Consider the following 140,346-nt stretch of genomic DNA (forward strand, 5'->3'; position numbering starts at 1 on the left):
TGCCGACTGAACCTGTCAGACTTGGATCTGTACTTACATGCTGCTGTACAACATACACTATTTCTCAAAACGATCTTTTCTCCGCGAAAATATCCCAACACCACCACCTGACAATGTGTCTGATCCTCAAATAACTTATAATTACTCCAAAAATATTCCGATCCGAATTGGAGTTTCCCAGACCGAGTCGACATGCTAACGTTATATTAGCAGCTAGCTAGCTAGCTATTATGTATTTGAATGGGTTTTTGGTCTAGGCGCTAAGATGCTAAGCAAGTATACAAGACCATTCCAGTTCTCTCTGCACAAAGCGGTTTCAATGAACGACAGAAATAAACAAATGCTGAGTGTTGATCAAGAGTTTTGCGAGAGCAAAACGAACAGTCGAACAGGGTTCCCTGTTACCAGGGAACCCGTAGCAGGGAACTAAATGGCAGCTGCACGGCCGAATTAGCCCAATAAAAGTGTAGTAACCCAGAGAACCAGCTACAACATAGTTTTCATCCAAACGAGCCGTCTTTAGCGAACGGTGAATTGCATTGGCTTCTACGAGCAGTCGGCTTTCAGCCGCGAGCTTAGGGACCGTCTGCAAAGTGCAAAACTGAATTGCATTGGCTTCTACGAGCAGTCGGCTTTCAGCCGCGAGCTTAGGGACCGTCTGCAAAGTGCAAAACTGAAAACGACAACAATAGTAACATTTCTATAGCGTCGCCATTATTGACTCTAGAGCCCCAAAACTTGTTCCATAGAGGCATGGCACAGGAGGTCTACCATGACTGACGCTACCCTGAACCACCTCCTCAGGATCAGTATTGAGGGGCCTGCAATTGATCAATTGGATTTTGACAAGGCAGTGAGCCGTTGGGGCAGTCTCAGGAACAGGCGGCTGCTGTTGTGATTTGTCCTACTTAATAAAAGTTTAGCCAATATTTTTGAAATTTGTCGTGTTTATTTACAGGGTAAAGTTATACAAGTCTACCAAAAGTTGATAGTATTTTAGTTTTTCAGGATGACCACAAGAGCTAGAATTTCTCTCTAAGATAGTCTCAAAATGTACCATTTAATCATTATTTTTTCAAAGGCTTCGCGCCATGGAAGGGGGAGACCCCCCTTCCACACCATCCCCCGCCTCGGTCGCGTTGCTCCCTCGGCTTTGCGCAGGGGTCTGCTCCCTGCTACTTTTTTTTTCTAGAAAAACCCCTGCTAAATAGCAAAGTAGAAGTGTATTTTAGTATACTTGCAGAAAGTTAATCTCAAGTTGTATTAGAGTGCCTTAGAAAAATTGCAAATTGTTGGTAATTTAGTGTACTTATGTAAGTACACTTATTTTGAAGTCCTGTGTACTACACTATTAAAATGTTTTATTAAAGTGTACTTCATTTCCCCTCATTAGAAGTGGCTGACCCTGACCACCATCGTGGGTCTAGGCTCCCCTGGTTGGCTGCCCCAGCCGCTGGCGCCAACGAGAGGACCGTCCTCCGCCCCCCTACTGAGGCCAAGCCCCCGGGCCTTAACCCCCGCTACCCTCCCGGGTCTAGGCTGCCCCGGTTGGCTGCCCCAGCCGCTGGCGCCAACGAGAGGGTTGTCCTCCGCCCTACTGAGGCCCAGCCCCCGGGCCTTAACCCCCGCTACCCTCGTGGGTCTAGGCTGCCCCGGTTGGCTGCCCCAGCTGGTGGCAGCAACGAGAGGATCGTCCTCCGCCCCCCTACTGAGGCCAAGCCCCCGGGCCTTAACCCCCGCTACCCTCGTGGGTCTAGGCTGCCCCGGTTGGCTGGTGCTGAGGAGGCTGACGGCCAGGAAGCCTGGATCCAGGCGGCCCACTCCGACACCGTGTCCCTCTGTGCACGGGCTCTGGGTGCCGCCTCGAGCCAGGAGACTTCCCCGGGCCAAACCCCCCCAGGTGAAGAAGTTGTATACTTTAGTGTATTGCAAATATAATTAAAGTATACAAAAGTTATTACAAGTATACTTTTACTTTTTGTGCTTAAATTAAAGTATGTTTAACGTATGTACTTTTCAAAAGTGTACTTCGCAATAAATGTCATTAAGTTCCACTTTAATGTACTGAAAAAAAAGTACACTAATTCTGAAATACTTAAAGTGGTATTGCATTGTACTTATAAAAAGTGTACTTTATTGTAAGTGTATTGTAAATTGTACGTATGTGGACTTAGAAAAAGTATACTGAATAGCAAAGTACTTCAGTATACTTGCAGAAGGTTAATCTCAAATTGTATTACAGTGCCTTAGAAAAATTGCAAATACGTGGTCATTGTGTACTTGAGTAAAGTACACTTATTTTCAAGTCCTGTGTGCTACACTATTAAAATGTTTTATTAAAGTGTACTTAATTTCCCCTCATTAGAAGTGGCTGACCCTGACCACCATCGTGGGGCTAGGCTGCCCCGGTTGGCTGCCCCAGCCGCTGGCGCCAACGACAGGATCGTCCTCCGCCCTACTGAGGCCAAGCCCCCACATAGACCCCCAGGTGAACCAATAGTACACTCTATTGTAGTACAAATATAATTGAAGTATACAAAAGTTATTCCAAGTATATTTGTTGCTTTAAAGTATGCTTAACTTGTACTTTTAAACAGTGTCCTTCACAGTGGATCTGCGGGACGCCCCGTTGAGCTCCGCCTCCTCGTCCCGGAACGCCGCTGCCTCCGCCCGCCGCCGGGCGCACGGTGGCGCCGAGGCGGACCTCTCTGGGACGGAGCGCTCCCAGTCCGCCAACGGCCAGAGGTCCCAGGCCCCAGGCAGGATCGTCCTCCGCCCCCCTACTGAGGCCAAGCCCCCGGGCCTTAACCCCCGCTACCCTCGTGGGTCTAGGCTGCCCCGGTTGGCTGTGGCTGAGGAGGCTGACGGCCAGGAAGCCTGGATCCAGGCGGCCCACTACGACACCGTGTCCCTCCGTGCACGGGCTCTGGGTGCCGCCTCGAGCCAGGAGACTTCCCCGGGCCAAACCCCCCCAGGTGAAGAAGTCGTATACTTTAGTCTATTGCAAATATAATTGAAGCATACAAAAGTTATGACAAGTATACTTTTACTTTTTGTGCTTAAATTAAAGTATTTTTAACGTATGTACTTTTCAAAAGTGTAAATCGCAATAAATGTCATTAAGTTCCACTTTAATGTACTGAAAAAAAAGTACACTAATTCTGAAATACTTAAAGTGGTATTGCATTGTACTTATAAAAAGTGTATTTATTGTAAGTATATTGTAAATTGTACGTATGTGTACTTAGAAAAAGTATACTAAATAGCAAAGTACTTTAGTATAGGTTAATCTCAAATTGTATTACAGTGCCTTACCGTACGTCCACACCAGGAGCGACCACACTTTGGTCGCTCACAAAGTTTCGCTGCGAATATTTCTGTTCGCTTTGGTCGCTCAAGTCGCTCATGACGTACAATTCAATTATGCAGACGCATTTAAAGGAGCCGTATGCTTTTAGTACAGACAGCCATATCAAAGAGTGAACTCTCCCATACACTTTGGCCATATTGCCGAGACGGTTTTGCTTGTTGGATAAAGTGCTTCGACAACAAGTAGGACAGTGATTCCCCCCAATATAAAAAAAATCCTAAAATGTAGGCTAATTACAACCGAGAACAAAAAACCCTGCGTGCTGTAGTAGGCTAGTTAAAATATGTTTCACTGATCTGCATCTGCAAATCATGATCTGCACTCATTCGTCACACTCAAAACAAATAGACATTGGCGCACATGGCTAATTTGCATACGTGCACAGGACTGGTTGGCTCCGCAAGGCAAATAATGGAACATATCTATCTATCTAGGCCTATCTGTCTATCTATCTATCAACGCGTGTCTAGTTTTAATGTGATGTATTGTGTGTATGTCCAGTCAGACTTGTTCTGTGTGGTCTTGTAGGCTACTGTCCTGTGTGGGCCGAACCACCTAAATGGATTCCCGACGATTTGTGTAGTTTGGTATTAATAAAGACTTGACTAGGCTATCTATCTTTCTAGACTATTTAATTAACAATTATTCACCTCAGGCTCCGTGAATAGTGGGGAATAGAGGGATAAAAGAAAATAGATATATCCCTTGTCATTTATTTAGTTTGTTTATGTGACGATTTCAAAAGCTTTTTTATGTTTTGTTTAAAGCATGCTACACGCGATTGGTTGGTTAGATTGGTGGCATGGAGAGCAAATGAAAATGATTCCCGCTTAAATACGAACGTTCTAGATGTATAAATACTCCCGCTTATCATCACTTGGTATCCAAACCACTATGGCGTTTCGATCTCTGAACTGAAAAAGGGTTGGGTAGTACAACACCGGGTGCCCAGTTACAGCCGCGATTAATACTTCAGCCGACATTTTGTTCAGTGAGTGAATAAAGGTAGGTAGGAACCAAAGTGCCTGCCGGTGTTCCCTGGGATCCACGCAAGCGAAGAGCGTCTACATTCCGATTGGCTGTCAGTGTTTTGCCGCTGAAGCGCATCATAGTAATTTGCATAAAGTTAAAAAGATTTCAACTTTTTTTGGACGCTCTGGTCGCTGCACTTTGGCCGCTGGTAGCGTTGATCGCTTTGGTCGCTCTTGCCCATAGAAAGTGAATGACTTCCGGCGATTTGGTAGCTCAATTCGCTTCTGGTGTGGACGTACAGTTAGAAAAATTGCAAATACGTGGTCATTGTGTACTTGTACTATGTTTTATTAAAGTGTACTTAATTTCCCCTCATTAGAAGTGGCTGACCCTGACCCCCCTCGTGGGGCTAGGCTGCCCCGGTTGGCTGCCCCAGCCGCTGGCGCCAACGACAGGATCGTCCTCCGCCCTACTGAGGCCAAGCCCCCACATAGACCCCCAGGTGAACAAGTAGTACACTTTATTGTAGTACAAATATAATTGAAGCATACAAAAGTTATTCCAAGTATATTTGTTGCTTTAAAGTATGCTTAACATGTACTTTTAAACAGTGTCCTTCACAGTGGATCTGCGGGACGCCCCGCTGAGCTCCGCCCCCTCGTCCCGGAGCGCCGCTGCCTCCGCCCGCCGCCGGGTGCTCGGAGGCGCCGAGGCGGACCTCTCTGGGACGGAGCGCTCCCAGTTCGCCAACGGCCAGAGGTCCCAGGCCCCAGGCAGCCCGCCGGCCTCTGACGTTCCTGAAGGCGTGGCGGGCAGAGGTAAGTACGCGTTGAGCCCGTTTCCCCCTGTGCAGGAGCGTCTGAGGAACGGCAGGATCCCCCGGGAGAAGCTCCGGGGCCCGTCCCCCCACCAGGCAGGGAAAGAGGCCGGGCCCTCTGGGAAGAGGCAGAAGAACGGGGGCCGCTGTTTCCCCGACCAGAGGCTGACCGCTGAGTCCGAGCTGGAGGAGAAACTGTTGGATAGCAGTGGTAAGAATGGCATCTCTTACACAAATAAATCAATCCAAAGTAACTCTTCTTTTTTTATAGGATTGAGCCTGCATACCATAAAACTTTAATTATTAGCCCAGGCTTTTATTTGTTTCAATCCCTGAACTCAAGCGGCTTGTGTTTGGGACAGGCGTCCATATGGAACAGGCCTTTAATTCCTTTGGATTTTCCTTTTGGTGAACTGATGCCATCTATTGGCGAAAGTTGGTAATGCTCTAAAATACGTCTGTGATGTTGTCACGCGACCCTGGCAAGGCGCCGGCGTCTAATTGAGACCGGCGTTTATTTTTCAAACGTGTGTGTGTGCAGATGAGCCGGCCCAGGGCTTCCTCAGCGGCCCCCAGCGAGACCCACCCGGGCCCCACCCCTTCCCCAAACCTGAGCTGGCCATGACACAGAGCCTCACTCTCATCAGCTCAGAGAACTGGTGAGACACACACACACACACACACACACACACCACACACACTCAGACTTTTCCCCCACACACACACACACACACACACACACACACACACACACACACACACACACACACACACACACACACACACACACACACACACACACACACACACACACACACACACAGACACACACAGAATTTGCCCACACACACACACACAGAATTAGCAATCCGAACTTGTGTTTCATCTGACTGAACTGCTGTGGTTCTGAACGCAGGCAGGAGAAGATGGAAGGGCTCACGGTGCTGCGCAGTCTGGCCCAGAACCACGTGGACACGCTGCTCCCCAGGCTCCGCGACGTCTGCCTCGCCCTCGTGCAAGAGGTAGCTCCCCCTCTCTGGGCCTGCTCCCTGGTGCTCTCTCTCTCTCTACCACGTAACATGGAGACCAGCGTCTGTCACTGTGGATGGGCGTGTGAGTGGGCGGGCGGCTGGGTGTGGACAGTCCGTCACTGTCTGCAAGTGTAAAACTAACTCAATCCTGTCTACAGCTTAGTCTATATACCTTGCTATGTGTAAAACCATCCCCATCAATTCTACACCATAGAACGAGTGGTTGATTCGAAGTGAACAATGTTAGCAAAACACAGCCTTGAATGAAGCGAGGAGTGTGAAACGTACTATAATGTAACGCCTTCATTCATATAGCGATTTCCAAGACACTCAATGAACCTTTCCAGAGTGAGAGTGGTGTCTACCACGTGTGCGTCTGGTTCTCAGGTGAAGAACCTGCGTTCGGGCGTGTCCCACGTAGCCGTGTGCACGCTGGGCGTCCTGTACTGCCACCTGCAGCGGGCCATGGACAAGGAGGTGGACACCACGGCCAGGGCGCTGCTGCACAAGGCGGCCGAGAGCAACGCCTTCATCCGGGAGGAAGTGGACGCAGCGCTGGGCCACATGGTGCGGCACTGCACGCCGGCACGGTGCATCAACGCCTTCCTGGACGGGGGTTTGAGGTCAGGGGGCTGCAGGCACACGCACAACGCAGACACAAACACACTGTATTGCGCCTTGTTATGTTTTCTAGTATATCTACCACAGTAACGGTATTGCAAGATCCAATCTGTGATTTATATAAAGTACAAAGAATCAGCGGCAGATGCAAACGAACAGAAAAAATGGACATTTAAACAGGACTTGAGTGTCAAAGGAAACGTTTCTAACATCCTTAATCTGCTTTGGACTGGTAGGTAGGATACTCCAGAGGTCGATGTTTCCTTATCTCCATCCGTTGTGTACTTCTGTGGTTTGTGTCTCTTTGTGTGCGTCCTTCATGTTGAGCCTGTGTGCGTCTGCAGCCACCTGAGCGCGGCGGTGAGGAAGTGCGCCGCCCAGCACCTGGCCGACCTGCTGGAAAGGGTGGGCGTGGCCCGCCTGCTGTCCGGAGGGAAGGACGTGACGGACAGAATCCTCCCGGCCGTGGTCAAGCTGGCCCTGGACTCCTCCCCGGAACCCAGGCACGTAGAGCCCCCGGTGGCTTCCTGTGTTGGCTGAAGGCTTTGGCGTGTGTCCAACGGCTCGGTGACGTGCCGGTCTCACTCCTCCCCCTTCAGGTCCTTTGGCCGCCGGATGTTGCTGTTCCTGTCCTCCCACCGGGACTTTGATAGCCTGCTGGAGAAGAACATCCCCACCAAGGACGTTTCCGCCGCCCGCAAGGCGGTCAGTGGACTCAAGGCAAAGGTACGGAAGGCCCCGCCCTCTCGCCCCACCCTACCGCTTGGTGACGGGTCTTGTGAACATTGTTGTTGTTGTGTTTGTTGTGTCAGGGTCAGGGTCTGGGTGAGACGCCCCAGACCCCAGCCTCGCTTCCCGGCAGTGGCACCGATAGGGCCTCGACGCTCCAAAGGAAGCTCCCCAAACAGACCATAGCCCCCAGCCCCACCACCACCACCGCCACCCCGACCAACACCGCCACCACCACCCCCAGGTGAGACTCCTCCCAGACACATGACAGCTACCTTGGAAATATGTTGGTGAAAGTAAAAGCCTTATATATGCTATGAGGTCAGCTCCTCTCTCGGGGTCGTGTTCCAGAACACACATGATGGCTTCTGTTTGCAATGTCTCTCCTATATTAATTATGCATTTGTTTGTTTTCTCAACTTGAAGCAAACTTTAAGAATATCTTTTATCTTATTTCCAAGATCATATATATATATATGTAGTAAGTATGTATGCAGTTTCATGACATTATATTTTGTGGTACCCTCCAGGGAGCCCAACAGCAAGTACAGCTGCAAACCTCAGGGGCCCATCATGGAAGACAAGTTTGAGTACATCAGGCAGCTCACCGCTCTGCTGGAGTCCAAGGACTTCAGGGAGCGCATCAAAGGCCTCGACCAGCTGGTGGCCGACTGCCAGCACAACCCCAGCATGGTCATCCGCAGCCTGTTCCCGGTCCGTAAAACCCCCCCACCGCTCGTAACACCCACTACCTCACACTCGCCCTTATCCCCTCACCTGGTGGGACTCCCTCCTGTCCCCTTTTTGTTCACCTGTTCCCCGTTTCTCCCCGCTCCCCCAGGTGTTTGACCTCTTCAGAGACCGCCTGCTGGAGTCCAACCGTAAGGTGAACCTGTACGCCCTGGAGGCCCTGCAGGGGATGGTGCGCCTGCTGAAGGACAACCTGTCCGGGGTGCTCAACCACCTGGTGCCCGCCATCGTGGACAACCACCTCAACTCCAAGAACCGCGCTGTGTACTCGGCCGCCACAGGGGCCCTCTGCGAGCTGGTCCTGAACCTCGGTGAGGGCCCGGTGGGGAGCTGTCCAGAACACGGTCCGGTCTGACCACGGCGTTGTCCTTGTTACTCATGTGTTCTTCCCTTGCCCCTCTCCAGACAACAGCCTCCTCCTGGAGCCGTTCTGCTTCAAGGCACGGGTTCTTAGCGGCCAAGCAAAGGTGGACCTGATCGAGAAGGTTGCAGGTTTGTTAATGGCTAAAATGTTCCTTTGTTTTGTTTTTTGCAATGATCAGCACCAAACATACGTATACCATTGTGTGGCCAATCAAGAGGCATCTGATCCGCTCTGCTCTGCCGCCTCCTCTCCTCTGTCTCCTCCCGTCTCCCATTATTTTGTCTCTTCCTTGGTTTCCTCCTCCTTCTCTTCCTCTGTCTCCTCCCTCCGTCTCCTCCTCCCCCCCCCCCAGAGCTGGTGACGGAGCTGTACCCCCGCCGGCCCCAGCTGGTGGAGCAGAAGGCGCTGCCCCTGCTGTGGGGCCTGCTGGGCCCGTCCAGCGGCAGCGTGCACCGGGCGACCACCAGCCTGTGCCGAGCACTCCACCATCAGATGGGGCCCGGCCTGCAGCAGAGCGCCGCCTCCCAGCCCCCGAGCGTCGGCAGGGACCTCAACCAGCTGCTGAGAACCATGTCCTGAATAAAAAATGACCTAAGGACGGGAACGAGTAGTACTCACTGCTCTCTTTGCACTTTTACAGGTAGCTTGTGTTGCACTTTAACAGGTACAATTTTCCATTACAATTAGGGCATTTTATCCAAAGCGACTTACATCGGATAATACACACATTGACACACCGACGGCAGTCAACCATGCAAGGTGACCGCCAGCTCGTCGGGAGCAGTTAGGGTTGAGTGTCTTGCTCCGGGACCTGTCAACACTCAGCTAGGAGGAGCTGGGGATCGAACTAGCAACCTATTACAATACAACTGCTCTACCTCCTGAGCTAAGCCGATCCGAACAGGTAGCCTCTCAAAGCCTGTTATCAAAGCCTGGGGCCTCATTGATCAACCGTACATACGCACAGATTTGTGCGTAAGGATGGCGTAGGATCATTGCCACGCAAAGTATGGAATTTACCAAAATGTACGAACAGAATCTAGTGGTAGAATAGCGATGTTACAAGTGCAAAGCAAAGCATTTATGAGTGTCAACGTCTGCATTAAGCAATCGACATCCACATATGTGCCATGTTTACTTTAATTAGAAAACATTCAATTACTCCTTTGTCTAATTGTAAACAGAAAAATTACCTAATTGGTGTCAAACCCTATAAAAGACAGCTGTGAGAAATCTAGTGCAATGGCTTATCTTGCGTTATTGGAAGACTTGGCAAACCATGCGCTCCGCAGGGAGCGCGTCTTCAAAGATTGTACTGATCTGCTTGGAGAGAGCACAGAGTGGCTTCTTAGTAGATACCACTCCCCAAAGAATGTACTGCTGGATTTGTGTCGTGATTTAGGGCCAATGTTGGCTCGAGACACGAGACTCACAAACGCAATCCCTGTGCATATCCAACTCCTTTCCACCCTGGGATTTTTAGCTACCGTAGTACCGGCACATTTCAGCGTGAGGTTGGAGACATATCCGGCACTTCTCAGCCATCGATGAGTAGGACCATGCCGGCGGTGTTGGACGCAATTATTTCCCTGGCCCCAAACTACATCCAGTTCCCTTCCAGAGATCCCCAACAAGCCGAAATCAAACGGGGCTTTCACGCCATCGCCGTATTCCCAAACATAATTGGAGCCATAGATTGCACCCACATAGCCACAAAAGCACCGGAGTCAACTAACGAATTTAACTATGTTAACAGAAAGGGGTCTCCCAGATAGCAAATCATTTTGGGTTTGTTTAGGCATACATTTGGCCTCTTTGGGCTTATTTTGGCACATGAGAAGCTCCTCTAAGATGTGTGGGAGACCTGTGGCTTAATTATGATCTGCCATAATAAATAAAGGGCGCCACGTTATTCTGGCTGAGTTATGGCTCATGTCTGGTTAACCAGCCGACAAAGGGATGAGCGGGACTGCAGATCATGACTTTGGGTGCGCTTATGGCTTATGTCTGGTTAACCAGCCGACAAGGTGATGAGCGGGAATGCATTTCATGACTTACGGGTGCGCTTTGGCATCTATCTGGCTTGCCTTAAGGCTGCGCCAAGCCCGGGAATTTTGAAGATTTATGCCCAGAGAAGAGCCCTCCAACATCAGTTTGCCGGCGTGATACCTTAAGGTAAGTTGCATAGCCTACATTTATTCTCTTTCTAAAAAAAGGTATTGTTATTAATCACATGAAGTTACTCATAGTCGTTTTATCTGTTTGAAACGCCCTGGTCATGCACTCCACAGCGTTACATTTAATAGCTTATAGCCTATACGTTAAAGCTTCTGCTAAATTACTAAATGTATGTAGGTCTATGGTTGGATATAGAGCAGGCAAATGCAGCGAGCCGATCATTATAAATATTTCCTCTCTAGCTAGAATATATTCTAGCCTATTTCTTGTGGATAATACGCCTTGCATTTAAAGTGTATAAAGGTGTATTAGAATAGGCTATGGTAAATCCCGAGTCTATCCGCGCTACCTTCGAAACCTATGTCGATTAAAGTCGAGCAGGCTAGGCTAATGAGTAGGCCTACGCGCTATACCGGTGGGACCGTGGGAAATATGCAGAGACAGTTAAAATAAATAGTAGGCTCAACAGTAGCCGCGTTTAACTTTACATGGACACATCTGATCTGTATAGATTTATATGCGGAATAGAAAGAAAGATCACGACAGATCACGACAGGCTGTGGTATGTGCTCATTATACCACTGTTAAGGGGCGTTGTTCGGCCCGACGCGCAGTGGAGGGCCGGCGACTATGGCGACACATTAGCGCCATAATTCACTAATGTGATAAAAGATGCATTCGGGCGCATTATATTATTTCACACGCGTAGATATTAACTGCGAGCGCGCAAATGATCTCTGCGCGCGCGCAAATTACCTCTGCGAGACTGCGCACGCAATAACAGCCTCTCGCGAATGATGTTCTGCTCTCGCGCGCAAATTTAGTTTTGGCACTATGGGGAGGGAACCAAGGCAGGGCGGGCTTTCCTATGATTGGCCGTTTCTGAAGCGCGATATTTGATTGACAGCCCTCCTCTCATTCAATTCTGAATTGTACAGTAAATGGCTGAAACGATAGTTAGGTACTGTAACTCTAGATTCTATGAGAATAGGCGCAGCCTTTTAAGGCTATCGCTATTGGGTTATCCCTAGGCGTGAGCCGTAGCACTGAAAGATTTGCCCACCAACAGCGTGGGCCTCAATTACGTCCGCGTGCGGCGTGCCTCAACGACGTCCGCATTTCGCAGATATAGTCGGGCGCCGGCGGACGTTCTGTTCCCAATAAACAGCTTTTCTTCAGCTATTTAAAGGACAATGAGGCCGACACTTAAAATTCTGCGCCTATAATCATAGAATCTAGAGTTACAATACGTAACTATCGTTTCAGCCATTTACTGTACAATTCAGAATTGAATGAGAGGAGGGCTGACAATCAAATATCGCGCTTCAGAAACGGCCAATCATAGGAAAGCCCGCCCTCCCTTGGTTCCCTCCCCCATAGTGCCAAAACTAAATTTGCGCGCGAGAGCAGAACATCATTCGCGAGAGGCTGTTACGCGCACGCACACACACACACACACACACACACACACACACACACACACACACACACACACACACACACACACACACACACACACACACACACACACACACGCACACGCACACACACTCAGTAAAACATGCATTTATTGATTTGTCAATATGTTCAGTTATTTTGGAATCGTTCTTGTTGTTAAATTTGTGTAGGTTAGGCAGGCAAGGCAGTAGGGTTAAACTGGTTAACAGAGTGTGATTTTTGTTCTCATGCAGAAGACCAGCTATGTTTTCCGTTGTCTGCTTTGACAATTCCGAGGAGGTGGAGGTTGTGCCAACGCAATGGTACAATAATGGGGCGTGCAGGTGGCCCCCCCACAAGGCTGAGGGAGTCAATCGGGCCATAAGGCAGCTGGAAGAGCCCCAGGATACCTGGCCTCTATTTGACAATGCCAGGGTTTTTTTTTCTTCAGGTATGTATACTTAAATAATTAACTGATCAGTCATGATATCAATAAATACAATCCTAAATTTGAGTTCTGTTCAACAGATAACTATCTGGAGTGTCGCCAGAAGCTGCCACTGGCTCAAAACCAAACTGATTTGGCATCAGAGGTCGAAGACCCAACAACAGACCGGAGACCCAAGAGAAAAATCAAGTATGACTTTTATGCTTTAAGTGACTTTTGTTCCAACATATTTGTGCAAAGCCAGTCTCTTTATGAACTCATGTATTTGTCTTTTGTTTTGTCTGTCTCTAATAAAGGCCAAGTAGACACGTCCGATCGGACTTTGAAAGTCAAGACCCCTGCAGTCCTCCAAAGAAACAGGCCTTCCAAATCCTCCCTAAGGCCCCTGCCATCTCTGGACCGTCCAACATCAGGCGCTTCATACTAGCGCAGCCCACGCAAAGTGGGCGTTATGAGGTCCCTGTGAACAACGAGCAGCCTCAGGGTTTTCAGGTAGTCGAATTGAAGAAGTAATTTAATTTGGCTTTTTTAGTGGAGATAATAGATGATAAAATAAGTAAATTGTTGTTCACTAATAAACTAGGCAATCAGAATTGAAAATTAAGTTGAAAGTTGAAATAATAGCAATTCATAATAACAATATATTTTTACGCCCACCTCCAGCACTTAATGACCCTGGGTTCAACCCTTCGCCAAGCAATTAGCACGAGTTATGGTGGAGGTGACATGGCAGAGACAGGGTCAGAGGAGGTGATGGTAGGGACACCTTATCAGGGCCAGTCTGTCAGTCCAGGGACAGGGACTCAGAAGGGAGGCTGTGATCAAATGTGTGGAAGTAAGAATTAATGTGTTACACTCCTCCAGCCTTCGATTGATATATGAGTGATATATATATATATGAGTATATCCTTGGAATAGAATAGATAAATAGACACATACATAAATAAATATGAATGTACATACACAAATACATGCGTTGAGGATTTAAAACTGCCTTTTTATAGTCCTACTAAATGTTTATTTTTTTCTTTTTCAGCTCTTCTGCGTGACCTGTTGGTTAACCAACAAATACTGATGGACCAGCAAAAGACCATGATTCGCATGATCCAAGACCTCCACAGAAACACCCAGGGGGGTCAGAGGATGTCCACCACCTCCAGGCATACTGCCTATTTTCCACTAGGGGATAAACAGGCTCTGGAGGCCCTGGAGGGCGACCTGGCAAGCCAGCGGGACCTTCGTCAGGAATTGGTGAGCTGCTTTTGATTTCCTTTGTTTCCCATACATATAACAATGTGTGGCACTGCGCCACAGAATCAACACTGAGCACCTAATTGATTCCGCTTCTTCTTTTTGCGATATTTAAATATAAATATCGTTCCGTTCATTCATCTCCTCATAGCACTCTTTCTCCCTGACATTCTCGTTCACACACACACCCACACCCACACCCACCCACACACACACACACACACACACACAAGCGCACAAGCGCGGGTAGGCTACACCAAACAGCAGATTCGCCCGCTCCTCCGCTCAACGCGCCTATCAAAGAAAAACCCAAAAGTTTTGTATGATATAGGCTACCGTGCTGAAAAACACCTGGCCAAAATTATTGTTAACTCAGAAAAAACGATGCGATTAATATGAAACACGGCCGTCAGAAGAACCAGGCCTTCAGGACTACTCGTCTCCCCCCCCCCCCCCCCCCCCCCCCCAGTCAGGACTCGGCGTCGTTGTCTCAAGACTTCTGCGCAGGGGGGCGGTATGGGCCTGAAACCCCCGGGCTGAAAAGGGGTCCCACTCCGCCACACTCACCACACATTGCTTTCTGTCTGTGGGAAACATGCAAGGGATAATGCCCGAGGAGGTGTCCATTATCGGGAATTAATGGACGCCTCTGCGTCGGTACGGTTGCGCAAATTAAGACCATTCATTTATATTTTCAAGCGTTTTACAATCCAAATATGACGTTTTTCACAAGCCATAACTTATTTTCCCTGGTAACGCCTGAGGGGTACCTGGAACAACATTATCCTCCCGTAAGGTTCTTAAGCAACGGAAACGTTGTTCACTCCTCCAGTAAGTAGGACCGACCTTAGCTACGACTTGGCAACGGGAGGTATTCTAGTCCGCTCAGCTATAAGCCAGAGAGCTAACGTAATACTCTAGGGTCTAAAGGCTGGTTTATGCTCGGTTACGTAAGCGTAAGCGCAAGCGCAAGAGGCCCTTGCGCGCCCTTGCGCCCCCCTTGCGCGACTTCTCACGTCTTGCGTGCGTCGGGCGATTTTTCTAGACTTGCGTCATTTTTTACGTAAGCTTTTACGCGAGCCGCCCAGCCTGCAAGGCTGTGATTGGTCTGCTGGTCTGGTTACTACTTCCTGTCTGGAGTATCACCCGGCAGGCTCATATACAAAAGCATTAACCTGAAGTGAAGTTAACTTTGCTGCCAACACATTATTTCGTTTTAAAATGTAGAGAGATATGCACATTTATACAACCCCAATGATCAACAACTTCATCACCCCTGTTCCTCTGTCTGTTGCCATCATTCACTGTGTATGGGGAGAACACGATCTGGCACATAAACAAACCAACGACTCCCACAGACAAAGACGTCATTCTCGAGGTCGTCTTCAACGAAAAACTTTCCTCCACATATTACTCCACCTACTGTTCTGGCGGTAAATTGCTTGGCAACACGCGCAACACGCGCAACCTAAAAGGGAGCATGAATTGCTTTGAGTAAATTTTGCGCAACAACGTAACACCAACGCTGAAGCATGCAGCCGCCTTAAGGTGCGGCCACACCAAACGCGTTACTCGCGTTGGATAACGCGAGTAAAGGCCGATTTATGCTCAGTTACGTAAGCGTAAGCGCAAGCGCAAGAGGCCCTTGCGCACCCCTTGCGCGACTTCTCACGTCTTGCGTGCGTCGGGCGATTTTTCTAGACTTGCGTCATTTTTTACGTAAGCTTTTACGCGAGCCGCGCAGCCTGCAAGGCTGTGATTGGTCTGCTCGTCTGCAGCTGGTTGCACCAGCAGAACGTAAGGTCCAACTTAAGGCTGGTTTATGCTCGGTTACGTAAGCGTAAGCGCAAGCACAAGAGGCCCTTGCGCGCCCTTGCGCCCCCCTTGCGCGACTTCTCACGTCTTGCGTGCGTCGGGCGATTTTTCTAGACTTGCGTCATTTTTTACGTAAGCTTTTACGCGAGCCGCCCAGCCTGCAAGGCTGTGATTGGTTTGCTGGTCTGGTTACTACTTCCTGTCTGGAGTATCACCCGGCAGGCTCATATACAAAAGCATTAACCTGAAGTGAAGTTAACTTTGCTGCCAACACATTATGTCGTTTTAAAATGTAGAGAGATATGCACATTTATACAACCCCAATGATCAACAACTTCATCACCCCTGTTCCTCTGTCTGTTGCCATCATTCACTGTGTATGGGGAGAACACGATCTGGCACATAAACAAACCAACGACTCCCACAGACAAAGACGTCATTCTCGAGGTCGTCTTCAACGAAAAACTTTCCTCCACATATTACTCCACCTACTGTTCTGGCGGTAAATTGCTTGGCAACACGCGCAACACGCGCAACCTAAAAGGGAGCATGAATTGCTTTGAGTAAATTTTGCGCAACAACGTAACACCAACGCTGAAGCATGCAGCCGCCTTTACTGCGTTTACGTGCGTAATTACGTGCGTCTGACGCGCGTAAAGGCTGGTTTATGCTCGGTTACGTAAGCGTAAGCGCAAGCGCAAGAGGCCCTTGCGCGCCCTTGCGCCCCCCTTGCGCGACTTCTCACGTCTTGCGTGCGTCGGGTGATTTTTCTAGACTTGCGTCATTTTTTACGTAAGCTTTTACGCGAGCTGCCCAGCCTGCAAGGCTGTGATTGGTTTGCTGGTCTGGTTACTACTTCCTGTCTGGAGTATCACCCGGCAGGCTCATATACAAAAGCATTAACCTGAAGTGAAGTTAACTTTGCTGCCAACACATTATGTCGTTTTAAAATGTAGAGAGATATGCACATTTATACAACCCCAATGATCAACAACTTCATCACCCCTGTTCCTCTGTCTGTTGCCATCATTCACTGTGTATGGGGAGAACACGATCTGGCACATAAACAAACCAACGACTCCCATAGACAAAGACGTCATTCTCGAGGTCGTCTTCAACGAAAAACTTTCCTCCACATATTACTCCACCTACTGTTCTGGCGGTAAATTGCTTGGCAACACGCGCAACACGCGCAACCTAAAAGGGAGCATGAATTGCTTTGAGTAAATTTTGCGCAACAACGTAACACCAACACTGAAGCATGCAGCCGCCTTAACGCCCCTAACGCGACGCTTCATCGCATGTAACGCGTCAACGCGCCTATACCAATGGTTCCCTATGCAAAAATGCCGAATTTTGACGCCCCTAACGCGAGTAACGCGTTTGGTGAGGCCGTACCGTAAAGCATACCGTGTTGTCTGATTACAGTTTACTTCATTTTTCACAATTCGTTTTAACTCTCGTTATAAAGCTGATACGATCGCCAGCTAGCGCATTAATTGAGAACTGTGAACAGACAATATGACGGAACTACTTATCAGGTGTCCATATATCAGGAGTTAATGCACACCCTACAGCAAATCAGAATCGAGTATTCCCCCAGACCGTGGTATAATTAAGGGTAATGCTGAATGATTTATACAAATAATGGTAGGCTACTTTTCTTTTGGATAAATAATGCTACTGGTTCTTGTTTTGTATAGGTTATCACTCTTGGATTGGCAGGGGGAGCTGATGCCAAAGATACTGTGTGGCGCATTTTGAACGAGGCCATCAAAAATGACCTCGCCAAGAACATCTCATGGCGGGGGATGAATGGAAAGATTTCATTTGAAAATCTACACCTGAAGGCAGTAGTGATGGGTAAGCATTTTAACTGTTCATCACTGTTTATCAAAAGCATCCTGTTCTAGTCTCTGATAACTCTTCTCCAAAGACTCCTGCACCAATGCGGATTCTATCAGGCTGAAACCATCAGTCTGAACTGGGCTCAAAGCACTTTTGAAATGTTTCTAGGAGACAACACACAGGGTTAGCCACAGCCTCAGAGCATGCACCTATCTCCCACCTGATGAGATCTATTGGCAATGCTTACAGTTGGAACTTTGCATAGGGAAGATGATTGTAGCATGCATTACAGTATTGCTGTTTAAATCCAGTTATATCTGTTAAAATCACAAACACAAACATTCTTTGTGTATGTCTTCAATTTCAGATGCAGTGAGGCGCAATCCATCCTGCTCAACCGCAACGGATGTGCAGATTGCGGATGCCATTAAGAGATGGTTTTACTGGGCTGGGGATCGGGAGGGAGGGAGGAAAAAACGCCAGCCGGCTCCAAACCAGGAGCAAACTGTTTTGGATTAAATCTAATAAAAATGTACTACTTTAAAATATTTTGTTTCATTATTTGTGCATTATACACATAGAACATAAATTAACAATGTAACTTATGAGTTTTGGGTCAGTTATGGGATCAGTTTGGGTCAGTTATGGGATCACTTTGGGTCAGTTATGGGATCACTTTGGGTCAGTTATGGGATCACTTTGGGTCAGTTAGGGATCACTTTGGGTCAGTTGTGGCTTCTTTTTGGCAAGGTTCTGGGGATTTTGGCCACTCTTTGGGATACTTCTGGCTACATTTTGGTATTCCAAAATTGGTTTTGGCTGGGTTTTGGCCAGTGTTGTTTTTGGCAGGCATTTTAGATTTAGTTTTAGTCTTAGTCTTTTTGACGAAATGCTTCTTAGTTTTAGTCCCATTTTAGTCATTTCTATCTTTGAAAGTTTTAGTCTAGTTTTAGTCTGACGAAAACTCAAAAGGTTTTAGTCTAGTTTTAGTCCGACGAAAACTCGTCCACCAGCCTCTCTCTAGTGTATGAGTGTGTGTGTGTGCCGTGTGCGTGCAGGCGCAGCTGCGCGCGAGCACACGAGCCAGTGTTGCGGGGGGGGGGGGGTGGAAGGGTCTCACGTGACGCGTTTTATCCAATCAGGTTGCTTGGATGCTCCCATTGAAACCCATTCTATTCTACGTGAACAACCTACATGTAAGCCGCTAGAAGCAGTTAAAATCGGAGCGGACTGGAGCGGAGTGAAATCCCCGCTCCGGCCTTTGAATTTAAAACCGCTCTGCGCTCCAACCCGCTCCAACCTATTTCTTCCGCTCCGCTCCACCACCCGCTCCACGCTCCGCTCCGCTCACATGCTCTCACTAACAATTTAGTCTCGTCTAGTTCTCGTCTGACGAAAATGTCTACATTTTTCGTCACATTTTAGTCTTTATATGGCTTTGGTGACGTTCGTCTTAGTCTCATTTTCGTCATGGAAAAAAGGGGTCTGACGACGTCATTTTCGTTTTCGTCTTGCCTGACGAAAACAACACTGGTTTTGGCCTCCTTTTGTTTTTCTTTTGGCACGCCTAATTTGGCCCACATTTGGGCCGTACATCATTCCAAAGCTTTACCAAAATGGCATGCCAGTTTTGGCCCAAAATACTTTTGCTATCTCATTCTGTCAACGTGCAAATCGTTTGATGCAAATCTATCCTTGTTAAACGTTGCGCGGTGGCCTGGAGGAACACACGACTCTTTCATCATGCAGAACAGCTCTGTTGGTGTGAGTCTCCAAGAAGGCGCTGTGGAAGATGGCTGGCTCATTGGTGAGTATTAGGCTACAACATGTTTAAAATACTATTGCTGGGTTGTGTACAGTTGTTTAAAAAAGTATCATCATTAGGTGATCAAGGTTACCCGCTGAAGCCATGGCTAATGACCCCCTTAACCAACCCGAGGACCAAGCAGGAAGTATAACCGGCGTATAACCGGGCCCATGCGCGCACGAGGAGCACCGTTGAGCGCGAAATGTGTTCGGAAATTGTTCCTTAAATTTAGCTGGCATATTCTCTGAAATAACGTCCCTGTGTGGCCAAACAGACAATTTCCCTAGAATTTCAAACATATAGTCCACCCGGGAGTTTATCAAAGTGCTGGCACTTTGTACTTGAAGCGGAATGCCAAATCTTTGTGGTCCCAATTTTGTCTAAATTTCATCAGTGTCAGTAACAATTGACTGCGCAGCGTAAGTTTTGAGATCTCATTATCAATCTTTTTATATGTCAGTGGAATGTGTGTTTGTGGTGCATCTGGGTCAGTTGGAATGGAAAACAAATAACACAAGACATTAAACTGGTCATAGGTAAAATCTGTGCAGTATTTGAAATAATCAGGCACATGGCTTATGTTCAATATCTCAGGGTTTAAGTCTGTGCACTTCTGAAGGTGGAGTTCCCTGTCCTTTTCCTCAAGCTTAACCCTCAGACTAATTATCTCCTGCTTTTGTGCAGTTAATGCATCCTGAAGAGTTCTAAATTCCTCTTGGTTGGCTTCACGGCTTGGTTACAGACTCAGTTCCTCTTGGTTGTCGAGATCTTCTGTTAATGACAAAAATAAAGAGAAATTATTAATGTTTATTATTTTCTTATGTTTTACAGCTTCCTCTCATTGACCCTTCAGGACCATCATCTACTTCATCTACTTCATATAACCTCCCAGATTTCCCTCTGCCAGCACAGCCCTCAAATTATTGTTTTGTGCTGTCTGAGAAAGACATGTGTATGTAGTCTAGATGTCTTAGCAATCACACTATCCCAGTCTGAAGCCCTAGAAAGAGAGACCAGACAACAAGATGCAAATAAAACCTGGCATCTTGCAAGGGCTCCACGACTCACATCAAGTGTATTTAAGTGTATTTGTTCTAGGAGGGCCGACTTCGGTGCTTTGGCTGTTAGGCTCAAGGCCACCTCAGGTAAGCAGACCAAGGCAATGAGGCGAGGGGTAGAACTTGAGCCCGAGGCAGCGCAGAAGTATACAGTAATAACAGGCAATCTAGTTTCCCCTGTCGGCTTTGTGGTTAATCCCAATGCTCCACACCTCGGCACATCCCCAGATAGGAGGGTCAAAGATGGTACAAGCTTTGGCCTTCTTGAAATAAAATGTCCATCAAAGAGCAGCTGCCAAGACTGTCCCTATCTCCAAAAACAGTGGTAGATGGTAGTCAAAGGTTAAAGGAGACCCACGCCACTATCAGATAATAGGGCAGCTGGGACTTACAGGCATGCCTTGGTGTGACTTTTTTGTGATGTGTGAGGAGGACTACCATTTACAGAGGATACATTTTGATGTGGAAAAGTGGTGTAACATTAAAAACAATCTAGATTTGTTTTTCTTTAGTTTCTTCCTCCCCATTTAAATTTACCGCTGTTGTTGGTCAAGTCACACTGTAGTGATGTGTCCTCGTGGAGAATGAGGTGTTTGTTTCCGGCTGGTCACACCTGATTCTGTAAACAATCAGTTGAACACAGGTTTAGTTTAGTTACTTGATTACACAGTTGTTTTCTTGAGGTTATGATCATTTTATTTCAATAATTAATAAATACATTTCATATGTATGAAGTATGCATGCTGTATTGTGTAATAATTTCACTACCTAATAAAGAACATGGTTTTAAACCGATGTGAGAGCGTCTCATAAGTGACTAGTGAACCTGTAAGTTTGCGTACCTTTTCCGTGGAGACCTCCGGCAACCCCCCTGATGCTCCCGCGTACGAACTGTCCCCGGGAGAGCAGCAATGGGATTGGGGAAGTCGTGTGTCGGCTGTCCATTAACAAAATGATAAAAAATATTGAACAGTATGTCAAAGCGAGCCTGCATCTTGTCTCTTATCATTTCATTTTACGTTAAAATGTACGCATTCTAAACAAAGAACCGTAATCATTTGCAAGCAATACTGAGATTAGTTAACTATCCGCTAGCTTAATTACATTATGAGGTGACCATATTTCTGAGATAAAATCCGGGGACATTATCAGTTCAGACATGTAAACACCTGCAAAACAGTGTAATGTTTTAATCTTTGTAAGCGAAAAACGGGGACTATCTGGTCACCTTATTACATTAGCTTGTCCTCATGTTGGACACTTAACAAAGTGCCAAAATACATTCAACAGTATCTTATAGTCTCTTTTTACGTTACAATATATGCATTGTGAACAAAGGACCGTAATTATATTCAAGCAATACTGAGATGATTTAGCTCACTTGATAACTTGATAACTTTAGCTTGTTCTTACCTTGGAGCAAATGTAAGTGTTCTTGGTTATTGTCGAGACATTCATCTGCGATTGGGGCCCACACTTTTTGATCCACTCACGGCATTTCTCGTATTGAGTTTTGGGTTTCGAGAATGGAAAACAAACAACACCACCCTCCAAACTCTTTGGGTATCGGCTGTCCGTTTTGCACAACCCATAGGCACAGTGCTTCGGCATTTTCACTTAGCCCAAAAGTTTGTCAGGTCCTCGGCGCTTAGTTACCGTTGCTAAACTACGATTGGCCTAGGGCGGTTTTTGGGCGTGGCTTAGCGAAGGGTCAATTCACCCGAAGGCGGTGTCATGCCAAATTTGTACCGGCTGCCAAATTTGTACCGGGCGCGTCATCCATACGTAATCCACTCCAAATCTGCCTGGCAACAGATGATCGCTTCGTCCGTTGCCTGGCAACGGACGATCGCGTCGAATGACGTGAACATTCGCAAACCTTCTATCTAGCGATCCGTTATCTGTATTGTGCTATTTCGTCCTTGACCTGCTTTTACATGCGATGAAGCGTCGCGTTAGGGGCGTTACGCGCGTCAGACGCACGTAATTACGCACGTAAACGCAGTAACGCGCCCAACGCGCCAACGCCCGGAGTTCAGAAATCTGAACTTTCAACGCTCCAACGCGTGACGCTTGGCCGCGAAAGCCAATCAGCGTTGAGCTTGACCCGACGTCACTGGCAGAGAGTAGTGAGCTTGGACAGAAGCATACGGCCGACATCTTTCTTTATTCTGGGTGGAAATAGTAACATAGTTACGCTATTAAATGCGTTTATGGAAACATTTTTAGCGAGAAATGTGCATTTTACTTTCATAATGTTCGCTCGGTGAATGTGAAGGATGTTTGGTTTGATAGTTATGACGAAGAGGGAACGCTCCGTTCACTTGCATGGACAGAGTCTCTGGATGCTAAGCAACCTCAATGTCTTGGCGGACTATTTCTCTGCTGATCAACACTACGAATGCTGGAAACACACCAGACACACCATGTGAAGTTATTTAAACCGATTATTGTTATTTATATCAGAGATTATTTAATCTAACCCGATCTTCACCCTGCTACCCTTTGGCAGGCGCTACCGGGCCACCACAGTCCGCACCTCCAGACTGCAGAACAGTTTCATCCCCAGGGCCATCACAGAACTTAATAATCACACTACACTCCTACCCTCCACCCAGCACAACTGCACTTTTGTTAGTGGTTGCACAAACAAATTTCGTTGTGTATCCAATGCACAATGACAAATTAGTCAATTCTATTCTATTCTAAACTCTTCACCCAAACACGGCGGCGTTTGGGTTTCCTACCTCGGACTCCAGCGCAGCCACGGGCCCGACAACTATCTTTATTCTGGGTGGAAATAGTAACATAGTTACGCCATTAAATGCGTTTATGGAAACATTTTTAGCGAGAAATGTGCATTTTACTTTCATAATGTTCGCTCGGTGAATGTGAAGGCTGTTTGGTTTGATAGTTATGACGAAGAGGGAACGCTCAGTTCACTTGCATGAACATGGACTCATCTAGCTGCGTTGGCGCGTTGACGCGTTGGAAGCGTTGAACCGAGTAACCACCCCACAATGATCAAGCGTCAGGTTAAGGCCGATTTATGCTCAGTTACGTAAGCGTACGCGCAAGAGGCCCTTGCGCGCCCCTTGCGCGACTTCTCACGTCTTGCGTGCGTCGGGCGATTTTTCTAGACATGCGTCATTTTTTACATAAGCTTTTACGCGAGCCGCGCAGCCTGCAAGGCTGTGATTGGTCTGCTGGTCTGGTTACTACTTCCTGTCTGGAGTATCACATTTCCTGTTTTCATACCGCCATTTTTAAAAGCCAGAAGGCAAGGAAGACCCGGCAGGCTCATATACAAAAGCATTAACGTGAAGTGAAGTTAACTTTGCTGCCAACACATTATGTCGTTTTAAAATGTAGAGAGATATGCACATTTATACAACCCCAATGATCAACAACTTCATCACCCCTGTTCCTGTCTGTTGCCATCATTCACTGTGTATGGGGAGAACACGATCTGGCACATAAACAAACCAACGACTCCCACAGACAAAGACGTCATTCTCGAGGTCGTCTTCAACGAAAAACTTTACTCCACATATTACTCCACCTACTGTTCTGGCGGTAAATTGCTTGGCAACACGCGCAACCTAAAAGGGAGCATGAATTGCTTTGAGTAAATTTTGCGCAACAACGTAACACCAACGCTGAAGCATGCAGCCGCCTTCACTCTTCGACGCGCATGAAAACCAGCCGCGTAGTTATGAGGGAGGACGTCCTCACACCGATCTTCCTCGTCGTCATCGTCCTCAGCGTCCTCCGGTTCAAGCAATGCCACCCCAGCCTTAGCTGCAATGTTGTGCAACATAGCCGTCACACATATCACGGCGCATGACTTGGCCGGCGAAAACTGGAGCCCTCCGCCTGACCTGTGAAGGCATCTAAAGCGCAACTTCCACCTCCCGATCGTGCGCTCAACGATGCACCGGGCCAGACGGTGGGCTTCGTTGTATTCCTCATCAATACATACCTTACCCTATTTCCGGAGGGGCTTTTATAGCCAATCAAATTATCAATCAAGGAAACCCTTATGCGGAATCAGATTAAGTCGGCTCTCTTTGCTGCGCAAAGCATGTTTCAGAAATCAGCCCATAAAGATAAATGTAGTTGTCACACAAGCTATTTTTAATTTTTTGTCATATGGAATTATTTCAGGGGGGAAAATGCCGTGAAACGCACAGTGCATTCAGGATTAGGACTGATATATGTCGGTTTCAGCCTAATCAATTGTGTTTTAATGTCTTTAGCATTCATATAATTGCAGTCTATTTTTTTCGTAGGCTACTCTGCTGTTGTCCTTGATGGGGATATATTTTAACCCTTTTTAACACAATTTTCCTGCGACATTCCTGCTTCTCCCCCTCCTACGGAGCCCATTTCAGCACCGTGTCAGTAGACAGTTACAATCCTACGACGTCGTGAGTGCAGCGAATGCGCGTTCACGTTAAGAGGAGTTTCGGGAAACGCTCCAAAGAAATTATCGATGGATCGCAAGATCCATCGGGAGAATGATCGTACGAGCGAAGATCCATCGTTATCGGGAAACGGGGCCCAGAACGCATGGAGTCAGCCTATGTCCACCGACATACTCCATATTTACATGTATGTAAACAGTATACTATGTATATATTTTATATTCTTATTTTGTGTGTGTGTGTGTGTGTGTGTGTGTGTGTGTGTGTGTGTGTGTGTGTGTGTGTGTGTGTGTGTGTGTGTGTGTGTGTGTGTGTGTGTGTGTGTGTGTGTGTGTGGGGGGGGGGGGGGGGGGGGGGGGGGGGGGTTGTGTTTAATCTGGGTATACCAGGTATACCAGGCCTCTCTTGAGGCTCTTCTGCCCGTTCGGTTGCTTCACTTATCTCCACTTCAACTGTTGTTGTCCACCAGGTAACTAATGACGTCACCGCCTTTATTAATTCCCATTGGTCGAGCGGGTCCGCCTCCGCCCTCCCCTCGAGTCCCGCCGGTTCAAACCTTCAGGAGACCAGACGACCATCCTCCACGCTCAGCATGGGGGCGTTGGGACTGCTGCTGCTGCTGGGGCTCCTCTCCGGGGGGTCTGCAGGTAGGACCCTTCAGAGCGTCTCGGTCCGAACTATATATAGACCCGGAACTAGAACTATAGTTGTCCCGAAGCAGTGCTTAGTTTCGCTGTCCTTCCTGTGGATATGAAACTGCGTTTGTGTACAATCTCAAACTCGAACAACTAATCCACAGGATGATTAATCATTCACTTGTTCCGATATTTAAACCAAATTTTCAGAAACCAGTTTGCGTTTTGTTTCAAGTGCGTTTCATTTTGGGTTCAAACTGAGAAAACGAGACTAAACCGGATGATGATGTTAGTTTATCAGAACCACTTTCATACTGTTCGACCCTACTCATTTTAATTCTATATCAATTCATATCATAATATTTATATATGAGTAAATATTGCCTCCCAGGTCAGTGAAGTGTTAATAATAATGTTTATTTCAGTTATTCATATCTTATACTACTTAAGGAAACTGGCTCATTAATATGTTTGCTTGATCAACAGAAGACACATTTGATCTCACTATAAATCATTCCTGGATCAGAAATCCTTGAACGTAAAAATGTATTTATTAAAATGGTGGATTATGGAATATATAGTTCTAAGAATGAAACAGTTAGTAACATTTACATTTACATTGAGGGCGTTTAGCAGACGCAGTCATCCAAAGAACATTAGTCATCAGAAAGAGGAACAACAATATATCACTGTGGGTACAGTGAGGATGTTCATAGAACCAAGTGCCAAGCACTAACAATCACCAGGTTAACCCATTCCCCCTATACAACACAGATAGCTAGGTTAACCCATTCCCCTATACTACACAGATAGCTAGGTTAACCCATTCCCCCTATACAACACAGATAGCTAGGTTAACCCATTCCCCACATACAACACAGATAGCTAGGTTAACCCATTCAGTGTTTCCCCCAGTAAATGTCTCAGTCAAGGTGGTAAGCAGTCGGTGGTGTTGTTGGCGCGGCGCAACTTCGCGCCAACAACACAAAAAATTTTGGGGGTATTTTGCTCAAAGATGCCAGTACGCATGAATGAAATAAACGACTGTTTATTTCCATATAAATAAACAACAGTAGGTACAAATGTTGTGCAAACATGCAGACACTACAAAATAAAATTAAAGAAAAGTGCAAATTAAATACAAATAATGGACAATACACTTAACTTTTGTATGCAAATTCAACTATTTACAGTTCCTTTTTTGGATCTTATTTGCGGCACAGCTGACAAGAGGCATCAGTGCATGCAATTCTGCGTGGCTGTGCAAAGAACAGTTCCAGCGCCCTGCTGTAATTGAACTTTTTTTTTTTTTTCAATACATTGGTAGTCAAGGCGGGGCCCTAGTCTTGTTAAGGCGGCCGCCTTAACAAGATAGTGCTGGGGGAAACCCTGCCATTCCCCCTATACAACACAGATAGCTAGGTTAACCCATTCCCCCTATACCACACAGATAGCTAGGTTAACCCATTCCCCCTATACGACACAGATAACTAGGTTAACCCATTCCCCGTATACAACACAGACAGCTAGGTTAACCCATTCCCTGTATACAACACAGATAGCTAGGTTAACCCATTCCCCGTATACAACACAGATAGCTAGGTTAACCCATTCCCTGTATACAACACAGACAGCTAGGTTAACCCATTCCTGGTGGAGGATTCAAACAAAGCTGTTTTTATTGTTTTAGACAAAGTGTTTCACTGTAACCTGAAGAGATGTCAATACAGTTAAACCCATAGACAGGGGGTGGAGCCACATGCTGGGGGGGGGTCTGTCTGTCTGTCTCTCAAGTGATGTGCAGCATCAACCTGTCTGTCTGTCTGTCCACAGTGATTCACTCTCTGAGGTTTTTCTACACGGCGTCGTCTGGCCTCTCATCCTTCCCAGAGTATGTATCTGTTGGGATGGTGGATGAGGTTCAATTTGTTCACTATGACAGTGTCAGTAAGAGAGCTGTACCCAAACAGACCTGGATGGACCAGCTCACCAGAGACCGCCCAGACTACTGGGAGTGGGAGACTGATAGAGAGCTGCGTAACCAGCAGGTCTTCAAGGTCGACGTAGAGAATGCTAAGAAGCACTTCAACCACACGGGAGGCATGTTCATTCATCACACACAAAAATGTACTGTAACTAAGCACGCACGCATGCGTGTCCATGACAACCAACACACTAGGGGTTCAACGGATCACATGATCACTCACGGTTCGGATCGTGTCACGGTTTTTGAGTCACGGGTCGGATCATTTTCGGATCAACAACAACAATAAGATAACAAGACAAATGTGACTTTAAATAAAACCGTCAAACGTGTAAAAACAAAATAGAGTGAACAATTAGGTAATAATCCTGCTTCCTTTAAGAATAGTCAATATTTTAAAAAAAATGCAATCTGAGGCATTATTCCTTCTTCTTTTTAACATGGATAGTAAATAATCCGTAACCCTGGATTTACAACTTTAAATTCAGGATGTCTGCATTGCCTGGGAAGAGTTTAGAGTTCATATTCGACGGTACAAGTATGGTAGCGAAATACAGTTTCTGTCATTTGGCATTTTGTAAATCCATTGATTTCTGTTGGAAGACTCAGGGTGCACTCACACTAGGCCATCTGGCCGTGGCCGTGGCCGTTTTCACACCTAACCGTGCTCAAATCTGCCCGTGTGAGTGTGGCCAGTCTGGCCAGGCCAGGCCAAATTGGCCACTTGGGAGAGGTGTGCTGCTACGGCACGGGCCGCTACGGTACAGATGCTAATGAGCCGACACGCGCACACGCACGGCTACGCAACCTGAGCTGGATGACGTATAGTCCATGCGATGACCACGGACATAATAAAGGCGACAAGCCTTCTTTCCCATTAAACGGTAAACATATTTACAAATAAGCAACAGACTCAGCAAAGTGCGAACTGTGTTCTCTGTGTTGTTGTCCATTGTTGTTAGAACTCTGACTGCCGGCAGACTTTATTATGGTCCATGCAGCGGACGCTTGGTGATGACGTGTTACTTACGACGTGATGACGTATGTACAAGAGCCTACCGTGGCCAGGCCACAGTTGTGACGGCCACCGGCCACGTCCAGATTGCCTAGTGTGAGTGCACCCTCATTGCTCATTGTAAGGGGGGTTGGTTGTAGTCTTTTCGCTCGGTTCTAGCCCTACTGTTGATACGGAGAACCGAGCGAAAAGACTACAACCATACATAAACATTCGTGCTTCCGGTTCCTGTTTCCGTTTCAATGGGATTTACAGAACGCCAAATAAAACAAGACAGAAACTGTATTTCGATACGATACTTGATGATGTTTTAAATTCCGGAATTGATCACGTGAACGCACCACTTTTTTTTTATAGACAGACAGTTAACCTTCAGACAGACAGACAGTTAACCTCTCTCTCTCTCTCTCTCTCTCTCTCTCTCTCTCTCTCTCTCTCTCTCTCTCTCTCTCTCTCTCTCTCTCTCTCTCAGGTGCCCACATTGTTCAGGTGATGTATGGCTGTGAGTGGGATGATGAGGATGATACTACTGATGGTTTTGAGCAGCATGCCTACGATGGAGAGGACTTCCTAGCATTGAACCTGAAGACCCTGACTTGGGTCGCTCCAGTACGTCAGGCTGTCCCCATCAAACTGAGATGGGATCAGGATAGAGCTGGTAATCAATACAGGAAGAACTTCCTCACCAAGGAGTGTGTTGATTGGCTGAAGAAGCTACTGGCCTATGGGAAGAGCACTCTGCAGAGAACAGGTAGAGTCACATGACCTGTTGGGCGTGGCCGACGCAGTAGTTATTGAACTGTTAACCCGCAAACTTGGGTTATGTTTATAGGCATACTATAGAGATCATGAAAATAGCTGATTTAACGGTAGTCCGGGCGTGTGCAGAAACTGAACCGCGCTGTACTGTCACTGTTACACTGCGCATAGAGAGCAAAAAGTAGCTGAGACGGTAGAGGGGTTAGAAACCATCAATAAAAAATAGGCTATTTATTTCAGGTACCCTATTTTTGCACCAAAAAGATTTGAAAACCATGAAAGTTTAAAATCAAAAAGATTTATTTTTATCTCTCTCTCTCTCTCTCTCTCTCTCTCTCTCTCTCTCTCTCTCTCTCTCTCTCTCTCTCTCTCTCTCTCTCCCCCCCTCCCCCCCCCCCCCCCCCCTCTCTCTCCAGAGCGTCCGCGGGTGTCTCTGCTCCAGAGGAGCCCCTCCTCCCCAGTGGTGTGCCATGCTACAGGCTTCTTCCCTGACAGGGTGGTGGTGTTCTGGAGGAGAGACGGCCAGGAGCTCGATGAGCAGGTGGACCCCGGGGAGGTCCTCCCCAACCACGACGGGACCTTCCAGGTCAGCGTGGACCTGGACCTCACGGCCGTCCCACAGAAGGACTGGGGGAGGTACGAGTGTGTGGTCCAGCTGAAAGGCATCAAGAACATCTCAACCCCCCTGGACCCCGCCCTCATCAGGACCAACGGGGGTAAGACTGGTGTTGGAGGGGATTGAGGTGGTGGATTGTGGGTAAATGAGTTCCATGAATAGGGCTAGGCTCAGATCAGTCCCTGAGTGACCCTGAGCTCCAGAACACATTTTAGAGGAATAGTTACACTGACGTTGTGTAGCATCACGTGACTGTAGACATGGGGTTCAATGATGGAGGGATGTACAGGGGAGGGGCTCTGTCCAACATCATTTAATTGGGTTTTTGGTGAGAAACATGAGTAATACTGTCTTACTCATACAGTTGTACATTGCTCTAATAATTTTAGTATATATAATTAAAACTACTGATGTCAATATTTATTAGGAATTACACATTTAATTTAAAATACAATTATTTATTTCCTAAATATTTTCCTCATCACTAAAAATGTGTCGTATTTCCACCAATTAATAGAAAAGTATCGATAGTGGCACCGATAAAGACTTGGATCGTTAAGGAGTATCGAAAATGGTATCGATATCAATAAATATTTATGATCCCCATCCCTAACTGTCACTCTGCATCCACAGACCGTGACTGACCTCTAGTGGAGGAGATGAGAGCAGAGGAAGACGGGGCGGAGGGCCGTAGCACCAACTTCTGGGCCCTGTATACAAGAGGCACTGATGCCCCCCCCCCCCCGAATTCCCCCTACTAGCCAGGGGTAGGATGGGCCTACAACTGGGGTACAGTATTATGTATAAATGTTGCTGTTTGAGATATTGCTTTATAATATACAGTTGGTTTATAAAGTAACTAATGTACTGTAACTGATATTTACTGATGTGATTATACAACTTTTGCTGTTGCGGGTGGATAATTCTCGTAATCTACTGTTGGTTTATAAAGTAACCAATTTACAGTTACGAATACATTACAGATGTTATTAAGCAGCTGTTGCTGTTTCATGAGTATAATGAGATTGCACTAAACAGTTAAATAAAGGAAGAATTTTGAAACTTTTTGTTGAATGAATAGTTGTTTTATTTGCAGTTAATGTTAAAACATACGGACGCAAGCGTATCACCCCCAAATGTATGCTGGGTAATAAATGTGTTAATCCCTTATCTGCCCAGAGAGTCGATGCGTCCTCATCAATCACTTGTCAACAGAGCAGAATTCGGCCAACAACCCTGAGCAGATTATTAAAGAGACACAGGGACTGTCAGTCTGAAACAAGATTAAAATAGTTCACATTCTATGGATAAAATGGCACAAAACATCAACAAGTCAGCAGTGTGGTACAGGGTGATCATTTCTGATATACAGTACAAAAGCTGAAACTATTAGCCAGGAGTGGGAAAGATGCAGACGCAGACGCAGACGTGGGAAGCAATAAGACGCACCAACACACAGTTGCCTGTTGCAAAATGGTTCATAGTTTAATATAAATAGTTAGGGTTAGCTGGTATGGCGTTAACTGGTATGGCTATAGTCTAATGTTAGCTTAGTTCGTGTTGTTTCGTCATGTTAATCGCTAGTAAAAGTAAGTCATTTGTAGAAATATAGCCTATCATCACAGACTGTAGGAATGTCACCCTCCATCGCGTACGACACTGACGCTCGTAATCTGTAGTGCAAGGGAGTTCGTGCACAGATCCCTGAGACAAACGGCTACGCGCACTCATGCAAACCCATAGCGAGTGACGTAGGACGTAAAGTCCCGCCCAGGTCGAAGTGGCGTCGATTTAGAGAGTCCCGTCTGCGTCCTGCAAGACGGAGGCGTAACTTGTACTAGGAGGCGTAACTTGTTCTTTTCTAAATCGCGGTCCACGCAAGATCTTTCTATTTTCGCGGTAAACAAAAGGCGTTGTAAATCACGGTTCACACGAGATCTTCATTGAAGTTGGGTCTTCCGATATTCATGACGGTAAGTAAATTTAAGGCCTAATATTTGAGGTCCGAGTTGCGGTCATTTATGTACCTGCGCACCACTGCTACATACAGATCACTTCCGCGATTTAGAAAAGTACTAGACACGCCTCCGACTACAAGTTACGCCTCCGACTACATGTTACGCCTCCCAGAGCTAGAGTGGCGAAGTCACGCCCCTTCCGGTAGGGCTCATGGGACCTATGAGATCGAAAAAAATGAATGGGAGTCAATGGAGAGAAAACAATTATCTTCTGGTCCCAGTCTTTATATGCCCTGGATTACACATATGTTGTTTGTGGATTTAAATGATATTTTTTCATGCAAAGAAAACTAAAACATTTCGTGAAGAAGTTTGATAATTTTAGGTTTTATGTGAGGCCGCTTTGTGAACTACAGCTCTTCGCTGCTCTCAACGCATATGATATACGTCACCACACCCGCACTTGGAACTCGGCGATCTCTCTGCTCCACTTCACCACTTTTTTTCAAGGCGAGGATAAAAGCATAGAAAGAGGTGAAAACCACTATAAGTCGGGGCATGTGGAGAGTTTTAGTTATGCCGATGGGGAGATTGTCGGTCTTGTCCACGCCAGTCGCAGGGAGCGGCATTACAAGGCATTGGTGAGTAATAATACATTTTATTTGTAAAGCAATTTTCATAAAAATAGTCTCAAAGTGCTAGGACTCCATTAGCTAAGTAGCCTGCTAGCTAGCCAATTGCAAGTGCTGTAGTGTAGTGTAAATTAAGCTAGATAAGATTGTATGCACCAAGAGTAAATATAGCCAATCGTGTTTTAACAGATCTCCCTGCGTGACGATGGCAGCATTTTGAGGTCCTCTTGTGAATGCCCATTGTTTTTTTTTTAAATGCAGCCATGCAGCAACAATTGCTATTTTTGCAATGCGGGAGTTCAGCGTGACCGACGTTGTGTGTCAGTGGAAGAAGACTTCCACCCCCAAAGTCACACTGCCGGTGTCGGAGCTGTACCCCCAGGTGGAGGACACCTACAATCCTCTGGCCAGAGATATCAGCATGGAGGATGTGGCCTGGTTCAGGTCAGCGCTCCAGGGTACGCAGTGCGGGATGGCATGGCTGTTGTCAACAGAGCCCCAGCCCCAGCATCAGGCTCTTCCCACTGTGCCTGAGCTGGTGAGGGAGTTCAAAGGTCAGGGGCTAGAGAGTCTCCTTGCTGCATTGGAGCTCACTGAGGAGCAACGTCTGGCCATCCAGACAGCCACCGTGGGGCAACGGACAAATCCTCAATGGCAGCGGCACAGACAGGGACGATTAACAGCGAGCAATTTTGGAGCTGTTCTTTCACGGCGGTCTGCTTCTACCTGTGCATCCCTCATGAAGAGGCTGCTTGGGGGACAGAATTTGGATGGTGTGCTCTCTGTGAACTGGGGGGTTATGAATGAGCAAGAGAGGGTGAAAGCCTTTCAACAGGCTTGTCAGGTGGAGGTGCTTGACTGTGGACTCTCTGTGAGCAAATCAGGCATCGTGGGAGCGTCACCTGACGGTTTTGTTGGACCTCCACCATGTTTGTGGAGGGGCAGGGTTATGCCCTCAAGAAAACCCATGCGTACTGGCACCAGGTCCAAGGTCAGCTCCACCTAACTGATCGGGACCTGTCCTACTTTGTGGTGTGGACCACGAAGGAGGCATTAGTCATCCCAATCCCCAAAGACCCTGCGTGGGGACAAAACCTTGTCGTTCTGGAGGAGTTCTACCGGCAGCACATCCTCCCAGTGTTGATCAGTAGAGAGGACTGAATCTGTAAACAATATGTAAATAGTTGTTTTTATATTCAATCAGTTATTTTGTTCAGTTCATTTTGGGAGACAGTGGATCAGCGTTCACGTCGCGTTTCCTGTCAGTACCTGTAATCAGGGAAGCCAATGATCCAGGTAAAATCTAGGTGTCGTAAACTAAAATATTTTGGAATATGTGAAAGAGTTATTAACATTTACATTACGTTATACCAACTAAATGTAACATAAAGTTACCAAGGTGTGAGTTAGTAATTCAGTCAGACTACATTTGTTTGTCATAAAAAAACATTCATTTGCAGGGGAAGGGGAGGGGAATGTTACCAATTGAATAGTTGCACCAAAGGCTCTTGATGGGCTTGTTTGTTTCCTGTGGAGCCAGGCATGTTTGAACCTGCTGCTATTCTGAATGTAATTAGTGTAAACACGTCCTTCTTTATCGTAACATTCTGATTCACTAGGTGCAACACCCCACCTGGTCCATGTACACTAATTACATTCAGAATCGCGGCAGGTGACACACCTGGCTCCAAAGGAAATACACTAGCTCACTGAGAGCCTTTCATGCTACTAATCAATTAGTTAACAGAAAGGGTGCAGCTGATTTCCTTAATTAAGGGATTTTGAAGGTTGACCAACGCGCAGCACAGCTGTACAAGCACGTTGGCGGAACTCCTTAGGTGGGAGGGGATCATTTGGAGGATTCTAAAATCCTTTATGCGAGCATTGGCCCTTTCAACGTGGATGCGATTACGTGCCACTTCCCTGGTTGCCCTCACCTCACTCTCTGTGAATTTTCCATCATTCAGAAAGGGAGGGATATTTACAGAGACACCATCTGGCACAATGTCGGATATCAAGAACCCCTTGTCTGCCAGGACCATATCACCAGCCTCCAGGTGCTCAAGTAGGCCTGACTGCAATGTAATGGCCTTGTCAGAAACAGAGCCTCGGAACAAGGAGCTGCAGTATGTTATCACCCCATTAGGGGCGACACCAATTAGCACTTTAAAGGAGTGCATCCCCCTGTAGGCCGAATAGACAATTTTGGCCTTGTCCATCTCCTTTGGAGCAGCAACCGCAATGTCTGTGCAGTCTATAACAATCCTGCAGTTGCTGGCAGAGGGCAGAAAGGATGCAGGCATGCTCTCCCTGTTCTTTTGGCGACTGGGCACAGCTGCCATCATAGTTTTGAACAGTAGCCTATGTAGCAAATGAATGAAAGTCTTCACCACATTTGCTACTGTTGCAGTGCTGCAGGAGAACAGCTGGGTCAGGTGCAGGCGAGTGTAGTTCTGGCGAACCTTCATGAGCGCCATGAACACCTGGGACTCCATCGTCATTCCTTCAACCCTCCAGCCAGCTGCATAGACGATGGAGCCCTCCAAGCGCTGCACCAGCCCCACCACCTTACTGAACATGGCCTTATCGGGTAGGCCAGTCTCCATCCGGATGACTTCATCACTGAGTCTTGCAGGAGAGTAGATGACTCCTTCATCCTTTCTGTTGACCGGACAGGACTCTTGGGGCACGACGTCCTCTTGCTCCTCCATCGCTCCTCCGTTGGGATCCACTGCAGTATCTTGTCCTCCCACCGTGCAGTATGTGTGGTCAAGGGAATGTTTAGTTGGATGGCTGGGGGTTGTCTTGGACCACTCGAAATGACATGGCCCGTTTTCTTTGCCATTAAGAAAATGCCAGCCACACACCCTCAAATTTTTGTCTGGCTCCCGGTCTGCTCGTCTGCAAAACAAAATGGAAAAAAAACACTAATTATTACCATTGAGTGTTAGCAGTGCTATGGTGTACTTGTGAGTGGTTTACTGTTTTTTTCTCTTTTGATTTGGGCACTCACTGACCTTCAACACAAAGAAGATAACCGAGGAAAAACAGACCCTTCATGGTCAGTGTGTTATCATTTGTAGTAAGTGGTGTCAGTCCTATTGTAGATTCTTGCGTATGCGTTTTGTTTTAATTTCCCCTTTACACTCGTGCCAGGACAGTGAAGACATGACCCTCACCGTGAGCTTCAACATGGTCCATTTAAGTGGTGTGTCTGAAGATGGCTCTGTAATGTATCCTATTCAGTGATTTTAGTTGCCATGTACAGCAGTTAAATCAGAGACCTTTATTAAGGTTTCTTAAAGAATTCTCACTCTTCTTTGGACATCAGCAAACATCTCATAAGAGACATACCATGTGTGACATGGACAAGACATTTTGTTTTGCGAGTCGTTTGTCCTACACAGTAATTCAATCTAAAGCAATTACGCTTTATATCAAACTTAAGCCATTGAAACATCAGTAGGATTTTTACAATTGAGTGTGTGGTGATAAAATATAAAATCATAGCCAATACAATTGATCTGAAATGAATATTGAACTTGAAGAATTGAATAAAATCAAAGTTATAAACACTAATGCAGGTAAATGATTCATCTTTCACATAGGGAATAAAGTAAACTTGCATTCTGTTAAAGTCTTGTCTAATTGTTTTTTAAATACAAACGTTTAACTCAAAGAAACGCAGCTGAAGCTCATAATTACGGTCAACTTAATTTATTTGAAATGGTATACAAATCCAACACACTGGTGCTGAGGATAGAAGAAAATAGAAAACATAAACCTGACTGCGAGACTCATGGATTGTGCCCAGTTGGTCACCGTTAAGTTTTAAAAACTGCTGTGTAAGCTGACACTAACTGACTGCTAACTGATGCAGTAGAATTAATAAAACATGTCCTGAAAATTCCTGTGCCCGTCAGTCCTGGTAGGGGGCTTTAGCTGTTCCTGCGAAAAGAGAGAAAGGGAACATGATTTATTTAAAGGAAAGAGTAAATCCCTTTTATTGATTAACTATTTGAAGACTGATTCACAAACGGTTACAGTAATCATACAGACACGTGTGTTATTGGACTAACTTACCCCTCAAAGCAACAAACAATGCAGAATAATTTCATGCAAGGCTGGCTGCTGATCCCTTTTGACTCTTGACTCTCCCTGATCTGTCTGATTTTGATTTATTTTATTTTATTTAAAAGATGATATAAGATTACAAGAGTGTATTAAAAAGGAAGAAATGCATGTTATCATTACATGTTGCTCACAACCTTCATCACTACTCTGAGGTCAAGTTACTCTTACACAGTTGGATGAAACGTATGGCTGTAAAACAATGTGCACCCTTTGGAATTGTGTGGTTTTCTGCACTGATTGGTCATAACATTGTGAGCTGTGTATATTTGATTGTCACAATTTTTCTCACAATTCCAGAAATCGTTAAAAACATATCTCTTTACCTGATCTGTTTGAGCCAGCGATTCCGAGTCTTCACATCGGACGGGAATCGAAAGAAAGAACAGCCGTGCCTGCTGGAATGGGTACATTCGGGAACAAAACACACCGGTATCTTGATCTAATTGATTAGCACTGAATCGCTGTGAGGATGATGAGTCTGATGACGTGACGTCACATACGCGACATCAGGCGATATGTAGGCTGCATCCGAATACTCGTACTTGCATACTATATAGTATGCATTTTGTAGTATGCGAAAAATCTAGCGCGTCCGAATACTGTAGTATGCATTCTGTAGTACGGAAGTCATTTCCGAATGCATACTACCGCCAAAGTGAACCACGGACCACACTACGCTATCCCACAATGCAACCGGAGTCTGGTAACAAACGAAGAAGAGCTCAGCTGACCCGACACCACCAACAGCGGCTTTTTATTCGTGTGTGTGTGTGTTCAATAAAAAAGGAAAAATTAACTTCAATCGTCTTTTTCACGGAGTAAAAAATAACTGTAAATGTATTATTATTATTCCAAAAAAATGACTTACCAAATTTCCACATATATACAACATAACCTGCCGGTAAGTCGCTCTACGAGATGACCGACGACGACGCCTTCTAGCAGAGATATCCATTTCAAGAGACATTCGCGTAGAAAGAGACATTTTTTTATTTAATAGCAACGATAACAAGACGGAAAACAGGTACATTTTGCCGCCATCTGGGGGAGATACGTCATCTCCAAACATCCGGTGGAGTTTCGGCGGCGTTCGGAGGCGTTCTACGCATGTCTATAGACCGTACTACACAGTCAAGTGTAGTATGGTCAAGTAGTAGACACTAGACAGAAATAGTATGTACTAGGTATTCGGATGCAGCCGTAGTCTTTCTCGTTGTGTTTTCTCTACAGCCTTTATCTGAAAAATTGTACAATAAACGGTCGAACTCTTTGCATGAAAAATTATCATTTAAATCCACAAACAACATATGTGTAATCCAGGGCATATAAAGATTGGGACTAGAAGATAATTGTTTTCTCTCCATTGACTCCCATTCATATTTTTCGATCTCATAGGTCCCATGAACCCTACCGGAAGGGGCGTGACTTCACCACTCTATAGAGAGAGAGAGTTGCGACACGCTATGATCTCGCCGACAGGGTGTTCACGTGGTTCTCACGTGGTTCATGTAAGCCTCAATAGTTCCAAACACGCCGCGCTTTCAATGTTATTCTATGGGACGACAGCAGAGATTTCAATATTAAATGGTAAATATGAATGAAAAAATCACATACAAGTATTTGTCTGACTGTTATTGCATTATTGCATATTTGTAAATGTCAGTTTTACATTTAGAGCGGTAGGGGGGCAACTGAAAGCTATCTATAAGTACTATTACTTAGATGCGTTTTTAAGTTTTGGAGGGAAAGCTTCACGTTCGTGTTAGCATACTGGCCTAACCTTAACTTTTACCTTACATCTGTGTTGAAATCAAAGTATTCAAGATGTTCTACCATGATCATTTAAAGATATAAGCCACACAAAGTATCAAATATATTAAAAGAATAACAACTCATTACGCTTGGATGAATGAAATTGTATTTTTTTTTATTAAACATTGTGTCAGGGTCAGGGTCTGGGTGAGACGCCCCAGACCCCAGCCTCGCTTCCCGGCAGTGGCACCGATAGGGCCTCGACGCTCCAAAGGAAGCTCCCCAAACAGACCATAGCCCCCAGCCCCACCACCACCACCGCCACCCCGACCAACACCGCCACCACCACCCCCAGGTGAGACTCCTCCCAGACACATGACAGCTACCTTGGAAATATGTTGGTGAAAGTAAAAGCCTTATATATGCTATGAGGTCAGCTCCTCTCTCGGGGTCGTGTTCCAGAACACACATGATGGCTTCTGTTTGCAATGTCTCTCCTATATTAATTATGCATTTGTTTGTTTTCTCAACTTGAAGCAAACTTTAAGAATATCTTTTATCTTATTTCCAAGATCATATATATATATATGTAGTAAGTATGTATGCAGTTTCATGACATTATATTTTGTGGTACCCTCCAGGGAGCCCAACAGCAAGTACAGCTGCAAACCTCAGGGGCCCATCATGGAAGACAAGTTTGAGTACATCAGGCAGCTCACCGCTCTGCTGGAGTCAAGGACTTCAGGGAGCGCATCAAAGGCCTCGACCAGCTGGTGGCCGACTGCCAGCACAACCCCAGCATGGTCATCCGCAGCCTGTTCCCGGTCCGTAAAACCCCCCCACCGCTCGTAACACCCACTACCTCACACTCGCCCTTATCCCCTCACCTGGTGGGACTCCCTCCTGTCCCCTTTTTGTTCACCTGTTCCCCGTTTCTCCCCGCTCCCCCAGGTGTTTGACCTCTTCAGAGACCGCCTGCTGGAGTCCAACCGTAAGGTGAACCTGTACGCCCTGGAGGCCCTGCAGGGGATGGTGCGCCTGCTGAAGGACAACCTGTCCGGGGTGCTCAACCACCTGGTGCCCGCCATCGTGGACAACCACCTCAACTCCAAGAACCGCGCTGTGTACTCGGCCGCCACAGGGGCCCTCTGCGAGCTGGTCCTGAACCTCGGTGAGGGCCCGGTGGGGAGCTGTCCAGAACACGGTCCGGTCTGACCACGGCGTTGTCCTTGTTACTCATGTGTTCTTCCCTTGCCCCTCTCCAGACAACAGCCTCCTCCTGGAGCCGTTCTGCTTCAAGGCACGGGTTCTTAGCGGCCAAGCAAAGGTGGACCTGATCGAGAAGGTTGCAGGTTTGTTAATGGCTAAAATGTTTCTTTGTTTGTTTTTTGCAATGATCAGCACCAAACATACGTATACCATTGTGTGGCCAATCAAGAGGCATCTGATCCGCTCTGCTCTGCCGCCTCCTCTCCTCTGTCTCCTCCTGTCTCCCATTATTTTGTCTCTTCCTTGGTTTCCTCCTCCTTCTCTTCCTCTGTCTCCTCCCCTCCGTCTCCTCCTCCCCCCCCCCCCAGAGCTGGTGACGGAGCTGTACCCCCGCCGGCCCCAGCTGGTGGAGCAGAAGGCGCTGCCCCTGCTGTGGGGCCTGCTGGGCCCGTCCAGCGGCAGCGTGCACCGGGCGACCACCAGCCTGTGCCGAGCACTCCACCATCAGATGGGGCCCGGCCTGCAGCAGAGCGCCGCCTCCCAGCCCCCGAGCGTCGGCAGGGACCTCAACCAGCTGCTGAGAACCATGTCCTGAATAAAAAATGACCTAAGGACGGGAACGAGAAGACTCACTGCTCTCTTTGCACTTTTACAGGTAGATTGTGTTTCACTTTAACAGGTACAATTTTCCATTACAATTAGGGCATTTTATCCAAAGCGACTTACATCGGATAATACACACATTGACACACCGCCAGCTTGTGACCGCCAGCTTGTCGGGAGCAGTTAGGGTTGAGTGTCTTGCTCCGGGACACGTCAACACTCAGCTAGGAGGAGCTGGGGATCGAACTAGCAACCTATTACGATACAACTGTTCTACCTCCTGAGCTAAGCCGATCCGAACAGGTAGCCTCTCAAATAGGGATGTCCCGATCCAGCTTCTTGCACTTCCGATCCGATACCGATATTGTAGCTTTTAGCAACGGCCGATACCGATACCGGCCGATCCAAGCATGTATTAAAGATTAAAGATATTTACTTATTTTGTTGTACTACTCATGTTGAAAAGGGTTTTACTCTTAAGAACAACTAGCCAAATTAATTAGGTTAGTTTGAATAATCCACAATAGTTGGTAATGAGAAGCTGACCTGTTTATTCAGGGTTAAATAAACACAAAATAGACTAAATAATAAATAGTCAAATTACGACACACACACTGAATTGGCATCAGTGCTCTGTTCTTGAACAACAAGAGTGTAAACAATATAACATTATATATAAAAGCAACACACACAAAACCTGAGTAGAAAATAGTCAAATTACCACACACACAGTGTGCGCTAGGTGTGCTGAACAACGCGGACCGGATTTGGGGGGAAAAACTGAAAAGATCTGGAATGGATTGCCTACATTGGTGCGCTCGAAAACACGGACCGGAGTTTTGAAAAGAAACTGGATCGGGAGTCCGGATCGGGATTTTCCCGTGCAGGCCGATCCGATATTGATATGCATTTTTTTGCTAATATCGGCGGCCGATCCGATCCAAATATCGGATCGGGACATCCCTACTCTCAAAGCCTGTAATCAAAGCCTGGGGCCTCATTTATCAACCGTACTTACACACAGATTTGTGCGTAAGGAGGGCGTAAGATCATTGCCACGCAAAGTATGGAATTTACCAAAATGTACGAACAGAATCTAGTGGTAGAATAGTGATGTTACAAGTGCAAAGCAAAGCATTTAAGAGTGTCAACGTCTGCATTAAGCAATCGACATCCACAGATGTCCCATGTTTACTTTAATTAGAAAACATTAAATTACTCCTTTGTCTAATTTTAAACGGACAAATTACCTAATTGGTGTCAAACCTTATAAAAGACAGCTGTGAGAAATGTTTGAAATCTAGTGCAATGGCTTATCTTGCGTTATTGGAAGACTTGGCAACCATGCGCTCCGCAGGGAGCGCGTCTTCAAAGATTATACTGATCTGCTTGGAGAGAGCACAGAGTGGCTTCTTAGTAGGTACCACTTCCCAAAGAATGTACTGCTGGATTTGTGTCGTGATTTAGGGCCAATGTTGGCTCGAGACACGGGACTCACAAACGCAATCCCTGTGCATATCCAACTCCTTTCCACCCTGGGATTTTTAGCTACCGGCACATTACAGCGTGAGGTTGGAGACATATCCGGCACTTCTCAGCCATCGATGAGTAGGACCATGCCGGCGGTGTTGGATGCAATTATTTCCCTGGCCCCAAACTACATCCAGTTCCCTTACAGAGATCCCCAACCGAAATCAAACGGGGCTTTCACGCCATCGCCGGATTCCCAAACATAATTGGAGCCATAGATTGCACCCACATAGCCACAAAAGCACCGTCAACTTCCGAATTTAACTATGTTAACAGAAAGGGGTTTCATTCTGTCAACGTGCAAATCGTTTGTGATGCAAATCTATCCTTGTTAAACGTTGTTGCGTGGTGGCCTGGAGGAACACACGACTCATTCATCATGCAGAACAGCTCTGTTGGTGTGAGTCTCCAAGATGGCGCTGTGGAAGATGGCTGGCTCATTGGTGAGTATTAGGCTACAACATGTTTAAAATACTATTGCTGGGTTGTGTACAGTTGTTTAAAAATGTATCATCATTAGGTGATCAAGGTTACCCGCTGAAGCCATGGCTAATGACCCCCTTAACCAACCCGAGGACCCAGCAGGAAGTATAACCGGCGTATAACCGGGCCCATGCGCGCACGAGGGACACCGTTGAGCGCGAAATAGGCCTGCTGAAAGGGCGATGGCTGTGCCTTTCCAGCAAGGGGGGGGACACTGCAGTATCGGCCTGAAAAGGTGTGAAGGATCATCATAGCTTGCTGTGTGCTACACAATTTAGCCATCAGACAGGGGGTCCCTCTGCAGGAACTCCCCAGACCAGACGGTCCTATGCCTGACGCAGTGCCCCTACCACCTCCTAATGCCACTGGCCTTCAGACGAGACAGGATCATAAAGAGATTTTAGGTAAATCTAGCACAGAAACATAACATTTTTCATTTTGTGTTTTGCAGCATTGGAGGTGGTAAAAAAGCGTAATTGGTCAACGGTTTATGGTGTATTTGACATTTTATTTGCGCAAGGGGCAATCTGTTCAAGAGACTAATTGATTTGAATCAATACATTGGTCATGTTGGTCAGTTGCTCCTTCAGGTCATTAATGGATTATGTCATTTCCTCTTGGTTTTGCAGCACCGCCTCCACCAGCACTCTTGGCGCACGGTGCACGGGAGGGACAATGGACGGCCCCGGTTCCTCCGACTCCTCCAGCAACAGCACCATGGGACCCACTGTGAAAGAAACTAATTCACAATAATTTCACCGAGTTTAGTATCGAAGGTTTTTTTCTTCTAAATGTCAAAATTTCAATCAAATGTTTGCAAACACAGTTTGTTTCTTGTACCTTCAATTTGAATGTTAGGCAGCCCAGCGTCGGTGTCACCGTCCTGCCGGACAGAGCTGCGTCGCCAATGATGCTGGCAATTGGGTTGTCCACAGGGCTCCAGAGTGCGACCTACCTAATTTCTTAAGGTACGAGTTAAAATTGAATGAGGTCGCTCCGGTGCTACTTGCAGGAGGTGCTACCACAAATCTCTCCCGCGGTTGTGGTTGATAATAAAATCGTACTTTCTGGCTCATTCCTGCGAGTCCACTACTCTCTCTCGCTCCCAGCTGTCTCTGCCTGCCTGTCTGTCTGCACCTTTTACAGTCTATGGTCCGCACACTACACGTGCACGGGACTCTCTAAATCGACGCCACTTTGACCTGGGCGGGACTTTACGTCCTACGTCACTCGCTATGGGTGTGCATGTGTGCGCGTAGCCGTCACTCGCGATGGGTGTGCATGTGAGAAAGGTTTTGGCTTTTAGTGTCTGGGTTGGTAATAACGGTTCTGATGATTTTTCTGATGGAAAAGTGGTCTTTTATTTCCATAATCTTTGTTCAGTGAACGCATAAACCCGTTTGTTAGTTAGCAGTTAAACAAAATGCGATCTCTTCGTTTACAGTTACCAACGACCAACTGATGATTGGGGGTTCGATTCCCTAGTGATGCAAGGTTTTTTCTTTCATTTTGGACTGCACACACATCGCGAGTGACGGATAGTCGCACAATGTACACACATCACTGTCTTTACAATATCTAGGCAACCGAAGTTTAAAGATTGTCAAGTGGTTAACTCTTGAATCGCATGTACTAAGACCTGATGGGTTAGTGGTCAGAGAACAACTCATTAACGCAGGGATAAGGGGTTTGATTCCTTAATGAAGCCAGCTTTTTTCTTTCATATTGGACTGGATGTTTGTATGCCATTTTGCGTAACTTGTAGTTTATGATGAAGAAATGTTACTGGGGTTAAGGTTAGGGTAACGGTAATAAGACACAAAGTGTTTTTGCAACACAATATTTCTTACAATAACAAAGTCCAAAGTTTTGATGACTCCAGTAGGAAACTTAAGATACCTAGAGAAATGCGTGATTGCTCACAAAACATCAACAAGTCAGCAGTGTGGTAGAGGGTGATCATTTCTGATATACAGTACAAAAGCTGAAACTATTAGCCAGGAGTGGGAAAGATGCAGACGCAGACGTGGGAAGCAATAAGACGCACCAACACATAGTTGTCTGTTGCAAAATGGTTCAGAGTTTAATATAAATAGTTAGGGTGAGCTGGTATGGCGTTATCTGGTATGGCTATAGTCTAATGTTAGCTTAGTTTGTGTTGTTTCGTCATGTTAATCGCTAGAAATAGTAAGTCATTTGTAGAAATATAGCCTATCATCACAGACTGTAGGAATGTCACCCACCCTCCATCGCGTACGACACTGACGCTCGTAATCCTGTAGTGCAAGGGACTTCGTGCACAGATCCCTGAGACAAACGGCTACGCCCACACATGCAAACCCATAGCGAGTGACGTAGGACGTAAAGTCCCGCCCAGGTCGAAGTGGAGTCGATTTAGAGAGTCCCACACGTGCACAGTCTTGCTGCGCACGCAGTACGCTCAAAAAAGTAAACAAAGCAGATACACTATGAAGCGGTCGATAGTCGATTATTTTAAGAAGAAAAATGTGCCAGAGGAAACAAATGAGGCTGTTGTTGGTGGTGACGGAGAAGGGTTAGCAGAGATAGCGACAAGAATCTCAGATTCTTCTGAAGACGACAGTGACAAGTTGGCGAAAAAGGCGGGGGGCAGTGGGGAGAAAAAAAAAAGTAGTTTTCAAGAACAATGGCTGGTGCAGTTCCCGTGGTTACGATATGAGGGACAAGCCATGGTGTGTGTGTGTGTGTGTGTGTGTGTACTGCAGGACATGTAGCCCGTCCGTTGCAGGCAGGACACATTTTGTAAATTGATCTACACAGTTCAGAGTGCAGTCATTAAAATTACACAATGAAAGCCAAAAGCACAAGACGTGCAGGAACCGCTGCATCACACGAAGCTCCCAGCCCCTCCCCACCTCATTTAATATGATTGATGGGAGCAATCGCTCGGCGGAGAATGACGAAATGATCATCAAATTTAACACCGCCTACAACATCGCTAAAGAGGAACTCCCGTTCACAAAATTCAAATCACAGATCATACTAATGAAGAAGAACGGACTGAAAGTCAACCCCACATATTCCAACGACACTGCGTGTGCACAATTTGTGGGAGTTATAGCAGACACACTCAAGGGAAAGACCGCTGACAAAGTCGCACACGCCCCCTACCTCTCATTCATGCTTGACGGTTCCACTGACAAATCCACCAAGGAGTGCGAGATTATATATGCCCGTATCGTTGAAAATGGAAAACCGTGCAATATTCTTATTGGCCATATTGAGGTTGAACACGCCCATGCAGAAGTTAAGGAGTGTGTCTCATTTCTGTTTCATATAGCTAAATGATAATAACTATATGGAAAAATGCTCTACAGGTTAATTATAAATTCCTTTAGAATAAAATTATTTGATGCCATCATGCCCAGGTATCTTAAAAAACACACACAATAACGTGCGTGTGTGTGTAGAGGGAGAGAGAGAGAGAGAATATAAATATTCCATGTTATGTGCTTAATTTAAGGCGTTTATGCTGCAGCCAAGAAAGCCTTGTGAGAACTGGGCGGAAAAAATTGTAGCCATGGGTGCAGACGGTGCAGCTGTCAAATCTGGGACACAGAGGTGGAGTGATAGCCCTCCTTCAAGCAGAGATTGGGTCCTTCATTGTCCCATTCCACTGCATGCCACACAGGTAGGTTCCCTTTTACCATATCTGCCATACATATTCATTCTCCAAAGTGTAATTAAAATGTAAAAAATATATATCTATTTTCTGTAAAGATTGGAGCTAGGGATGTTGAGGGTGCAAAGAGAGGTCTCCATGATTGGGCAGGTGTATGACCTGTTGCACCTCATCTGGAAAACATACCACCTAACCCCTAAATCAATGAGGGAACTCAAAGCACTTGGAGCTGAACAGTCACAGTGAATGCACCGAGTGGAGTGAAAGGGACCAGGTGGCTGCCCCATGTGTCCCGGAGTTTGAGGACCTTCCTAAAACCAGGGAAGGATGGTAATTCCTCTGGCCAGTTTACAGCCGTGTATGTGCACATGGAGCATCTGGCAGGTGCCTCGGCCAGTGCAGATAGCTGGCAGAGCAAAGAAGGTAAGTATTATCTTATCTCAGTGTTTTGTGTTGACAGTATAAATCAATTATTGAAAACATTTTAACTTTGGTGTTTTATGAGTTGAGAATCAGAACTACATATTTGCAGGTCAAAGTCAGCATGGAGGATGGGACATGTGGCATTTTGCCACTTCCTGTCAGACCTTTTCTCTTCCATCAGCAACTTCAGCCTGCAGCTTCAGAAAAACAATGTAATCCTACCTCAGGTAAAGAAGAGAGAAAAAGGAGGCCAGGGGATTACTTTTATATTCCCCTTAACATGTTGCTTATATTAAGAATAAAACTGACTTCCCAGGCTGTTAGTGGCATCGAATCTCTCTTGGCTACCATAGAAGCCATGGCAGCTAGCCCCAAACCTGATGGTAAGCTGTCTGAGTTCCTTGCAGCCATGAAGAAGCAGCGCCAACAGAGAGGAGGAGAACCTGGGGCTGGGACGTTCAAGTATCAGGTACACAATATACTCTATATAAAATCTAATGTATATTTCATGTTAATAAGATATACATAGCATTTTAATTTTGCATGCTTCACAGGATGTCACGCTTTCTAAAGGTGAAGCTGCAGAGCTGGCAGAAGGTCAACCAATCAGCCAGCGTGCTCCCAGACTGCAAAGAGCCATTGTGCTGACCTGTGAGTCCACGGTGAAACACCTGAAGAATAGATTTAGCAGCCTACTTGGTGAGTTGTTGTATTTTAGCATTATATCATAGGCACAATGACATGTTTAGAGCACTATTGAGAGGCCTAACCTTTTTCTGTCTGTCTTTTTCTGATAGAAGAGAACACAAAGGATGCACCAACAGCCAAGGCAGTGAAGTGTTTCAATGTCTTCAGCCATGACTCTTGGGCAGATAATAGGCTGGAGCTCCTGAACCATGGTGTGGAAGAGGTGAACTTTCTCCTACGACACTTCTCCACTGTCCTGGACAGGTGAGTTTTTCGTGTGCTATCATATTTATGTTGACATAATAAATTAAATCATGTTGATACAGACCTCCTTGTTCCTGCCATTCTTCCATCTCATGCCAGGAATGGCTGCAGCAAAGAAAAGGCCAAAGAGGAGTTCCAACTAATGAAAATGACGATAAACACATCATTCAAGGACAAAAGCTATCTTGGACTGTGGCAAGTCATGACGACAAAAGAGCCCTACTGCTCAGACTTTGCGGTAGGCTCTGTTATCTGTAGTATCAAAAATTACATGATCATTGTCACTGTTGACTTGGTGATTTGGAAAGTTGGTTTGATCACCACACTTTGTCTTTTGCAGAATATCCTACACCTGGTCAAAATCATGCTGGTGCTCCCAATCTCTTCAGCAGTCTGTGAAAGAGGCTTCTCGTCAGTAAACAGAATCAAGTCAGATGTTAGATCAAGCCTGCATACTGAAACTGTTGAGGACCTAATCCGTATTAGTGTTGAGGGGCCACAACTGGAGGACTATGATGCCAGGCAGGATGTTAAGCAGTGGTTCTCCCAGGATAAGAGGAGCAGGAGGCCTAACTATATGAGCTGGTCCCTAGAATGAGATGAATTGCAGGGAAGAAATTAATGCTGCTTAGTTCAAGTTCAGTTTGAATTAATTAGCTTTAAGTTTATAAGTTATTTATTACGTAGTTTTTAAGTTACCAGTAAGTTCGATGTTCAGAATGTTATGTTCAATATACGTTTAATAACGTGGAACAGTATTTTTGTACTGCGGCTCATGCAGAGAAACTTGAATTCAGATTAAAATATTTTGCAAATATCAAGTTTGGGTCATTGTCAATCTTTAACTTTCATCAACATAACATATTAATAACACGCTATCCAAAGAAAAATATGGCGCTACCTAATTTGTTTTGGTGCTACTAAATGAAAAGCTAGGTGGCACCAGTGTTACCTGTGAAAAAGTTAGTCTGGAGCCCTGCACCAGCACCAACAGCAGTTCCAGCACCAGCAACAGAAGACCCATCACCAGCTCCAGGTCCATCATCAGCATCAGCAACAGAGGCCCTGGGCCACTCTGTAAGAATCTGTTTGACTTTATTTGTATAGGTTAAGTTACATTTGTAGTAGTTTCAGTCGCACTGTTTTTCTAAATGCATCAGCCGTACACTCGGTTAATCTAAATGCATATCATTGAGGTAAGACGCTAGTCTGCTGTATGTTGAAGTAGATTTGTGGTAATGTTATCTACTTGCATTAAAGGTCATTCCAAAAGGACTTGTGGAGCGCTGCTCCTTCCAAAGCCCCCAGAAGTTCATAAATGATCTCCTACATGGGATGTATACCAGGGAATATATGGCAGGCCAGTCATCCAGCAGCTGCACAGAAGGAAAACCTGGCCTAGCCAAACAGGACCTTGTAGAAATAACAAGTAGGTATATAGAAATGAGAAAAGATGTTGGTTGAGTGATACCCTCATTCTCATGCTCATCTTTCGTGTATGTGTTTGTGTGTGTGTGTGTGTGTGTATTCCCACAGATGCTGCAAAGTTGAAGTTCACCTACGTAACTGATACGAACATAAAAGCATTTATACGACAAAAGCTGAACAATGCTGCCAAATTTCAGGAACAATAAATTATCAACTGTTTAAAGAAAGTTAAACTTTTGCTGTTGGAGGGATTGTGAAGAGATACCGACTCCCAACATTTGCAGAAAAGCTACTAGGATTTTCAAAAAAGCGCCGCTTTCTCCAAGGTGAAACCATCAGCAGCACCACAAGAAAACCCACTAGTAGACTTCGTCCTGGCTTGAAAGCAGAGGTGCATTCCTTTTACAGAAGAGACGATGTCAGCGGGATAACTACTGGACGCAAGCAAAGCATCACCCGAGGCAAGGTGAAAAAACAAAAGAGGTTTCTAATGGATACAATGAAGAACCTGCACAGAAAATTTGTTGCAGAACAGGAGCACTTCATTTCCTACTCCCTTTTCTGTAGACTGCGTCCATTTTGGGTTGTACATCCCACTGTCAGATCGTGAAACCTGTTTGTGCAAGATTCATGAGAATCTTGAATTTGTGGTCATGAAGATGTATCACTTGAAACTAATTGAGACAACCAATCTTGAGAGTTTAACCAAGATGATTACATGTGATTTCTCTAACAAGTGCTGCATGTACGATGAGTGTGTGGAATGCAAAAACAAAATTATCCAGCTCCCTCAGTTTGATGCTGTGAAGACAGTTACCTTCCCTCAGTGGGCCACAGCTCAGAAAGAAAGAGAGGACATGAAGGATGGAACCACTGTTAGGTACACATTGAAGAAGCTGGTGGAAGATTCCCAAGGAAATCTGGTGGATTTGTTCCATGCCTTTCTACACAAATTCAAGAGGCACACTTTTAACATAATTCAGCAGTACTGCAGAAAGTTAAAAGAAAACCTGACAAAAGAAGAAGCAATAATTCATATTGACTTTTCTGAGAATTACTCTTGGAAATACAGCTCAGAGATCCAGTCTGTTCGCTTTGGCGCCTCGCAAAATCAGGCCACGCTACACACTGGTGTGCTCTATCTAGGTGGAGACAAAGAGGTCGTGCCATTTTGCTCTGTGTCACCCTCGAAACAAAAGGGTCCTCCGGCTATATGGGAGCACATGGCTCCAGTGCTGGATCATGTGCAAACGAATTACCCTCTGGTGTCTGTCCTTCACTTTCTTAGTGATGGGCCATGCACTCAATATAAACAGAAAAGGAATCTGTACCTTTTCAGTACTGAGCTTGCAAGAAGAGGGCTGAAAGGTGGTACGTGGAACTTTTTTGAAGCCAGTCATGGGAAGGGGGCTCCTGATGGCGTCGGAGGAGCCTTGAAAAGAACGACAGACCAGTTGGTCAACACTGGCAGTGACATCCCTGATGCACACACATTATTCTTGGCCCTCTCAAACACAACCACAAGCATTAAGTTGTTCTTTATTCCGGCGGAAGCTGTGGATCATGCAGTGCAGCAGATGCAAAATCAGATTCCCCCAGTGCCATCTATAATGAAGTGTCACCAAGTTGTGACATATATTCCAGGTGAGGTCCTCTATCGAGAGGTCAAGTCAAGTCAATTTATTGTGTCTCCCAGGGGAGAAATTTGTTTGGATCTGGGCAATAGCTGCATCACATCAGTATGAAACAACATACAACATACAACATACAATCAGTTCATCACATGGGCAAGTGCAAAATTGTTGTACATAGTATTGGCAAATCACAGATACGAAAACGATCAGTAAAAACTATTGGACAAACAGGCTCAAAAACTGTTGTACATAGTATTGTGCAAACAAGCATTCATGTGCAAAAATAGCAATCTGTAAATTCCCACACTCCTGTGCAAATAGCAATCACACCATACACTCAGCATTCATCCTCCTGACCAAAACTGCTCCTCCATTCATACATCCATACCTGTGCAACAATAGCAATAGCAATCCAACCAGGCATTCGATCAACATTAATTCTGGTCTCATTCATTCATCCTTGCATACTCATCTACCAGATCTTGTTCCCTGTGCAGTACATATACCAGGGTTTTCCCCAGCACTATCTTGTTAAGGCGGCCGCCTTAACAAGACTAGGGCCCCGCCTTGACTACCAATGTATTGAAAAAAAAAAAAAGTTGAAAAAAAAAAAAAAAAAAAAAAAAAGTTCAATTACAGCAGGGCGCTGGAACTGTTCTTTGCACAGCCACGCAGAATTGCATGCACTGATGCCTCTTGTCAGCTGTGCCGCAAATAAGATCCAAAACAGGAACTGTAAATAGTTGAATTTGCATACAAAAGTTAAGTGTATTGTCCATTATTTGTATTTAATTTGCACTTTTCTTTAATTTTATTTTGTAGTGTCTGCATGTTTGCACAACATTTGTACCGACTGTTGTTTATTTATATGGAAATAAACAGTCGTTTATTTCATTCATGCGTACTGGCATCTTTGAGCAAAATACCCCCAAAATTGTTGGTGTTCTACAACACCACCGACTGCTTACCACCTTGACTGAGACATTTACTGGGGGAAACACTGTATACTATAGTATAGTATATGTACTGTAGTTTATTTACTATAGTAAACTATATAATTTTCTGTAGTATACTATAGGTTACTGTAGTAAAACTACTATAGTAAGGTTAAAAAATACTACAATATTTAATATAGTATATATAGGCAATCAATCAAGGCTAAATTGGAAATATAATAACACAAAAAATAATAAAGGACTGCTCAGGGAACAGTAATGCCGCACCGGGAGGTGTGTATTTTACTCACCCTATTTGTATAGGAAGGCCATTCTCCTCTTTCATGGTGGCGAAGTGATCATTAAGTAACCCAGGGAATGTTCAGGGAGCATGAATATTTGTCAAAATGAAGACATGGCCAGCAAAATAGTGGCTGAAGTTTAGCGCTACCAGCTAGCCACTCGGTGCGGACATAGTTCTCCTCATTGAAAGTGCGATAACCACTCTTCTTTCACTCCACACCAGTGTTGTTTTCGTCAGGCAAGACGAAAACGAAAATGACGTCGTCAGACCCCTTTTTTCCATGACGAAAATGAGACTAAGACGAACGTCACCAAAGCCATATAAAGACTAAAATGTGACGAAAAATGTAGACATTTTCGTCAGACGAGAACTAGACGAGACTAAATTGTTAGTGAGAGCATGTGAGCGGAGCGGAGCGTGGAGCGGGTGGTGGAGCGGAGCGGAAGAAATAGGTTGGAGCGGGTTGGAGCGCAGAGCGGTTTTAAATTCAAAGGCCGGAGCGGGGATTTCACTCCGCTCCAGTCCGCTCCGATTTTAACTGCTTCTAGCGGCTTACATGTAGGTTGTTCACGTAGAATAGAATGGGTTTCAATGGGAGCATCCAAGCAACCTGATTGGATAAAACGCGTCACGTGAGACCCTTCCACCCCCCCCCCCCCGCAACACTGGCTCGTGTGCTCGCGCGCAGCTGCGCCTGCACGCACACGGCACACACACACACTCATACACTAGAGAGAGGCTGGTGGACGAGTTTTCGTCGGACTAAAACTAGACTAAAACCTTTTGAGTTTTCGTCAGACTAAAACTAGACTAAAACTTTCAAAGATAGAAATGACTAAAATGGGACTAAAACTAAGAAGCATTTCGTCAAAAAGACTAAGACTAAAACTAAATCTAAAATGCCTGCCAAAAACAACACTGCTCCACACGCAGCTGAAGCTTATGCATTGGCCTGCCGCCAGATTTATTCTTTAGCTGCTGCCCATGTGGCAGTATGGTTAAATTTTACTAAATACTCTAAATCTCGACCCTGGCTCCATAACTCCACTTGCTTATACGATAATATGATAAAAAAAAATGCAAACGTGTTAAACTCCCGCTATTTGTTTACGTTGACGTTGATGCTTTCATTTGATTGGTGTGAAGGCTTCCCTTGGCACACTGCTGACTAATCACAGGAGGCTCAGTGTCATGACGGTTGCCTCACCTGATTGGTTAATCCTTTTTTCTCGCAAAGGGATGCCATCCCATGGGACCTACAGTGTGCAATGTCGTGTGGTTTACCTCGTATTCAGTATTTAACATTTAGAGGGGCGCATTTTGAAATGCTCAATGAGACGAGAAAATGTGGAAGAAATGACAGCAACACGGCACGAAAGAATAACCGAAACTGTTAATATAAATGTTTTTATTGGATGTCTAAAAAACAGGGAAGCCTGGGCCTCCGGGAGAAAACGCTACAATTATAATTTCTATAATTGTAGGTTGTAGGCTGGTGATCATTTATTAGCCCTACAATGTAGGGCTAATACATGATCACCAAGTACAACCTACAATTATAGAAATTATGTCAAAAGTAGGCCTAGATGATTCATTTGAAGGATGTGGTGTTTGAATATGTTATTTTGTCCTTGACCCTGATTCAATGAGCATCTGTTATCAGGCCGTAAACCAACAGACCTAGCCAACAATAGGCCATTGGACATAAGCATCTGTCTCGGACTATGACTTAAATCGCCCAAAAAAATTATTGTGTTGTTCTCAGCATGGAAAATGAATACAGAGCCGAAAGGAAAAAGCTAACCGGCCATGTTTCAAACTTTTGAGCACTAAAGTAAACCCAGCTTTGGCCTGTGAGTGGCACTAAAGATTTGAAATCGGGCCCCCAAATTGATATGAGGGTGTCTTTCTTGCGGGTTTGAAATGTTTGGTTTCAGGTCCTATGCTGCCACCTGCTGCCAAACCATAACCTTGTAATGCGTAGTAGCGTAGTAGTTTAGGGAATCAGATATTTTATGATGATTGAATGTGGAAAAGTTGAATATTATAATTTGCAATGTTCATATGCGAATGCATATGAACGCATGCATTCATAGGCTATGTGTGATTCCCTGATGTCCAACTCAGGTTGGATTAATCCTCACACGGTCACATCACACCTGGTGCAATTTTCAGTATCAGTAGCAAGCATACGCAATAATGCAAAGCATCAGTGTTTTGTGATATTTTTGTTTCAAAGATCTGGGGTATCCTGTAGGCTGGTTTTCTATTAAAACACACACAAATGACTGTGAGGTCACAATGCGCTCAATGATAGGTTCGGGACGCTGGACTCCTCATAATGCCTCGTGTCAATCAAGTACCTGCTCAAGTTCATTTTCATCAGTTTCATTCGCCCTTCGACGCCAAGTAGAGGTAAGTCATGAACTATAGCTCTAAGTAGTCCCATTTTATGTCAATGCTATTATCAATCCGTCCCTGGCACATTATTACATATCAATTATTTATTTATCGAAGTGTAAAAGATAAATCTAGCCTACCACATATTGCTCGATTGAAATAAGGTTAAGCCGTGCTCGGGGCGTCGTGGACCTCGGGCCCGCCACGGCCTCTCTCACCTCACTCTCCAAACACCAAAGGGCCTTTGCCCCCTCTTCGAAAAGTTCAATGTCATTTTAGAAAGTCATCTAACTGATTGATAACGCTAACAATTATGTAAGTTATTGTAAATGTTTTTTCACGGTGAAAACACTGATCGATTTATCGGTAATCGTCGTAACCTTCTGTCACCATAACCGTAAAGTCGAAAACCATAACCGTAATACCGCATGAATATACAGATCGGTACAATTGTGGATCGTTGCTGCATGTATTCACGCCATCGCACTTAATGAGGGTGATATCTGAGGGAATGCTGCTGCTGGAGGTGTTTTAACGACTGCATTAGCTCACTCTCTTACTAGCTATTGGCTACTGACGTTTATGTTATGACATGATTCGGTGTGCGCTGTACTCACACTCGTGGTTGGTTCAATTTTTCAGTGATGAACTGTGACTTTGACCGAATTAGTTAGTCTTTATCGACTTCCAATGCAAGTAATGTTGTTGTAAACCTAATGAGACACCGTGATAGGAGCGTGCAACTCATGCCGTTTTATTCTCTTTTCACAAATTTTTCACATCACTCACACACTTAATTTCTTGTACCAGAATTCAAAATTGCATGAGTATGCTTCAGACCCAAGCAGTGGTCCAATCTATGTATGTGGTAAAGACTCAATTAATTAAATAATAAATTGAATATGTTTTATTACAGAGACTCATAGGGAGATTATCGAACAGCGACGATGGACAGGAAGACATTGTTTTCTTTGTGGGCTCAACTGACCCCTGCTTCCATCATGATGGCGGACAGGGAGTCCCACACCAAGGTGACCAGGCTCGTCCCCGCCCCCCCTACTGAGGCCAAGCCCCCGGGCCTTAACCCCCGCTACCCTCGTGGGTCTAGGCTGCCCCGGTTGGCTGTGGCTGAGGAGGCTGAGGGCCAGGAAGCCTGGATCCAGGCGGCCCACTCCGACACCGTGTCCCCCCGTGCACGGGCTCGGGGTGCCGCCTCGAGCCAGGAGACTTCCCCGGGCCGAACCCCCCCAGGTGAAGAAGTTGTATACTTTGGTGTATTGCAAATAGCACAAAAAGTAAAAGTATACAAAAGTTATTACAAGTATACTTTTACTTTTTGTGCTTAATTAAAAGTATGTTTAACGTATGTACTTTTCAAAAGTGTACTTCATAATAAATGTCATTAAGTTCCACTTTAATGTACTGAAAAAAGGTATACTAATTCTGAAATACTTAAAGTGGTATTGCATTGTACTTATAAAACGTGTACTTTATTGTAAGTGTATTGTATGTTGTACGTATGTGTACTTAGAAAAAGTATACTAAATAGCAAAGTAGAAGTGTATTTTAGTATACTTGCAGAAAGTTAATCTCAAGTTGTATTAGAGTGCCTTAGAAAAATTGCAAATTGGTGGTCATTTAGTGTACTTATGTAAGTACACTTATTTTGAAGTCCTGTGTACTACACTATTAAAATGTTTTATTAAAGTGTACTTCATTTCCCCTCATTAGAAGTGGCTGACCCTGACCACCATCGTGGGTCTAGGCTCCCCTGGTTGGCTGCCCCAGCCGCTGGTGCCAACGAGAGGACCGTCCTCCGCCCCCCTACTGAGGCCAAGCCCCCGGGCCTTAACCCCCGCTACCCTCGCGGGTCTAGGCTGCCCCGGTTGGCTGCCCCAGCCGCTGGCGCCAACGAGAGGGTTGTCCTCCGCCCTACTGAAGCCCAGCCCCCGGGCCTTAACCCCCGCTACCCTCGTGGGTCTAGGCTGCCCCGGTTGGCTGCCCCAGCTGGTGGCAGCAACGAGAGGATCGTCCTCCGGCCCCCTACTGAGGCCAAGCCCCCGGGCCTTAACCCCCGCTACCCTCGTGGGTCTAGGCTGCCCCGGTTGGCTGGTGCTGAGGAGGCTGACGGCCAGGAAGCCTGGATCCAGGCGGCCCACTCCGACACCGTGTCCCTCTGTGCACGGGCTCTGGGTGCCGCCTCGAGCCAGGAGACTTCCCCGGGCCGAACCCCCCCAGGTGAAGAAGTTGTATACTTTAGTGTATTGCAAATATAATTAAAGTATACAAAAGTTATTACAAGTATACTTTTACTTTTTGTGCTTAAATTAAAGTATGTTTAACGTATGTACTTTTCAAAAGTGTACTTCGCAATAAATGTCATTAAGTTCCACTTTAATGTACTGAAAAAAAAGTACACTAATTCTGAAATACTTAAAGTGGTATTGCATTGTACTTATAAAAAGTGTACTTTATTGTAAGTGTATTGTAAATTGTACGTATGTGGACTTAGAAAAAGTATACTGAATAGCAAAGTACTTTAGTATACTTGCAGAAGGTTCATCTCAAATTGTATTACAGTGCCTTAGAAAAATTGCAAATACGTGGTCATTGTGTACTTGAGTAAAGTACACTTATTTTCAAGTCCTGTGTGCTACACTATTAAAATGTTTTATTAAAGTGTACTTAATTTCCCCTCATTAGAAGTGGCTGACCCTGACCACCATCGTGGGGCTAGGCTGCCCCGGTTGGCTGCCCCAGCCGCTGGCGCCAATGACAGGATCATTCTCTGCCCTACTGAGGCCAAGCCCCCACATAGACCCCCAGGTGAACCAATAGTACACTCTATTGTAGTACAAATATAATTGAAGTATACAAAAGTTATTCCAAGTATATTTGTTGCTTTAAAGTATCCTTAACGTGTACTTTTAAACAGTGTCCTTCACAGTGGATCTGCGGGACGCCCCGTTGAGCTCCGCCTCCTCGTCCCGGAACGCCGCTGCCTCCGCCCGCCGCCGGGCGCACGGTGGCGCCGAGGCGGACCTCTCTGGGACGGAGCGCTCCCAGTCCGCCAACGGCCAGAGGTCCCAGGCCCCAGGCAGGATCGTCCTCCGCCCCCCTACTGAGGCCAAGCCCCCGGGCCTTAACCCCCGCTACCCTCGTGGGTCTAGGCTGCCCCGGTTGGCTGTGGCTGAGGAGGCTGACGGCCAGGAAGCCTGGATCCAGGCGGCCCACTACGACACCGTGTCCCTCCGTGCACGGGCTCTGGGTGCCGCCTCGAGCCAGGAGACTTCCCCGGGCCAAACCCCCCCAGGTGAAGAAGTCGTATACTTTAGTCTATTGCAAATATAATTGAAGCATACAAAAGTTATGACAAGTATACTTTTACTTTTTGTGCTTGAATTAAAGTATGTTTGACGTATGTACTTTTCAAAAGTGTACTTCGCAATAAATGTCATTAAGTTCCACTTTAATGTACTGAAAAAAAAGTACACTAATTCTGAAATACTTAAAGTGGTATTGCATTGTACTTATAAAAAGTGTAGTTATTGTAAGTGTATTGTAAATTGCACGTATGTGTACTTAGAAAAAGTATACTAAATAGCAAAGTACTTTAGTATACTTGCAGAAGGTTAATCTCAAATTGTATTACAGTGCCTTACCGTACGTCCACACCAGGAGCGACCACGCTTTGGTCGCTCACAAAGTTTCGCTGCGAATATTTCTGTTCGCTTTGATCGCTCAAGTCGCTCATGACGTACAATTCAATTATGCAGACGCATTTAAAGGAGCCGTATGCTTTTAGTACAGACAGCCATATCAAAGAGTGAACTCTCCCATACACTTTGGCCATATTGCCGAGACGGTTTTGCTTGTTGGATAAAGTGCTTCGACAACAAGTAGGACAGTGATTCCCCCCAATATAAAAAACTCCTAAAATGTAGGCTAATTACAACCGAGAACAAAAAACCCTGCGTTCTGTAGTAGGCTAGTTAAAATATGTTTCACTGATCTGCATCTGCAAATCATGATCTGCACTCATTCGTCACACTCAAAACAAATAGACATTGGCGCACATGGCTAATTTGCATACGTGCACAGGACTGGTTGGCTCCGCCAGGCAAATAATGGAACATATCCATCTATCTAGGCCTATCTGTCGATCTATCTATCAACGCGTGTCTAGTTTTAATGTGATGTATTGTGTGTATGTCCAGTCAGACTTGTTCTGTGTGGTCTTGTAGGCTACTGTCCTGTGTGGGCCGAACCACCTAAATGGATTCCCGACGATTTGTGTCGTTTGGTATTAATAAAGACTTGACTAGGCTATCTATCTATCTAGACTATTTAATTAACAATTATTCACCTCAGGCTCCGTGAATAGTGGGGAATAGAGGGATAAAAGAAAATAGATAGATCCCTTGTCATTTATTTAGTTTGTTTATGTGACGATTTCAAAAGCTTTTTTGGTTTTGTTTAAAGCATGCTACACGCGATTGGTTGGTTAGATTGGTGGCATGGAGAGCAAATGAAAATGATTCCCGCTTAAATACGAACATTCTAGATGTATAAATACTCCCGCTTATCATCACTTGGTATCCAAACCACTATGGCGTTTCGATCTCTGAACTGAAAAAGGGTTGGGTAGTACAACACCGGGTGCCCAGTTACAGCCGCGATTAATACTTCAGCCGACATTTTGTTCAGTGAGTGAATAAAGGTAGGTAGGAACCAAAGTGCCTGCCGGTGTTCCCTGGGATCCACGCAAGCGAAGAGCGTCTACATTCCGATTGGCTGTCAGTGTTTTGCCGCTGAAGCGCATCATAGTCATTTGCATAAAGTTAAAAAGTTTTCAACTTTTTTTGGACGCTCTGGTCGCTGCACTTTGGCCGCTGGTAGCGTTGGTCGCTTTGGTCGCTCTTGCCCATAGAAAGTGAATGACTTCCGGCGATTTGGTAGCTCAATTCGCTTCTGGTGTGGACGTACAGTTAGAAAAATTGCAAATACGTGGTCATTGTGTACTTGTACTATGTTTTATTAAAGTGTACTTAATTTCCCCTCATTAGAAGTGGCTGACCCTGACCCCCCTCGTGGGGCTAGGCTGCCCCGGTTGGCTGCCCCAGCCGCTGGCGCCAACGACAGGATCGTCCTCCGCCCTACTGAGGCCAAGCCCCCACATAGACCCCCAGGTGAACAAGTAGTACACTTTATTGTAGTACAAATATAATTGAAGCATACAAAAGTTATTCCAAGTATATTTGTTGCTTTAAAGTATGCTTAACATGTACTTTTAAACAGTGTCCTTCACAGTGGATCTGCGGGACGCCCCGCTGAGCTCCGCCCCCTCGTCCCGGAACGCCGCTGCCTCCGCCCGCCGCCGGGTGCTCGGAGGCGCCGAGGCGGACCTCTCTGGGACGGAGCGCTCCCAGTTCGCCAACGGCCAGAGGTCCCAGGCCCCAGGCAGCCCGCCGGCATCTGACGTTCCTGAAGGCGTGGCGGGCAGAGGTAAGTACGCGTTGAGCCCGTTTCCCCCTGTGCAGGAGCGTCTGAGGAACGGCAGGATCCCCCGGGAGAAGCTCCGGGGCCCGTCCCCCCACCAGGCAGGGGAAGAGGCCGGGCCCTCTGGGAAGAGGCAGAAGAACGGGGGCCGCTGTTTCCCCGACCAGAGGCTGACCGCTGAGTCCGAGCTGGAGGAGAAACTGTTGGATAGCAGTGGTAAGAATGGCATCTCTTACACAAATAAATCAATCCAAAGTAACTCTTCTTTTTTTATAGGATTGAGCCTGCATACCATAAAACTTTAATTATTAGCCCAGGCTTTTATTTGTTTCAATCCCTGAATCTCTGATCCCTGATTTTCCTTTTGGTGAACTGATGCCATCTATTGGCGAAAGTTGGTAATGCTCTAAAATACGTCTGTGATGTTGTCACGCGACCCTGGCAAGGCGCCGGCGTCTAATTGAGACCGGCGTTTATTTTTCAAACGTGTGTGTGTGAAGATGAGCCGGCCCAGGGCTTCCTCAGCGGCCCCCAGCGAGAGCCACCCGGGCCCCACCCCTTCCCCAAACCTGAGCTGGCCATGACACAGAGCCTCACTCTCATCAGCTCAGAGAACTGGTGAGACACACACACACACACACACACACTACACACACTCAGACTTTTCCCCCACACACACACACACACACACACACACACACACACACACACACACACACACACACACACACACACACACACACACACACACACACACACACACACACACACACACACACACACAGAATTTGCCCACACACACACACACACACACAGAATTAGTCGAAGCAATCCGAACTTGTGTTTCATCTGACTGAACTGCTGTGGTTCTGAACGCAGGCAGGAGAAGATGGAAGGGCTCACGGTGCTGCGCAGTCTGTCCCAGAACCACGTGGACACGCTGCTCCCCAGGCTCCGCGACGTCTGCCTCGCCCTCGTGCAAGAGGTAGCTCCCCCTCTCTGGGCCTGCTCCCTGGTGCTCTCTCTCTCTCTACCACGTAACATGGAGACCAGCGTCTGTCACTGTGGATGGGCGTGTGAGTGGGCGGGCGGCTGGGTGTGGACAGTCCGTCACTGTCTGCAAGTGTAAAACTAACTCAATCCTGTCTACAGCTTAGTCTATATACCTTGCTATGTGTAAAACCATCCCCATCAATTCTACACCATAGAACGAGTGGTTGATTCGAAGTGAACAATGTTAGCAAAACACAGCCTTGAATGAAGCGAGGAGTGTGAAACGTACTATAATGTAACGCCTTCATTCATATAGCGCTTTCCAAGACACTCAATGAACCTTTCCAGAGTGAGAGTGGTGTCTACCACGTGTGCGTCTGGTTCTCAGGTGAAGAACCTGCGTTCGGGCGTGTCCCGCGTAGCCGTGTGCACGCTGGGCGTCCTGTACTGCCACCTGCAGCGGGCCATGGACAAGGAGGTGGACACCACGGCCAGGGCGCTGCTGCACAAGGCGGCCGAGAGCAACGCCTTCATCCGGGAGGAAGTGGACGCGGCGCTGGGCCACATGGTGCGGCACTGCACGCCGGCACGCTGCATCAACGCCTTCCTGGACGGGGGTTTGAGGTCAGGGGGCTGCAGGCACACGCACAACGCAGACACAAACACACTGTATTGCGCCTTGTTATGTTTTCTAGTATATCTACCACAGTAACGGTATTGCAAGATCCAATCTGTGATTTATAAAAAATTACAAATAATCAGCGGCAGATGCAAACGCACAACAGAAAAAACACATAACAGATATTTAAACAGGACTTGAGTGTCAAAGGAAACGTTTCTAACATCCTTAATCTGCTTTGGACTGGTAGGTAGGATACTCCAGAGGTCTAGCCGATGTTTCCTTATCTCCATCCGTTGTGTACTTCTGTGGTTTGTGTCTCTTTGTGTGCGTCCTTCATGTTGAGCCTGTGTGCTTCTGCAGCCACCTGAGCGCGGCGGTGAGGAAGTGCGCCGCCCAGCACCTGGCCGACCTGCTGGAAAGGGTGGGCGTGGCCCGCCTGCTGTCCGGAGGGAAGGACGTGACGGACAGAATCCTCCCGGCCGTGGTCAAGCTGGCCCTGGACTCCTCCCCGGAACCCAGGCACGTAGAGCCCCCGGTGGCTTCCTGTGTTGGCTGAAGGCTTTGGCGTGTGTCCAACGGCTCGGTGACGTGCCGGTCTCACTCCTCCCCCTTCAGGTCCTTTGGCCGCCGGATGTTGCTGTTCCTGTCCTCCCACCGGGACTTTGATAGCCTGCTGGAGAAGAACATTCCCACCAAGGACCTTTCCGCCGCCCGCAAGGCGGTCAGTGGACTCAAGGCAAAGGTACGGAAGGCCCCGCCCTCTCGCCCCACCCTACCGCTTGGTGACGGGTCTGGTGAACGTTGTTGTTGTTGTGTTTGTTGTGTCAGGGTCAGGGTCTGGGTGAGACGCCCCAGACCCCAGCCTCGCTTCCCGGCAGTGGCACCGCAAGGGCCTCGACGCTCCAAAGGAAGCTCCCCAAACAGACCATAGCCCCCAGCCCCACCTCCACCACCGCCACCCCGACCAACACCACCACCACCACCCCCAGGTGAGACTCCTCCCAGACACATGACAGCTACCTTGGAAATATGTTGGTGAAAGTGAAAGCCTTATATATGCTATGAGGTCAGCTCCTCTCTCGGGGTCGTGTTCCAGAACACACATGATGGCTTCTGTTTGCAATGTCTCTCCTATATTAATTATGCATTTGTTTGTTTTCTCAACTTGAAGCAAACTTTAAGAATATCTTTTATCTTATTTCCAAGATCATATATATATATATATGTAGTAAGTATGTATGCAGTTTCATGACATTATATTTTGTGGTACCCTCCAGGGAGCCCAACAGCAAGTACAGCTCCAAACCTCAGGGGCCCATCATGGAAGACAAGTTTGAGTACATCAGGCAGCTCACCGCTCTGCTGGAGTCCAAGGACTTCAGGGAGCGCATCAAAGGCCTCGACCAGCTGGTGGCCGACTGCCAGCACAACCCCAGCATGGTCATCCGCAGCCTGTTCCCGGTCCGTAAAACCCCCCCACCGCTCGTAACACCCACTACCTCACACTCGCCCTTATCCCCTCTCCTGGTGGGACTCCCTCCTGTCCCCTTTTTGTTCACCTGTTCCCCGTTTCTCCCCGCTCCCCCAGGTGTTTGACCTCTTCAGAGACCGCCTGCTGGAGTCCAACCGTAAGGTGAACCTGTACGCCCTGGAGGCCCTGCAGGGGATGGTGCGCCTGCTGAAGGACAACCTGTCCGGGGTGCTCAACCACCTGGTGCCCGCCATCGTGGACAACCACCTCAACTCCAAGAACCGCGCTGTGTACTCGGCCGCCACAGGGGCCCTCTGCGAGCTGGTCCTGAACCTCGGTGAGGGCCCGGTGGGGAGCTGTCCAGAACACGGTCCGGTCTGACCACGGCGTTGTCCTTGTTACTCATGTGTTCTTCCCTTGCCCCTCTCCAGACAACAGCCTCCTCCTGGAGCCGTTCTGCTTCAAGGCACGGGTTCTTAGCGGCCAAGCAAAGGTGGACCTGATCGAGAAGGTTGCAGGTTTGTTAATGGCTAAAATGTTTCTTTGTTTTGTTTTTTGCAATGATCAGCACCAAACATACGTATACCATTGTGTGGCCAATCAAGAGGCATCTGATCCGCTCTGCTCTGCCGCCTCCTCTCCTCTGTCTCCTCCTGTCTCCCATTATTTTGTCTCTTCCTTGGTTTCCTCCTCCTTCTCTTCCTCTGTCTCCTCCCCTCCGTCTCCTCCTCCCCCCCCCCCAGAGCTGGTGACGGAGCTGTACCCCCGCCGGCCCCAGCTGGTGGAGCAGAAGGCGCTGCCCCTGCTGTGGGGCCTGCTGGGCCCGTCCAGCGGCAGCGTGCACCGGGCGACCACCAGCCTGTGCCGAGCCCTCCACCATCAGATGGGGCCCGGCCTGCGGCAGAGCGCCGCCTCCCAGCCCCCGAGCGTCGGCAGGGACCTCAACCAGCTGCTGAGAACCATGTCCTGAATAAAAAAAGGCCTAAGGACGGGAACGAGAAGACTCACTGCTCTCTTTGCACTTTTACAGGTAGATTGTGTTTCACTTTAACAGGTACAATTTTCCATTACAATTAGGGCATTTTATCCAAAGCGACTTACATCGGATAATACACACATTGACACACCGACGGCAGAGTCAACCATGCAAGGTGACCGCCAGCTTGTCGGGAGCAGTTAGGGTTGAGTGTCTTGCTCCGGGACACGTCAACACTCAGCTAGGAGGAGCTGGGGATCGAACTAGCAACCTATTACGATACAACTGTTCTACCTCCTGAGCTAAGCCGATCCAAACAGGTAGCCTCTCAAATAGGGATGTCCCGATCCAGCTTCTTGCACTTCCGATCCGATACCGATATTGTAGCTTTTAGCAACGGCCGATACCGATACCGGCCGATCCAAGCATGTATTAAAGATTAAAGATATTTACTTATTTTGTTGTACTACTCATGTTGAAAAGGGTTTTACTCTTAAGAACAACTAGCCAACTTAATTAGGTTAGTTTGAATAATCCACAATAGTTGGTAATGAGAAGCTGACCTTTTTATTCAGGGTTAAATAAACACAAAATAGACTAAATAATAAATAGTCAAATTACGACACACACACTGAATTGGCATCAGTGCTCTGTTCTTGAACAACAAGAGTGTAAACAATATAACATTATATATAAAAGCAACATACACAAAACTTGAGTAGAAAATAGTCAAATTACCACACACACAGTGTGCGCTAGGTGTGCTTAACAACGCGGACCGGATTTGGGGGGAAAAGCTGAAAAAATCTGGAATGGATTACCTACATTGGTGCGCTCGAAAACACGGACCGGAGTTTTGAAAACAAACTGGATCGGGAGTCCGGATCGGGATATTCCCGTGCAGGCCGATCCGATATTGATATGCATTTTTTTGCTAATATCGGCGGCCGATCCGATCCAAATATCGGATCGGGACATCCCTACTCTCAAAGCCTGTAATCAAAGCCTGGGGCCTCATTTATCAACCGTACTTACACACAGATTTGTGCGTAAGGAGGGCGTAAGATCATTGCCACGCAAAGTATGGAATTTACCAAAATGTACGAACAGAATCTAGTGGTAGAATAGCGATGTTACAAGTGCAAAGCAAAGCATTTAAGAGTGTCAACGTCTGCATTAAGCAATCGACATCCACATATGTCCCATGTTTACTTTAATTAGAAAACATTAAATTACTCCTTTGTCTAATTTTAAACGGACAAATTACCTAATTGGTGTCAAACCTTATAAAAGACAGCTGTGAGAAATGTATGAAATCTAGTGCAATGGCTTATCTTGCGTTATTGGAAGACTTGGCAACCATGCGCTCCGCAGGGAGCGCGTCTTCAAAGATTGTACTGATCTGCTTGGAGAGAGCACAGAGTGGCTTCTTAGTAGGTACCACTTCCCAAAGAATGTACTGCTGGATTTGTGTCGTGATTTAGGGCCAATGTTGGCTCGAGACACGAGACTCACAAACGCAATCCCTGTGCATATCCAACTCCTTTCCACCCTGGGATTTTTACAGGTTGTCCGCGGAGGTCTTAAAAGTCTTAAAAAGTCTTAAATTAATTTTTCTAAATTTAAGGCCTTAAAAAGTCTTAAATTCATCAAAAATGTCATATGCTGGTCTTAAATTTATAACTCGGAGGTCTTAAATTTGTCGGGGCAGGGTTATTTATTTTTTTATTTTTCTCGCGGGACTTTTCGGGAAGGAGATGTACGAGGGGCTACTTTCTTGCTAGCTGCATATATAAACGGATGTTTGCGTGCTTGCTAGCTAGTCTGCAACAATGGGTAAATGCAAGTTCAACGTCAGTTGGCTGGAAGACGTCCATCTCCGAGGTTGGCTAGCGTCCGTTGCCAACCCAGAACAGGCCAGATGCATTCCGTGCAAAAGTAGCCTACATTCAAGCTCGGCACCATGGGGATTAAGGCTGTCGTCAGCCATATGCAGAGCCAAAAACATAAAACCTCTGCCAGGAGCCACACACAGACCCCAGCCATTTCTACGTTTTGCATCTCTGCCCCGGCGCTACCGCCGCAGACGGTCCGCGCTGCTAGCACTGACCTGAGGGCAGCATTTGGTGCGACACCAACACTGAAAGCGGAGGTGTCGTGGATTCTAAACACAGTGGTCAAGCACCAGTCCTAAAACTCGAATGAGGGGATAGGAGATCTCTTCGGTTTGATGTTCCCTGACTCTCAAATCGCGAGCACCTTTACTGCTGGAAGGGACAAAACGGCGTATATAACTCGCTTCGGACCAGTGCCTTTCATCCGAAACGAGCGAATCTGCAGCGTCAACAAGGCTGATTTTGTTTTGATATTTGAGACGTTGAACCACGCCACTAAAAGCAAGCAACTTGACGTGCACGTCCGATATTGGGTCGGAGATCGAGTGCATTCCCGGTACTTGGGCTCGCAATTCATGGGGCCCCACATATATGGGGGTAAAAGGGATGATGATACATAATATTTTTTAGACAATATGCAGAATCTTTTTACTTACTAATTAACACGGTCGGCTATTTTGCCAGCACGCCACCCTAGCCATATTATGGGCAACCGTGTTCCCCTTGGCTGTGATTTGAACTTTGAATTCCTCGTAGGAGTTCATAATAATACATTGCTCGCTTTGGATGAAATACACCGCTCTTGCGCGATTTATTTTGCATAAGGGTGAGTCAAATGACGCGAGAAACGCCCATTTTATGTGAACGCGCATTGAACCTAAAGCGGAAAACCTGGTTCAACTAATTGAATCTAAAGTGAGCGTCGTGGTACCATTTAACTGTGATTGCGAGTTGCGGCTCTGTCGAGCCAGGTTTTCCCAAGAAAGCCTGGGTATGTTCAACGAGGTTCGTGGTATAGCCTACCCCCCAGGTCTTACAGAAGGCATTTATTTAATGGTGAAAATATTATTAATCAGTGGCGTAAATATCGACGGTGCAACCGGTGCAGCTGCCCGGGGGCCCAGACGCTGTCACCCCCCTCTCAACAACTTACAACTTGGGTGCACTATAAATACGTGCTGGGGCACCCAAATTAAAAATGTAGGCGCACCAGTGCACCCAAGGAAAGAATTAGTCTGGAGCCCTGGAGTATCACTTTATGTTCAATAATCAGACAGAAAGTAAACTTGAATGAGTCTCATTGAGTGACCATGCTATGCTTGGGTTGTAATACAGCGGGATCCCCCCCACTATCGCGGGTTTAAGGTCTTAAATTTCATTCAAGGTGTTATTAAAAAGGTCTTAAAAAGTCTTAAATTTGACTTGCTGAAACCTGCAGATACCCTGTTTTAGCTACCGGCACATTTCAGCGTGAGGTTGGAGACATATCCGGCACTTCTCAGCCATCGATGAGTAGGACCATGCCGGCGGTGTTGGAAGCAATTATTTCCCTGGCCCCAAACTACATCCAGTTCCCTTACAGAGATCCCCAACAAGCCGAAATCAAACGGGGCTTTCACGCCATCGCCGGATTCCCAAACATAATTGGAGCCATAGATTGCACCCACATAGCCACAAAAGCACCGTCAACTAACGAATTTAACTATGTTAACAGAAAGGGGTTTCATTCTGTCAACGTGCAAATCGTTTGTGATGCAAATCTATCCTTGTTAAACGTTGTTGCGTGGTGGCCTGGAGGAACACACGACTCATTCATCATGCAGAACAGCTCTGTTGGTGTGAGTCTCCAAGAAGGCGCTGTGGAAGATGGCTGGCTCATTGGTGAGTATTAGGCTACAACATGTTTAAAATACTATTGCTGGGTTGTGTACAGTTGTTTAAAAATGTATCATCATTAGGTGATCAAGGTTACCCGCTGAAGCCATGGCTAATGACCCCCTTAACCAACCCGAGGACCCAGCAGGAAGTATAACCGGGCCCATGCGCGCACGAGGGGCACCGTTGAGCGCGAAATAGGCCTGCTGAAAGGGCGATGGCTGTGCCTTTCCAGCAAGGGGGGGGACACTGCAGTATCGGCCTGAAAAGGTGTGAAGGATCATCATAGCTTGCTGTGTGCTACACAATTTAGCCATCAGACAGGGGGTCCCTCTGCAGGAACTCCCCAGACCAGACGGTCCTATGCCTGACGCGTTGCCCCTACCACCTCCTAATGCCACTGGCCTTCAGACGAGACAGGATCATACAGAGATTTTAGGTAAATCTAGCACAGAAACATAACATTTTTCATTTTGTGTTTTGCAGCATTGGAGGTGGAAAAAAAGCGCAATTGGTCAACGGTTTATGGTGTATTTGACATTTTATTTGCGCAAGGGGCAATCTGTTCAAGAGACTAATTGATTTGATACATTGGTCATGTTGGTCAGTTGCTCCTTCAGGTCATTAATGGATTATGTCATTTCCTCTTGGTTTTGCAGCTCCGCCTCCACCAGCACTCTTGGCGCACGGTGCACGGGAGGGACAATGGACGGCCCCGGTTCCTCCGACTCCTCCAGCAACAGCACCATGGGACCCACTGTGAAAGAAACTAATTCACAATAATTTCACCGAGTTTAGTATCGAAGGTTTTTTTCTTCTAAATGTCAAAATTTCAATAAAATGTTTGCAAACACAGTTTGTTTCTTGTACCTTCAATTTGAATGTTAGGCAGCCCAGCGTCGGTGTCACCGTCCTGCCGGACAGAGCTGCGTCGCCAATGATGCTGGCAATTGGGTTGTCCACAGGGCTCCAGAGTGCGACCTACCTAATTTCTTAAGGTACGAGTTAAAATTGAATGAGGTCGCTCCGGTGCTACTTGCAGGAGGTGCTACCACAAATCTCTCCCGCGGTTGTGGTTGATAATAAAATCGTACTTTCTGGCTCATTCCTGCGAGTCCACTACTCTCTCTCGCTCCCAGCTGTCTCTGCCTGCCTGTCTGTCTGCACCTTTTACAGTCTATGGTCCGCACACTACACGTGCACGGGACTCTCTAAATCGACGCCACTTTGACCTGGGCGGGACTTTACGTCCTACGTCACTCGCTATGGGTGTGCATGTGTGCGCGTAGCCGTCACTCGCGATGGGTGTGCATGTGAGAAAGGTTTTGGCTTTTAGTGTCTGGGTTGGTAATAACGGTTCTGATGATTTTTCTGATGGAAAAGTGGTCTTTTATTTCCATAATCTTTGTTCAGTGAACGCATAAACCCGTTTGTTAGTTAGCAGTTAAACAAAATGCGATCTCTTTTGTTTACAGTTACCAACGACCAACTGATGATTGGGGGTTCGATTCCCTTGTGATGCAAGGTTTTTTCTTTCATTTTGGACTGCACACACATCGCGAGTGACGGATAGTCGCACAATGTACACACATCACTGTCTTTACAATATCTAGGCAACCGAAGTTTAAAGATTGTCAAGTGGTTAACTCTTGAATCGCAGTACTTGTACTAAGACCTGATGGGTTAGTGGTCAGAGAACAACTCATTAACGCAGGGATAAGGGGTTCGATTCCTTAATGAAGCCAGCTTTTTTCTCTCAAACCCTAACCCTGGACTGGATGTTTGTATGCCATTTTGCGTAACTTGTAGTTTATGATGAAGAAATGTTACTGGGGTTAAGGTTAGGGTAACGGTAATAAGACACAAAGTGTTTTTGCAACACAATATTTCTTACAATAACAAAGTCCAAAGTTTTGATGACTCCAGTAGGAAACTTAAGATACCTAGAGAAATGCGTGAGTGCTCACAAAACATCAACAAGTCAGCAGTGTGGTACAGGGTGATCATTTCTGATATACAGTACAAAAGCTGAAACTATTAGCCAGGAGTGGGAAAGATGCAGACGCAGACGTGGGAAGCAATAAGACGCACCAACACACAGTTGTCTGTTGCAAAATGGTTCAGAGTTTAATATAAATAGTTAGGGTTAGCTGGTATGGCGTTATCTGGTATAGCTATAGTCTAATGTTAGCTTAGTTCGTGTTGTTTCGTCATGTTAATCGCTAGAAATAGTAAGTCATTTGTAGAAATATAGCCTATCATCACATACTGTAGGAATGTCACCCACCCTCCATCGCGTACGACACTGACGCTCGTAATCCTGTAGTGCAAGGGACTTCGTGCACAGATCCCTGAGACAAACGGCTACGCCCACACATGCAAACCCATAGCGAGTGACGTAGGACGTAAAGTCCCGCCCAGGTCGAAGTGGCGTCGATTTAGAGAGTCCCACACGTGCACAGTCTTGCTGCGCACGCAGTACGCTCAAAAAAGTAAACAAAGCAGATACAATATGAAGCGGACGATAGTCGATTATTTTAAGAAGAAAAATGTGCCAGAGGAAACAAATGAGGCTGTTGTTGGTGGTGACGGAGAAAGGTTAGCAGAGATAGCGACAAGAATCTCAGATTCTTCTGAAGACGACAGTGACAAGTTGGCGAAAAAGGCGGGGGGCAGTGGGGAGAAAAAAAAAAGTAGTTTTCAAGAACAATGGCTGGTGCAGTTCCCGTGGTTACGATATGAGGGACAAGCCATGGTGTGTGTGTGTGTGTGTACTGCAGGACATGTAGCCCGTCCGTTGCAGGCAGGACACATTTTGTAAATTGATCTACACAGTTCAGAGTGCAGTCATTAAAATTACACAATGAAAGCCAAAAGCACAAGACGTGCAGGAACCGCTGCATCACACGAAGCTCCCAGCCCCTCCCCACCTCATTTAATAGGATTGATGAGAGCAATCGCTCGGCGGAGAATGACGAAATGATCATCAAATTTAACACCGCCTACAACATCGCTAAAGAGGAACTCCCGTTCACAAAATTCAAATCACAGATCATACTAATGAAGAAGAACGGACTGAACGTCAACCCCACATATTCCAACGACACTGCGTGTGCACAATTTGTGGGAGTTATAGCACAGTGATTCCCAACCGGGGGTACGCGGACCCCTAGGGGTACGCGTGAGTATTGCAGGGGGTACGCAGAAAGATTATAAATTAGCCTACAAAAATTAAATTATGAATTTTAATAAGCCCATAAGTCTATTTTCGCATCCGCAATTAACAGTTCTTCCTCAGTGATTGTAAGACTACAATGCACATCATGAAAAATGGCGACATCAGACCTATGCTATATATGCGTCAGACGTCTGTTGTTCACGTTTGCGCTTTAAAAAAAAAGCTTCACGTTCTTGCTGCGGTTGCGCGCGAAGCTAGCTAACCAACGTTAACTGCAAACCAACTGTAAACATGGATGCATGGCTAGGCAGGAGTAAACGTCCAGCTACCGCTACTGCTACCGTCGCCCCGGATGCGGGCACAGGGGAGCCAAGTGAAAAAATGAATAAAGAGACCACTACCAAACACCGGCAGTACAAAGAGAAATACATTTTGTATGGATTTAATTGTACATCGTCTGATCCACCTCAGCCTCAGTGCTTTTTTTGCGGTGAGGTCCTGTCAAATAATTCAATGAAACCAGCCCATCTGCAGCGTCACCAGAGCACCAAACACGCGGGAAATGTAGGTAAGACCGAAGACTTTTTCAAACGAAAAATGTCTGAATTCAAGTCAAGTCAGACTACACTAAAGAGAGCAGCAAATGTGTCAAGCAAAGCATTGGAGGCCTCCTATGCTGTGTCATTACTTGTGGCTAAGTAAAAAAAAACAACATTAAATTGCCGAAGATCTGATTCTCCCTGCCGCTATACTTTTGGTTGAAGTTATGCTGGACAAGAAAGCAGCAGATGCGCTGAAAACCGTTCCATTACCAAACAACACAGTCTGTCGTCGGATCGATGATATCGCCACTAATATTGTTGAGCAGGTGGTCAATAAAATGAACAGAGCAGGTCTGTTCGCTTTGCAGTTAGATGAAATGACGGATGTGAGTGGGGAGGCTCAGCTCTTGGCCTTTGTGCGCGAGTCGGACATACATGAGCATTTTCTGTTTTGCAAGAAGCCCTGAGTGAGCCCTGAGTTAAGTGCTGTTATGGATGACGCAGTTAAGGTGCTTAATTACATTCAGTCCAGGCCTATGAATCACCGATTGTTTCAGAGTCTTTGTCAAGACAGCGGGGCAAAGCGCGATCAGCTGCTGCTTCACACGGACGTTCGCTGGTTGTCTCGCGGCAAAACCCTACGGAGGCTTTTCGAATTTCGCATCGAGGTGTCTGCTTTCTTGAAAGAGCACTTGCACCCCCTTGCGGTTGTTTTTGAGAACACAGGCTGGATTGCACGCCTTGCATATCTTGCCGATGTCTTCTCCAAGCTGAATGAACTCAATCTGGCACTTCAAGACAAGGACGCACACATACTTAACATGTATGACAAAGTGAATGGATTCATACATAAAGTCACCTTGTGGGAGAAGAAATGCAACAATGGAGATGTGAGCTGTTTTCCACTCGTTGTTACCCATCTTGTCACCACTGATGCTGAAAAAAATCCTTTAGTCAAAATCATCAGAACACATCTCTCCAAACTCCAAACTGACTTCAACCAGTACTTCCATGACATCGAAGAAAAGTCAGAGCAACTGGACTGGGTGAGGAACCCCTTCAGAGGGACTGAGAGCAGCAGCAGCCTTCCTGCCAGACTGCAGGAAAACCTGGTGGATTTGTCCTTTGATCGTATGCAAAAGATGGCACATGCTGAAAAGTCACTGACTGAGTTTTGGTGTGAAGTTGAAAAGGAAAATCCTGAGCTGGGGAAATGTGCATTAAATTAACTATTACCTTTTGGATCAACTTACATGTGTGAAGTGACCTTCTCAGCCCTGACTCACATCAAAACCAAGCAGAGAAACAGACTGAATGTGGAGAGCAGCTTGTTGGCGGCTGTTGCCACACTGCCCCCAGAAATGTCAAAGCTTTTGAAAGACAGGCAAGCGCAAGTGTCTCATTAAACTGAATAAAAGGTATTTTTTTCCACTCACAATGATTGTATATGGTATTATTTAAATGAGCAGGTGGATTAGATATAAAGACAAAGGGTTAAAAATAAGTACACATTAAGGCGAATAATCCACATGAGAGAGGGGGTACTTTTAACATGGAAACCAGCTCAAGGGGTACACTGGTCAAAAAAGGTTGGGAACCACTGTTATAGCAGACACACTCAAGGGAAAGACCGCCGACAAAGTCGCACACGCCCCCTACCTCTCATTCATACTTGACGGTTCCACTGACAAATCCACCAAGGAGTGCGAGATTATATATGCCCGTATCGTTGAAGATGGAAAACCGTGCAATATTCTTATTGGCCATATTGAGGTTGAACACGCCCATGCAGAAGTTAAGGAGTGTGTCTCATTTCTGTTTCATATAGCTAAATGATAATAACTATATGGAAAAATGCTCTACAGGTTAATTATAAATTCCTTTAGAATAAAATTATTTGATGCCATCATGCCCAGGTATCTTAAAAAACACACACAATAACGTGCGTGTGTGTGTAGAGGGAGAGAGAGAGAGAGAATATAAATATTCCATGTTATGTGCTTAATTTAAGGCGTTTATGCTGCAGCCAAGAAAGCCTTGTAAGAACTGGGCGGAAAAAATTGTAGCCATGGGTGCAGACAGTGCAGCTGTCAATCTGGGACACAGAGGTGGAGTGATAGCCCTCCTTCAAGCAGAGATTGGGTCCTTCATTGTCCCATTCCACTGCATGCCACACAGGTAGGTTCCCTTTTACCATATCTGCCATACATATTCATTCTCCAAAGTGTAATTAAAATGTAAAAAATATATATCTATTTTCTGTAAAGATTGGAGCTAGGGATGTTGAGGGTGCAAAGAGAGGTCTCCATGATTGGGCAGGTGTATGACCTGTTGCACCTCATCTGGAAAACATACCACCTAACCCCTAAATCAATGAGGGAACTCAAAGCACTTGGAGCTGAACAGTCACAGTGAATGCACCGAGTGGAGTGAAAGGGACCAGGTGGCTGCCCCATGTGTCCCGGAGTTTGAGGACCTTCCTAAAACCAGGGAAGGATGGTAATTCCTCTGGCCAGTTTACAGCCGTGTATGTGCACATGGAGCATCTGGCAGGTGCCTCGGCCAGTGCAGATAGCTGGCAGAGCAAAGAAGGTAAGTATTATCTTATCTCAGTGTTTTGTGTTGACAGTATAAATCAATTATTTAAAACATTTTAACTTTGGTGTTTTATGAGTTGAGAATCAGAACTACATATTTGCAGGTCAAAGTCAGCATGGAGGATGGGACATGTGGCATTTTGCCACTTCCTGTCAGACCTTTTCTCTTCCATCAGCAACTTCAGCCTGCAGCTTCAGAAAAACAATGTAATCCTACCTCAGGTAAAGAAGAGAGAAAAAGGAGGCCAGGGGATTACTTTTATATTCCCCTTAACATGTTGCTTATATTAAGAACAAAACTGTCTTCCCAGGCTGTTAGTGGCATCGAATCTCTCTTGGCTACCATAGAAGCTATGGCAGCTAGCCCCAAACCTGATGGTAAGCTGTCTGAGTTCCTTGCAGCCATGAAGAAGCAGCGCCAACAGAGAGGAGGAGAACCTGGGGCTGGGACGTTCCAAGTATCAGGTACACAATATACTTTATATAAAATCGAATGTATATTTCATGTTAATAAGATATACATAGCATTTTAATTTTGCATGCTTCACAGGATGTCATGCTTTCTAAAGGTGAAGCTGCAGAGCTGGCAGAAGGTCAACCAATCAGCCAGTGTGCTCCCAGACTGCAAAGAGCCATTGTGCTGACCTGTGAGTCCACGGTGAAACACCTGAAGAATAGATTTAGCAGCCTACTTGGTGAGTTGTTGTATTTTAGCATTATATCATTGGCACAATGACATGTTTAGAGCACTGTTGAGAGGCCTAACCTTTTTCTGTCTGTTTTTTTCTGATAGAAGAGAACACAAAGGATGCACCAACAGCCAAGGCAGTGAAGTGTTTCAATGTCTTCAGCCATGACTCTTGGGCAGATCATAGGCTGGAGCTCCTGAACCATGGTGTGGAAGAGGTGAACTTTCTCCTACGACACTTCTCCACTGTCCTGGACAGGTGAGTTTTTCGTGTGCTATCATATTTATGTTGACATAATAAATTAAATCATGTTGATACAGACCTCCTTGTTCCTGCCATTCTTCCATCTCATGCCAGGAATGGCTGCAGCAAAGAAAAGGCCAAAGAGGAGTTCCAACTGATGAAAATGACGATAAACAAGGACATTCAAGGACAAAAGCTATCTTGGACTGTGGCAAGTCATGACGACAAAAGAGCCCTACTGCTCAGACTTTGCGGTAGGCTCTGTTATCTGTAGTATCAAAAATTACATGATCATTGTCACTGTTGACTTGGTGATTTGGAAAGTTGGTTTGATCACCACACTTCGTCTTTTGCAGAATATCCTACACCTGGTCAAAATCATGCTGGTGCTCCCAATCTCTTCAGCAGTCTGTGAAAGAGGCTTCTCGTCAGTAAACAGAATCAAGTCAGATGTTAGATCAAGCCTGCATACTGAAACTGTTGAGGACCTAATCCGTATTAGTGTTGAGGGGCCACAACTCGAGGACTATGATGCCAGGCAGGATGTTAAGCAGTTCTCCCAGGGTAAGAGGAGCAGGAGGCCTAACTATATGAGCTGGTCCCTAGAATGAGATGAATTGCAGGGAAGAAATTAATGCTGCTTAGTTCAAGTTCAGTTTGAATTAATGAGCTTTAAGTTTATAAGTTATTTATTACGTAGTTTTTAAGTTACCAGTAAGTTCGATGTTCAGAATGTTATGTTCAATATACGTTTAATAACGTGGAACAGTATTTTTGTACTGCGGCTCATGCAGAGAAACTTGAATTCAGATTTAAATATTTTGCAAATATCAAGTTTGGGTCATTGTCAATCTTTAACTTTCATCAACATAACATATTAATAACACGCTATACAAAGAAAAATATGGCGCTACCTAATTTGTTTTGGTGCTACTAAATGAAAAGCTAGGTGGCACCAGTGTTACCTGTGAAAAAGTTAGTCTGGAGCCCTGCACCAGCACCAACAGCAGTTCCAGCACCAGCAACAGAAGACCCATCACCAGCTCCAGGTCCATCATCAGCATCAGCAACAGAGGCCCTGGGCCACTCTGTAAGAATCTGTTTGACTTTATTTGTATAGGTTAAAGGGGTAGTTCGGAATTTTGGACATAGGGCCTGATTCCGAAGTGAGCATTGGTATTCTATATCACTGGAGACAGTTTTCAACACATTTCATTCAGTCCTTCTAGTTGCAGAGTTTGCTCATGCTAGGCTAGCGCAAGTCAACGGGCAATGCTAGCCTGCTATTAAAAACAGTCTTACCCACTCCACAGTACACCCGAGGTAAATCAATTATAACGGCAGACTATAGATTTAAATGTCTGTGTTGATAGAATAATGTTAGAAATAAAACTAACCATGCATCGCATGAATCATCGAGGGACTACTTTCTCAGCAGAAGCGGAATTCTACTATGCGCTGGTTAGGTTTGTAACCGAATCACGACAGAAGAACGTAAACAGAGAAGCGTGGGACAGAAGCGCAATTGAACGACTAGGCAACATGATGGTTCAGTGTGCTTTTAGAAATTGTAGAAATAAACGGTACCGATGGGCACCACAAAGTTTCCACCAATTTCCAGTGCGAGATCCAGAAAGGACTCAACTGTGGCTTGTTGCTGCTGGCTTTGACATCAAAACACCGGCTCGTACATGTACGGTTCGTTGGATACAACAAATTCCTCATAATCGTCTTCAAAAGCAGATGCATCGCTAACTCCTCCAAACGTGGCCATATCTTGTTAATTTCATACGCTTGTAGAATTCCTTCGTTCACTGTACTCTGCGTTTGTATCAATGACAGCGGCAGGTAACCTAGGTATCAGTCCGCCGCTGCCGTAGCCTACGTACAGGAATATAAACACTGCTGCTGAGACCCCGCAATTCCCTCAAAATGCAATGCAATGCAAGGTTGGTTTTATTTCTAACATTATTCTATAAACAGACATTTAGATGTATAGTCTGTCGTTATAATTGATTTACTGTGGAGTGGGTACGACTGTTTTTAATAGCAGGCTAGCATTGCCCGTTGACTTGCGCTAGCCTAGCACGAGCGAACTCTGCAACTAGAAGGACTGAATGAAATGTGTTGAACTGTCTCCAGTGATATAGAATACCAATGCTCACTTCGGAATCAGGCCCTATGTCCAAAATTCCGAACTACCCCTTTAAGTTACATTTGCAGTAGTTTCAGTTGCACTGTTTTTCTAAATGCATCAGCCGTACACTCGGTTAATCTAAATGCACATATATATCATTGAGGTAAGACGCTAGTCTGCTGTATGTTGAAGTAGATTTGTGGTAATGTTATCTACTTGCATTAAAGGTCATTCCAAAAGGACTTGTGGAGCGCTGCTCCTTCCAAAGCCCCCAGAAGTTCATAAATGATCTCCTACATGGGATGTATACCAGGGAATATATGGCAGGCCAGTCATCCAACAGCTGCACAGAAGGAAAACCTGGCCTAGCCAAACAGGACCTTGTAGAAATAACAAGTAGGTATATAGAAATGAGAAAATATGTTGGTTGAGTGATACCCACATTCTCATGCTCATCTTTCGTGCATGTGTTTGTGTGTGTGTGTGTGTGTGTGTATTCCCACAGATGCTGCAAAGTTGAAGTTCACCTACGTAACTGATACGAACATAAAAGCATTTATACGACAAAAGCTGAACAATGCTGCCAAATTTCAGGAACAATAAATTATCAACTGTTTAAAGAAAGTTAAACTTGAGCCCATGCCATTAAAATCACATTTTTCCTATTGTTTGTTAAATAACATAGGTCTGAATAAGTTTGTGAGCTGTGGTAAGTTTGAAATCTATGCAGTTTGTCTGCTGAATGCAATAGGCAATGAAAGGAAAAAGGCAGAAGAAATGAGCCGATCTGGATAAGGTGACACTGTGACGTAGCGTTGTCAAACTATTATTCATGGCCCTGCCCACTTGGTTGGTTCGTAACCACCCACAATAATTCTGAAAGAGTCGTGATTGAGCTAGTGCTAAATGCTAATACGTGTACGGTAGTTGCTTAGTTCGTAGTAACAGGCTAGTTACAGAATTTTGAATGCAATGGCAGAACGACATCGAAGTACATGAACTGCGACATGCTGCCTGCCGCCGGTTGCCGCGAGGCACCACCGCCGCGAAGCACCACCGCCCGGCAGCGGGCAGCCGGGCGGTGGTGCCTCGCGCCGGCAGCAGGCAGCAGGCAGCAGGCAGCGCGCGGTTCTGTCTACTACAGATTGATGTGGAAGTGGAAGAACCAGAGACGTCGGAGAACCCGACGAAGTCCTTTGTGATTCATTATATCGTCTGGACGTGCACACAGCTTTTGGCTGTGTGCACGTAGCTTATAAAAGATAGCTTTTGGTTATCTCAGCCATGGCCAAGGGATTGTTGACCGCGGTCGTCTCCCGCCGGAGTCTCGCTGCCGATGGACCACCGCCTCGGCTTCAGGAGGCGGTGATTAGCGCTGACCGCTGCCGAGGCGGTGGGAAGCAGGGCTCAAGCGGGATACATTCGCGGCCAACAATCCCCTTCTCCTCCATGTCGTGGTTCATGTACTTCAGGGAGTCAAAGCCAAAGTTCCTTTCCCCCAATTCATTCTCAACCATGGCTGCGATAACCCCCACTACGAGTCTCGTTGTAGAAATACCAGAGACGAGAGTCCGACGTATATATGCGCCATCACACCAACAGCAGAACGGTTATCCAAATAACAAGGAAGTGTACAACACTTGCGTTAGAGTCCTGGGGCTCTACATCTAAATAATATCATATAATACATAGATATCTATATCAAATAATACATATTATCACGGCCAAAATCTGTGTGCACCTCCAGACGATATAATGAATCACAAAGGACTTCGTCGGGTTCTCCGACGTCTCTGGTTCTTCCACTTCCACATCAATCTGAAGAAGACGCGGTCGTTTGAGATTCATAATAGCCTATCGTCTGGAGGCTCACACAGCTTTTGGCCGTGATAATATATATTATATATTATATGACATAGATATCTATGTATAATATGGGTTGCTAAGAGATATTGCGATACATCCACCGTAAACAGAGCGCATGGTACCGTGGCTACAAGCTGCTCAGGGCCAGGTGATAATATATATTATATGATATAGATATCTATGTATAATATGGGTTTCTACGAGCCATTGCGATACATCCACCGTAAACAGCGCATGGTACTGTGGCTACAAGCTGCTCAGGGCCACACCCCCACCCCCCTCCTTGACCTGCCTTGACACGCCCACCGTAACCAGAGCGAATGGTACTGTGGCTACAAGCTGCTCAGGGCCACACCCCCACCCCCCTCCTTGACCTGCCTTGACACGCCCACCGAAACAGCGCGTTTGGTGGAAGCTCAATGTGCGACTAGTTCGGAGTGGCTGTAACTCTGCACCACGGCTGAATTTCGGGGACGTCTTTGAATACTGTGTTTGTGGCCCACTAATACCTATATTAAAGCATCCATAAAATAGCATGGCATGGGATCTTTAAACTTTTGTTCTATTTTTTTTGTATTTTAGCAGTCTAGAAGAAAACACTGTGTTAATGGTGGTTGTAAGCCTAATTTATGTGCAGTGAATTATTGTTACAGAACTATGGTTAAAAATGGCAACAACAAAAAGTGATACAGTTGAAAATATCCATTAGGTATAGTACAATGACATAGTTAAAAGAACAACAAAATATTGCATAATGCAGTTATTGTAATGCGGTATATATAGTACTATGGTATCGTAATTGTAGTATTCTATAGCAAAATAAAAGTATAATAAATGTTCTGTAATTTACTTCAGTAGATTGTAGTTTATGTAGTAAACTGTAGTAGTATATAATGTATTATACTGTAGTAATAAAACTGCAGTTTTCTGTAGTATACTATAGTTTACTGTGGTAGTGTGGTATACTGTAGTAATAAAACTGCAGTTTTATGTAGTTTACTGTAGTAAAACTACTATAGTAAGGTTCAAAAACACTACAATATTTACTATAGTATATGTACTGTAGCTTATTTACTATAGTAAACTATATAATTTTCTGTAGTATACTATAGTTTACTGTAGTAAACTACTATAGTAAGGTTCAAAAACACTACAATATTTACTATAGTATATGTACTGTAGTTTATTTACTATAGTAAACTATAGAATTTTCTGTAGTATACTATAGTTTACTGTAGTAAAACTACGATAGTAAGGTTAAAAAACACGACAATATTTACTATAGTATATGTACTGTAGTTTATTTACTATAGTAAACTATAGAATTTTCTGTAGTATACTATAGTTTACTGTAGTAAAACTACTATAGTAAGGTTCAAAAACCCTACAATATTTACTATGGTATATATAGGGTATACTATAGTTTATTTACTATAGTAAACTATATAATTTTTTCATGTGGGGTGGGGCAGTCGCCCCCCCTGAGTCCGCCATACACACACAGTCCCCCTAAACATTGTTCCTTATAAACACTACTTAAAAGACAACACAAAACAACCCAGAACAAGCGGCTATAAACAACCACAGCCACATCTGTTCAGGTGTGCCCTGCTGTCCCTGGTGCTGGTTCTCAGTGTTAACTACTTCATTTGATTGACCAATGCAACTTATTCCAGGCACTCAATCAAGGCTAAATTGGAAATATAATAACACAACAAATAATAAAGGACTGCTCACTGCTCAGGGAACAGTAATGCCGCACCGGGAGGTGTGTATTTTACTCACCCTATTTGTATAGGAAGGCCATTCTCCTGTCTTTCATGGTGGCGAAGTGGTCAATAAGTAACCCAGGGAATGTTCAGGAGGCATGAATCTTTGTCAAAATGAAAACATGGCCAGCAAAATAGTAGCTGAAGTTTAGCGCTACCAGCTAGCCACTCGGTGCGGACATAGTTCTCCTCATTGAAAGTGCGATAACCACTCTTCTTTCTCTCCACACGCAGCTGAAGCTGAGGCATTGGCCTGCCGCCAGATTTATTCTTTAGTTGCTGCCCATGTGGCAGTATGGTACAATTTACTAAATACTCTAAATCTCGACCCTCCATAACTCCACTTGCTTATACGATAATATGATAAAAAAAAATGCAAACGTGCTAATCTCCCGCTATTTGTTTACCTTGACGTTGATGCTTTCATTTGATTGGTGTGAAGGCTTCCCTTGGCACACTGCTGACTAATCACAGGAGGCTCAGTGTCATGACGGTTGCCTCACCTGATTGGTTAATCCTTTTTTCTCACCAAGGGATGCCATCCCATGGGACATACAGTGTGCAATGTCGTGTTTTACCTAATGGTGGATTTAATGATTAGTTTCCGTGACCCAGTTCACGTGATTCAGTTCGCCACGAGGAGTCGTTCGCGAATCGTTTGTTCGTTCGTTCGAGTTTCCGGTAGCACTAACTCCACTGAGTCTGCATCATGGAATGCACGCCATTGCACGTTTCTCATCTGAGTCAGTCAGACTCAGTGGAGTTAGTGCTACCGGAAATTCATTCGTTCGTTCAGTCGAGTTTCCGGTGAATCGAATGGTGAACGAGACGACCGAACGAACGAGAGAGACGAACCGGTTTGGTTCGTTCGTTCTAAAGACTTGTTCATTCGAACCGGTTCGCAAACGAACGAGCCAACACTACCTCGTATTCAGTATTTAACATTTAGAGGGACGTGTTTTGAAATGCTCAATGAGACGAGAAAATGTGTAAGAAATGACAGCAACACGGCACCATAGAATAACCGAAACTGTTAATATAAATGTTTTTATTGAATGTCTAAAAAACAGGGAAGCCTGGCTTCCCTTGGCCTCCGGGAGAAAACGCTACAATTATAATTTCTATAATTGTAGGTTGTAGGCTGGTGATCATGTATTAGCCCTACAATGTAGGGCTAATACATGATCACCAAGTACAACCTACAATTATAGAAAGTATGTAGGCCTAGATGATTCATTTGAAGGATGTGGTGTTTGAATATGTTATTTTGTCCTTGACCCTGATTCAATGAGCATCTGTTATCAGGCTGTAAACCAACAGACCTAGCCAACAATAGGCCATTGGACATAAGCATCTGTCTGTGACTTAAATCGCCCGAAAAAAATAATAAATTGCATAACTGAATATTGTGTTGTTCTCAGCATGAAAAATGAATACAGAGCCGAAAGGAAAAAGCTAACCGGCCATGTTTCAAACTTTTGAGCACTAAAGTAAACCCAGCTTTGGCCTGTGAGTGGCACTATAGATTTCAAATCGGGCCCCCAAATTGATATGAGGGTGTCTTTCTTGCGGGTTTGAAATGTTTGTTTTCAGGCCCAATGCTGCCACCTGCTGCCAAACCATAACATTGTAATGCGTAGTAGCGTAGTAGTTTAGGCAATCAGATATTTTATGATGATTGAATGTGGAAAAGTTGAATATTATAATTTGCAATGTTATTATGCACATGCATATGAACGCATGCATTCATATGTGTGATTCCCTGATGTCCAACTCAGGTTGGTTTAATCCTCACACGGTCACATCACACCTGGTGCAATTTTCAGTATCAGTAGCATGCATACGCAATAATGCAAGTGTTTTGTGATATTTTTGTTTCAAAGATCTGGGGTATCCTGTAGGCTGGTTTTCTATTAAAACACACACAAATTACTGTGAGGTCACAATGCGCTCAATGATAGGTTCGGGAAGCTGGACTCGTCATAATGCCTCGTGTCAATCAAGTACCTGCTCAAGTTCTAAAGTTTTCATTCGCCCTTCGACGCCAAGTAGAGGTAAGTCATGAACTATGGCTCTAAGTAATAAGTAGTCCCATTTTATGTCAATGCTATTATAAATCCGTCCCTGGCACATTATTACATATCAATTATATATTTATCGAAGTGTAAAAGATAAATCTAGCCTACCACATATTGCTCGATTGAAATAAGGTTAACCGTGCTCGGGGCTTCGTGGACCTCGGGCCCGCCACGGCCTCTCTCACCTCACTCTCCATCTCCAAACACCAAAGGGCCCTTGCCCCCTCTTCGAAAAGTTCAATGTCATTTTAGAAAGTCATCTAACTGATCGATAACGCTAACAATTATGTATGTTATTGTAAATGGTTTTTCACGGGGAAAACACCGATCGATTTATCGTCGTAACCTTCTGTCACCATAACCGTAAAGTCGAAAGCCATAACCGTAATACCGCATGAATATAGGCCTACAGATCGGTACATTTGTGGAACGTTCTTGCTGCATGTATTCACGCCATCGCACTTAATGAGGGTCATATCTGAAGCAATGCTGCTGCTGGAGGTGTTTTAACGACTGCATTAGCTCACTCTCTTGCTAGTGGCTACTGACGTTTATGTATAAATTATGTTAGTACACGGTTCGGTATGCGCTGTACACAATCGTGGTTGGTTCAACTTTTCAGCGTTGAACCGTGATTTTTACCGAATTATTCAGTGTCTTTATCGACTTCCAATGCAAGTAATGTTGTTGTAAATGTAAACTTAATGAGACACCGTGCTAGGAGCGTACAACTCATGCCGTTTTATTCTCTTTTCACAAATTTTTCTCAATACGTCGTCACTCACACACTTAATTTCTTGTACCAGAATTCAAAATTGCATGCGTATGCTTCAGACCCAAGCAGTGGTCCAATCTATGTATGTGGTAAAGACTCCATTAATTAAATAATAAATTGAATATGTTTCATTACAGAGACTCATAGAGAGATTATCGAACAGCGACGATGGACAGGAAGACATTGTTTTCTTTGTGGGCTCAACTGACCCCTGCTTCCATCATGATGGAGGACAGGGAGTCATACACCGAGGAGACCAGGCTCGTCCCCGCCCCCCCTACTGAGGCCAAGCCCCCGGTCCTTAACCCCCGCTACCCTCGTGGGGCTAGGCTGCCCTGGTTGGCTGCCCCAGCTGGTGGCAGCAACGAGAGGGTCGTCCTCCGCCCCCCTACTGAGGCCAAGCCCCCGGGCCTTAACCCCCGCTACCCTCGTGGGGCTAGGCTGCCCCGGTTGGCTGTAGCTGAGGAGGCTGACGGCCAGGAAGCCTGGATCCAGGTGGCCCACTCCGACACCGTGTCCCTCTGTGCACGGGCTCGGGGTGCCGCCTCGAGCCAGGAGACTTCCCCGGGCCGAACCCCCCCAGGTGAAGAAGTTGTATACTTAGGTGTATTGCAAATATAATTGAAGTATACAAAAGTTATTACAAGTATACTTTTACTTTTTGTGCTTAATTAAAAGTATGTTTAACGTATGTACTTTTCAAAAGTGTACTTCATAATAAATGTCATTAAGTTCCACTTTAATGTACTGAAAAAAGGAATACTAATTCTGAAATACTTAAAGTGGTATTGCATTGTACTTATAAAACGTGTACTTTATTGTAAGTGTATTGTAAGTTGTACGTATGTGTACTTAGAAAAAGTATACTAAATAGCAAAGTAGAAGTGTATTTTAGTATACTTGCAGAAAGTTAATCTCAAGTTGTATTAGAGTGCCTTAGAAAAATTGCAAATTGGTGGTCATTTAGTGTACTTATGTAAGTACACTTATTTTGAAGTCCTGTGTACTACACTATTAAAATGTTTTATTAAAGTGTACTTCATTTCCCCTCATTAGAAGTGGCTGACCCTGACCACCATCGTGGGTCTAGGCTCCCCTGGTTGGCTGCCCCAGCCGCTGGCGCCAACGAGAGGACCGTCCTCCGCCCCCCTACTGAGGCCAAGCCCCCGGGCCTTAACCCCCGCTACCCTCGCGGGTCTAGGCTGCCCCGGTTGGCTGCCCCAGCCGCTGGCGCCAACGAGAGGGTTGTCCTCCGCCCTACTGAGGCCCAGCCCCCGGGCCTTAACCCCCGCTACCCTCGTGGGTCTAGGCTGCCCCGGTTGGCTGCCCCAGCTGGTGGCAGCAACGAGAGGATCGTCCTCCGCCCCCCTACTGAGGCCAAGCCCCCGGGCCTTAACCCCCGATACCCTCGTGGGTCTAGGCTGCCCCGGTTGGCTGGTGCTGAGGAGGCTGAGGGCCAGGAAGCCTGGATCCAGGCGGCCCACTCCGACACCGTGTCCCTCTGTGCACGGGCTCTGGGTGCCGCCTCGAGCCAGGAGACTTCCCCGGGCCGAACCCCCCCAGGTGAAGAAGTTGTATACTTTAGTGTATTGCAAATATAATTAAAGTATACAAAAGTTATTACAAGTATACTTTTACTTTTTGTGCTTAAATTAAAGTATGTTTAACGTATGTACTTTTCAAAAGTGTACTTCGCAATAAATGTCATTAAGTTCCACTTTAATGTACTGAAAAAAAAGTACACTAATTCTTAAATACTTAAAGTGGTATTGCATTGTACTTATAAAAAGTGTACTTTGTTGTAAGTGTATTGTAAATTGTACGTATGTGGACTTAGAAAAAGTATACTGAATAGCAAAGTACTTCAGTATACTTGCAAAAGGTTAATCTCAAATTGTATTACAGTGCCTTAGAAAAATTGCAAATACGTGGTCATTGTGTACTTGTGTAAAGTACACTTATTTTCAAGTCCTGTGTGCTACACTATTAAAATGTTTTATTAAAGTGTACTTAATTTCCCCTCATTAGAAGTGGCTGACCCTGACCACCATCGTGGGGCTAGGCTGCCCCGGTTGGCTGCCCCAGCCGCTGGCGCCAACGACAGGATCGTCCTCCGCCCTACTGAGGCCAAGCCCCCACATAGACCCCCAGGTGAACCAATAGTACACTCTATTGTAGTACAAATATAATTGAAGTATACAAAAGTTATTCCAAGTATATTTGTTGCTTTAAAGTATGCTTAACGTGTACTTTTAAACAGTGTCCTTCACAGTGGATCTGCGGGACGCCCCGTTGAGCTCCGCCTCCTCGTCCCGGAACGCCGCTGCCTCCGCCCGCCGCCGGGCGCACGGTGGCGCCGAGGCGGACCTCTCTGGGACGGAGCGCTCCCAGTCCGCCAACGGCCAGAGGTCCCAGGCCCCAGGCAGGATCGTCCTCCGCCCCCCTACTGAGGCCAAGCCCCCGGGCCTTAACCCCCGCTACCCTCGTGGGTCTAGGCTGCCCCGGTTGGCTGTGGCTGAGGAGGCTGACGGCCAGGAAGCCTGGATCCAGGCGGCCCACTCCGACACCGTGTCCCTCTGTGCACGGGCTCTGGGTGCCGCCTCGAGCCAGGAGACTTCCCCTGGCCAAACCCCCCCAGGTGAAGAAGTCGTATACTTTAGTCTATTGCAAATATAATTGAAGCATACAAAAGTTATGACAAGTATACTTTTACTTTTTGTGCTTAAATTAAAGTATGTTTAACGTATGTGCTTTTCAAAAGTGTACTTCGCAATAAATGTCATTAAGTTCCACTTTAATGTACTGAAAAAAAAGTACACTAATTCTGAAATACTTAAAGTGGTATTGCATTGTACTTATAAAAAGTGTATTTATTGTAAGTGTATTGTAAATTGTACATATGTGTACTTAGAAAAAGTATACTAAATAGCAAAGTACTTTAGCTTTGGTCGCTCAAGTCGCTCATGACGTACAATTCAATTATGCAGACGCATTTAAAGGAGCCGTATGCTTTTAGTACAGACAGCCATATCAAAGAGTGAACTCTCCCATACACTTTGGCCATATTGCCGAGACGGTTTTGCTTGTTGGATAAAGTGCTTCGACAACAAGTAGGACAGTGATTCCCCCCAATATAAAAAAACTCCTAAAATGTAGGCTAATTACAACCGAGAACAAAAAACCCTGCGTGCTGTAGTAGGCTAGTTAAAATATGTTTCACTGATCTGCATCTGCAAATCATGATCTGCACTCATTCGTCACACTCAAAACAAATAGACATTGGCGCACATGGCTAATTTGCATACGTGCACAGGACTGGTTGGCTCCGCAAGGCAAATAATGGAACATATCTATCTATCTAGGCCTATCTGTCTATCTATCTATCAACGCGTGTCTAGTTTTAATGTGATGTATTGTGTGTATGTCCAGTCAGACTTGTTCTGTGTGGTCTTGTAGGCTACTGTCCTGTGTGGGCCGAACCACCTAAATGGATTCCCGACGATTTGTGTCGTTTGGTATTAATAAAGACTTGACTAGGCTATCTATCTATCTAGACTATTTAATTAACAATTATTCACCTCAGGCTCCGTGAATAGTGGGGAATAGAGGGATAAAAGAAAATAGATATATCCCTTGTCATTTATTTAGTTTGTTTATGTGACGATTTCAAAAACTTTTTTGGGTTTTGTTTAAAGCATGCTACACGCGATTGGTTGGTTAGATTGGTGGCATGGAGAGCAAATGAAAATGATTCCCGCTTAAATACGAACGTTCTAGATGTATAAATACTCCCGCTTATCATCACTTGGTATCCAAACCACTATGGCGTTTCGATCTCTGAACTGAAAAAGGGTTGGGTAGTACAACACCGGGTGCCCAGTTACAGCTGCGATTAATACTTCAGCCGACATTTTGTTCAGTGAGTGAATAAAGGTAGGTAGGAACCAAAGTGCCTGCCGGTGTTCCCTGGGATCCACGCAAGCGAAGAGCGTCTACATTCCGATTGGCTGTCAGTGTTTTGCCGCTGAAGCGCATCATAGTAATTTGCATAAAGTTAAAAAGTTTTCAACTTTCTTTGGACGCTCTGGTCGCTGCACTTTGGCCGCTGGTAGCATTGGTCGCTTTGGTCGCTCTTGCCCATAGAAAGTGAATGACTTCCGGCGATTTGGTAGCTCAATTCGCTTCTGGTGTGGACGTACAGTTAGAAAAATTGCAAATACGTGGTCATTGTGTACTTGTACTATGTTTTATTAAAGTGTACTTAATTTCCCCTCATTAGAAGTGGCTGACCCTGACCACCCTCGTGGGGCTAGGCTGCCCCGGTTGGCTGCCCCAGCCGCTGGCGCCAACGACAGGATCGTCCTCCGCCCTACTGAGGCCAAGCCCCCACATAGACCCCCAGGTGAACAAGTAGTACACTTTATTGTAGTACAAATATAATTGAAGCATACAAAAGTTATTCCAAGTATATTTGTTGCTTTAAAGTATGCTTAACATGTACTTTTAAACAGTGTCCTTCACAGTGGATCTGCGGGACGCCCCGTTGAGCTCCGCCCCCTCCCCCCGGAACGCCGCTGCCTCCGCCCGCCGCCGGGCGCTCGGAGGCGCCGAGGCGGACCTCTCTGGGACGGAGCGATCCCAGTTCGCCAACGGCCAGAGGTCCCAGGCCCCAGGCAGCCCGCCGGCCTCTGACGTTCCTGAAGGCGTGGCGGGCAGAGGTAAGTACGCGTTGAGCCCGTTTACCCCTGTACAGGAGCGTCTGAGGAACGGCAGGATCCCCCGGGAGAAGCTCCGGGGCCCGTCCCCCCACCAGGCAGGGGAAGAGGCCGGGCCCTCTGGGAAGAGGCAGATGAACGGGGGCCGCTGTTTCCCCGACCAGAGGCTGACCGCTGAGCCCGAGCTGGAGGAGAAGCTGTTGGATAGCAGTGGTAAGAATGGCATCTCTTACACAAATAAATCAATCCAAAGTAACTCTTCTTTTTTTATAGGATTGAGCCTGCATACCATAAAACTTTAATTATTAGCCCAGGCTTTTATTTGTTTCAATCCCTGAACTCAAGCGGCTTGTGTTTGGGACAGGCGTCCATATGGAACAGGCCTTTAATTCCTTTGGATTTTCCTTTTGGTGAACTGATGCCATCTATTGGCGAAAGTTGGTAATGCTCTAAAATACGTCTGTGATGTTGTCACGCGACCCTGGCAAGGCGCCGGCGTCTAATTGAGACCGGCGTTTATTTTTCAAACGTGTGTGTGTGCAGATGAGCCGGCCCAGGGCTCCCTCAGCGGCCCCCAGCGAGACCCACCCGGGCCCCACCCCTTCCCCAAACCTGAGCTGGCCATGACACAGAGCCTCACTCTCATCAGCTCAGAGAACTGGTGAGACACACACACACACACACACACACACACACACACAGACTTTCCCACACACACACACACACACACACACACACACACACACACACACACACACACACACACACACACACACACACACACACACACACACACACACACACACACACACACAGAATTTGCCCACACACACACACGCACACACAGAATTAGACGAAGCAATCTGAACTTGTGTTTCATCTGACTGAACTGCTGTGGTTCTGAACGCAGGCAGGAGAAGATGGAAGGGCTCACGGTGCTGCGCAGTCTGGCCCAGAACCACGTGGACACGCTGCTCCCCAGGCTCCGCGACGTCTGCCTCGCCCTCGTGCAAGAGGTAGCTCCCCCTCTCTGGGCCTGCTCCCTGGTGCTCTCTCTCTCTCTACCACGTAACATGGAGACCAGCGTCTGTCACTGTGGATGGGCGTGTGAGTGGGCGGGAGGTCTGCAAGTGTAAAACTAACTCAATCCTGTCTACAGCTTAGTCTATATACCTTGCTATGTGTAAAACCATCCCCATCAATTCTACACCATAGAACGAGTGGTTGATTCGACATGAACAATGTTAGCAAAACACAGCCTTGAATGAAGCGAGGAGTGTGAAACGTACTATAATGTAACGCCTTCATTCATATAGCGCTTTCCAAGACACTCAATGAACCTTTCCAGAGTGAGAGTGGTGTCTACCATGTGTGTGTCTGGTTCTCAGGTGAAGAACCTGCGTTCGGGCGTGTCCCGCGTAGCCGTGTGCACGCTGGGCGTCCTGTACTGCCACCTGCAGCGGGCCATGGACAAGGAGGTGGACACCACGGCCAGGGCGCTGCTGCACAAGGCGGCCGAGAGCAACGCCTTCATCCGGGAGGAAGTGGACGCGGCGCTGGGCCACATGGTGCGGCACTGCACGCCGGCACGCTGCATCAACGCCTTCCTGGACGGGGGTTTGAGGTCAGGGGGCTGCAGGCACACGCACAACGCAGACACAAACACACTGTATTGCACCTTGTTATGTTTTCTAGTATATCTACCACAGTAACGGTATTGCAAGATCCAATCTGTGATTTATATAAAGTACAAAGAATCAGCGGCAGATGCAAACGCACAACAGAAAAAATGGACATTTAAACAGGACTTGAGTGTAAAAGGAAACGTTTCTAACATCCTTAATCTGCTTTGGACTGGTAGGTAGGATACTCCAGAGGTCTAGCCGATGTTTCCTTATCTCCATCCGTTGTGTACTTCTGTGGTTTGTGTCTCTTTGTGTGCGTCCTTCATGTTGAGCCTGTGTGCGTCTGCAGCCACCTGAGCGCGGCGGTGAGGAAGTGCGCCGCCCAGCACCTGGCCGACCTGCTGGAGAGGGTGGGCGTGGCCCGCCTGCTGTCCGGAGGGAAGGACGTGACGGACAGAATCCTCCCGGCCGTGGTCAAGCTGGCCCTGGACTCCTCCCCGGAACCCAGGCACGTAGAGCCCCCGGTGGCTTCCTGTGTTGGCTGAAGGCTTTGGCGTGTGTCCAACGGCTCGGTGACGTGCCGGTCTCACTCCTCCCCCTTCAGGTCCTTTGGCCGCCGGATGTTGCTATTCCTGTCCTCCCACTGGGACTTTGATAGCCTGCTGGAGAAGAACATCCCCACCAAGGACCTTTCCGCCGCCCGCAAGGCGGTCAGTGGACTCAAGGCAAAGGTACGGAAGGCCCCGCCCTCTCGCCCCACCCTACCGCTTGGTGACGGGTCTGGTGAACGCTGTTGTTGTTGTGTTTGTTGTGTCAGGGTCAGGGTCTGGGTGAGACGCCCCAGACCCCAGCCTCGCTTCCCGGCAGTGGCACCGCTAGGGCCTCGACGCTCCAAAGGAAGCTCCCCAAACAGACCATAGCCCCCAGCCCCACCACCACCACCGCCACCCCGACCAACACCACCACCACCACCCCCAGGTGAGACTCCTCCCAGACACATGACAGCTACCTTGGAAATATGTTGGTGAAAGTAAAAGCCTTATATATGCTATGAGGTCAGCTCCTCTCTCGGGGTCGTGTTCCAGAACACACATGATGGCTTCTGTTTGCAATGTCTCTCCTATATTAATTATGCATTTGTTTGTTTTCTCAACTTGAAGCAAACTTTAAGAATATCTTTTATCTTATTTACAAGATCATATATATATATATGTAGTAAGTATGTATGCAGTTTCATGACATTATATTTTGTGGTACCCTCCAGGGAGCCCAACAGCAAGTACAGCTCCAAACCTCAGGGGCCCATCATGGAAGACAAGTTTGAGTACATCAGGCAGCTCACCGCTCTGCTGGAGTCCAAGGACTTCAGGGAGCGCATCAAAGGCCTCGACCAGCTGGTGGCCGACTGCCAGCACAACCCCAGCATGGTCATCCGCAGCCTGTTCCCGGTCCGTAAACCCCCCCCACCGCTCGTAACACCCACTACCTCACACTCGCCCTTATCCCCTCTCCTGGTGGGACTCCCTCCTGTCTCCTTTTTGTTCACCTGTTCCCTGTTTCTCCCCGCTCCCCCAGGTGTTTGACCTCTTCAGAGACCGCCTGCTGGAGTCCAACCGTAAGGTGAACCTGTACGCCCTGGAGGCCCTGCAGGGGATGGTGCGCCTGCTGAAGGACAACCTGTCCGGGGTGCTCAACCACCTGGTGCCCGCCATCGTGGACAACCACCTCAACTCCAAGAACCGCGCTGTGTACTCGGCCGCCACAGGGGCCCTCTGCGAGCTGGTCCTGAACCTCGGTGAGGGCCCTGTGGGGAGCTGTCCAGAACACGGTCCGGTCTGACCACGGCGTTGTCCTTGTTACTCATGTGTTCTACCCTTGCCCCTCTCCAGACAACAGCCTCCTCCTGGAGCCGTTCTGCTTCAAGGCACGGGTTCTTAGCGGCCAAGCAAAGGTGGACCTGATCGAGAAGGTTGCAGGTTTGTTAATGGCTAAAATGTTTCTTTGTTTTGTTTTTTGCAATGATCAGCACCAAACATACGTATACCATTGTGTGGCCAATCAAGAGGCATCTGATCCGCTCTGCTCTGCCGCCTCCTCTCCTCTGTCTCCTCCTGTCTCCCATTATTTTGTCTCTTCCTTGGTTTCCTCCTCCTCCTCTTCCTCTGTCTCCTCCCCTCCCCCTTTCCCTCCGTCTCCTCCTCCCCCCCCCCCCAGAGCTGGTGACGGAGCTGTACCCCCGCCGGCCCCAGCTGGTGGAGCAGAAGGCGCTGCCCCTGCTGTGGGGCCTGCTGGGCCCGTCCAGCGGCAGCGTGCACCGGGCGACCACCAGCCTGTGCCGAGCACTCCACCATCAGATGGGGCCCGGCCTGCGGCAGAGTGCCGCCTCCCAGCCCCCGAGCGTCGGCAGGGACCTCAACCAGCTGCTGAGAACCATGTCCTGAATAAAAAATGACCTAAGGACGGGAACGAGAAGACTCACTGCTCTCTTTGCACTTTTACAGGTAGATTGTGTTTCACTTTAACAGGTACAATTTTCCATTACAATTAGGGCATTTTATCCAAAGCGACTTACATCGGATAATACACACATTGACACACCGATGGCAGAGTCAACCATGCAAGGTGACCGCCAGCTTGTCGGGAGCAGTTAGGGTTGAGTGTCTTGCTCCGGGACACGTCAACACTCACAACAGCTAGGAGGAGCTGGGGATCGAACTAGCAACCTATTACGATACAACTGTTCTACCTCCTGAGCTAAGCCGATCCGAACAGGTAGCCTCTCAAATAGGGATGTCCCGATCCAGCTTCTTGCACTTCTGATCCGATACCGATATTGTAGCTTTTAGCAACGGCCGATACCGATACCGGCCGATCCAAGCATGTATTAAAGATTAAAGATATTTACTTATTTTGTTGTACTACTCATGTTGAAAAGGGTTTTACTCTTAAGAACAACTAGCCAACTTACACTGAATTGGCATCAGTGCTCTGTTCTTGAACAACAAGAGTGTAAACAATATAACATTATATATAAAAGCAACACACACAAAACCTGAGTAGAAAATAGTCAAATTACCACACACACACAGTGTGCGCTAGGTGTGCTGAACAACTCGGACCGGATTTGGGGGGAAAAGCTGAACAAATCTGGAATGGATTACCTACATTGGTGCGCTCGAAAACACGGACCGGAGTTTTGAAAACAAACTGGATCGGGATTTTCCCGTGCAGGCCGATCCGATATTGATATACATTTTTTTGCTAATATCGGCGGCCGATCCGATCCAAATATCGGATCGGGACATCCCTACTCTCAATGCCTGTAATCAAAGCCTGGGGCCTCATTTATCAACCGTACTTACACACAGATTTGTGCGTAAAGAGGGCGTAAGATCATTGCCACGCAAAGTATGGAATTTACCAAAATGTACGAACAGAATCTAGTGGTAGAATAGCGATGTTACAAGTGCAAAGCAAAGCATTTAAGAGTGTCAACGTCTGCATTAAGCAATCGACATCCACATATGTCCCATGTTTACTTTAATTAGAAAACATTAAATTACTCCTTTGTCTAATTTTAAACGGACAAATTACCTAATTGGTGTCAAACCTTATAAAAGACAGCTGTGAGAAATGTTTGAAATCTAGTGCAATGGCTTATCTTGCGTTATTGGAAGACTTGGCAACCATGCGCTCCGCAGGGAGCACGTCTTCAAAGATTGTACTGATCTGCTTGGAGAGAGCACAGAGTGGCTTCTTAGCAGGTACCACTTCCCAAAGAATGTACTGCTGGATTTGTGTCGTGATTTAGGGCCAATGTTGGCTCGAGACACGAGACTCACAAACGCAATCCCTGTGCATATCCAACTCCTTTCCACCCTGGGATTTTTAGCTACCGGCACATTTCAGCGTGAGGTTGGAGACATATCCGGCACTTCTCAGCCATCGATGAGTGGGACCATGCCGGCGGTGTTGGACGCAATTATTTCCCTGGCCCCAAACTACATCCAGTTCCCTTACAGAGATCCCCAACAAGCCGAAATCAAACGGGGCTTTCACGCCATCGCCGGATTCCCAAACATAATTGGAGCCATAGATTGCACCCACATAGCCACAAAAGCACCGTCAACTAACGAATTTAACTATGTTAACAGAAAGGGGTTTCATTTTGTCAACGTGCAAATCGTTTGTGATGCAAATCTATCCTTGTTAAACGTTGTTGCGCGGTGGCCTGGAGGAACACACGACTCATTCATCATGCAGAACAGCTCTGTTGGTGTGAGTCTCCAAGAAAGCGCTGTGGAAGATGGCTGGCTCATTGGTGAGTATTAGGCTACAACATGTTTAAAATAATATTGCTGGGTTGTGTACAGTTGTTTAAAAAGGTATCATCATTAGGTGATCAAGGTTACCCGCTGAAGCCATGGCTAATGACCCCCTTAACCAACCCGAGGACCCAGCAGGAAGTATAACCGGCGTATAACCGGGCCCATGCGCGCACGAGGGGCACCGTTGAGCGCGAAATAAGCCTGCTGAATTGAGGTTTTTTTCTTCTAAATGTCAAAATTTCAATAAAATGTTTGCAAACACAGTTTGTTTCTTGTACCTTCAATTTGAATGTTAGGCAGCCCAGCTTGAGCGTCGGTGTCACCGTCCTGCCGGACAGAGCTGCGTCGCCAATGATGCTGGCAATTGGGTTGTCCACAGGGCTCCAGAGTGCGACCTACCTAATTTCTTAAGGTACGAGTTAAAATTGAATGAGGTCGCTCCGGTGCTACTTGCAGGAGGTGCTACCACAAATCTCTCCCGCGGTTGTGGTTGATAATAAAATCGTACTTTCTGGCTCATTCCTGCGAGTCCACCACTCTCTCTCGCTCCCAGCTGTCTCTGCCTGCCTGTCTGTCTGCACCTTTTACAGTCTATGTGTCAGGATTCTCGCATGGACTGATGTTTTTGTCTCCCCCTACCTGTTGGAGTGTGATAATTCTGGACTTTGTTTATGTTTGGAGCCATGTGTTGGTCATGTGTCCCGGGTGACACCCATGTCCTTATTTGGGCGACTTCCTGCCTTTTGTTTGTGCCCTCCATTTTCTCTGTCCACCTGTCCCTCATTTTGCATTGATTGGTGGAGTATTTAAACGCTGCCCTTTCTGCTCACTTTGTCAGATCGTCACGTTAGGTACTGTTTGCTACCCGACTGCCACGTGAGTGCGACTAGCGTGAAGCTCTTTAAAGAGAGACTATAGTTTCTGTTCTTCCCAGTTTTGAGTGTGCATGTTTTGGGTGTGCATGTGAGAAAGGTTTTGGCTTTTAGTGTCTGGGTTGGTAATAACGGTTCTGATGATTTTTCTGATGGAAAAGTGGTCTTTTATTTCCATAATCTTTGTTCAGTGAACGCATAAACCCGTTTGTTAGTTAGCAGTTAAACAAAATGCGATCTCTTTTGTTTACAGTTACCAACGACCAACTGATGATTGGGGGTTCGATTCCCTTGTGATGCAAGGTTTTTTCTATCATTTTGGACTGCACACACATCGCGAGTGACGGATAGTCGCACAATGTACACACATCACTGTCTTTACAATATCTAGGCAACCGAAGTATAAAGATTGTCAAGTGGTTAACTCTTGAATCGCAGTACTTGTACTAAGACCTGATGGGTTAGTGGTCAGAGAACAACTCATTAACGCAGGGATAAGGGGTTCGATTCCTTAATGAAGCCAGCTTTTTTCTCTCATATTGGACTGGATGTTTGTATGCCATTTTGCGTAACTTGTAGTTTATGATGAAGAAATGTTACTGGGGTTAAGGTTAGGGTAACGGTAATAAGACAAAGTGTTTTTGCAACACAATATTTCTTACAATAACAAAGTCCAAAGTTTTGATGACTCCAGTAGGAAACTTAAGATACCTAGAGAAATGCGTGAGTGCTCACAAAACATCAACAAGTCAGCAGTGTGGTACAGGGTGATCATTTCTGATATACAGTACAAAAGCTGAAACTATTAGCCAGGAGTGGGAAAGATGCAGACGCAGACGTGGGAAGCAATAAGACGCACCAACACACAGTTGTCTGTTGCAAAATGGTTCAGAGTTTAATATAAATAGTTAGGGTTAGCTGGTATGGCGTTATCTGGTATAGCTATAGTCTAATGTTAGCTTAGTTCGTGTTGTTTCGTCATGTTAATCGCTAGAAATAGTAAGTCATTTGTAGAAATATAGCCTATCATCACAGACTGTAGGAATGTCACCCACCCTCCATCGCGTACGACACTGACGCTCGTAATCCTGTAGTGCAAGGGACTTCGTGCACAGATCCCTGAGACAAACGGCTACGCCCACACATGCAAACCCATAGCGAGTGACGTAGGACGTAAAGTCCCGCCCAGGTCGAAGTGGCGTCGATTTAGAGAGTCCCACACGTGCACAGTCTTGCTGCGCACACAGTACGCTCAAAAAAGTAAACAAAGCAGATACAATATGAAGCGGACGATAGTCGATTATTTTAAGAAGAAAAATGTGCCAGTGGAAACAAATGAGGCTGTTGTTGGTGGTGACGGAGAAGGGTTAGCAGAGATAGCGACAAGAATCTCAGATTCTTCTGAAGACGACAGTGACAAGTTGGCGAAAAAGGCGGGGGGCAGTGGGGAGAAAAAAAAAAGTAGTTTTCAAGAACAATGGCTGGTGCAGTTCCCGTGGTTACGATATGAGGGACAAGCCATGGTGTGTGTGTGTGTGTGTGTGTACTGCAGGACATGTAGCCCGTCCGTTGCAGGCAGGACACATTTTGTAAATTGATCTACACAGTTCAGAGTGCAGTCATTAAAATTACACAATGAAAGCCAAAAGCACAAGACGTGCAGGAACCGCTGCATCACACGAAGCTCCCAGCCCCTCCCCACCTCATTTAATAGGATTGATGAGGGCAATCGCTCGGCGGAGAATGACGAAATGATCATCAAATTTAACACCGCCTACAACATCGCTAAAGAGGAACTCCCGTTCACAAAATTCAAATCACAGATCATACTAATGAAGAAGAACGGACTGAACGTCAACCCCACATATTCCAACGACACTGCGTGTGCACAATTTGTGGGAGTTATAGCACAGTGATTTACAACCGGGGGTACGCGGACCCCTAGGGGTACGCGCAGGGCTGTAGTGGAGGGTAAACGCACGTAAACGCCGTTTACGCACCTCTGGAATTTAGGAAATAGCGTTTACGCACCTCTAAATAGCGTTTACGCACCTCAAAGTTCCCTGTGCCTTGTATTCTGCCGTTGGAATAATCGGAAATAAATTCAGCATCATTTTAAAACACCTAAGACAAGGTTTCATATTGTTGAACAAATAAACGCTGTAATCTGAATCATTTTCATCTGCGCTGTAGGCCTATGCTATTATGGTCTGTGACCCTCCAATCAGTGCCTTGCGGCTGCGGCAGCGACACCAATCAGGATCCAGGAAAATATGTAAACAGGAAGTATGTAAACACATGGCCCTGCGCGTTGTGGATTATCATGCCTGCCTACCTGTCATTAATTAGCCATGGATATCAGGCGATTTTTGAAGAGACCTTCGAGTGCTCCCACTCCAACAGATGCCCGAAAAAGGCCTCAAGTACAAAGTAAGACTGAAGATGATCAATTCACATGAGTTGTTTTTGTGATTTATAAATCAATTTTACTTGACGAACTATTAAGTGACTACGAGCATTCAGATTGGCCAATGCGTAGTCATGCTATGCGTGTACTGCCCACGTCAAAATGAGTGAAAGTCAGTCAGAGTTTTACTATCCATCAGGGCCGTGCAGAGACCCTTTGAGGGGCAGGGGCTCAAATTCAAAAAAGGGCACATGTTTGTTCATGAACTCATCAGAAGTGGTTTGGTGTTGATATCTATAAAAACAATTAAGCTATTGCAAAATAAAAGCCTTGAATATGAATTAGCCTAACTATACACAATGTATACGTATTACTTTAATTTTTTTTTTAAATGTTTTTCTATTAAACACAGGGTGGTAGGAACTCCACAATGAGTTTATGAACACATCAGAAGTGGTTTGGTGTTTATCTATAAGAACAAGTGAGCTATTAAAAATAAAGCCTTAAATATGGATGCAATACATGCACTGAAAACTTTTGCATTTTTTTAAAAACAATTAAAAGTTTTTCTTTAAAACAAGGGGTAGTGGGGACTACAAAACGAGTACCTAAACACATCAGAAGTGGTTTGATGTTGATAGGAATAATTTCAAGTGAGTTATTAAGAATTAAAAAAATGACGTTGCACTTTTTTGACGGTCCCTAAGCACTTGACGCTATTACAGATACAACCCCGGAAAATAGACGAATGTCGAATATAAAACCAATTTCACCCCGTTCTGCCAGAGACACTGAGACAGAGTAGACATGAAACGGATTTGGCCATGGCATGTGGCCAAGTAGTTACTACAGAGTATACAGATTAAATATAACGATGTATGCTTTCCCTTTGCAATTTCAAAAGGTTTCCCAGATAGGTTAGCTGTATAGCTAGCTGGTAGGCTATAGAAAATAAACCGAGTGGTAGCCACTTTCACAGGTCAGTTAAAACGATGCTAGTTGAAAAGCTTTTGCTGGCAAACATAGGCCTATACTTCAAAATGACACTACAAAACGAGATAACTGTTAGTTTATTTAGCATTATCAACTTTATGGTTTTGGAAACAACTGTCTGTGTCTGACTCTGTAGTGATCTTACCCTGCGTTGTACCGTCTCTTAAAACAACAAGCGCATCTTGCAGGCAGGCAAATTGTGAAAGGTCACGTTGATAGCCTATGACGTCACCCAGCGGCAGCAGCGCACTGAGCGCCGGTAAACGAGGCTACAAAGTACAAACTTTACTTCTGTATCATTACTTTTAGACATTTTTATACTCGAATAATTGATTCACATGTTAATGTGTAATTTTACAAAGCATTGGAAATTTAAACGACCACTCAAAAGGGCACTTTGGTCCTTCAGAGGGAAAAGGGCAGGGGCTCGGGCACCCATAGCCCCCCCCTCTGCACGTGCCTGCTATCCATATTAAACTCCGGTTTCGGGTATCAACTTCGCTATAGCTTGGTCGCTATGTTAAAGCCTCAATTTGGAGATGCGAGGTTGGCGGTTGCAGCCGTGGACTCCGCGGCTGAACCGTGGATCGGGCGGATGACGCGACAAAAAAATATATTTTAATTAAATTCGGGCGGTTGGCGGTTAAACCAATAAAAATATAAATATTTATAAATATTTGTATTTTATATATTATAAATATTTGTATTTTATTATTTATTTTCTTTAAAGTTATTTTCCCAGCAAATGGCCTGTTCCCTAGAGGAGCAGTATGGGGAATCCAAGTAGAAACAACTTGCCCAAAGGTTCAGACTTGATGACAGAAAAATTCTTGAAGGCTATAGGGATTTTAAGGATAACTCAAGCATCATTCCAGAAAACCTTGCACCACTCCTGAATATCGACCATCTCATTCCAGTTAGCACTGCTGAGTGTGAGAGGGGGTTCAGCTTAATGAGCATCATAGTGTGCCCCCTGAGATGCAGTCTGCACTTGGTCACAGTGTCGTCCTTGATGTTTATTCAACTGAATGGCCCACCACTAAGCCACCACAAAGTTCAATCCAACACGTATGTGAAGTCCTGGCTGGTGAAGCACAGGGGAGCCATGAACTCCAGAACACGCCCCTGCAAGGCAGGACCTGACGTGGAGGACAAGGAGGCCCTCTGGGTACTACTGTGAAAAGCATGCATACTAATACACACACATACACACATGCCATAGATAGATAGTTCTTAATCTACACATACTTTTCTTTACTGTTGAAATTTGAATAACTTGAATAAACTACAAACACATTCATTGACTGTCATTGATTGATTGAATATGACTTTAATTGATAACATAATGGAATATAGCCAGGCTAGCCTTACAGAGTCGCAACACTTTGCGTTGCGTTGCGTTGCGTTGTGTCGAAGTCGGTCTGATCAAAAAATTCATAGTTTACCCACCTCTAATTTGACCACTACAGCCCTGGGTACGCGTGAGTATTGCAGGGGGTACGCAGAAAGAGTATAAATTAGCCTACAAAAATTACAAAAATTAGATTATGAATTTTAATAAGCCCATAAGTCTATTTTCGCATCCGCAATTAACAGTTCTTCCTCAGTGATTGTAAGACTACAATGCACATCATGAAAAATGGCGACATCAGACCTATGCGTCAGACGTCTGTTGTTCACGTTTGCGCTTTTAAAAAAAAAGGTTCACGTTCTTGCTGCGGTTGCGCTTGAAGCTAGCTAACCAACGTTAACTGCAAACCGACTGTAAACATGGATGCATGGCTAGGCAGGAGTAAACGTCCAGCTACCGCTACTGCTACCGTCGCCCCGGATGCGGGCACAGGGGAGCCAGGTGAAAAAATGAATAAAGAGACCACTACCAAACACCGGCAGTACAACGAGAAATACATTTTGTATGGATTTAATTGTACATCGTCTGATCCACCTCAGCCTCAGTGCTTTTTTTGCGGTGAGGTCCTGTCAAATAATTCAATGAAACCAGCCCATCTGCAGCGTCACCAGAGCACCAAACACGCGGGAAATGTAGGTAAGACCGAGGACTTTTTCAAACGAAAAATGTCTGAATTCAAGTCAAGTCAGACTACACTAAAGAGAGCAGCAAATGTGTCAAGCAAAGCATTGGAGGCCTCCTATGCTGTGTCATTACTTGTTGTGGCTAAGTAAAAAAAAAACACATTCAATTGCCGAAGATCTGATTCTCCCTGCCGCTATACTTTTGGTTGAAATTATGCTGGACAAGAAAGCAGCAGATGCGCTGAAAACCGTTCCATTATCAAACAACACAGTCTGTCGTCGGATCGATGATATCGCCACTAATATTGTTGAACAGGTGGTCAATAAAATGAACAGAGCAGGTCTGTTCGCTTTGCAGTTAGATGAAATGACGGATGTGAGTGGGGAGGCTCAGCTCTTGGCCTTTGTGCGCGAGTCGGACATACGTGAGCATTTTCTGTTTTGCAAGAAGCCCTGAGTGAGCCCTGAGTTAAGTGCTGTTATGGATGACGCAGTTAAGGTGCTTAATTACATTCAGTCCAGGCCTATGAATCACCGATTGTTTCAGAGTCTTTGTCAAGACAGCGGGGCAAAGCACGATCAGCTGCTGCTTCACACGGACGTTCGCTGGTTGTCTCTCGCGGCAAAACCCTACGGAGGCTTTTCGAATTTCGCATCGAGGTGTCTGCTTTCTTGAAAGAGCACTTGCACCCCCTTGCGGTTGTTTTTGAGAACACAGGCTGGATTGCACGCCTTGCATATCTTGACGATGTCTTCTCCAAGCTGAATGAACTCAACTTGTCACTTCAAGACAAGGACGCACACATACTTAACATGTATGACAAAGTGAATGGATTCATACATAAAGTCACCTTGTGGGAGAAGAAATGCAACAATGGAGATGTGAGCAGTTTTCCACTCGTTGTTACCCATCTTGCCACCACTGATGCTGAAAAAAATCCTTGAGTCAAAATCATCAGAACACATCTCTCCAAACTCCAAACTGACTTCAACCAGTACTTCCATGACATCGAAGAAAAGTCAGAGCAACTGGACTGGGTGAGGAACCCCTTCAGAGGGACTGAGAGCAGCAGCAGCCTTCCTGCCAGACTGCAGGAAAACCTGGTGGATTTGTCCTTTGATCGTATGCAAAAGATGGCACATGCTGAAAAGTCACTGACTGAGTTTTGGTGTGAAGTTGAAAAGGAAAATCCTGAGCTGGGGAAATGTGCATTAAATTAACTATTACCTTTTGGATCAACTTACATGTGTGAAGTGAACTTCTCAGCCCTGACTCACATCAAAACCAACCAGAGAAACAGACTGATATAGCAGACACACTCAAGGGAAAGACCGCTGACAAAGTCGCACACGCCCCCTACCTCTCATTCATGCTTGACGGTTCCACTGACAAATCCACCAAGGAGTGCGAGATTATATATGCCCGTATCGTTGAAGATGGAAAACCGTGCAATATTCTTATTAGCCATATTGAGGTTGAACACGCCCATGCAGAAGTTAAGGAGTGTGTCTCATTTCTGTTTCATATAGCTAAATGATAATAACTATATGGAAAAATGCTCTACAGGTTAATTATAAATTCCTTTAGAATAAAATTATTTGATGCCATCATGCCCAGGTATCTTAAAAAACACACACAATAACGTGCATGTGTGTGTAGAGGGAGAGAGAGAGAGAATATAAATATTCCATGTTATATGCTTAATTTAAGGCGTTTATGCTGCAGCCAAGAAAGCCTTGTGAGAACTGGGCGGAAAAAATTGTAGCCATGGGTGCAGACGGTGCAGCTGTCAATCTGGGACACAGAGGTGGAGTGATAGCCCTCCTTCAAGCAGAGATTGGGTCCTTCATTGTCCCATTCCACTGCATGCCACACAGGTAGGTTCCCTTTTACCATATCTGCCATACATATTCATTCTCCAAAGTGTAATTAAAATGTAAAAAATATATATCTATTTTCTGTAAAGATTGGAGCTAGGGATGTTGAGGGTGCAAAGAGAGGTCTCCATGATTGGGCAGGTGTATGACCTGTTGCACCTCATCTGGAAAACATACCACCTAACCCCTAAATCAATGAGGGAACTCAAAGCACTTGGAGCTGAACAGTCACAGTGAAGGCACCGAGTGGAGTGAAAGGGACCAGGTGGCTGCCCCATGTGTCCCGGAGTTTGAGGACCTTCCTAAAACCAGGGAAGGATGGTAATTCCTCTGGCCAGTTTACAGCCGTGTATGTGCACATGGAGCATCTGGCAGGTGCCTCGGCCAGTGCAGATAGCTGGCAGAGCAAAGAAGGTAAGTATTATCTTATCTCAGTGTTTTGTGTTGACAGTATGAATCAATTATTGAAAACATTTTAACTTTGGTGTTTTATGAGTTGAGAATCAGAACTACATATTTGCAGGTCAAAGTCAGCATGGAGGATGGGACATGTGGCATTTTGCCACTTCCTGTCAGACCTTTTCTCTTCCATCAGCAACTTCAGCCTGCAGCTTCAGAAAAACAATGTAATCCTACCTCAGGTAAAGAAGAGAGAAAAAGGAGGCCAGGGGATTACTTTTATATTCCCCTTAACATGTTGCTTATATTAAGAATAAAACTGTCTTCCCAGGCTGTTAGTGGCATCGAATCTCTCTTGGCTACCATAGAAGCTATGGCAGCTAGCCCCAAACCTGATGGTAAGCTGTCTGAGTTCCTTGCAGCCATGAAGAAGCAGCGCCAACAGAGAGGAGGAGAACCTGGGGCTGGGACGTTCAAGTATCAGGTACACAATATACTCTATATAAAATCTAATGTATATTTCATGTTAATAAGATATACATAGCATTTTAATTTTGCATGCTTCACAGGATGTCACGCTTTCTAAAGGTGAAGCTGCAGAGCTGGCAGAAGGTCAACCAATCAGCCAGTGTGCTCCCAGACTGCAAAGAGCCATTGTGCTGACCTGTGAGTCCACAGTGAAACACCTGAAGAATAGATTTAGCAGCCTACTTGGTGAGTTGTTGTATTTTAGCATTATATCATAGGCACAATGACATGTTTAGAGCACTGTTGAGAGGCCTAACCTTTTTCTGTCTGTCTTTTTCTGATAGAAGAGAACACAAAGGATGCACCAACAGCCAAGGCAGTGAAGTGTTTCAATGTCTTCAGCCATGACTTTTGGGCAGATAATAGGCTGGAGCTCCTGAACCATGGTGTGGAAGAGGTGAACTTTCTCCTACGACACTTCTCCACTGTCCTGGACAGGTGAGTTTTTCGTGTGCTATCATATTTATGTTGACATAATAAATTGAATCATGTTGATACAGACCTCCTTGTTCCTGCCATTCTTCCATCTCATGCCAGGAATGGCTGCAGCAAAGAAAAGGCCAAAGAGGAGTTCCAACTGATGAAAATGACGATAAACACGTCATTCAAGGACAAAAGCTATCTTGGACTGTGGCAAGTCATGACGACAAAAGAGCCCTACTGCTCAGACTTTGCGGTAGGCTCTGTTATCTGTAGTATCAAAAATTACATGATCATTGTCACTGTTGACTTGGTGATTTGGAAAGTTGGTTTGATCACCACACTTCGTCTTTTGCAGAATATCCTACACCTGGTCAAAATCATGCTGGTGCTCCCAATCTCTTCAGCAGTCTGTGAAAAGAGGCTTCTCGTCAGTAAACAGAATCAAGTCAGATGTTAGATCAAGCCTGCATACTGAAACTGTTGAGGACCTAATCCGTATTAGTGTTGAGGGGCCACAACTGGAGGACTATGATGCCAGGCAGGATGTTAAGCAGTTCTCCCAGGGTAAGAGGAGCAGGAGGCCTAACTATATGAGCTGGTCCCTAGAATGAGATGAATTGCATGGAAGAAATTAATGCTACTTAGTTCAAGTTCAGTTTGAATTAATGAGCTTTAAGTTTATAAGTTATTTATTACGTTGTTTTTAAGTTACCAGTAAGTTCGATGTTCAGAATGTTATGTTCAATATACGTTTAATAACGTGGAACAGTATTTTTGTACTGCGGCTCATGCAGAGAAACTTGAATTCAGATTAAAATATTTTGCAAATATCAAGTTTGGGTCATTGTCAATCTTTAACTTTCATCAACATAACATATTAATAACACGCTATACAAAGAAAAATATGGTGCTACCTAATTTGTTTTGGTGCTACTAAATGAAAAGCTAGGTGGCACCAGTGTTACCTGTGAAAAAGTTAGTCTGGAGCCCTGCACCAGCACCAACAGCAGTTCCAGCACCAGCAACAGAAGACCCATCACCAGCTCCAGGTCCATCATCAGCATCAGCAACAGAGGCCCTGGGCCACTCTGTAAGAATCTGTTTGACTTTATTTGTATAGGTTAAGTTACATTTGCAGTAGTTTCAGTCGCACTGTTTTTCTAAATGCATCAGCCGTTCACTCGGTTAATCTAAATGCACATATATATCATTGAGGTAAGACGCTAGTCTGCTGTATGTTGAAGTAGATTTGTGGTAATGTTATCTACTTGCATTAAAGGTCATTCCAAAAGGACTTGTGGAGCGCTGCTCCTTCCAAAGCCCCCAGAAGTTCATAAATGATCTCCTACATGGGATGTATACCAGGGAATATATGGCAGGCCAGTCATCCAGCAGCTGCACAGAAGGAAAACCTGGCCTAGCCAAACAGGACCTTGTAGAAATAACAAGTAGGTATATAGAAATGAGAAAAGATGTTGGTTGAGTGATACCCTCATTCTCATGCTCATCTTTCGTGTATGTGTTTGTGTGTGTGTGTGTGTGTGTGTGTGTATTCCCACAGATGCTGCAAAGTTGAAGTTCACCTACGTAACTGATACGAACATAAAAGCATTTATACGACAAAAGCTGAACAATGCTGCCAAATTTCAGGAACAATAAATTATCAACTGTTTAAAGAAAGTTAAACTTTTGTACTATTTTTTTTTGTATTTTAGCAGTCTAGAAGAAAACACTGTGTTAATGGTGGTTGTAAGCCTAATTTATGTGCAGTGAATTATTGTTACAGCACTATGGTTAAAAATGGCAACAACAAAATGTGATACAGTTGAAAATATCCATTAGGTATAGTACAATGACATAGTTAAAAGAACAACAAAATACTGCGTAATGCAGTTATTGTAATGCAGTATATATAGTACTATGGTATCGTAATTGTAGTATTCTATAGCAAAATAAAAGTTTAATAAATGTTCTGTAATTTACTTCAGTAGATTGTAGTTTATGTAGTAAACTGTAGTAGTATATAATGTATTATACATTAAAAAACTGCAGTTTTCTGTAGTATACTATAGTTTACTGTAGTAATATATATGTGGTATACTGTAGTAATAAAACTGCAGTTTTATGTAGTTTACTGAAGTAAAACTACTATAGTAAGGTTCAAAAACACTACAATATTTACTATAGTATATGTACTGTAGTTTATTTACTATAGTAAACTATAGAATTTTCTGTAGTATACTATAGTTTACTGTAGTAAAACTACTATAGTAAGGTTCAAAAACACTACAATATTTACTATAGTATATGTACTGTAGTTTATTTACTATAGTAAACTATAGAATTTTCTGTAGTATACTATAGTTTACTGTAGTAAAACTACTATAGTAAGGTTCACAAACCCTACAATATTTACTATGGTATATATAGGGTATACTATAGTTTATTTACTATAGTAAACTATATAATTTTTTCATGTGGGGTGGGGGGGCAGTCGCCCCCCCTGAGTCCGCCACACACACACAGTCCCCCTAAACATTGTTCCTTATAAACATTACTTAAAAGACAACACAAAACAACCCAGAACAAGCGGCTATAAACAACTACAGCCACATCTGTTCAGGTGTGCCCTGCTGTCCCTGGTGCTGGTTCTCAGTGTTAACTACTTCATTTGATTGACCAATGCAACTTATTCCAGGCACTCAATCAAGGCTAAATTGGAAATATAATAACACAACAAATAATAAAGGACTGCTCAGGGAACAGTAATGCCGCACCGGGAGGTGTGTATTTTACTCACCCTATTTGTATAGGAAGGCCATTCTCCTGTCTTTCATGGTGGCGAAGTGGTCAATAAGTAACCCAGGGAATGTTCAGGGAGCATGAATCTTTGTCAAAATGAAGACATGGCCAGCAAAATAGTGGCTGAAGTTTAGCGCTACCAGCTAGCCACTCGGTGCGGACATAGTTCTCCTCATTGAAAGTGCGATAACCACTCTTCTTTCTCTCCACACGCAGCTGAAGCTTAGGCATTGGCCTGCCGCCAGATTTATTCTTTAGTTGCTGCCCATGTGGCAGTATGGTACAATTTACTAAATACTCTAAATCTCGACCCTCCATAACTCCACTTGCTTATACGATAATATGATAAAAAAAAATGCAAACGTGCTAATCTCCCGCTATTTGTTTACCTTGACGTTGATGCTTTCATTTGATTGGTGTGAAGGCTTCCCTTGGCACACTGCTGACTAATCACAGGAGGCTCAGTGTCATGACGGTTGCCTCACCTGATTGGTTAATCCCTTTTTCTCACCAAGGGATGCCATCCCATGGGACATACAGTGTGCAATGTCGTGTTTTACCTAATGGTGGATTTAATGATTAGTTTCAGTGACCCAGTTCACGTGATTCAGTTCGCCACGAGGAGTCGTTCGCGAATCGTTTGTTTGTTCATTCGTTTAGTCGAGTTTCCGGTAGCACTAACTCCACTGAGTCTGCATCATGGAATGCACGCCATTGCACGTTTCTCATCTGAGTCAGTCAGACTCAGTGGAGTTAGTGCTACCGGAAATTCATTCGTTCGTTCAGTCGAGTTTCCGGGGAATCGAATGGTGAACGAGACGACCGAACGAACGAGAGAGACGAACCGGTTTGGTTCGTTCGTTCTAAAGACTTGTTCATTCGAACCGGTTCGCAAACGAACGAGCCAACACTACCTCGTATTCAGTATTTAACATTTAGAGGGACGTGTTTTGAAATGCTCAATGAGACGAGAAAATGTGTAAGAAATGACAGCAACACGGCACCATAGAATAACCGAAACTGTTAATATAAATGTTTTTATTGGATGTCTAAAAAACAGGGAAGCCTGGCTTCCCTTGGCCTCCGGGAGAAAACGCTACAATTATAATTTCTATAATTGTAGGTTGTAGGCTGGTGATCATGTATTAGCCCTACAATGTAGGGCTAATACATGATCACCAAGTACAACCTACAATTATAGAAAGTATGTCAAAAGTAGGCCTAGATGATTCATTTGAAGGATGTGGTGTTTGAATATGTAATTTTGTCCTTGACCCTGATTCAATGAGCATCTGTTATCAGGCCGTAAACCAACAGACCTAGCCAACAATAGGCCATTGGACATAAGCATCTGTCTGTGACTTAAATCACCCAAAAAAATAATAAATTGCATAACTGAATATTGTGTTGTTCTTAGCATGAAAAATGAATACAGAGCCGAAAGGAAAAAGCTAACCGGCCATGTTTCAAACTTTTGAGCACTAAAGTAAACCCAGCTTTGGCCTGTGAGTGGCACTAAAGATTTCAAATCGGGCCCCCAAATTGATATGAGGGTGTCTTTCTTGCGGGTTTGAAATGTTTGGTTTCAGGCCCTATGCTGCCACCTGCTGCCAAACCATAACCTTGTAATGCGTAGTAGCGTAGTAGTTTAGGCGATCAGATATTTTATGATGATTGAATGTGGAAAAGTTGAATATTATACTTTGCAATGTTCATATGCACATGCATATGAACGCATGCATTCATATGTGTGATTCCCTGATGTCCAACTCAGGTTGGTTTAATCCTCACACGGTCACATCACACCTGGTGCAATTTTCAGTATCAGTAGCATGCATACGCAATAATGCAAGTGTTTTGTGATATTTTTGTTTCAAAGATCTGGGGTATCCTGTAGGCTGGTTTTCTATTAAAACACACACAAATTACTGTGAGGTCACAATGCGCTCAATGATAGGTTCGGGAAGCTGGACTCGTCATAATGCCTCGTGTCAATCAAGTACCTGCTCAAGTTCTAAAGTTTTCATTCGCCCTTCGACGCCAAGTAGAGGTAAGTCATGAACTATAGCTCTAAGTAATAAGTAGTCCCATTTTATGTCAATGCTATTATAAATCCGTCCCTGGCACATTATTACATATCAATTATATATTTATCGAAGGGTAAAAGATAAATCTAGCCTACCACATATTGCTCGATTGAAATAAGGTTAACCGTGCTCGGGGCTTCGTGGACCTCGGGCCCGCCACGGCGTCTCTCACCTCACTAGTCTCCAAACACCAAAGGGCCCTTGCCCCCTCTTCGAAAAGTTCAATGTCATTTTAGAAAGTCATCTAACTGATCGATAACGCTAACAATTATGTATGTTATTGTAAATGGTTTTTCACGGGGAGAACACCGATCGATTTATCGTCGTAACCTTCTGTCACCATAACCGTAAAGTCGAAAACCATAACCGTAATACCGCATGAATATAGGCCTACAGATCGGTACATTTGTTGAACGTTCTTGCTGCATGTATTCACGCCATCGCACTTAATGAGGGTCATATCTGAAGCAATGCTGCTGCTGGAGGTGTTTTAACGACTGCATTAGCTCACTCTCTTGCTGGTGGCTACTGACGTTTATGTATAAATTATGTTAGTACACGGTTCGGTATGCGCTGTACACAATCGTGGTTGGTTCAACTTTTCAGCGTTGAACCGTGATTTTTACCGAATTATTCAGTGTCTTTATCGACTTCCAATGCAAGTAATGTTGTTGTAAATGTAAACTTAATGAGACACCGTGATAGGAGCGTACAACTCATGCCGTTTTATTCTCTTTTCACAAATTTTTCTCAATACGTCGTCACTCACACACTTAATTTCTTGTACCAGAATTCAAAATTGCATGCGTATGCTTCAGACCCAAGCAGTGGTCCAATCTATGTATGTGGAAAAGACTCCATTAATTAAATAATAAATTGAATATGTTTCATTACAGAGACTCATAGAGAGATTATCGAACAGCGACGATGGACAGGAAGACATTCTTTTCTTTGTGGGCTCAACTGACCCCTGCTTCCATCATGATGGAGGACAGGGAGTCTTACACCGAGGAGACCAGGCTCTTCCCCGCCCCCCCTACTGAGGCCAAGCCCCCGGGCCTTAACCCCCGCTACCCTCGTGGGGCTAGGCTGCCCTGGTTGGCTGCCCCAGCTGGTGGCAGCAACGAGAGGGTCGTCCTCCGCCCCCCTACTGAGGCCAAGCCCCCGGGCCTTAACCCCCGCTACCCTCGTGGGGCTAGGCTGCCCCGGTTGGCTGTAGCTGAGGAGGCTGACGGCGAGGAAGCCTGGATCCAGGCGGCCCACTCCGACACCGTGTCCCTCTGTGCACGGGCTCGGGGTACCGCCTCGAGCCAGGAGACTTCCCCGGGCCGAACCCCCCCAGGTGAAGAAGTTGTATACTTAGGTGTATTGCAAATATAATTGAAGTATACAAAAGTTATTACAAGTATACTTTTACTTTTTGTGCTTAATTAAAAGTATGTTTAACGTATGTACTTTTCAAAAGTGTACTTCATAATAAATGTCATTAAGTTCCACTTTAATGTACTGAAAAAAGGAATACTAATTCTGAAATACTTAAAGTGGTATTGCATTGTACTTATAAAACGTGTACTTTATTGTAAGTGTATTGTAAGTTGTACGTATGTGTACTTAGAAAAAGTATACTAAATAGCAAAGTAGAAGTGTATTTTAGTATACTTGCAGAAAGTTAATCTCAAGTTGTATTAGAGTGCCTTAGAAAAATTGCAAATTGGTGGTCATTTAGTGTACTTATGTCAGTACACTTATTTTGAAGTCCTGTGTACTACACTATTAAAATGTTTTATTAAAGTGTACTTCATTTCCCCTCATTAGAAGTGGCTGACCCTGACCACCATCGTGGGTCTTGGCTCCCCTGGTTGGCTGCCCCAGCCGTTGGCTTCAGCGACAGGATCGTCCTCCGCCCCCCTACTGAGGCCAAGCCCCCGGGCCTTATCCCCCGCTACCCTGGGTCTCGGCTGCCCCGGTTGGCTGCCCCAGCGGCTGGTTCCAACGAGAGGACCGTCCTCCGCCCCCCTACTGAGGCCAAGCCCCCGGGCCTTAACCCCCGCTACCCTCGCGGGTCTAGGCTGCCCCGGTTGGCTGCCCCAGCCGCTGGCGCCAACGACAGGGTTGTCCTCCGCCCTACTGAGGCCCAGCCCCCGGGCCTTAACCCCCGCTACCCTCGTGGGTCTAGGCTGCCCCGGTTGGCTGCCCCAGCTGGTGGCAGCAACGAGAGGATCGTCCTCCGCCCCCCTACTGAGGCCAAGCCCCCGGGCCTTAACCCCCGCTACCCTCGTGGGTCTAGGCTGCCCCGGTTGGCTGTGGCTGAGGAGGCTGACGGCCAGGAAGCCTGGATCCAGGCGGCCCACTCCGACACCGTGTCCCTCTGTGCACGGGCTCTGGGTGCCGCCTCGAGCCAGGAGACTTCCCCGGGCCGAACCCCCCCAGGTGAAGAAGTTGTATACTTTAGTGTATTGCAAATATAATTAAAGTATACAAAAGTTATTACAAGTATACTTTTACTTTTTGTGCTTAAATTAAAGTAGGTTTAACGTATCTACTTTTCAAAAGTGTACTTCGCAATAAATGTCATTAAGTTCCACTTTAATGTACTGAAAAAAAAGTGCACTAATTCTGAAATACTTAAAGTGGTATTGCATTGTACTTATAAAAAGTGTACTTTATTGTAAGTGTATTGTAAATTGTACGTATGTGGACTTAGAAAAAGTATACTGAATAGCAAAGTACTTCAGTATACTTGCAGAAGCTCAATCTCAAATTGTATTACAGTGCCTTAGAAAAATTGCAAATACGTGGTCATTGTGTACTTGAGTAAAGTACACTTATTTTCAAGTCCTGTGTGCTACACTATTAAAATGTTTTATTAAAGTGTACTTAATTTCCCCTCATTAGAAGTGGCTGACCCTGACCACCATCGTGGGGCTAGGCTGCCCCGGTTGGCTGCCCCAGCCGCTGGCGCCAACGACAGGATCGTCCTCCGCCCTACTGAGGCCAAGCCTCCACATAGACCCCCAGGTGAACCAATAGTACACTCTATTGTAGTACAAATATAATTGAAGTATACAAAAGTTATTCCAAGTATATTTGTTGCTTTAAAGTATGCTTAACGTGTACTTTTAAACAGTGTCCTTCACAGTGGATCTGCGGGACGCCCCGCTGAGCTCTGCCCCCTCGTCCCGGAACGCCGCTGCCTCCGCCCGCCGCCGGGTGCTCGGAGGCGCCGAGGCGGACCTCTCTGGGACGGAGCGCTCCCAGTTCGCCAACGGCCAGAGGTCCCAGGCCCCAGGCAGCCCGCCGGCCTCTGACGTTCCTGAAGGCGTGGCGGGCAGAGGTAAGTACGCGTTGAGCCCGTTTCCCCCTGTGCAGGAGCGTCTGAGGAACGGCAGGATCCCCCGGGAGAAGCTCCGGGGCCCGTCCCCCCACCAGGCAGGGGAAGAGGCCGGGCCCTCTGGGAAGAGGCAGAAGGACGGGGGCCGCTGTTTCCCCGACCAGAGGCTGACCACTGAGTCCGAGCTGGAGGATAAACTGTTGGATAGCAGTGGTAAGAATGGCATCTCTTACACAAATAAATCAATCCAAAGTAACTCTTCTTTTTTTATAGGATTGAGCCTGCATACCATAAAACTTTAATTATTAGCCCAGGCTTTTATTTGTTTCAATCCCTGAACTCAAGCGGCTTGTGTTTGGGACAGGCGTCCATATGGAACAGGCCTTTAATTCCTTTGGATTTTCCTTTTGGTGAACTGATGCCATCTATTGGCGAAAGTTGGTAATGCTCTAAAATACGTCTGTGATGTTGTCACGCGACCCTGGCAAGGCGCCGGCGTCTAATTGAGACAGGCGTTTATTTTTCAAACGTGTGTGTGTGCAGATGAGCCGGCCCAGGGCTCCCTCAGCGGCCCCCAGCGAGACCCACCCGGGCCCCACCCCTTCCCCAAACCTGAGCTGGCCATGACACAGAGCCTCACTCTCATCAGCTCAGAGAACTGGTGAGACACACACACACACACACCACACACACTCAGACTTTTCCCCCCCACACACACACACACACACACACACACACACACACACACACACACACACACACACACACACACACACACACACACACACACACACACACACACACACACACACACACACACACCACATACACACACACACACACACACACACACACACACACACACACACACACACACACGCACACAGAATTTGCCCCCACACACACACACACACACAGAATTAGTCGAAGCAATCCGAACTTGTGTTTCATCTGACTGAACTGCTGTGGTTCTGAACGCAGGCAGGAGAAGATGGAAGGGCTCACGGTGCTGCGCAGTCTGGCCCAGAACCACGTGGACACGCTGCTCCCCAGGCTCCGCGACGTCTGCCTCGCCCTCGTGCAAGAGGTAGCTCCCCCTCTCTGGGCCTGCTCCCTGGTGCTCTCTCTCTCTCTACCACGTAACATGGAGACCAGCGTCTGTCACTGTGGATGGGCGTGTGAGTGGGCGGGCGGCTGGGTGTGGACAGTCTGTCACTGTCTGCAAGTGTAAAACAAACTCAATCCTGTCTACAGCTTAGTCTATATACCTTGCTGTGTGTAAAACCATCCCCATCAATTCTACCATAGAACAAGTGGTTGATTCGACATGAACAAAGTTAGCAAAACACAGCCTTTAATGAAGCGAGGAGTGTGAAACGTACTATAATGTAACGCCTTCATTCATATCGCGCTTTCCAAGACACTCAATGAACCTTTCCAGAGTGAGAGTGGTGTCTACCACGTGTGTGTCTGGTTCTCAGGTGAAGAACCTGCGTTCGGGCGTGTCCCGCGTAGCCGTGTGCACGCTGGGCGTCCTGTACTGCCACCTGCAGCGGGCCATGGACAAGGAGGTGGACACCACGGCCAGGGCGCTGCTGCACAAGGCGGCCGAGAGCAACGCCTTCATCCGGGAGGAAGTGGACGCGGCGCTGGGCCACATGGTGCGGCACTGCACGCCGGCACGCTGCATCAACGCCTTCCTGGACGGGGGTTTGAGGTCAGGGGGCTGCACGCACACGCACAACGCAGACACAAACACACTGTATTGCGCCTTGTTATGTTTTCTAGTATATCTACCACAGTAACGGTATTGCAAGATCAAATCTGTGATTTATATAAAGTACAAAGAATCAGCGGCAGATGCAAACGCACAACAGAAAAAATAGACATTTAAACAGGACTTGAGTGTCAAAGGAAACGTTTCTAACATCCTTAATCTGCTTTGGACTGGTAGGTAGGATACTCCAGAGGTCTAGCCGATGTTTCCTTATCTCCATCCGTTGTGTACTTCTGTGGTTTGTGTCTCTTTGTGTGCGTCCTTCATGTTGAGCCTGTGTGCGTCTGCAGCCACCTGAGCGCGGCGGTGAGGAAGTGCGCCGCCCAGCACCTGGCCGACCTGCTGGAGAGGGTGGGCGTGGCCCGCCTGCTGTCCGGAGGGAAGGACGTGACGGACAGAATCCTCCCGGCCGTGGTCAAGCTGGCCCTGGACTCCTCCCCGGAACCCAGGCACGTAGAGCCCCCGGTGGCTTCCTGTGTTGGCTGAAGGCTTTGGCGTGTGTCCAACGGCTCGGTGACGTGCCGGTCTCACTCCTCCCCCTTCAGGTCCTTTGGCCGCTGGATGTTGCTGTTCCTGTCCTCCCACCGGGACTTTGATAGCCTGCTGGAGAAGAACATCCCCACCAAGGACCTTTCCGCCGCCCGCAAGGCGGTCAGTGGACTCAAGGCAAAGGTACGGAAGGCCCCGCCCTCTCGCCCCACCCAACCGCTTGGTGACGGGTCTGGTGAACGTTGTTGTTGTTGTGTTTGTTGTGTCAGGGTCAGGGTCAGGGTCAGGGTCTGGGTCTGGGTCTGGGTGAGACGCCCCAGACCCCAGCCTCGCTTCCCGGCAGTGGCACCGCTAGGGCCTCGACGCTGCAAAGGAAGCTCCCCAAACAGACCATAGCCCCCAGCCCCACCACCACCACCGCCACCCCGACCAACACCACCACCACCACCCCCAGGTGAGACTCCTCCCAGACACATGACAGCCACCTTGGAAATATGTTGGTGAAAGTAAAAGCCTTATATATGTTATGAGGTCAGCTCCTCTCTCGGGGTCGTGTTCCAGAACACACATGATGGCTTCTGTTTGCAATGTCTCTCCTATATTAATTATGCATTTGTTTGTTTTCTCAACTTGAAGCAAACTTTAAGAATATATTTTATCTTATTTCCAAGATCATATATGTATATATGTAGTAAGTATGTATGCAGTTTCATGACATTATATTTTGTGGTACCCTCCAGGGAGCCCAACAGCAAGTGCAGCTCCAAACCTCAGGGGCCCATCATGGAAGACAAGTTTGAGTACATCAGGCAGCTCACCGCTCTGCTGGAGTCCAAGGACTTCAGGGAGCGCATCAAAGGCCTCGACCAGCTGGTGGCCGACTGCCAGCACAACCCCAGCATGGTCATCCGCAGCCTGTTCCCGGTCCGTAAAACCCCCCCACCGCTCGTAAACGCCCACTACCTCACACTCGCCCTTATCCCCTCTCCTGGTTGGACTCCCTCCTGTCCCCTTTTTGTTCACCTGTTCCCCGTTTCTCCCCGCTCCCCCAGGTGTTTGGCCTCTTCAGAGACCGCCTGCTGGAGTCCAACCGTAAGGTGAACCTGTACGCCCTGGAGGCCCTGCAGGGGATGGTGCGCCTGCTGAAGGACAACCTGTCCGGGGTGCTCAACCACCTGGTGCCCGCCATCGTGGACAACCACCTCAACTCCAAGAACCGCGCTGTGTACTCGGCCGCCACAGGGGCCCTCTGCGAGCTGGTGCTGAACCTCGGTGAGGGCCCTGTGGGGAGCTGTCCAGAACACGGTCCGGTCTGACCACGGCGTTGTCCTTGTTACTCATGTGTTCCTCCCTTGCCCCTCTCCAGACAACAGCCTCCTTCTGGAGCCGTTCTGCTTCAAGGCACGGGTTCTTAGCGGCCAAGCAAAGGTGGATCTGATCGAGAAGGTTGCAGGTTTGTTAATGGCTAAAATGTTTGTTTGTTTTGTTCTTTGCAATGATCAGCACCAAACATACGTATACCATTGTGTGGCCAATCAAGAGGCATCTGATCCGCTCTACTCTGATGCCTTCATCTCCTCCGTCTCTTCCTATTCCTCCTTCTCCTCCTCTCCTCTGTCTCCTCCTGTCTCCCATTATTTTGTCTCTTCCTTGGTTTCCTCCTCCTGCTCTTCCTCTGTCTCCTCCCCTCCCCCTTTCCCTCCGTCTCCTCCTCCCCCCCCCCCAGAGCTGGTGATGGAGCTGTACCCCCGCCGGCCCCAGCTGGTGGAGCAGAAGGCGCTGCCCCTGCTGTGGGGCCTGCTGGGGCCGTCCAGCGGCAGCGTGCACCGGGCGACCACCAGCCTGTGCCGAGCACTCCACCATCAGATGGGGCCCGGCCTGCGGCAGAGCGCCGCCTCCCAGCCCCCGAGCGTCGGCAGGGACCTCAACCAGCTGCTGAGAACCATGTCCTGAATAAAAAATGACCTAAGGACGGGAACGAGAAGACTCACTGCTCTCTTTGCACTTTTACAGGTAGACTTGTGTTGCACTTTAACAGGTACAATTTTACAATTACAATTAGGCATTAGCAGACGCTTTATCCAAAGCGACTTACATCGGATTAATACACACATTGACACACCGACGGCAGAGTCAACCATGCAAGGTGACCGCCAGCTTGTCGGGAGCAGTTAGGGTTGAGTGTCTTGCTCCGGGACACGTCAACACTCAGCTAGGAGGAGCTGGGGATCGAACTAGCAACCTATTACGATACAACTGTTCTACCTCCTGAGCTAAGCCGATCCGAACAGGTAGCCTCTGTAATCAAAGCCTGGGGCCTCATTCATCAACCGTACTTACACACAGATTTGTGCGTAAGGAGGGCGTAAGATCATTGCCACACAAAGTATGGAATTTACCAAAATGTACGAACAGAATCTAGTGGTAGAATAGCGATGTTACAAGTGCAAAGCAAAGCGTCAACGTCTGCATTAAGCAATCGACATCCACATATGTCCCATGTTTACTTTAATTAGAAAACATTAAATTACTCCTTTGTCTAATTTTAAATGGACAAATTACCTAATTGGTGTCAAACCTTATAAAAGACAGCTGTGAGAAATGTTTGAAATCTAGTGCAATGGCTTATCTTGCGTTATTGGAAGACTTGGCAACCATGCGCTCCGCAGGGAGCGCGTCTTCAAAGATTGTACTGATCTGCTTGGAGAGAGCACAGAGTGGCTTCTTAGTAGGTACCACTTCCCAAAGAATGTACTGCTGGATTTGTGTCGTGATTTAGGGCCAATGTTGGCTCGAGACACGAGACTCACAAACGCAATCCCTGTGCATATCCAACTCCTTTCCACCCTGGGATTTTTAGCTACCGGCACATTTCAGGGTGAGGTTGGAGACATATCCGGCACTTCTCAGCCATCGATGAGTAGGACCATGCCGGCGGTGTTGGACGCAATTATTTCCCTGGCCCCAAACTACATCCAGTTCCCTTACAGAGATCCCCAACAAGCCGAAATCAAACGGGGCTTTCACGCCATCGCCGGATTCCCAAACATAATTGGAGCCATAGATTGCACCCACATAGCCACAAAAGCACCGTCAACTAACGAATTTAACTATGTTAACAGAAAGGGGTTTCATTCTGTCAACGTGCAAATCGTTTGTGATGCAAATCTATCCTTGTTAAACGTTGTTGCGTGGTGGCCTGGAGGAACACACGACTCATTCATCATGCAGAACAGCTCTGTTGGTGTGAGTCTCCAAGAAGGCGCTGTGGAAGATGGCTGGCTCATTGGTGAGTATTAGGCTACAACATGTTTAAAATACTATTGCTGGGTTGTGTACAGTTGTTTAAAAATGTATCATCATTAGGTGATCAAGGTTACCCGCTGAAGCCATGGCTAATGACCCCCTTAACCAACCCGAGGACCCAGCAGGAAGTATAACCGGCGTATAACCGGGCCCATGCGCGCACGAGGGGCACCGTTGAGCGCGAAATAGGCCTGCTGAAAGGGCGATGGCTGTGCCTTTCCAGCAAGGGGGGGGACACTGCAGTATCGGCCTGAAAAGGTGTGAAGGATCATCATAGCTTGCTGTGTGCTACACAATTTAGCCATCAGACAGGGGGTCCCTCTGCAGGAACTCCCCAGACCAGACGGTCCTATGCCTGACGCAGTGCCCCTACCACCTCCTAATGCCACTGGCCTTCAGACGAGACAGGATCATACAGAGATTTTAGGTAAATCTAGCACAGAAACATAACATTTTTCATTTTGTGTTTTGCAGCATTGGAGGTGGAAAAAAAGCGCAATTGGTCAACGGTTTATGGTGTATTTGACATTTTATTTGCGCAAGGGGCAATCTGTTCAAGAGACTAATTGATTTGAATTAATACATTGGTCATGTTGGTCAGTTGCTCCTTCAGGTCATTAATGGATTATGTCATTTCCTCTTGGTTTTGCAGCACCGCCTCCACCAGCACTCTTGGCGCACAGTGCACGGGAGGGACAATGGACGGCCCCGGTTCCTCCGACTCCTCCAGCAACAGCACCATGGGACCCACTGTGAAAGAAACTAATTCACAATAATTTCACATGAGTTTAGTATCGAAGGTTTTTTTCTTCTAAATGTCAAAATTTCAATAAAATGTTTGCAAACACAGTTTGTTTCTTGTACCTTCAATTTGAATGTTAGGCAGCCCAGCGTCGGTGTCACCGTCCTGCCGGACAGAGCTGCGTCGCCAATGATGCTGGCAATTGGGTTGTCCACAGGGCTCCAGAGTGCGACCTACCTAATTTCTTAAGGTACGAGTTCAAATTGAATGAGGTCGCTCCGGTGCTACTTGCAGGAGGTGCTACCACAAATCTCTCCCGCGGTTGTGGTTGATAATAAAATCGTACTTTCTGGCTCATTCCTGCGAGTCCACTACTCTCTCTCGCTCCCAGCTGTCTCTGCCTGCCTGTTTGTCTGCACCTTTTACAGTCTATGGTCCGCACACTACACGTGCACGGGACTCTCTAAATCGACGCCACTTCGACCTGGGCGGGACTTTACGTCCTACGTCACTTGCTATGGGTGTGCGCGTAGCCGTCACTCGCGATGGGTGTGCATGTGAGAAAGGTTTTGGCTTTTAGTGTCTGGGTTGGTAATAATGGTTCTGATGATTTTTCTGATGGAAAAGTGGTCTTTTATTTCCATAATCTTTGTTCAGTGAACGCATAAACCCGTTTGTTAGTTAGCAGTTAAACAAAATGCGATCTCTTCGTTTACAGTTACCAACGACCAACTGATGATTGGGGGTTCGATTCCCTAGTGATGCAAGGTTTTTTCTTTCATTTTGGACTGCACACACATCGCGAGTGACGGATAGTCGCACAATGTACACACATCACTGTCTTTACAATATCTAGGCAACCGAAGTTTAAAGATTGTCAAGTGGTTAACTCTTGAATCGCATGTACTAAGACCTGATGGGTTAGTGGTCAGAGAACAACTCATTAACGCAGGGATAAGGGGTTTGATTCCTTAATGAAGCCAGCTTTTTTCTTTCATATTGGACTGGATGTTTGTATGCCATTTTGCGTAACTTGTAGTTTATGATGAAGAAATGTTACTGGTGTTAAGGTTAGGGTAACGGTAATAAGACACAAAGTGTTTTTGCAACACAATATTTCTTACAATAACAAAGTCCAAAGTTTTGATGACTCCAGTAGGAAACTTAAGATACCTAGAGAAATGCGTGAGTGCTCACAAAACATCAACAAGTCAGCAGTGTGGTAGAGTGTGATAATTTCTGATATACAGTACAAAAGCTGAAACTATTAGCCAGGAGTGGGAAAGATGCAGACGCAGACGTGGGAAGCAATAAGACGCACCAACACACAGTTGTCTGTTGCAAAATGGTTCAGAGTTTAATATAAATAGTTAGGGTTAGCTGGTATGGCGTTATCTGGTATAGCTATAGTCTAATGTTAGCTTAGTTTGTGTTGTTTCGTCATGTTAATCGCTAGTAATAGTAACTCATTTGTAGAAATATAGCCTATCATCACAGACTGTAGGAATGTCACCCACCCTCCATCGCGTACGACACTGACGCTCGTAATCCTGTAGTGCAAGGGACTTCGTGCACAGATCCCTGAGACAAACGGCTACGCCCACACATGCAAACCCATAGCGAGTGACGTAGGACGTAAAGTCCCGCCCAGGTCGAAGTGGCGTCGATTTAGAGAGTCCCATTGCTTCTGCAGGCATTTTCCAAAGCCAGTCCTTACGACAAAATGCCAGCGGTGGAACGAGATAACAAACACCGTCACTGTTAGCCTGTGTAAGGACATGGTTCCCTTTCAAAATGTTGATAGAAAGGGCTATAAAGAGATGGTCAAAACAGTCGACCCCAGGTACGCGTTACCTACTCGCACACACTTCAGCCAAATTGAGATGCCGAAACTATACGGCAAGGTCCGCAAGCAAGTGGAGAAACAAATCCATACTATTAAACATTAGTGTTTTTCAGAGATGGAAGTAACTTGAGAAAAGATTATAATTGTTTTTATGCAGTTTTGCTGCCTTACCAGTATTTTACCCCTTCAGATGCATTTATATCGAAATTAGAAGATACAATTAACATACTGTGGTAACTCGGTTTGGTAGAAGGGCTAAAAGTAAGGACCAGGCAGGGTGGGAGGGTCCAAAGCCTCAAACGGCGGTTTATTACACTCGGTTTCTTATATCCACACAAGCGTACGCTGTACATCGAAGTCGGGGGGGGTTGCTCGAGTCGTCGTCCACGTGTCCGCCGTGCGGCTCACTCTACGCTCTCGGTCCTCTGCGTCGTCCTCTCTTCCACTCGACTCCTCTCGATCTGTCGTTTGGTGGCCTCCTTTTAACACCTGGGTGCCTCCTGCCCAGGTGCTCCTCGTTTCCCCGATTGCGGCTCTCAGGAGGTTGGGATTTGTCGCCGGCTGTTGGCCACCGGCGGTATATCACGGCCTCGACTCTCCCGAACAGGGGGCGTGGCACCGGGGGAATGCCACAATACTGTGATATAATACCGTTACCGTCTATGCCTCAAATCATACCGTGATATACATTTTAGTCCCGTACAGCCCTAATTTGAAGGAACTATCTGTTAAATTCAAGGTAAGTCAAGCTTTTTGGAGCAAAAACAACAGCTATTTGTTTGCTTGATTCAACTAACGTTAGCTACCACTTTTTTGATGTGATATAATTTACAATAATATTGTATTTTTAGGACGAGTCAACGCCGAGTACTGCACCAACGTAGACCTTGCATAAAGTTAGTAAATACTAACAACATCGGGCTCTTAGGACCCTACGAGTACCCCTGGAGCCCTTGTAAGCTACGAGTCATTCCACGACGTTCGTTACCAACGATGCTTTCGGGAAACAAAAGTGAAAACAACGATGTTGGTACGACGCACTTCACAAACCACTTAGGCTAAAGATGCTTTCGGGAAACGGGGCCCTGAACTATATCATTTGCAAAGCTTCTTACCTGGGCGTTTGTCGATGGCGTAGCCGTTATGTTTAAAAACATAACGTCTTACCTCGAGTGTGTCGTGTATTTGTCTTGACGTGCGGTGTGCGTGTGTGTGCGCGTGTGTGCATTTCCGTGTATGTGCGTGTGTGTGCGTAGTGTGCATGTGTTGTGTATGGGCGTGCTTGAGATGCATTTGAAGGCATCTCAATATTCTGCAATTTCATTTTTGAGTAACCGGTTAACCGAACTATGAAAAAAAACAAATAATGTGTAGCGCACTCATAATGAAGTCTGAAGTTCTTCCGTGATCTGGCCTTCACTAAACAAAGGCATTCGTTTTCCATCTCTATTAGTTAAATAAATAAGGAAATCAAATCCAATTTGTTCAATTGAGCATTTTAGAAGGAAAAATACCACTCGAAATCAGTATGCTGAATCAAACGAAACCATAATTTTTGACAAGAATATGAATGAACAGTATTGCATACTTAAGGCACAAACTGAAATAAGATTAGAGTAAATTTAAGGCACAAACTGAATAAATTCAAGAAACTGAAGCACAGCATCAAAAAGTACAAGTAGCCTACTGGTGGGGCTTGCATATCAACAGAATTCCACTTGCAGCGCATGGGCCTGCCTCATCAACAAAAATATATTTAGTGTAAGACGGAAATACAGTATGTCTAAAACATTTCCAGTTAACATAACACATAAGCCCACCTACTGCATCACTCAGTCAATCTTGTTCAAAAAATTGTGCATATCTACGTGCTCGGGGGATAGGCGGGTGCGGATTTACAATCGCTTCCGCAAGTATTGAATGGCATTAGTATACACGTTTAATGAACAATATGTTATTAATATAGCTAATGAATATATTGAATGAACTTAAGGCAAAAATTTAAAAAAATCTCAAAGTCAACTACCCACACCGTTTCGAATAATCAAATATTCGAATTACCGTGCCCATCCCTAGTGCTTGCGGTGTATGGGTTTGCGTGTGCTGTGTGTGTGTGTGAGCTGCAGGCTGCTTGGCACCTGCGCACATGACCAACTTGAGTAACTGGTGCGACAGGCCTGCTATTATAGTAGTAAGATTAGCATCTGACTGGAAGTGTTCAGAAACGTATTATCTTTCCAGGCTGTTGGACTGGAAAACTAAATTAACAGCATATGGAATATTTGAACTGAAATTATCATTTACTAAGCTGAAACGTTAAATAATGGCATTAGCCAGACAGACATTTTTTCGTATATTGTTTTGCAAGCTCTAAGGATGGACATGGAAACACAAGCAGGTTTATAATGATGATGTATGTATCTGTGACAGTCACTGCATTAGCAATCAAATTTTATGTAATCAATATTAAAACTGTGCACAATAAGATGTTGACGCATCTTATTCAACATTCATAACATAATCAGACTCAGTGGTTTTTAAATGCACTGCAGTGTAAGCCACACCACTGTAGTTGCCAGTGGATGGGAAGACCAGCTCGCTGCCATTCATGCATGTGATTTTAACTGTGGCTGAGTAGGGGAGGTTGATGTTTGCTCGTCCCACTGTCAAATCAACGCTCACGGTCTTTCGTGCCGGGACCGTCACATTGACCTCATCTGATTCGGTTATGGTCTCTGAGGAGTTCATTGTGGACAACAGCACTGCTCCCGTGGTCAAGCTAAATCCACCAGACCCCCCCACCAGTTTCGGGATCCCTGCATGAACAGACATGTTGACGGTGCCCTCCATCTTGGTGGTGGTGCTCCAGGTGGTAGACTTGGTCACAGATCGGCTGTACGCACATTTATGCTCTTGAGCTGCAGTAGTGTCGTTTTGATGAGATGATGATTTTATATATTCTTTATTGACCTACATTAAATCACACAGACAGAAAAACACAAAAAATATGCATAATGTTCAGGCAACACACAAAATATACTTAATAACCAGTACAGAAAATATCAAAATATTATTTATTTAGTCTAACATTTAGACTTTAACACTTTATTAATCCCCCGGGGGTGAAATTCAAAAGATTTAAGTGCTGACACTATTTTATTGACCTAATGTAATTAAACAAAAGACATAACTGTCAACCCCATATCAAATTATAATGCTTCTATGGTGGACAAGACTCATCAATTTGTCCTTTATGGAACGACTAAGTGGGCCAACAAGCATTTGAGCAGAACAAATCTTTCTGAAATTTTCTTTAAAGAAAGCCCCTTGTGACAACTACTGATATAAAAAGGGCTTTATAAAATATGTTCGATTAATATATAAGAGTAATCTGCCCTATGAAAGATAGGTATAAGACATGCTTTTGTTAGTGATAGGAAGGAGGAAAAATACGTGCACATTTCTGTCCTGGGCACAAACTACTACAAAAACAGGTGCTATTCATGCATGAAAATTACTCAATTTCAATAGCTTTTCGGAGTTAATTAAGAAACAGTTAATTGAAATGTATTGGCCCACTTCAGCCAGAATATGGCCTCCGGCCATATTCTGACTCAGGTCTTCCACACATAGCAGCACTCACCTGGGGTGTGTACATGGCCAGGCTGGGATAGGTCATGTCAGTTAGCACAGACGACTTGATGGCGTTGATGAAGAGGAATCCCAAACAGTCGATGTCTGAGCCAGCGTTCCCCTGTAATCCCAGGCAGACTCCAGACCCCACATCGATAGAGTACTCGGTGTTCAGGCCCATGCTAGTCATCTGCTCGAAGAACTCGCGTCCAGAACTCGTCGAGAACCTGATGCCACCCAGACGTGAGCCGTCATCGTTCCCCCACAGGGACAGCTTGGTGAAGCGCTCGCCAGGTTCAAACGTAAACTCTTTGAAAGTGACTGATTCTCCAAAGGTCTTCACACGCCCGTCAGTCAGTTCTGCCCGCACAGCTTTGATCTGCCAGCCGCCCACTGCCACTCCAATCTTCTTGAGGGTGGCACCATTGTCACGGCCAGTAAAAGTAAATGAACTGCCTCCCTGTCCACCGATGACTTCCAGTGTAGTCGCCGTGTTTAATAACCTGAAACAGAAATGTAAATCAATATATTCATGCATCCTCCAAATGCTTGACAAAAGATGCAGACATTTCGACCTGTAAAAGGAAATCAAAGAACAAGATCCAAGGGAGAAAACTTACCAAGAGCCAAAGCTGGCACCTGACGGTGCATATATATAAAATAATACGTTATTATAAGTATTATTTTTCTTATAAATAATGTAAGAATAAGTGGATGATTATTATGAAATATTTGTCACCACATTACTTTTCACAATATTGCAATGTTATTTATTTACTCACCAATTGCCTTAATAATTATTTCTTTATGGTGATTGCCAGGTGCATTTCTGAATTATCCAGGATATTAGATTGTTTTAAAATGGGGGTCATGGGAAAGGAAATAAAATGCCTCAAGCACCATATAAAATTATGGATAAGGACATTCTGCAATGTATACTGTCTATAGTATGTAATTATTCATCTATTTATACATTTTACTTTGACAGCTTTGGTTGTCTGTAAAAACATTAATCATTGAAGATAGTTACTTTGATATTTATTTTAAGATCAAAAGTTGGAGTAACAAGTGATAACATTGCTCCACCATATTCGTTTGTGACATGCAGCCTACTGCATCTTAAAAGGCAATCTAATCAATCAATGTAGTTAATGGTTTTGTTTATGCCCTTGCATGTGGCAAAGGTACGCCTAAAAGAATCACCTGTACAAAGGCCAAATGGCCATGCACTGTAATGACAAAATTCCATTCCTGGCAAAAAAGTGCCCCACCTAGAATTTTTTACACCAGCCGCCACTGCAGATGTATATGTAAATGTATACTATTCAAAGTCGTACAACAGACAGCACCGCCACAGAATCCACACTGACCGCCACAAATTGCAATTTCTTTCCCCCAATGCAAATTGATCTATTCTATATGGTAGTTTTCCCTGTCCAAGCCGCTCTCTTTCCCCCTCCCTCACTCGTTCACAAACTAAAATCATGCGTTGGTCTGCCCCTCCTCTCCACGCATAGACTTCACTAGACTAGTCCCGTCTCCGGCTCAAACACTCAAACGTCTAAGGGAAATGACATGTTCTCATTTCTAATATCAAATCCATCAAGTCACTGGGAGTTGTTTACGCCAGTCAACAGTGCCCGGAGCAGACAGAATGATGACAAGTAGAATAACTATGGAGATTACATACGCATTTTGACCAAAGCAATATCTGAAACATGCAACAGAAACGGATATCCCTCTATCAGAAGTCCCTCCCTCTCTCTACTGCCACTCAACGTGAAAGTCCCGCCCTCTCTCCCGCCAAAAACACCCATACAGAGCATGGCGTTCTGTTAAGGAGATGAGCAGGTGGTTTATTGTAAACATATACAAACAAAAAGCAGTTATAGCCTACCCAGAAACATGGTCAGATATTTGTTCCACTTCAGGGCCCTTCTCCGTCCTCTCCACTTCCTCCCCCTCTCTTGTGGAGTCTTTGAAGGTACCCTGGGTTGTAGGGGGGCTAGGGCAGCTGATTACACCGTCATGACTCTCTGTCACCTCGGTTGGGGTCACGGCATTGGCCCGGGGAGCTTCAGGTGCGAGGGGCTCGTCCTGTTTTGTGTTTTGTCCACTAGGCGGCGACATGTCGTTGGCCTCCTTCTCCTGTTCCTTGTCACTGGAGCGAGCGTAGCTTGTGGTACGCGGCAGCATGGCTCTCATGTCATCCATGGTGGCCTCGTAGACCGGGGAGAGGGTGCCAGCGGCGCGGGGGTCATCGCGGTCTTCATCACCGGGGGCTGACTCACTGCTGGACCCCCGCTGGAAGAGGCAGGTGAGCCTGCCCAACCACTTGAACACTGAGCACGGGGATGGAATCACACACACACACACACACACACACACACACACGCACAAACACACACGCACAAACGCATGCACGCTCAAACACACACACACACGCACGTACCCTCACGCAAACACACACACACACCCATACAGAGATTTAATGTGATGCCTTGTAATTATTTAACACAACTCTGACCTGATTCAGCAGATATAGTGTGTATTTGCATGTGGTCTTTGCAAGCGAGTCAACACTTGTATGACTGTGGGTGTGTGTGTGTGTGTGTGTGTGGGGGGGGGGGGGGTTGTCACTTCCTCTTATGGTCTTTTTTTTTCTTTTTTTTAATAATGCAATTTATTCAATATTCCTTTATTCAATTTCACTTCTTTTAAAAAGGGATAAACAGATAATCCTGATAAGACAGACGGTTCGGCCTATGGCAAATTAGATATCCATGCATTATTACTCAAAAGTAGTACACTATTACTTGGTACCCCCATAGCCTCCTTATTAAAACATTTCAAACACTAAGTAGGTAGAAGACCAAAAATATACATCAGACCAGTTTAACCACAATCTTGTTACACTTCAAAGGCTTAACATACATAAGAACATATTAATAAGCCTGATTAGATCATAATAATAGATGTGGTAACACAAACTTCTTCTGGCTGCAAGCCGGTTACACATTAAAACTGTTAACACACAAGGCACACACACACATGCTACTCACTGCGTTGTGGTGTGCTCGTGTTGGCCTTGATGAAGAGCAATCCCAAACAGTCGATGTCTGAGCCAGCTTTCCCCTGCAATCCCAGGCAGACTCCAGACCCCACATTGATAGGGTACTCGGTCTTCAGGACACTCCCAGTCATCTGCTCGAAGAACTCGCGTCCAGAACTCGTCGAGAACCTGATGCCACCCAGACGTGAGCCGTCATCGTTCCCCCACAGGGACAGCTTGGTGAAGCGCTCGCCAGGTTCAAACGTAAACTCTTTGAAAGTGACTGATTCTCCAAAGGTCTTCACACGCCCGTCAGTCAGTTCTGCCCGCACAGCTTTGATCTGCCAGCCGCCCACTGCCACTCCAATCTTCTTGAGGGTGGCACCATTGTCACGGCCAGTAAAAGTAAATGAACTGCCTCCCTGTCCACCGATGACTTTCAGTTTAGTCTTCATGTTCAATAACCTGAAACAGAAATGTACATCAATATATTCATGCATCCTCCAAATTCTCGACAAAAGATGCAGACATTACGAGCTGTAAGAGGGACTCAAAGAACAAGATCCAATGGAGAAAACTTATCGACAACCAAAGCTGGCGGTGTATACATATAAAATATGTTATTATAAGTATTATTTTTCTTTAAAAGTAAGTAAGAATAAGTGGATCATTATCGAGAAATATTTGTCACAACATTAACTTTCACAATGATACAATGTTATTTATTTACACACCAATTGCCTTAATAGTTATTTCTTTATGGTGATTGTCAGGTGCATTTCTGAATTATCCAGGATATTCGATTGTTTTAAAATGGGGGTCATGGGAAAGGAAATAAAATGCCTGAAACACCATATACAATTATGGAAAAGGACATTCTGCAATATATATTGTCCATCCATAGTATATATATATTTATACAATGGGGGACCTAAATCCAGCGATCTGATTGGTTCCCAACTGTTGTATAATTAGCGTATACACAACTGCTATGACGCCCGATCATTTTGTGAAAGTTTGCATATCACTCCGCGCCTGGAAGTAGAAACAGTTACAAAGTAAAACATATGTTGGATCATGGAGAGCGTATAAATGTTGTTACTCCGGGAGTGAGCAAGGCGATGGAGAGACTAATTAAAGCTTAGGCACACGGCGAGTGAACTGCTCCATAGGATAAATTGCCGGCGAACCGCTCTATCGGAGCCTTCTCTCGGAGGGACGCTAAAGTGTGTTGCATAGCGACCGTCGATGCATGGCGGCAGCCAGGAGGGACTACTTTTTTGTATACTTTAATAAAAACGGCTATTTTGACTTTCTTTGTTTCTTTTTAAATGTAGTGTGTCTATGACTTTCGTTTCGCCATAACAGTAACCATTGTATAAAAGCAATAGATCACTTCAGTCAGTGGCATGTGGCGCTCATTATACCACTGTGTGAAGGGGGTCCCCGGCGCGACTTTCCGTCTCGTAAACGGTCGTTGCCATTTGAAACGGTCGATGCCATTTCCGAACATTTCCGATTGCGTCCGCTCTCCGATCTTGAATTGATTAGCCGCGTTGCCCAATCAGCGTTGAGCTTGACCCGACGTCACTGGCAGAGAGTAGTGAGCTTGGACAGAAGCATACGGCCGACATCTTTCTTTATTCTGTGTGGAAATAGTAACATAGTTACGCCATTAAATGCTTTTATGGAAACATTTTTAACGAGAAATGTGCATTTTACTTTCATAATGTTCGCTCGGTGAATGTGAAGGATGTTTGGTTTGATAGTTATGACGAAGAGGGAACGCTCCGTTCACTTGCATGGACAGAGTCTCTGGTTGCTAAGCAACCTCAACGTCTTGGCGGACTATATATCTGCTGATCAACACTACGAATGCTGGAAACACACCAGACACACCATGTGAAGTTATTTAACCCGATTATTGTTATTTATATCCGAGCATATCAGTCTTTATCATGGGTGTCTTTACGGGGACAGTTGCTGTTGGCATCTTACATTCAAAGGCCAACTGTGAATAATGTACTTAAGGTAATCATCCTTAAATTGTATTGATGAATAGCTGACAGATGTAAGTTTATTTTATTCAAATATCATCCCTTAAATTCAAATGGTTGCTAAGCAAAAGAGCCATTATAGCAAAAAGTGTTGCAACTGTCCCAGGTCTCCTCTATTCAATCAATCATTATGTATGACTGGCATAGATAGTTTCATAATTACTCACGGCAACTGAGCGGAAAAAAACATTCCACCCTGTGCGGTTTTTAACTGACTCCTAGAGCGGACGCAATCGGACATGGTCGGAAATGGCATCGACCGTTTCACGAAGCATTCGGAATTCAAGATCGGAGAGCGGACGCAATCGGACATGGTCGGAAATGGCATCGACCGTTTCAAATGGCAACGACCGTTTACGAGACGGAAAGTCGCGTCGCCGGCCCTCCGCTGCGCGTCGGGGCCGGACAACGCCCCTTAACAGTGGTATAATGAGCAAATACCACAGCCTGGCGTGATCTATTGCTTTTAGATCACTGTATAAAGTACATAAATTATATGGCAGCATTATTGTGTTATTAAAAGAATGTTTAATATTTATTCATCTATTTATACATTTTACTTTGGTTGACTGTACAAACTATAGTGAATAGTATACATTTACACACACACACACACACACACACACACACACACACACACACACACACACACACACACACACACACACACACACACACACACACACACACACACACACACACACACATGTAAATGTATACTATTCAAAGCAGTACAACAGACAGCGGCGCCACAGAATCAACAACGACCGCCACAAATTGAGATTTTTCTTCCCCCAGCGCAAATTGATCTATTCTATATGGTTGTTTTCCCTGTCCAAGCCGTTCTTTCCCCCTCCCTCACTAGTTCTAGACTAGACTAGTCCCGTATCCGGCTAAAACACTCAAACATCTAAGGGAAATCACATTGAGTTTGCAAATGCACACTGCACCATATGTGATCAATGTTAATAAAAAAATGCTAAAATCATTAACACATTAATGATTAATGTTCTCATTTCTAATATCAAATCCATCAAGTCAATTCTAATCACCATTTAAGAAAGTGGGCCTATGGGGCTCGGGATACTGTTGTCACATCGTATAGCATTATGGTTATGAGACACATCTTTCAAAGTTTAGTTATGCTCAGTGTTGGGGAGTAACGGAATAGCCTACATGTAGGCCTACGCCTACCGGCGTTACGTATTCAGAACACAAATTATAAGTAACTGTATTCTGTTACAGTTACAATTTAAATAGTTGGCATTTAGATACAGTTACGCCTGATTTCCACCGGGGACGTACGCGCCGCGGAACGGCTGCGAACGCTGCCCTGCGTCAATCCAATAAATAATATATAAAATGGATGTAGCATCCAGGCAGACCTCTGTTATTCCAACTGCATCCAAATGCGCGTCGCCATCTTAGTTTGACTCGTCATAGTTTGACTCCGCCTCATTTCCTTTAACCAAAAAAGGGTATTACGCCCATCTAGGTGACGTACACCGAATTAGCAACATTAGCTAATTATTATTATTATAATAATAATATTATTATTATTTAATAATAATATTATTATTATTATTTCACTCAAGAGGCCGCGCCCCTAATTATTCATACATTTTAACCTCCAATAAAGTAAAAACTAGCCTCCTAAAAAAATTGTCACACCCTCATTGTTTTCATGGAGATATGAACTAAACATACTGGCTAGAATGTTTTTTTTGGACCAGGCTGTAAATAGGTTTAAGACTTTGAAAACGACCTGTTCAACATGTGTGTCAACGAAGAATTGCTCCCTTTTGGTACTACCTCGTAGTTGCCATAGATATATATATATTAATATAATATATATATGAATCTGACACCCACACCGGCCCTGTTGAGGGCCAATAAAGATCATTATTATACATTAGTCAGTAATCACGTCTGTGGATACATTTGAATGCAGTCTCCCCCCCAATTTTTTCATGCCAAATTCTGCTTTGCATCTTAAAAGACTGATTCAGCCACCATTTGTCGACTAGAATACTTGTAGTATGCGTTATAATCGATCAATGCGCAAAAATATGACCAGACCATAGCGTCCACCATCGCTCAGTCATGATGGAAAACGTACCAGCAGCCAGCAGCGGAGTAGCGCCCGAAGCGTTCCTGAGCCACGCCCACCAGGCCTACAGCTATTGGCTGCCGCGGAGGTTACGTGCCTCAACAGAATCCCACGTGGTGCTCCTGCTGGTGACGCGCATTCAAGATCAAGATGGCAGCCTCCGTGTGTCGGTGTTACGAGGTTAGACGACAACATGTCATTCATTGCCGTTTTAGTTGATTTAACACATATGTGCTTCACGTTGACAAGCGTATTAGTCCTACTTGTTTAGTGAAGGCATCTATGTTTTGATGGACACTGTGTTTATTAATAGCTCATTTTAGACCTATTGATCAGATCTAAGGAGGCCAGATTACATTTTAATTCCGGTTTTAAATGTAGTCATGTAGTGTTCATGTTCTTGGTGCTCTGATTGTATGCCAATATAGATTTCATGGTAGTTTTCCGTCCCGTGTACCTTTTCGACATTGTGTCCCAAACTTCAGTGATGTGATTGCGTGTGGCTTCGACATGCTGTAACATATTAATGCTTCAATGGTGGTGACAGCAACAGTGACATGACTGGCTTATGCGTTTCTTTGCAGCTCGTCGGCAGACGTGTACTGACCTTGTCCTCACGTTCTCTTGGCTCCTCGCTCGGAAGGATTGATGCCTACAGTCCCCGCACAGCTCAGAGTCAAGATGTCCAGGTATTTGTCAAATGCCCTGGTTATGTGATTGTTCAACTGTTACATACGAACCATGAATGATGAGCTGTGAAAATACTAGAATAGCTGATGCAGTTTTCTAAAGCGACTTGCTTACATATCCAGGTGAGTTTCATAAGGAGTCAGAACGGTGCTGAAGGATTCCTACTAGTTGGCTGCAGTCATTGTTGATTCAACCCATTTCATTTTGCTTTGGGAGTCGAACACTGCAATTAAACCACTGTTAATTAAGCACTTTAAATGCACTGTCTTTGCACTACTTTTGTGTTTATTGAGGTCTGTAACTTTTCTTGTGTTTCTCTTCTAAATTGTAGAATTGTATTGTTGAAGGGATCCTGAGACAACAGCATTTCATTGCAGTTGCTTTAATTGTTGTGAATGCGACAAATATCTTGAAAAACAGCCACATCCTTTGTTTAAAAATGATGCATCTTAAAATTAAGTCATTAAAGTTGACTGCCAGTCTGCAAATGATTTTTATTAATATGCTGGTCCTTGAACAAAATAGGTTGGGAACCCCTGATTTTAGTAAAGATTTGTTATTGTATATCTAGAACCCCATCACCCGATCCATCCATTGTATTCCCTGTGAAGGTGCGCCATGCCTCAGGTCGGAAGGGGTTCTTCGGGGAGTTTGTGGAGAACTTACGGCAGGAGTTCGGTAAGAACCAGGAGATGAAGGACAACATCAAGAAGTTCAGAGACGAGGCCAAGAGACTAGAGGAGTCCGACGCCCTCCAGCAGGCCCGGAGGAAATATGTACGCATGGCATTCTGATTTACAGTATGGATTCATAATAGGAACATGGTCAAACAGTTACTAATTCAACTTGAATCAATGGTCAAATAAATTATGTTTAATTCAATCTAGTTGTGTTTATTTTACCTTTTTAGAAAACAATAGAATCTGAGACTGTGAAGACATCGGAGGTGTTCAAGAAGACTTTTGGTTCTTTTAGTGAAACGGTGAAAGAGGTAAGCTTGCTATCTGCTATATCTTGAGTACATTTGCTCAGTATCACTGTTCAATAGCGAAGTGATTACTTATTAACAGGCCATGAAAGGGCTTTTGACTACCTTATTAATCAAAGTTTATGTGTGTTGCTTTGTGTGTGTCTGTGTCTGTGTAGGGTCTGGAGGAGGTCAGTCGCACAGACCTGGGTAAGAAGATCAAGGAGGGGGTGGAGGAGGCGGCCAGGACAGCCAAACACTCGGCCGAGTCCGTCTCCAAGGGAGGGGAGAAGCTGGGCTCAACGGGAGCCTTCAGGGCCATCTCCCAGGTCAGAGCTCACTCACCTTAAGAAATTACTCTGCCTACTGCTTTCCTAGCGGCAGCTCCTCAATACCTGTTTGTGTCAAGCAAACACAGTTTGTTTACGAGGGTTTGAATAAGTACCTTTTGGAAGATGTTTTGTTGTGGTCATAACAGTATTACATCAGCATGTCACTTTAGCTCCTATGCGTTTCTGATGGAATTCCGATTTTCTGGATACATGTATTTATACGTCCTGGCACTTAAAAATAGTACTTAGCAATGTGTAGCGTCTTATCTAAGCCATCTTGTTGTATACGGGGAATGGGTAACCTAGCAACTGTTAGTGCTTAGTAGGGATCCACCGAAAATGGCCCAAAACATAATTTTCGGTTTCGGCCGAAGGAGTAAAAAGGCAGAAAAAAATACACAAACATTTTTATTTTTGATTAAAAAACAAGCAACCAGTGTGGAATGAGCCAGGTGCGCTTATAAAAAAAGAAGGATTAAAAAAGAGCCGCACGTAAGTTTGTTAACAACTAACTGACAATAAAGGGAGATGAAAAATGGTCTGCATGCACTTGTAAACAACTAAATGACAATAAACGGAGATGAAAAAAGAGCCGAGCGCACCTGTTAAAAAAAAATACGGGAGAGCCGGGTCGATAGAAACACTTTTCAGTTAAACGTCTTTTTCAAAGATGGCGTTACGTATACAAATAATTTCAACATGTGATCAACAACTCACATGTGTGTTCTCTTAGTTTCAAGTGTAATTTAATACATATGTTGGATGATCGAGCTGTTTTTTAACTTTGACCGTAAGTTGACATTTGTTTCATACGCCCCACCTAGGCGGGACGTATCAAACAAGTGTTTCAATCGTCCCGACAGCGACTACTGACACTTGAACCTTTTTACCTCTAAACTTCAAAATTCTAACATTGCACACTTTAGCGCAGGTTTAAGTACTAATTCATCTTTTGTATATTATTATGGCATGAAGCAAAGAACCCAACTATTTATTACAAAAAAACTACCGCAAGAAGGATTTTACTTAGCGCTCTCGAAAACATGAACGTAGTGTCGTCATTTATTTAAAGGTATATTGATCTTAAATTCTTGCTATAAGGTCTGCTGGAATGTTAGAAAACGTTCAGTATTAAATTAATATTTTGTATCAAATTTGTAATTGATTATTTTGATTGAAAAGCAAGACAAAAAAGTTTATAAAGGACATTTAATTGTTTGATTTATTCAATGGTGAAAAATTAAAGCAAAATGAATGAAAAACAGCAAAAGCCACATTCGGTATTCGGTTTCGGCTTTCGGCCAACTGTTTCAGTACATTCGGTTTCGGTTTTGGCCATGAATTTTCATTTCGGTGCATCCCTAGTGCTTAGCCCTTGAATATCTTTAGCTTACGGACAGCGATACATTGTTGTTTCTCTTCCTTCTGACAAATGTACCTATTGTAAGTTGCTTTGGATAAAAGTGTCTGATAAATGCCCTGAATTTAAATGTCCATATATGCCCATATTAGTGCAGAGACGCACACTTCCTGTGGGTTTTGGTCCTTGTTCAAGCTGTGGGTCCAGGAGCCGGTCCTAAGTGGCGGGTTGTGGTGTCTGTTTTGTGCAGGGCATGGAGAGCATGAAGAAGGAGATGGACATAGTGGATGATGGCACCTACAGAGCTCCACCTCAGCTCAGGAAGAGGAGCGAGTTCTCCTCCAAGCCGGGGGACAATGACACCAGGGTGTTTGAGGCCAACGAGTGAGTAGTTGTTATGATCACCACACCATGTGACCCTAGCCTCCTGACCTCCCCTGGAGAGTCTTCAATTCATGATTATTTGATGTATGCATTCACGTCAATGCATTTCTGCTAGTAGGGATTTTGTAATGGCCAAGTTACCCAACTAACATCTGCGCCCGCTAACGCTGGTTGTACACGTGGGTCAGGATTTGCTCGACAGAATACGTCTGCATGACTGTGCAGTCATGCAGACGTCAGAAATTACTAAAATGTGGTCAATTAAAAATGTAAACAGTAGGTACAATATTAAAGGAGAGTAGGAAACAAGCTAGCAGAAGGTACCACCAGTGCTGCAATAATATATTGGAGACAATGGAGGCCACTTAAAATGCTTTATGATTGTTATAGAAAATCAATTCTGCTGCTTTCAGAGTTTTATCAATGTGCACATTGTTGTTAGAGAACCCCTCATCTTTCATATAATGCATAAAAGGATTCAGAGAGTATAATATCGTGTTGGATATTTGTTAGATCTTAATCCTTTGCCTAACTGGTACACTTTAAATACCTAAACCCAGAACTTGCAATAACTTTGCACTTTATCTACATTTGTTTTTATTTGGTTTATTATTAATCAACTTTATTATGAATCCAATACGGCCAATGTCCCCGCATGGGGATCCATGAAGGGTTGTGGTGGTTTAAACGGGCCGGTGCTGCCTGTGTGGTCGGCGTGCTGATGAAGCTGCTCTCCATGTGTGTCAGGGAGGCCCTGGGCGTGGTGCTCCACAAGGACTCCAAGTGGTTCCAGCAGTGGAAGGACTTCAAGGACAACAACGTGGTGGTCAACCGTAAGGAACTCCTTATTCCCCTGCCATGACAAGCTATTTTCGTGTGATGTCATCTGCTGCAAGGGCCCCGTTTACTAGAGAGATTGAACGTTTTGAAGACTGATTAAAAACTTGCGTAAACATGGCCAAAGAGTGAGGTGTAAGTCTATTTAGGGACAGCAGGGGGCGCTGGAGTCCTTACAATAGAGCTGAAACCACGCGCAACTGATGCAACCTAAGTTTCTCTGAGCTTGACGTGTACTCCACATGAACCCAGGAAGTCCTTTTGTCCAATAATTTTCCAAATTCTGAATCGAATCTGTCCTCATTAAATAGCCGGCCTGTAGCTTAAGGGATTGTGTATGTTTCTGTCCCCAGGGTTCTTCGAGATGAAGATGAAGTACGATGAGAGTGACAACGCGCTGATCCGAGCGAGCAGGGCTGTGACGGACCGGGTCACGGACCTCATGGGTGAGGCCTGCTCCCTAATACCTGGGGCCTCCCCATCTGGGGACCCCCCATCTGGGGCCCACATACAGACCCTGATGAATACCCTCTGAATACCTTGAGCTATAGTTACAATTCCTATATTTGATTCATTAACGCCTTTGTTATGGATTGTAACATCTTCTTATTCACGTACATGTCTAGTTACTGAGGATTTCCATGGTTGAAATTAGGCGGATGGCCACACCTAGATGCACAGGAATGTATGAAATAGAAGTCAACCCTAAAGTAACTGAACATAGCAACATACACAAAACATGCTTTCTTATGCTGATTGGCTGAAGGAGTTCGTCAGTCAAGGCAAGTACTCCCGCCCACTGTAATCGATGTGGTCCAGAGTGATCTATGTACACCAGAACATGAGGTCATGTGATCAGGGTGGTCTCCAGGCTAACAGAACTGGTTTAAGTATAGTATAAGTATTGTGCAAATATACAATCGTATGGAATAGAGGAATTTAAGTATCGTCACATTTTCTGCTCTGAGCTTGAATAATTAGTCATCATAATTAGTTGCAGTGCATTGAAATGTGAATATGCATCGCCTCTGTTTGTTCTTTCTGAACTGTATTACCATATCCCATTGTTAAAATAAACTTTGTCGATCCAGGTTGAAATGTGATCAAATAGACATTCGTAAATATACAGGAAAATCCCCACAGGTGGCCTTTTCTCCAAGACGGAGATGTCCGCGGTGTTGACGGAGATCCTGAAAGCCGACCCCAGCTTTGACAAGGACGCCTTCCTCCGGCAGTGCGAGAAGGACATCATCCCCAACATCCTGGAGGTTCGACCGCCCCTCTGCCTTTCATTATCGTACACACACTCACACAGCTCTAATGACAGGGGCGCCGGGACTAATCGCCCATCAATCTCCTGGCTGTGTGTGTTTCTCTCTCCATTGGTAGGCTCTTGTCCGTGGCGAGTTGGATGTGCTGAAAGACTGGTGCTATGAAGCGGTAAGTGTGTGTGTGTGTGTGTGTGTGTGTGTGTGTGTGTGTGTGTGTGTGTGTGTGTGTGTGTGTGTGTGTGTGTGTGTGTGTGTGTGTGTGTGTGTGTGTGTGTGTGTGTGTGTGTGTGTGTGTGTGCTCGCTCTGTACAGGTCTCGCACTACAGCAACATTTCCTTATCTTTATTGTTTGCTCGTGGTGCTGTCAAACCTGTTTCTCTACAGTATATCCTTTCTGTTCAAAGATCTGAGTGGAACGTCAAATAGCTTTCTCAAACTTCCTCGACCGTCATGTGTACATTGTTTTTCTCGCTCCAGAATAGTTTGAAACGCAAAATATAATTAAAATCAACCTTGTAGATAAAAAAAATATATAAATAAAAATATATCATTCAAATGTTTTCTTTTTGTTGAGTGCTAAAATGCTATTAAATAGGCTGAATTCATTTTTCTCTCTGTTTTCCCCAGACTTACAGTCAGCTGGCTCACCCCATCCAGCAGGCCAGAGCTCTGGGCCTGATGTTCCAGTCCAAGATCCTTGATATCGACAACATAGATGTAAGCCCCGCAATACACAACACACACTTAAGCTTTGAACACAACATGGTTTGCACCTTATTGCAGCCAACATGAATCAATGTGCATGGGCTGTTTCCCTCAATATGTGTTTGTTTGTTGGTGTGTAGCTTGCCATGGGGAAGATCATGGACCAGGGACCCGTGCTGATTATCACCTTCCAGGCGCAGGTCGTCATGGTGATCCGAGGCCCCAAAGGAGATCTCGTGGAAGGGGATCCGGTCAGTAGAACCTGATTATTACCCCAGCATGGGGAACTGATTACATTCTGAGCCGCAAAATACCAGGAAGTAAACATTCCTGTCATGGGCGACAACGCTGAAGAACATATGTGTCGTTTTGTTTTTTATCCGTTATCCTGTTTCCCAGTTTTGATTTGATTGTGTGTCATTATCCTGGGGTCAGGAGGAGTGCAAGCCTCGGTGTCACCTTCCCCTCGGGGGTTGTTACTAATACCGCAACGCCGCTCTGGTCCAGTTCAAGAGGCTCGTAGCCGTAGTGCCACACATTCATAAGACTCAGGCTTTCATCTGCTCAACTAAAGTCTGCCGATGTGAAACTCAAACAGCAAAAGACTTAATAAATAATAATATATAATGTATTTCATTCATTCATTTATATTCAATAAATGAATTAAATGAGCTCGACTCGGGTCACCTGTACCTGCGCTGTGTCTTCTGCAGGTTTATGACTGCTCTTAAACTGGGGGCTTGTGACCGTGTGATGCTGAACGCTCTCTCTCTCCCCCCCCCCCAGGAGAAGGTGATGAGGATGATGCACGTGTGGGCGTTGTGCCGGGACCAGGAGGAGTTGAACCCCAACGCAGCCTGGAGGCTCCTGGACATGTCGGCCTCTAGCACGGAGCAGGCCCTGTAGAGGAGAAGGAGCTGCGCACACACACACACACACACACTCACACTCACACAATGACAGAAGGCACAGAGACGGGGATGGCATATGCTCAACAAGAAGGTGGACTGGAAGGACATGGATGTAGAATCCATGCTCTGGCGCTAACAAAACTGACCAGCTCACACACACACACACACATCCCTTCCCGCCAGACTCATGGCTGCGTGAGAGCGTTTGTACGCATCATTTTTGATTTCAGAAAAGAAAAGTCCATGTGCTGGACCACATGCAAGCATGAGAACATGTACGTGCCGCGGGAAGCCATGTTACATCATGAGTGTGTGTGTGTATGCACATACACTATCAAACGTCTTTCTATGGTTGGAATGTGTTTTTTGCAGGCTTCCTAGTTGTGTGTGTGTCTGTGGTGCTTTCAATAGGAACCCTATTTATTTTACAATCGACCATGACATGCCTCTGCAAGGGACGATAGTTCTATGCTCTCCTGGCCTCCATCCCACGAAGGACATGAAGACAGCATCAAAGACAGGACGTGTGGACCAGATAGAGCTGCCATTTTCCTAAAGGCCAAAACAGACAACCTGCGCTAGCCTATATGTATGTTTTATTGTCTTACACGATCCAGGCAAGATGTGTGTATTCCGTTTTAGCTCTAGATCGTCGTAGCTTGTCTCATATTAATATAGACTCTTCTCTACTCCTTGTAAATATACAGTATGTGAGGTATGCGTCTGTTGCATGCCGACAACAACAAGCGGCCCTCAGCTACCTGAGGTAATTTACTGGTTCACATGATCCACGTAGTTCTTTCTAATTCAGTGTTGTCTCATCTCTGGTTCAGTTGCTCATGTCAAAGGTTGGGACCTAAGATGAGAACATGTATTTGATTCTTTTTTTTAATATATATATTGTTTTTGTATTCGGTTTTATCCATTGAACAATTTCTGTAATCATTCTAATTCAGACACCAGGTGAAATTTCTTCTGCCAACATTTCAAATGTCCTCATTTGTGAAAACTATGTGAAAGATATTATTGAACATTATGCATCTTAATGAACATTGAGAGTGGCTATAATGGCAATAGCTGCTGACATAGTTTCAGGAAAGAGATCTGGCAGTTCTATGTGAATTCAGACATTATTTAGCATATTGAACTATGACAGAAATGTAAGTTGATCCTTGTACTTCATGGAAGCCTGACAAGTCATATTTATGTAATGAAGAGTCCACTGTGTATGGCTACTGGTCCACTCTGACCATTGTTTACATAGAGTGAAGAAAGTGCAGATACGACAGCTGTACGTACAATAAGGGCCTTTCGGCATACTTAAGCAGTAGGACATTGTGTATTGCTTGGTGGGGATAGGTCATCTTTCGTTGTATTTTTATTGCATTCCGAATGTATCTGTTTTCACTGGTTAGATGTATTACCTGGAAGAATGCTAAAGCAGGGGTTGTTTAAAGGGGGGTTTACCATGAAATAAGCAGTGGTTCTGTACAAAAGAAATATTTTAATTTATATACCAGATTTAGTTAAAAGAATATCGTACATTTCCAACTTTCGATAATTCTTTGTAGAAAAAAAGCTGATTCTGTGATATTGTAGATAACGTTTGAGTTACTTGCCATACTGTCAAAGACTGTCTTTCATCCTGTCTTTCATTTCATCAAGTAAGCTGTCGGCTCATATTGTATTTCCATATCCTCATTCTTTCTAATTATTTGCTGTAAATAAAGAAGACTTATATCAAGTCTCGTGGTTTCCTCAATGTGTGCTGCGTTTGGCTGCTTGTAATGGGAGTGTATGGATGTGTGATCCAGACTTCGAGGCGGCTTGATAAACGTATGGATTTGTCAGTATATCGCTGACGGATGAAGCTTTAAATAACACGCAGCCGTAGTTTGACTCACTATACCCAGGACACGTTCTACTGCTGCTGTCTGTCCTGATTGATGAACGGTCACTTCCAACATGCTTCAGCCTATGGAGAAGACCATTCTTTCTAAGAAAGAAGGAAGATTAAGCTTATAAATACGATTGGTATTTCGTAAGAAAGTTAACAAATACCAGGTGCAGAAATTAAATCAGATTTTAAATCATTAGACCCACTGAATGACCCAAATTCTGCTCTGTATCAAAATAGATGACGTCTTCCTATTTTATGTTTTTACTTATCCCACTGTTACCAAAATGTGATGTAGTCATTGCTGTTCCCCCATGCTGATGAAAGAAGCGCTATTCAGTGTCCAGTGTTGAGTTGTGATGTTTGCTGACGCTAGAAGATGGA

At 45.5% G+C, this 140,346-nt stretch overlaps 10 protein-coding genes and 4 long non-coding RNA genes across 22 annotated transcripts; 11 read left to right on the forward strand and 3 right to left on the reverse strand.

Annotated features, from left to right (window-relative positions):
* Positions 1–12,338: 12,338 nt before the first annotated feature.
* On the forward strand, positions 12,339–18,150 carry LOC130387909 (uncharacterized). The gene is made up of 7 exons (XM_056597202.1): positions 12,339–12,720; positions 12,798–12,906; positions 13,014–13,209; positions 13,381–13,552; positions 13,754–13,968; positions 17,487–17,646; positions 17,999–18,150. Exons 1-7 carry the CDS (start codon positions 12,534–12,536, stop codon positions 18,148–18,150), a joined length of 1,191 nt encoding a protein of 396 aa, XP_056453177.1. The 5' UTR covers positions 12,339–12,533.
* A 7,328-nt stretch (positions 18,151–25,478) lies between these two features.
* On the forward strand, positions 25,479–30,843 carry LOC130388374 (major histocompatibility complex class I-related gene protein-like). Its single transcript, XM_056597845.1, has 5 exons — positions 25,479–25,570; positions 27,392–27,658; positions 29,030–29,308; positions 29,733–30,032; positions 30,566–30,843. Exons 1-5 carry the CDS (start codon positions 25,516–25,518, stop codon positions 30,574–30,576), a joined length of 912 nt encoding a protein of 303 aa, XP_056453820.1. The 5' UTR covers positions 25,479–25,515; the 3' UTR covers positions 30,577–30,843.
* An 8,312-nt stretch (positions 30,844–39,155) lies between these two features.
* Positions 39,156–40,226, forward strand: LOC130387031 (TOG array regulator of axonemal microtubules protein 1-like). Its single transcript, XM_056595957.1, has 4 exons — positions 39,156–39,232; positions 39,360–39,579; positions 39,674–39,760; positions 39,986–40,226. The coding sequence occupies exons 1-4, from the start codon at positions 39,209–39,211 to the stop codon at positions 40,210–40,212; spliced, it is 558 nt and encodes a 185-aa protein (XP_056451932.1). The 5' UTR covers positions 39,156–39,208; the 3' UTR covers positions 40,213–40,226.
* Positions 40,227–45,768: 5,542 nt separating this feature from the next.
* Positions 45,769–48,903, forward strand: LOC130388311 (zinc finger protein 862-like). Of its 4 annotated transcripts, XM_056597767.1 has the most exons (10): positions 45,769–45,903; positions 45,993–46,317; positions 46,427–46,544; positions 46,725–46,786; positions 46,872–47,016; positions 47,115–47,268; positions 47,368–47,506; positions 47,609–48,345; positions 48,529–48,697; positions 48,805–48,903. In XM_056597767.1, exons 2-8 carry the CDS (start codon positions 46,222–46,224, stop codon positions 47,864–47,866), a joined length of 972 nt encoding a protein of 323 aa, XP_056453742.1. In that variant the 5' UTR covers positions 45,769–45,903; positions 45,993–46,221; the 3' UTR covers positions 47,867–48,345; positions 48,529–48,697; positions 48,805–48,903. The 4 variants fall into 4 exon arrangements, with proteins under 4 accessions (XP_056453742.1, XP_056453738.1, XP_056453741.1 ...); XM_056597763.1 differs by having other exon boundaries at positions 46,427–46,786; XM_056597765.1 differs by having other exon boundaries at positions 45,877–46,317; positions 46,427–46,786.
* Positions 48,904–54,973: 6,070 nt separating this feature from the next.
* Positions 54,974–63,524, forward strand: LOC130387910 (TOG array regulator of axonemal microtubules protein 1-like). The gene is made up of 15 exons (XM_056597204.1): positions 54,974–55,000; positions 56,093–56,207; positions 56,917–57,074; positions 57,168–57,282; positions 59,280–59,684; positions 59,969–60,086; positions 60,348–60,453; positions 60,850–61,085; positions 61,444–61,602; positions 61,699–61,825; positions 61,918–62,008; positions 62,354–62,544; positions 62,672–62,891; positions 62,986–63,072; positions 63,298–63,524. Exons 1-15 carry the CDS (start codon positions 54,974–54,976, stop codon positions 63,522–63,524), a joined length of 2,382 nt encoding a protein of 793 aa, XP_056453179.1.
* A 1,784-nt stretch (positions 63,525–65,308) lies between these two features.
* On the forward strand, positions 65,309–68,456 carry LOC130388366 (uncharacterized). Its single transcript, XR_008896407.1, has 3 exons — positions 65,309–67,306; positions 67,384–67,739; positions 67,960–68,456. It is a non-coding gene; the product is annotated as an uncharacterized LOC130388366 (long non-coding RNA).
* Positions 68,457–71,812: 3,356 nt separating this feature from the next.
* Positions 71,813–80,988, reverse strand: LOC130388272 (uncharacterized). The gene is made up of 3 exons (XR_008896395.1): positions 80,338–80,988; positions 75,515–75,637; positions 71,813–75,151 (listed from the first exon to the last, which is right to left on the reverse strand). It is a non-coding gene; the product is annotated as an uncharacterized LOC130388272 (long non-coding RNA).
* Positions 80,989–82,086: 1,098 nt separating this feature from the next.
* On the forward strand, positions 82,087–91,972 carry LOC130387911 (TOG array regulator of axonemal microtubules protein 1-like). The gene is made up of 14 exons (XM_056597205.1): positions 82,087–82,099; positions 83,635–83,757; positions 85,447–85,596; positions 87,698–88,102; positions 88,433–88,550; positions 88,800–88,905; positions 89,278–89,513; positions 89,864–90,022; positions 90,119–90,245; positions 90,332–90,402; positions 90,779–90,962; positions 91,090–91,309; positions 91,404–91,490; positions 91,729–91,972. The coding sequence occupies exons 1-14, from the start codon at positions 82,087–82,089 to the stop codon at positions 91,953–91,955; spliced, it is 2,226 nt and encodes a 741-aa protein (XP_056453180.1). The 3' UTR covers positions 91,956–91,972.
* Positions 91,973–101,853: 9,881 nt separating this feature from the next.
* LOC130386901 (uncharacterized) lies at positions 101,854–106,882 on the reverse strand. 2 transcript variants are annotated; one of them, XR_008896253.1, is made up of 4 exons: positions 106,177–106,882; positions 104,342–104,808; positions 103,865–103,978; positions 101,854–103,784 (listed from the first exon to the last, which is right to left on the reverse strand). It is a non-coding gene; the product is annotated as an uncharacterized LOC130386901 (long non-coding RNA). The 2 variants fall into 2 exon arrangements; XR_008896252.1 differs by having other exon boundaries at positions 101,854–103,978.
* Positions 101,884–105,241, forward strand: LOC130386899 (uncharacterized). 3 transcript variants are annotated; one of them, XM_056595760.1, is made up of 8 exons: positions 101,884–102,026; positions 102,116–102,440; positions 102,550–102,667; positions 102,757–102,909; positions 102,995–103,139; positions 103,238–103,391; positions 103,491–103,629; positions 103,732–104,360. In XM_056595760.1, the coding sequence occupies exons 3-8, from the start codon at positions 102,569–102,571 to the stop codon at positions 103,831–103,833; spliced, it is 792 nt and encodes a 263-aa protein (XP_056451735.1). In that variant the 5' UTR covers positions 101,884–102,026; positions 102,116–102,440; positions 102,550–102,568; the 3' UTR covers positions 103,834–104,360. The 3 variants fall into 3 exon arrangements, 2 of the variants coding, with proteins under 2 accessions (XP_056451735.1, XP_056451734.1); XM_056595759.1 differs by having other exon boundaries at positions 102,848–102,909; XR_008896251.1 differs by lacking the exons at positions 101,884–102,026; positions 102,116–102,440; positions 102,550–102,667; positions 102,757–102,909 and adding exons at positions 104,656–104,824; positions 104,938–105,241 and having other exon boundaries at positions 102,950–103,139; positions 103,732–104,466.
* Positions 106,883–107,939: 1,057 nt separating the features above from the next.
* Positions 107,940–115,832, forward strand: LOC130387912 (TOG array regulator of axonemal microtubules protein 1-like). The gene is made up of 15 exons (XM_056597206.1): positions 107,940–107,952; positions 109,485–109,607; positions 110,138–110,268; positions 110,581–110,695; positions 111,405–111,809; positions 112,140–112,257; positions 112,578–112,683; positions 113,078–113,313; positions 113,664–113,822; positions 113,919–114,045; positions 114,144–114,229; positions 114,603–114,786; positions 114,915–115,134; positions 115,229–115,315; positions 115,589–115,832. The coding sequence occupies exons 1-15, from the start codon at positions 107,940–107,942 to the stop codon at positions 115,813–115,815; spliced, it is 2,337 nt and encodes a 778-aa protein (XP_056453181.1). The 3' UTR covers positions 115,816–115,832.
* A 902-nt stretch (positions 115,833–116,734) lies between these two features.
* LOC130388079 (uncharacterized) lies at positions 116,735–117,911 on the forward strand. The gene is made up of 3 exons (XR_008896376.1): positions 116,735–117,151; positions 117,229–117,595; positions 117,821–117,911. It is a non-coding gene; the product is annotated as an uncharacterized LOC130388079 (long non-coding RNA).
* A 2,967-nt stretch (positions 117,912–120,878) lies between these two features.
* On the reverse strand, positions 120,879–129,944 carry LOC130387784 (aerolysin-like protein). 3 transcript variants are annotated; one of them, XM_056597049.1, is made up of 6 exons: positions 127,869–129,108; positions 126,452–126,906; positions 125,619–125,731; positions 125,287–125,576; positions 123,400–123,892; positions 120,879–122,726 (listed from the first exon to the last, which is right to left on the reverse strand). In XM_056597049.1, exons 1-6 carry the CDS (start codon positions 127,952–127,954, stop codon positions 122,256–122,258), a joined length of 1,908 nt encoding a protein of 635 aa, XP_056453024.1. In that variant the 5' UTR covers positions 127,955–129,108; the 3' UTR covers positions 120,879–122,255. The 3 variants fall into 3 exon arrangements, with proteins under 3 accessions (XP_056453024.1, XP_056453025.1, XP_056453026.1); XM_056597050.1 differs by lacking the exon at positions 127,869–129,108 and adding an exon at positions 129,884–129,944 and having other exon boundaries at positions 120,880–122,726; XM_056597051.1 differs by lacking the exon at positions 127,869–129,108 and adding an exon at positions 129,551–129,877 and having other exon boundaries at positions 120,880–122,726.
* Positions 129,945–130,704: 760 nt separating this feature from the next.
* LOC130388077 (mitochondrial import inner membrane translocase subunit TIM44-like) lies at positions 130,705–139,801 on the forward strand. Its single transcript, XM_056597406.1, has 13 exons — positions 130,705–130,788; positions 131,193–131,297; positions 131,910–132,074; positions 132,209–132,289; positions 132,445–132,594; positions 134,208–134,341; positions 135,089–135,174; positions 135,532–135,624; positions 136,322–136,446; positions 136,568–136,618; positions 137,077–137,166; positions 137,295–137,405; positions 137,941–139,801. Exons 1-13 carry the CDS (start codon positions 130,759–130,761, stop codon positions 138,058–138,060), a joined length of 1,341 nt encoding a protein of 446 aa, XP_056453381.1. The 5' UTR covers positions 130,705–130,758; the 3' UTR covers positions 138,061–139,801.
* The last annotated feature ends 545 nt before the right edge of the window (positions 139,802–140,346 follow it).

Source organism: Gadus chalcogrammus, chromosome 8, assembly GCF_026213295.1.
Source record: "Gadus chalcogrammus isolate NIFS_2021 chromosome 8, NIFS_Gcha_1.0, whole genome shotgun sequence".
Classification (NCBI taxonomy): Eukaryota; Metazoa; Chordata; class Actinopteri; order Gadiformes; family Gadidae; genus Gadus; species Gadus chalcogrammus.

Excerpts from the sequence above, each read along its gene's own strand:
- LOC130387909 (XM_056597202.1), top strand. The coding sequence starts at position 12,534 with ATGTTTTCCGTTGTCTGCTTTGACAATTCCGAGGAGGTGGAGGTTGTG. Across the intron at positions 13,553-13,753 it reads CTGTGATCAAATGTGTGGAA|CTCTTCTGCGTGACCTGTTG; the intron begins GTAAGAATTAAT and ends TTTCTTTTTCAG. Across the intron at positions 13,969-17,486 it reads GGGACCTTCGTCAGGAATTG|GTTATCACTCTTGGATTGGC; the intron begins GTGAGCTGCTTT and ends TGTTTTGTATAG.
- LOC130388374 (XM_056597845.1), top strand. The coding sequence starts at position 25,516 with ATGGGGGCGTTGGGACTGCTGCTGCTGCTGGGGCTCCTCTCCGGGGGG. Across the intron at positions 27,659-29,029 it reads GCACTTCAACCACACGGGAG|GTGCCCACATTGTTCAGGTG; the intron begins GCATGTTCATTC and ends TCTCTCTCTCAG. Across the intron at positions 29,309-29,732 it reads GAGCACTCTGCAGAGAACAG|AGCGTCCGCGGGTGTCTCTG; the intron begins GTAGAGTCACAT and ends CTCTCTCTCCAG.
- LOC130387031 (XM_056595957.1), top strand. The coding sequence starts at position 39,209 with ATGGTCATCCGCAGCCTGTTCCCG. Across the intron at positions 39,233-39,359 it reads TCATCCGCAGCCTGTTCCCG|GTGTTTGACCTCTTCAGAGA; the intron begins GTCCGTAAAACC and ends CCGCTCCCCCAG. Across the intron at positions 39,580-39,673 it reads CGAGCTGGTCCTGAACCTCG|ACAACAGCCTCCTCCTGGAG; the intron begins GTGAGGGCCCGG and ends GCCCCTCTCCAG.
- LOC130388311 (XM_056597763.1), top strand. The coding sequence starts at position 46,222 with ATGGTAATTCCTCTGGCCAGTTTACAGCCGTGTATGTGCACATGGAGC. Across the intron at positions 46,318-46,426 it reads TAGCTGGCAGAGCAAAGAAG|GTCAAAGTCAGCATGGAGGA; the intron begins GTAAGTATTATC and ends ACATATTTGCAG. Across the intron at positions 47,269-47,367 it reads TTCTCCACTGTCCTGGACAG|GAATGGCTGCAGCAAAGAAA; the intron begins GTGAGTTTTTCG and ends ATCTCATGCCAG.
- LOC130387910 (XM_056597204.1), top strand. The coding sequence starts at position 54,974 with ATGGCGGACAGGGAGTCCCACACCAAG. Across the intron at positions 56,208-56,916 it reads CCCGGGCCGAACCCCCCCAG|TGGATCTGCGGGACGCCCCG; the intron begins GTGAAGAAGTTG and ends TGTCCTTCACAG. Across the intron at positions 59,685-59,968 it reads GAAACTGTTGGATAGCAGTG|ATGAGCCGGCCCAGGGCTTC; the intron begins GTAAGAATGGCA and ends GTGTGTGTGAAG.
- LOC130387911 (XM_056597205.1), top strand. Across the intron at positions 88,103-88,432 it reads GAAGCTGTTGGATAGCAGTG|ATGAGCCGGCCCAGGGCTCC; the intron begins GTAAGAATGGCA and ends GTGTGTGTGCAG. Across the intron at positions 91,491-91,728 it reads CCTGATCGAGAAGGTTGCAG|AGCTGGTGACGGAGCTGTAC; the intron begins GTTTGTTAATGG and ends CCCCCCCCCCAG.
- LOC130386899 (XM_056595759.1), top strand. The coding sequence starts at position 102,345 with ATGGTAATTCCTCTGGCCAGTTTACAGCCGTGTATGTGCACATGGAGC. Across the intron at positions 102,910-102,994 it reads CTGGGACGTTCAAGTATCAG|GATGTCACGCTTTCTAAAGG; the intron begins GTACACAATATA and ends CATGCTTCACAG. Across the intron at positions 103,392-103,490 it reads TTCTCCACTGTCCTGGACAG|GAATGGCTGCAGCAAAGAAA; the intron begins GTGAGTTTTTCG and ends ATCTCATGCCAG.
- LOC130387912 (XM_056597206.1), top strand. Across the intron at positions 112,258-112,577 it reads CTCATCAGCTCAGAGAACTG|GCAGGAGAAGATGGAAGGGC; the intron begins GTGAGACACACA and ends TTCTGAACGCAG. Across the intron at positions 114,230-114,602 it reads ACCGCTAGGGCCTCGACGCT|GGAGCCCAACAGCAAGTGCA; the intron begins GCAAAGGAAGCT and ends GGTACCCTCCAG.
- LOC130387784 (XM_056597049.1), bottom strand. The coding sequence starts at position 127,954 with ATGTTCGGAAATGGCATCGACCGTTTCAAATGGCAACGACCGTTTACG. Across the intron at positions 126,907-127,868 it reads GGGACCCCCTTCACACAGTG|GTTATTGAACATGAAGACTA; the intron begins GTATAATGAGCG and ends TTTCTGTTTCAG. Across the intron at positions 125,577-125,618 it reads CCGCTGGCACCCTCTCCCCG|CGTACCACAAGCTACGCTCG; the intron begins GTCTACGAGGCC and ends GCCATGCTGCCG.
- LOC130388077 (XM_056597406.1), top strand. The coding sequence starts at position 130,759 with ATGGCAGCCTCCGTGTGTCGGTGTTACGAG. Across the intron at positions 132,075-132,208 it reads AGCAGGCCCGGAGGAAATAT|AAAACAATAGAATCTGAGAC; the intron begins GTACGCATGGCA and ends TTACCTTTTTAG. Across the intron at positions 136,619-137,076 it reads AAGACTGGTGCTATGAAGCG|ACTTACAGTCAGCTGGCTCA; the intron begins GTAAGTGTGTGT and ends TGTTTTCCCCAG.